We start from the raw sequence: 144,179 nt of genomic DNA, 5'->3' as shown, positions 1-144,179 counted from the left end.
TCATGTATTGTACATATTAATTAATCACTTCACTCACAGAATGAAAGACCCCAGAGGCACAATGAAATGGCAGCGCTTCTCACTTCTTTGCTGCCATTCCGTCCATGAAAGGTTGGGCATTTTGTCTGTTTTCGTGGAGATGAACATTGAACTTAGAATCTGAGCTGTGTATCTGCCTAGCCTCTTCCTCACTTTACAGATCCAACCTGTGGTTCTCCCAACATTTCTGAAGATGTAGGGAGATAGGAATTTTCTTCCTACTTCACGGAAAGAAACTAAGTCTGTCAGAAGTCAGGCCTGCCTGAATTTGAAATCAGTATTGCTAATCCCAGTACAGAATATTAACAGTGAGAAATGTGCCAAAACACCCTTTCTGAGGAGAGTTAGAGAAACGTTTGATGCTTAGAGACAAGCGCCTAGAAACATCGTGAAAGACACCTTAAAGAGCACCTTGAATAATGGCCTCAAACGATGCTAGAAAGAAGAAATCAGAAATTGCCCCCTTAACAATAATTCTCTTTAGCTCCTTAGACCACAGTTCCTATTTGAGACTTACCCTCTCTCTCTTCGCTCTTTCTTGAAAGTCCTTGCCTTACACTGACTAGGGGGAAGAGCCTCTGTCACTTACCCAGAGCATTGTGGGAGCCGTTGGGCGGTGGTGGGGAGGGGGTGAGATATCTTGGCAGGTTTTTGGGCTGGAGAAGGTGGGGAGAAAGTTCCCTCCAGGATGCTCCACAGTGGGCCTCTTAAGGTAATCAGGGTTTGCCAGTGTTGAAGGTGTGAGGGTGTTGGGGAAGGTTCCTGAAGAAGCAGGAAGCCAGAGCCTTGCACAGCAGTTGGCCGTTGGGGAGGCAGTTGGAGCAAGTTCCAGGAAAGTTCCAGGGAGGAGCTAATATGTAGGGTGGGAAAGAATAGGAAAAGAAGAATGGGTGGGTTTTCTGGCATTCCCCCTTCCAAGGATTCTAAGGAAAAGAGTGGAAAACACAGAGACAATTCTCTTACCATCTCTCCTATAGTTCAAGACATACAGCAAGGCAGGCAGAGAAGACACTAGAGATGCACAAAGAGAAAGATGCAGGGGGTAGAAAGAGAAGCCACTGGAGTCCAGAGTCCTGGAAACAGATGCACAGCATTTGACTATGTGGAGCAAAGGCACATAGACACAGACAGTGGAGAGATGGGCTTGAGAACTGTGAACGTTAAGGTTATGTGTCAACTTGGCTGGGCCATGATTCTCAGTGGTTTGGCAGTTATGATGTAGTTTGGCAGTCATATGATGATGTGATCACTTCCATGATGAGATTTGATATAATGTGATCACCTCCATGGTGGGTATCTGCTGTGAGTAGCCAATCAGTTGAAAGGTTTCCTTGGAGGTGTGGCCTGTATCAAATATATAAGTGGACTTTCTGGAAAGACTCCTGGGCTTTTGCTCACTCTGGATCCTGCAGCTGGCTCCAGTTCATTTGACCTTTAGTTCTCGGGACATGAGCTAGCAGTTTACCTGTCATCTTGCCTGTTGATCTTGGGATTCATTGATCTTTGCAGCCTGTGAGCAAGAGCCCTGCTGTCTGACCTTTGCCAGCCCCTCTGGCTATGTGAATCAGGAGAAGCTTCTATCATGACTCACGCACTTGAGACATTCCAGCGTCTACAATCACATGAGCCATCTCCTTGATATAAATCTCTCGCTCTCTCTATATTTATTTATATGCTTTACTTCTCTAGAGAATCCAGCAAGGACAAGAACCTTACTCCAGAGGGAACAAGAGCCTCTTCCTTCTGACTGTGGCCTGGAGCCCTCAGAGGAATGGAGAATAACACCTGGTTCAAGCCCAGGTCTACCAGGTCAGCCCAGACTCAGGTTGTGGCAGGTAATGTTGCAACAGTGAACAAGCCCATGGCAAGTCGCTGGTTTTCAGCACCTGGGTGTCCTGCTGTGATTTAAATAACAACAGCCTTGCTTTCCCCCTAGAAAGTTCCTCCCAAGAAATTCAAGGAGTCAATGAAAAATCCATATACTAAACCAGTGATTCTTAACCCCAGCTGCACATTAAGCTATCTGAGGAGCTTCTAAAAAATAACAGTGCCAGCATCACTCCAGATGAATTAAATTAGAATTGCTGAGGGTAAGACCTAGTAGCCCTGATGGTGTAATGATTAAGAGCTCAGCTACTAACCAAAAGGTCAGCAGTTCAAATCCATTAGCTGCTCCTTGGAAACCCTATGAGGCAGTTCTAGTTTGTCCTATAGGGTTGCTATGAGTCAGAATCTACTCTGTGGCAACGGGTATGGGGTACAGGCAATTCTAATGAATAGCCAGGCCTGAGAATCACTGCATTAAAAAACCAGAAACTAGTTGCAGGCATTTGCCAGATGCCGCAGGTACAAAGATGCAGGTCTGAGGCTGGATCAGAGAACCTCAGGGACAGCATGGGATGCCCCTTGGCTTTGTCATTCAACCGTACAACATCTGCAAAAGCTGGATAGAAAGTAAGAGAATACAGGTAGGGAAACCAAGGCATGGTGGGGAGTTGACTCTTCCTTGAATAAAAGCTGACTTACGTACCTTTCTAGTCCTACTAACTAACCCATTTCTCAGTTTGGGCTTCTGTGAATATTTATGAGGTTATGGTGGAGACCCTTCAGACTGGCACCAACATTCCTGGCTCAAGGAGACGATGGGAAGAGAGATCGGACTACAGAGCCAGGTATAGTGGGCTCTTCTTTCTGACGTAGAGCATGTGCTTTGAGCCTGAATCGTGGATCTAACACTGCTAGCCATGGCACCTTTGTCAAACTTCTTAGTCTCTCTAGGACTACTTCTTCATCTTTGCTGTTGTTATTCATTGCCGTTGAGTCAGCCCGACACATGTATAACAGAATGAAACGTTGCCTGGCCCTGCACCATCTTCATGATTGTTGGTATGTACGAGTCCATTGTTGCGGCCATTGTGTAATGCCTTCCAATCTAGGGGGCCCATCTTCCATCACTACATCTGACAATGTTCTGTCGTGATCCATAAGGTTTTCACTGGCTAATTTTCAGAAGTATATTGCCAGGCCTTTCTTCCTAGTCTGTTTTAGTGTGGAAGCTCCATTAAAACCTGTCCACCATGCGAGACCCTGCTGGTATTTTGAAATGCTGGTGGTATAGCTTCCAGCATCATAGCAACACACAAGTCATTATAGTACTGCCAGATGGGTAGTAGTCCTCATCTTTAGTGGGGCATAACAGCGCATACATCATGGTGTTGTGGGCACTAAAGGAGATGAGGAAGGGGAAGGGAGGCACAGTGTCTGACACATAGTATATTTGTTTCCACTGCTTTCCCCTTAAGCCAAGAAAAATTCTTAATCTGATGAGAGCAAAAAAACACATTCCATAAAAATTGCTGGACAACAGCTCATGAGTTGTCGATGGGTTATAGTTCAGTAAGGGCCTTCCCTTCCAGACAATTCCTGTCATAAGCTGTCCTTGGGACTTTAGGTCTGGAGAAGCCACGGGTTCTGCTTGTCTGAGCCAGCCCCCACAAACTTGCTGTACTAAATTAAGGCCCTTTGGAATTTTGCTGTTCTGCTTCTCAGGCATATTTTCAGGTTCAATATGGACTGTGTTTGTGTGGAAGGAAGAGCCCTGGGAGAAAGCTGCAGGGCAAAGGGATGTTGTAACAGGCCGAAGAAGTTCAGATGCCCCTCTGCAGGAATAACAGGCTGGAGAGGGACAGCTTTTTCCACTTTGCTCTCTGCCTGCTGAGTGTCCTGCTCTGCTTGGAAGTCCTGTGACACTGTGCTGTTCTGATGGCAATGGCAGCTTCCATTTACTATTATTGTCGTTAGGTGCTGTAGAGTTGGTTCCGACTGATAGAGGCCCCATGCACAACAGAACAAAACACTGCCTGGTTCTGCGCCATCCTTACAATCATTGTTATGCTTGAAACCATTGTAGCAGCCACTGTGTCAATCCACCTCATTAAGGGTCTTCCTCTTTTCCACTGACCTTGTACTTTACCAAGCATGATGTCCTTCTCCAGGGACTGATCCCTCCTGACAACATGTCCAAAGTATGAAAGACGCAGTCTCCCCATCCTTGCTTCTAAGGACCATTCTGGTTGTACTTCTTCCAAGACAGATTTGTTCGTTCTTTTGGCAGTCCATGGTATATTCAATATTCTTCACCAACACCACAATTCAAAGGTGTCAATTCTTCCTCAGTCTTCCTTGTTCATCGTCCAGCTTTCACATGCATATGATGTGATTGAAAATACCATGGCTTGAGTCAGGCGCACCTTAGTCTTCAGGGTGATATCTTTGCTTTTCAACCCTTTAAAGAGGGTCCTTTGCAACACATTTGCCCAATGGAATGCATCTTTTGATTTCCCGACTGCTGCTTCCATGGGTATTGATTGTGGATCCAAGTAAAATGAAACCCTTGACAACTTCAATCTTTTCTCCGTTTATCATGATGTTGCTTATTGGTCCAGTTGTGAGGATTTTTGTTTTCTTTATGTTGAAGTGTAATCCATACCAAAGGCTGAAGTCTTTGATCCTCATCAGTAAGTGCTTCAAGTCCTCTTCACTTTCAGCAAGCAAGGTTGTGTCATCTGCATAATGCAGGTTGTTGATGAGTCTTCCTCTAATCCTGATATAGTCCAGCTTTCAGATTATTTGCTCAGCATACAGATTGAATAGGTATGTTGAAAGGGTACAACCCTGATGCACACCTTTCCTGAGTTTAAACCACTCAGTATTCCCTTGTTCTGTCCGAACAACTGCCTCTTGATCTATGTACTGGTTGCTCATGAGCACTAGTAAGTGTCCTGGAATTCCCGTTCTTCACAATGTTATCCATAATTTGTTACAATCCACACAGTCGAATGCCTTTGCATAGTCAGTAAAACACAGGTAAATATCCTTCTGGTGTTCTCTGCTTTCAGCCATGATCCATCTGACATCAGCAATGATATCCCTGGTTCCACGTCCTCTTCTGAATCCCACCTAATTTCTGGCAGTTCCCTGTCAATATACTGCTGCAGCGCTTTTGAATGATCTTCAGCAAAATTTTGCTTGTATGTGATATTAATGATATTTTTTCCATAATTTCTGCATTTGGTTGGATCACCTTTCTTGGGAATAGGCATAAATATAGATCTCTTCCAGTCGATCGGCCAGGAAGCTATCTTCTATATTTCTTGGCATAGACGAGTAAGCACCTCCAGCGCTGCATCTGTTTGTTGAAACATGTCTACTGACATTACATCAATTCCTGAAGCCCTGTTTTTTGCCAGTGCCTTCAGTGCAGCTTGGATTTCTTCCTTCAGTACCATCAGTTCCTGATCATATGCCACCTCTTGAAATGGTTGAATGTCGACTCTTTCTTTTTGGTATAATGACTCTGTGTATTCCTTCCATCTTCTTTTGATGCTTCCTGCGTCGTTTAATATTTTCCCCATGGAATCCTTCACTATTGGAATTGGAGGCTTGAATTTTTTCTTCAGTTCTTTTAGCCTGAGAAACGCCAAGCATGTTTTTTCCTTTTGGTTTCCTATCTCCAGTTCTTTGCACATCTCATTATAATACTTTGCTTTGTCTTCCTGAGCTGCCCTTTGAAATCTTCTGTTCAGTTCTTTTACTTCAAAATTTATTACTTTTGCTTTAGCTGCTTGACGTTCGATAGCAAGTTTCAGAGTCTCCTCTGACATCCATCTTGGTCTTTTCTTTCTTTCCTGTCTTTTCAATGACCTCTTGCTTTCTTCATGTATGATGTTCTTGATGTCATTTCACAACTTGTCTGGCCTTTGGTCATTAGTGTTCAACAAGTCAAATCTATTCTTGAGATGATCTCTAAATTGAGGTGGGATATACTTAAGGTTGTATTTTGGCTCTCATGAACTTGCTCTGATTTTCTTCAGTTTCAGCTTGACCTTGCATATGAGCAATTAATGGTCTGTTCCACAGTTGGCCCCTGGCCTTGTTCTGACTGATGATATTGAGCTTTTCCATTATCTCTTTCCACAGATGTAGTCCGATTTGATTCCTGTGTGTTCCATCTGGCAAGGTCCATGTATATAGTCACTGTTTATGTTGGTGAAAAAAGGTATTTGCAATGAAGAAGTCATTGCTCTTGCAACATTCTGTCATTTGATCTCCGGCATTTTTCCTATCACCAAGGCCATATTTTCAAACTACCAATCCTTTTTCTGTCTCCAGCTTTTGCATTCCAATCACCAGTAATTATCAATGCAACCTGATTGCATGTTCAGTCAATTTCAGACTGCAGAAGCTGACAAAAATCTTCAGTTTCTTCATCTTTGGCCTTAGCGGTTGGTGCATAAACTTGAATAATAGTCGTATTAACTGAGCTTCCTTGTAAGTGTATGAATATTATCCTATCACTGACAGGGTTGTACTTCAAGACAGATCTTGAAATGATCTTTTTGACGATGAATGCAGCACCAATCTTCTTCAAGTTTTCCTTCCCAGCATGGTAGACTATATGATTGTCTATTTCAAAACAGCCAATACCAGTCCATTTCAGCTCACTAATGCCTAGGATATCAATGTTTATGAGTTCCATTTCATTTTTGAGGATTTCTAATTTTCCTAGATTCGTACTTCATACGTTCCAGGTTCCGACTATTAATAGATGTTTGTAGCTGTTTCTTCTCATTTTGAGCCATGCCACATGAGCAAATGAAGGTCCCGAAAGCTTTACTCCACTCACATCATTAAGGTCGACTCTACTTTGAGGAGGCAGCTCTTCCCCAGTTGTCTTTTGAATGCCTTCCAACCATTTACTGAGTGCATACTATGTGCCAAGCTGCGTGTGAGCACTTAACCAGCACTACCCAGTTAGTCCTCCCAAAGCCCTATGACTTGGGTAATATTATCTGTATTTTACAGCTGACACTTGTTGTGGTTGAAAATTTTACCCAAAGTCACATAGCTAGTAAATGGAAGAGCCAGAGCCCTACCCAGATCTGTCTGAACCCAAAGCCTGTGTCCTTACTACCCACATTGGGATATCCTGTTAACACAAATATCCTTTGTTGGGGGCAAGCTCTATCACTTTGATTCATAGTTCACCCAAACTGCAACTGTTTCAGGAGATTTTGGACCTTCTTGGACATGTCTCTTCCCATTCATTTGTACATTCATTCAGTTGGTAGACTGTCACAGGGGCCTTCCCCAGGCCAGGTAGTATGCACCTCTGAGGATGCGTGGGCCCTTTACACTATACCAATGTGCAATTAGAAAAAAAAAGTGGCCTAAGCTGGGTCTGGAGACAATTTTAGCTGCCTGCTTTCCCTCTAGGAAGGGTGACTAGATTCTCTGCCAATTTAATTTAAACTTCCGCTAGACCCAACCAGGTACGAAGCGGTGTTCTAAACTCCGGGGATTGCCACCATGATAAATGAAGCACAATATTTGCCTCCACAGTTTAACAGCAAAGACACGCATTTATTGAACCAACAGTAAAACAAATCAGGCTGTGATAGGAACTATAATGAAGGAATAAACCAAATAGCATGGACCAGTTGCCGTCAAAGTCAACACCAACTCATGGTGACTACATATGTGTCAGAATGGAACAGTGCCCTATAGGGTTTTCAATGACTGATTTTTTCAAAAGTAGGTCCCTGGTCTTTTTTTGAAGGCGCCCCTGGGTGGACTTGAAATTCCAAAGCTTTTATTTGGCAGTTGAGCCCATTAACCATTTGTCCTACCCATGGACTCCATAGACACAGAAAGCAAAGGTGTAATGTGACGGGAACTGCGGAAGGCTGCACAATGGAGGGGGTATTTAAATGAGTTTTAGAGGCTATTTACTCTAGAACTCTTGGATCAAATCCTTGGGGGCCTTCAGGGCACTGAGCTTCAGTTAAGGGTGAGGGAAAAATTCGGGAACAGTGATGGTTAAACAACGTGATGACCATATTTAATGTCACTGAACTTTACATGTGAAGATTGTTGAAATGGCAAATTTTGTTTTTAATTCGTGCTTTAAGTGAAAGTTTACAAATCAAGGCAGTCTCTCTTACAAAATCTTATATACACCTTGCTAACTCCTAGTTGCTCTCCCCCTAACGAGACAGCACACTCCTTCTCTTCTCCCTGCATTCCCATGTCCATTCAGCCAGCTCCTGTCCCCCTCTGCCTTCTCATCTCACCTTCAGACAGGTGAGGTGTCTTCTTGATCCGAGAGGTTCACTCTTCACCAGTATCATTTTCTATCCTATAGTCCAGTCCAATCCCTGTCTGAAGAGTTGGCTTTTGGAATGGCTCTTGTCTTGGGCTAACAGAAGGTCTGGGGGCCATGAGCTCTGGGGTCAGTCAGACCATTAAGTTGGGTCTTTTTACAAGAATTTGAGGTCTGCATCCCATTGCTCTCCTGCTCCCTCAGGGATTCCCTGTCGTGTTCCCTGTCAGGGCAGTCATTGGTTGTAGCCAGGCACCATCTAGTTCTTCTGGTCTTAGGCTGATGTAGTCTCTGATTTATGTGACCCTTTCTGTCTCTTGGGCTCATAATTACTTCGTGTCTTTGGTGTTCTTCAGTCTCCTTTGCTCCAGGCATCTTAGATGGTCACTTGCTACCATTTAAGACCCCAGACACCACTCACCATTGTGGGATGCAGAATGTTTTCTTAATAGATTTTATGACAAATGTTTTTACCTATATATTTACCAAAATAAAAAATTAATTAAAAAAAAATCCCTTGGGGCCCACCTGAGCACCAAGCTCTGACAACTGAATTAGCCATCACTGCACAGCCTGTTAATGAAGTGGTTAAAGTGCTTGGCTGCTAATGGAAAGGTCACAGTTCAAATCCCCCAGTCACTCGTGGGAGAAAGATGTGGCAGTCAGCTTCTATAAAGATTACAGCCTTGGAAAGCCTATGAGGTAGTTCTACTCTGCCCTATAGGGTTGAGAAGACTCAGAATCAACTCCAGGGCACACAACAAACAACAACAGAGCCTGTTAGATCAGCCGCCCAGCCCTTCTCCCACTGGGCAGGCCCCTGACACAGTGATCATGGCTGGGCCTCTACAGTGCCTCTCCAACAAGTACTTGCACTAATCCCTTCAGAGCAGCCTTTGGTCTGAGGACTAATTGCTGTAAAGCAGCCTGGTGGAGTAGAGAAGGCAGCCAAGTCATTAAGCTGGTAACTCAAGTGTGCACTGAGAGCCTTGAAGGGTCTGGTCAGGATTTTAGAGGCTTTGCAGACATCAGATAAGGAATAAAGATCAGACCTGGGACAAGGCCAGGTTCTTGCTCTTCACTTGGCTAGTAGTTTAAGACCTCAGAGGAATGATTAGAGCGGCCTTCTTGGGCCTTCTTACCTTCCTCTTGCCCATAGGTCTCACCAAGGACGCTCACCTGTGGCAGGTGCAGGTAGGCTCCTGCTTCCACCAGAAAACTCATCTGCTTTCTACATTGAGGTTCTGCTTAAGATTTAAAAAAATAATAATAATAATTCTGCTGGTAAATATTTTTAAATTCACTGGATTCATTGATATTAAAAAAAATTAGTTGCCATCAAGCAGATGCTGACTCATGGTGACCTCATGTGTGTCAGAGTAGAACTGTGCTCCACAGAGTTTTCAACTGATGGATTTTTTGAAAACAGGTCATCAGGCCTTCCTTCCAAGACACCTCTGGATAGACGCTAACCCTCAACCTTTTGGTTAGCAGCCTATCACTTAACTGTTTTCATCGCCCTTTTTTGTTGTGATAAAAAATACATACATCATACAATTTGCCATCTTAGCCATTTTTAATTGTACAGTGGCATTAATTACATTTACAGCAGAATTGGAAAAAGTTGTGTGATAGAAATACAACAGTGTCCAAAAAAAAAAAAGCTGCTGAGGCTGCTTATGTACATCCAAACACCTCATGGGATTTGATTCCTTGGTTTGGAGGTTTAGGGTTATGGTTTCATGGGACATCCCAGTTAATTGGCCCAATAATGTGTTAAGTGCTTCTGTTCTACCTCCCAGCTCATTTTGCACTGCCTGAGGTCTTAAAAGCTTACAAGTAGCCACCCAAGGTACAACAACTGGTCTCTATTTGCCTGGAGCACAGAGAAGAAGGCCAGTCAGGAATAGGAGGAGGAAATGTAAAGTGTGGCTAATTGCCTCTGTGAATAATTGCCTCTTTTGCCATGAGACCGGAAGAACTGGGTGGTGCCTGGCTACCATAACTGAACGTTTTGATCAAAGAGTCTATAGAAGAATCCTGATCAAAAGGGGGAATAAGCAGAACAGAATATCAAATCCTCATGGGCTCCAGACTTTCTAAAGCCACAGAGGCTGTATGAACCCTAGAAACTATTGCCCTTTAAACCTTAAACCAAAAATATCCCCTCAAGTCTTCTTAAAACCAAACAATAGTTTAACTTAACTAGTAGAGAATGTCTGCCTTAAGCATTGTGCTCTTTTAAGATCTATCTATATGGGATCAAATTGACAACAGCAACTCGAAAGATTAGACAGGAAACTTAGGGGATAGTGATTTTATGTTAATGGCAGATGAACAACTCAGAAATGAAGGTGAGGATGGTTGCATAACTTGAAGAATGTAATCAAGGCCTTTGAATTATACAAGTAGCAATTGTTGGATTTGTGTATGTTCTGCTGTGTATATTCTCAACATCAACAATAAAAAATTATACTTAAAAAAATTACATTTGCCATGTTGTGCAGCCATCACTATTTCTGAAATTTTTCAATTAAAAACGTTGTATATTTCTTCTTTTTTTTCGAAATGTATATTTCTTTTTTTATTATTAATTATTTATTTTTAATTGTACTTTAGATGAAGGTTTACAGAACAAACTGCTTTCTCATCAAACAGTCAGTACACACATTGTTCTATAACACTGGTTAACAACCCCACGACATGTCAACACTCTGCTCTCTCAACCATGGGTTCCCCATTACCAGCTTTCCTCTTTGCTCCTGCCTTCCAGTTCCTGCCCCAGGGCTGGTGCAGCTGTTCAGTCTTGCTTTGTTCCATGGGCCTGTTCAATTTTTGGCTGAAGGGTGAACCTCAGAAGTGACTGGGGGCCATATTCTCAGGGTTTCTCCAGCCTCTGTCAGGCCAGCAAATCTGGTATTTCTTTTTGACTTAGAATTTTGTTCTACATTTTCTCTCCAGCTCTGCCCAGGAAAATGTTGTATATTTCTTGATTGCAGCCACTATGGCTTTGTATTGTCTGGGGTTCTTTGGAAAATTCTTTTTGATGGGCTTAGGCTTTCCAAGCAAATGCCACTGTCTCCTTTTGGTCACCAGGTTGTCTACTAAATTAATAACGCCTAAACAGATGATGATGCCATGCCTTCTTCCAGGGGGTCCCTTGAAAGTGGATCTTCTCCATAAGACAGCCAGTCTGCCACACCCACCGAAGCCCTAACAGACAATTACTTGGGGCACCCAGTTTCTCTCTGCCAGCAGTAATAATGTGCCCTGCCTGTGTTGATGACAGCCATAACTCTTCATTCTCCTCTTGGCATGGGCCCTCCTCCTTCTTAACCAAGTCTAAGACTGGAGACAAACACTACAATTTCCTTTTTTTTTTTTTCCCAATAGATGAACTCTATTGAATCTTAAAAATATCACCCACAAGTCTTAGGAATCATCTAGCGTCTTGTTTCTGTAGCTGCACAACTCTTGGATCTTATTCATCAGCTTGCTGAGCTGTTCCTTTTTCAGAGACAGAGATACCATACAAAATTCTTCTGATATCCTTTGTTTTTTTCTTTTTAACTGCCATGGCTTGCTGAATTTCATACCAGTACAATGCCGTTTTCTTCAAGAATTTACTCATCTTTCTGGGCTTCAGAGACTGAACAAGTGACACCTGGCCTCATCCAAACACTACAGATGTATTTTTCACCCAACGAATTTCAGATTTCAGCAAGAGATGGGCTCTCCTGAATAATGATGTTGATAGGGAAGTGAGCATACACAAACCTCATCTTGTAACAGAAGCCCAGTGTGACACCCTTGATCATGTTTTCTATGTGACTACAGATAGTGCAGACTGTAGCCAGTTCTTTTCTATTTTCCCACCGCTTGTCAACCTGAAACCTCTTTTTCTTTCCAAGGAGACTGAGGTCTACATTGGTGTGATTGAAGTCCCTCCACAGGATTCTTCTGGGGCCCTTTCCAATAACTGCGTTCCTTCAGAGTCACGTAGACATTTTCTGGAATGCCAAAAGTCTGGATGCTGTGAATGATCCGCACTCTTGCAGTTGATGTGGCAAAAGTCACAACTTGTTTTTTTTTGTCATTTTTTTTTTTATGTGAAAGTTTACAAATCGAGTCAGTCTCTCACGCAAAAATTTATATACACCTTGGTGTATACTCCTAGTTGCTCTACCCATAATGAGACAGCACATTCCTTTCTCCTCTCTTTTCATGACCATTCGGTCAGCTTCTTGACACTTCTGCCCTCTCAACTCCCCTCTAGACAGGAGATGCCCACATAGTCTCATGTGTCTACTTGATCCAAGAAGCTCATTCTTCACCGGGGATCATTTTCTATCCCATAGTCCAGCCTAATCCCTGTATGAAGAGTTGCCTTTGGGAATGGTTCCTGGCTTGGGCTGACAGAAAGTCTGGGAACCATGACCTCCAGGATCCTTCCAGTCTCAGTAAGACCATTGAGTCTGGTCTTTTTACTAGAATTTGAGGTCTGCATCCCACTGCTCTCCTGCTCCCTCAGGGGTTCTCTATTGTGTTCCCTGTTAAGGCAGTCGTGGGTTGTTGCTGGGCACCATCTAGCTCTTCTGGTCTCAGGCTAATGTAGTCTCTGGTTTATGTGGCCCTTTCTGTCTCTTGGGCTCATAATTACTTCGTGTCTTTGGTGTTCTTCATTCTCCTTTGCTTCAGTTGGGTTCAGACCCATTGATGCATCTTAGATGGCCGCTTGCTAGTGTTTAAGACCCCAGATGCCACTCTCCAAAGTGGGATGCGGAATGTTTTCTTAAAAGATTTTATTATGCCAATTGACTTAGATGTCACTTGAAACCATGGTCCCCAAATCCCGACCCCTGCTACACTGGCCTTCGAAGCGTTCAGTTTATTCAGGAAACTTCTTTGCTTTTAGTTTAGTCCAGTTGTGTTGACCTCTCCTGTATTGTGTGTTGTCTTTCCCTTCACCTAAAATACTTCTTGTCTGCTATCTAATTAGTGAAAACCCCTTTCCCTCCCTCCCCACTCTCGTAACCATCAAAGAATATTTTCTTCTCTGTTTAAACTATTTCTGGAGTTCTTATAATACTGGTCTCATACAATATTTGTCCTTTTGCAACTGACTAATTTCACTCAGCATAGTGCCTTCCAGATTCTTCCATGTTATGAAATGTTTCCTGGAATCATCATTGTTGTTTATTGAGGTGTAGTATTCCACTGTGTGAATATACCATAATTTATTTATCCATTCATCCTTTGATGGGCACCTTGGTTGCTTCTATCTTTTTGCTATTGTAAACAGTGCTGCGATGAACATGGGTGTGCATATGTCTGTTCGTGTAAAGGCTCTTATTTCCCTAGGATATATTCCAAGGAGTGGGATTGCTGCATCGTATGGTAGTTCTATTTCTAGCTTTTTAAAGAAGCGCCAAATCAATTTCCAAAGTGGTTGTACCATTTTACATTCCCACCAGCAGTGTAAAAGTGTTCCAATCTCTCCACAGCCTCTCCAACATTTATTATTTTGTGTTTTTGGGATTAATGCCAGCTTTGTTGGAGTGAGATGGAATCTCATTGTAGTTTTCATTTGCATTTCTCTAATGACTAATGACTGTGAACATTTCTTCATGTATCTGTTAGGTACCTGAATGTCTTTTTTAGTGGAGTGTCTATTCATATCCTTTGCCCATTTTTTAATTTGTCCTTTTGTTGTTGAGTTTTTTCAGTATCTTGTAGATTTTAGAGATGCTGATCAGAAATGTCATAGCTAAAACTTTTTCCCAGTCTGTAGGTAATCTTTTTACTCTTTTGGTGAAGTCTTTGGATGAGCATAGGTGTTTGATTTTTAGGAGCTCCCAGTTATCTGGTTTCTCTTCTTTTGCATTACTAATAATGTTTTGTGTACTGTTTATACCATGTATTAGGGCTCCTAGGGTTGTCCCTATTTTTTCTTCCATGACCTTTATTATTTTAAATTTTATATTTAGTCTTTGATCCATTTTGAGTTAGTTTTTGTGCATGGTGTGTGGTATGGGTCTTATTCCATTTTTTTGCAGATGGATATCCAGTTATGCCAGCACCATTTGTTAAACAAATTGTCTTTTCCCCATTTAACTGACTTTGGGCCTTTGTGAAATATCAGCTGCTCATATGTGGATGGATTAATGTCTGGATTCTCAATTCTGTTCCACTGGTCTATTTATCTGTTGTTGTACCAGCATCAGGCTGTTTTGACTACTGTGGCAGTATAATAGGTTCTAAAATCAGGTAGAGCGAGACCTCTGACTTTGTTCTTCTTTTTCAGTAATGCTTTAATTATCTGGGGCCTTTTTCCCTTCCACATGAAGTTGGTGATTTTTTTCTCCATCTCATTTAAAAAATGTTGGAATTTGGATTGGAATTGCGTGGTATCTATAGATCGCTTTTGGTAGAACAGACATTTTTACAATGTTAAGTCTTCCTATCCAGAAGCAAGGTATTCTTTTCCACTTAAGTAGGTCTCTTTTGGTTTCTTGCAGTAGGGCCTTGTAGTTTTCTACGTACAGGTCTTTTACATCTCTGGTAAGATTTATTCCTAAGTATTTTATGTTCTTGGGGGTTACTGTGAATGGTATTGATTTGATGATTTCCTCTTTGATGTTCTTTTTGTTGGTGTAGAGGAATCCAGCTGATTTTTGTATGTTTACCTTGTATCCTGATACTCTGCTGAACTCTTCTATTAGTTTCAGTAGTTTTCTTGAGGATTCTTTAGGGTTGTCTGTGTGTAAGATCATGTCGCCTGCAAATAGAGATACTTTTACTTCTTCCTTACCTATTTGGATGCCCTTTATTTCTTTATCTAACCTAATTGATCTGGCTAGAACCTCCAGCACAGTGGTGAATAAGAGTGGTGATAAAGGGCATCCTTGTCTGGTTCCCGATCTCAAGGGTAACGCTTTCAGACTCTCTCCATTTAGGATGATGTTGGCTGTTGGCTTTGTATATATAAATGCCCTTTACTATGTTGAGGAATTTTCCTTCTATTCCTATTTTGCTGAGACAACTTGCTTTTTGACCTGCTTATATCTCATGAATCTATAACATCTGTGTAGGGCCCACATGGTTAGTTCCACCCCTGGTGATGTAGTGGTTAACAGCTCAGCTGCTAATCAAAAGGCCAGATGTTCGAACCTACCAGCTGCTTTGGAAACCCTATGGGGGCAGTTCTACCCTGTCTTACAGGGTCACTATGTGTTGAAATTGACTTGACGGCAACAGGTTTGGGTTTTTGGTTTTAAAGAGACTTCTTTATTTCCCCCAATGCATTTTGGCACTATGCACTGCACACTGTAGGCACTCAGTACATATTTGTTGAGTACATGGATGAGCAGATGGAGTGCCCGGCAAGCTGGTGCCTTTCCCTCTCTTAGGCCAGGTGCCTTCACTCTAGATGCTCAGTGTAGATTATATGATCACCACAATGTTGAAAGTGTTTCTTGTAATGTTGTCGATAGACATAAAAATGTGTATTCTGGTGTTTCGTTTTATTTTCTTACCCATTAGAGCACCGTCATAGGCACAAGCATGCCTGTTGGTGCTCAGGACTGTGTTTCTGAAAAATGGTATTAACGCTTGCAAACGGGATCCGATTGCAACTGCTCACATAGGAAGTGCTTATATAAGTGAAGGATTGCTACCAATCGATCCTTTTGGGTTTGATTAAAGCTGTATGTCATTGATAGAGAATTTTTTTTAAAAGGTAAAACTGTGACTCATATAGATATAAAATGAACACATGTTAAAATTTTTGTTTAACTCATTATTAATGAGGAACGGGTAAGATGTTACAACTGGTTCAAAAGGCCTTCCAAAAAATAGACACATTTACACATCAGGAATATTGAAATGAACATGCAAATGGTGGCAAGACTGGCTTCTTCTACAGTGAGGGGAGGAAGTCAATTGAACCTTCACCTGACAGAATCTATTTACATGTCTGTAGACAAGGATTATTTTATTATTATTTTTTAATTAGTTACCTACTATGAATGGAGTTGCAAAGTAGCTCAAAGTCAATGTTGTTGCTAGTGGCTGAAGAGTTGATTCTGACTCAGGGAGACTCCATGTGTGCAGAGTAGAACTGCTCCGTAGGATTTTCAATGCTGGGGCCTTTAGAAGGCAAATTACCAGGCCTTTCTTCCAAGGCACCTTCGAATGAGTCTGAACCACCAACTTTTCAGTTAGTGGTTGAGCACTTAACCATTTGCTTCACAAAGCCATTGCAAGGAACTCCTCAAAGTCAATGCAAGATGCAGAATCAGATGACTTGGAAGGGTGTGCTTAAGCTATGTATACTTTTCCATTGCAAACACCCAGTAATCTTTTTTGCTTATAACAAATTTCCTTACATGACAGAGGCAACATTTCAAGTCAATGTGGAAAGAAAGACTATCCAATAAATGGTGCTGGGACAATTAGATTTATATATAAAAGAGAAAACCAGATTGTTACTCATACTTTACACAAGAACAAATATCAGATGCACTAAAAATAGAAACTTTTAAACTTAGGAAAATATAGGAGAATAGCTTTATGACCTAAAGTCGTTGATCTTGTTATTATTTGCCATTGAGTGGGTTCCGGCTCATAGTGACCCTATGTACAACAGAACAAAACACTGCCCAGTCCTGTGCCATCCAGTTGGCTCTGACTCATAGCTACCCTATGTACCACAGAATGAAACACTGCCCAATCCTGTGCCATGCTCACAATCATTGTTATGCTTGAGCCCATTGTTGCAGCTATCGTGTCAACCCATCGCATTGAGGGCCTTCTTCTTTTTCCCTGACCCTCTGCTTTACTAAGCATGATGTCCTTTTCCAAGGCCTGATCCTTCCTGATAACATGTCCAAAGTATGTGAGACCAAGTCTCGCTGTCATTGCTTCTAAGAAGCATTCTGTTTGTACTTCTTCCAAGACAGATTTGTTCATTCTTTTGGCCAAACCAAAAAACCAAACCCACTGCCGTTGAGTCAATTCATAGCGACCCTATAGGACAGAGTAGAACTGCCCCATAGTTTCCAAGGAGTGCCTGGTGGATTTGAACTGCCGATCTCTTGGTTAGCAGCCGTAGCACTTAGCCACTTCACCACCAGAGTTTCCATTCTTTTGGCAGTCCATGGTATATTCAATATTCTCCATTAACACAATTCAAAGGGATCAATTCTTCTGTCTTCCTCCTTCATCGTCCAGTTTTCACGTGTATGTGAGGCGCTTGAAAACACCATGGCTTGGGTCAGGTGCACCTTAGTCTTTAAGGTGAGATCTTTGCTTTTCAACATTTTGAAGAGGTCTTTTGCAGCAGATTTGCCCAATGCAATGTGTCATTTGATTTCTTGTCTGCTGTTTCCATGGGTATTGATTGTGCATCTAAGTAAAATGAAATCCTTGACAACTTCAAACTTTTCTCCATTTGTCATGATGTTGCTTATTAGTCCAGTTGTGAGGATTTTTGATTTCTTTATGTTGAGGTGTAATCTGTACTGAAGGGTATAGTTTTTGATCTTCATCGGTAAGTGCTTCAAGTCCTCTTCTCTTTCAGTGAGCAAGGTTGTGTCATCTGCATATCTCAGGTTGTCAATAAATCTTCCTCCAATCCTGATGCTGTGTTCTTCATATAGTCAAGCTTCTCAGATTATTTGCTCAGTATGATGAAAGGATACAACCCTGACTCACACCTTTCCAAACTTTAAACCACTCAGTAGCCCCTTGTTCTGCTCGAACGACTGACTCTTGATCCATGTACAGGTTCCTCATGAGCACAATTAAGTGTTCTGGAATTCCCATTCTTTATTATGTTATCCATAATTTCTTATGATCCACACAGTAGAATGCCTTTGCATATTTAATAAAACACAGGTAAACATCTTCCTGCTATTCTCTGCTTTCAGCCTGGATCCATCTGACATCAGCAATGATATCCCTGGTTCCACACCCTCGTCTGAATCTGGTTTGAATTTCTGGCAGTTCCCTGTCAATAGACTGCTGTAGCCATTTTGAGTAATCTTCAGCAAGGTTTTTCTTGCATGTGATATTAATGATATTGTTCGATGATTTCAGCATTTGGTTGGATCACTTTTCTTCAGAATAGGCATAAATATGGATCTCTTAGTCTTAAGTTAGGGTAGGAAATACAACAGAAAAAACAAAAAGTATAAGAAAAAATTTTCATAGATTTGGCTACATTCAAAACAAAAACTTTCAAGTTGCTGTTTGCTGTTGAGTCAATTCCAGATAAAAAAATATTTATGTGGCTATAAAGGATCAGTATGCAGAATTTATAAAGAGCTCCTACAAATCAAATAAAAGGAAGACCAACAACCCAGCGGAAAGAAGGGGAAAGGTATTGGAAGAGACTGGGAGTTCAAATGATTCCAGAGTTGTACGTATGGTTGCTCCCTCAATGTCTTTCATACGAGCACCAGCACCCTCAAACATTAAAAAGAGCTCATTGTGAAACCAACTGTATTCTCACTCTGGCTTCATGCCCTAATCTCCTAGGATCCCAGGCTGACTTTAATAACTGCAGTTACTGTAAAGGTTCTCACTGTGGAAACCAATTCTGCTTCTCTTAGAGAAACCAGGATCTTATTTATTCATTCAACAAACCTTTGAGTGCCCACTCTGTGCCAGGTACTGAGGACACAGAAGGGAGACCACACTTGACAGAGACTGGAGAAACCCTGAGAGTATAGCCCCAGTACACCCTTTCAGCTCAGTAATGAAGTCACTCCTGATGTTCACCCTTTAGCCAAAGATTGGGCAGGCCCATAAAACAAAATGAGACTTAAGGAGCACACCAGCCCCGGGGCAAGGTCTGGAAGGCAGGGGAAAACAAGAAAGCTGGTAATAGGGAACCCAAGGTTGAGAAGGGAGAGTGTTGACATGTCATGGCGTTGTTAACCAATGTCATAAAACAATATGCATACTAACTGTTTAATGAGAAACCAGTTTGTTCTGTAAACCTTCATCTAAAGTACAACAAAAAAAAAGTGAAGAAAAAAAAAGAAGGAAAGCCATCCTCATAGAGCTTCCTCCTAAATTGTTGATGCAGGAGTCAAACCCTAATCACAAATAAGGGCGCAACCCTAAATGGAGGCAAACACCAAGGAAACATTCTAGGAACATGCCTGTGCTCCCTCTTGGTTAGATCCTCAGCCCACCTCTGTTAGTTTGTGGGAACTTTTTTAGTTCGTTTGTGGGTTTTTCGAAAAGTTAATTTTAGACTTACAGAGAAGAGTTACAAAAATAGAACAGAGAATTTCCTGTATACCCTTCACCCAGCTTCACCTCATATTAACTAGCATCTTACATAACCACAGAACAATTATCAAAACTAGGAAATTAGCCTTGGTCCTATACTATTAATTAAATTACAGAAGGTATTTGGATTTCACCAGATTTCCACTGATGCCCTTTCTGTGTTCCAGGATACCACATTGTATTTAGCCATCTTGTCTCCTTAGTGTGTTCCATTCTGTAACAGTTCCTCTGTCTTTCATGACCTTGATACTTTTGAAAAGTGCTGGTCAGATGTTTTGTAGAAGGCTTTCTCATGCTTGGACTGAGGTTATGCATTATTGAGAAGAATACCACAGAGGCGAGTCTCCCTTCTTGGCGCATCACCTCAGGGGGTATGTGAGGTCGATATGCATTACCAGTTATTTGACCCTGACCATTTGGTCAAGTGGAGCCAGATTTCTGCACGGCAAAGTCTCTATTTTTCTCTTTGTAATTACTAAATATTTGGGGTGGAGGGAATGATTTGAGAATATACCAGCATCCAATTTCTGCTTAAATTTTGCTGTCAGCTCTTTTTTACGTCTCTGCTATGGGCTTCTTAAATCTGGTTACCTCTGGCAGCACCAGTCCCACTCAGCTTCTCAGCTGAGAAAGTACGTATCTGCTCTTTCCTTCCCTTCACTGCCCACAGGCACAAAGAAGCCACACTGTTCTTGCCTGGAGCACTGCGTGGGTGCCCACTCCTCACCAAAGACATGAGGACGCTCCAAAAGGTCTGGAAAAAAAGGCAAATTGGATTACAAAAAGCTGGAAAGGACTTTAAATATGAAGACAGGCTAATAAGCTAGTCTTCTACAACCCGGGTTAAGAAGGCTGGGAGGTGGGAATGATAGGGTAAAGACGAACTTGTTGGTTTCCTTAAAATACTGGCAAACTGGCGCACCATGTGAAGTAAAGGAGAGCTTGAAGACTGAAGGGGCTAATTTTAAAAATCAAGGCAAGAGCGCTTGAGTTTATACTAAAGGAAATATATTCGTGGAACTTGTTACTCCCCAGGCTCCAAGTCTGAAATATATAAAAGCTGTGAGGCTATGGATACATATCTGGGTGAGACCCATGTTAGGGGAGGCCAGTATCACACAGAATGTGGCCACACTGTCCAGCAGCTGTGAGGCCACTAGATATAGGAAACTGTGTGGCTGCTGTGCCAGACTAGAGGCCTCAGGTCATTGCCATATGAAGATGAATGAGACCTGTCAGGCTTCCAGGTACAGAAACCCACTATTCACCCTCCTTGAACTCTTTGGGGAAGGTGTCAAGACCACCAACACCTGTCTCCCTTGGTCTCCACGCTGTGTGTTTCCTGCCATAGCAAAACCCTCCTTCCAGGGAGACCCTCGCCATAGTCCCTATCTAACCACATTCTGGGACCATTTTTATCTTCCCAGGTCAGGAATTAAACTAAGGACTCATCAGCAAGAAAATAATTCTATCTCTGGATCAGATTCAGTCCGGAATTCTGATTCCTGTTATTAGCTAACGTCTGGTCACGAATGCTGGCTTTTAGTTCCTTGCCTGCCATAACCACCTCGTGGTCCATCCCAGCTCAGCTTTGACCCATGGTTACCTTACACCAGAAACATGATTTTTCTAGTCCTGGCGCCCTACCTTTTGGCCTGTTCATGATCATGGAGACCACAGGCTCATTGGTCTTTGTGTTTGTCCTACCTCACAGTGTTTTGTGAGAGTTAATTAAGATGATACATAGGGCAAAAATGTTGTGAGGGGGCACATGATGAGGACTTCTAAACACCTTCTTGTAGCTTTGAAAGTTGTCTTTGAGACATCAACTTCTTCCCAACAATTCTGTAAATTATTTACCACGCTGACATAATTTTCTTTTGCTTACATCAATAAGCCAGTTGCCACTAAGTCAATTCTGATTCATGGAGACCCCATGTGTGTCAGACTAGAACTTACTCCATAGGGTTTCAGTGGCTGATTTTTTTGGAAGTAGATGACCAGGTCTTTCTTCCGAGGTGCCTCTGGGTATACTCTAACTGCCAGCCTTCAGTTAACACCCAACTGTGTTAACCATTTACACCACCCAGGGAGTCCAATAGAGGGATTCTATTCTGTGACACTGAACCCTGACAGATGCAGGTAAAAGAGAGAAACCGCTAATAAAGTGAGGAAAATGATATAACCACAGATACAAAAAATGTTTTAAAAATTATGAGTGACATGTGCAACTCTGTGCTAACCAATTTGAAAGCATTGATTAAATTGATAGTTTCTAAGAATATATAGTGAAACCTGTGAGAGCTGGAACTAGACGGGACTGTCTTGTTTTTCCAGGACTCACAAGTTTTCCGCCTTTGACAGGGTCCAGTCTTACCACTTCTCTATTGCTCTTTTAGTGGAAAATATTTGAGTTTTTCTTCTCTGACAGGTTTCTGCCTTATACAAATTCCAGCTTTTGCAGGCTTTACTGTATAAGGTCTCTATTATCGATTGAATTGTGTCCCCCCAAAATTCATCTTGTAAATCCTAACCCCTATACCTGTGGTTATAATCCCATTTGGCAATAGGTTTTCTTTGTGATTTTGTGAGATTATATCACGTAGGGTGAATTTTAAGCCAATCAGCTTTGAGTTATAAAAAGAAGAGATTAAGACAGAGGAATAAGCAGAGATGGGGGTAGATGGCTGTCACCAAGGAACAGATGCTGCAAACAGACAAGAGCCTTCTCCCAGGGCCATTGGAGAGAGGAAGGCTTCCCCTAGAGTCAGCGCTCTGAATTCAGACTTCTAGCTTCCTAAACTGTGAGAAAATAAAAATTTTAAACTATTTGCTTGTGGTATTTCTGTTAGAGCAGTGCTAGATGACTAAGACACTATCTGAACTTACCAGAAAACTAAAAGCACAAAGAGACAAATAACAATGGAAAAAATTGAAAATGTTATCAAAGATTTACGTTCTGGATGTATACCTGACCCACGTGATTTTATGGGGAAATAATTTCAAATGTAGCAGGATATCTTATTTAACATTATAGATGCATTTTCTCATTAAATGTAACTCCTAGTTTCTCTTATTACCCAGCAGCTCATCATCCTTTACTCAATGACCAAACCAAAAAAATCAAACCCGTTGCTGTCAAGTTGATTCCAACTCATAGCTATCCTATAGGACAGACTAGAACTGTCCCATAGGGTTTCCAAGGAGCACCTGGTGGATTTGAACTGCTGACCTTTTGGTTAGCAGCTGAGCTCTTAACCACTGCACCACCAGGGTCCCAGCTACTCGAAGACAGTCACCACTTTAAGGATAGGGCAGGTCCAGTGTGAAAGAAGTCATTGTTCATCTTTGAGTTTTGTTGTAGGGAAAAAAATCACAAAGTTTAGTAAAGCAAACAGAAAGCTTTATTCCACGTATATTCAAAAAGGCAAAAGTGGGAAGTGGACAAGCATGCTACCAGAGCTAATGTCTGCCCGAATTCGAGGAAAGTTACAGAACCATCAGTATATATTAACATCACAGAAAGGGTAGAATCATTGAAAGCTTCACCTTTTCACGGATTGGCTAAAAGCTGCTAGATCAACATGATTATACATTTTCAATCATCTTTCTTAATAATCATTGGCACAGGTTTCAATAATGACAGTCAGAGGGGCTTCATTGATCCAACTGTTACCAGGTAGAAACCCCAGGTTCTTATTTGGCATGACTCGTATTGGCCAATAAACGAGAGAGAGAGAGGTGAGAGAACAAAAAAGCCACCTTTATTTCACTGCACAAGGAAATGGAGTCAGTCGGTGCTTACTGCTGCCAAGACTGCTCACCAAGGGTGGCAGGCAGGTTTCCTTTAAAGGGATTTACAAGTAAAGAGTTCATACAAGTTACATCAGCAACATTCTTAATCATACAAGCAGGCGCAATGGGGTTTGCATGTAACCTCCAAGCCAAAGCAGAATTCAAATGCAAAGCTGAGGGTGTCCCAGCAAAGGAAATGATTTTGCAGTATAACGCTTTTCGTAAGGGAGGAAGCCAGGTAAAGAATACAGCACTGTGGGGGCTCTGTCTCACAACAATTTTCTATTCACTAAATGCTAAAGTTTTTACTCTCTTTAAATGCTAATAGAAAAAGGTAAGAGTGGAACGTGTTCTGTTTGATTGGTTTATGTGAAAGGTTCCCTAAAAGATATTTTTCTTCCCTAAAAGATATTTTCCAAGATTATCCTAGCTATCGTCTTCATATCAGGGCCCAGTCGATGTGTCCTTGTGAGTCCTCCTGAGCCCTTGTAAGCCCAGCTCCAGCTGGGTCACGTTCTCTATGCTCAAGGACAGGGAATGATGATTCCCATGTTATTTCCTAAATCTGTTTCAAAGTCGGTTTTAACTTATTGGAAGTAAAACAGCCTGCATCCAAAAACACTTGATTTGGAAAAAAGAATTATTTTTATTTTGTTTTATATTCTAAAAAACTTGATTTTACAAAGCAAGGACTATAGACAAAACCACTGAGGACATAGAGTTTATGATCACACACACACAAAAAAACAAAACAGTTTTCTCACCCCAAAATTGATGACAGCAACTGGCTGGCGGCAAGGAGGAAGGATGTTTGAAGGGGACACTGACAGACACCAAGCAAAGAACCTGTGCTAGGAACTCTCTAAAACTAAGGCACTGGGCATAATAAAATGGCTGACATAAAGTCTGAATCAAAATTCCATTTTGTTACAAAACTTCTGCTCCTGAATTCCTGAGAATGTAACCTTGACTTCTCCTCACTCCTATGCATATGGTAATGGACCTCTGGCTGGGTGGGACCAGAAGACCCAGACCCCCCTATCAATTATCTTGTTAAACAAGCCTGACTCTTGCCCCAAGCCACTTGTAAGTAAATAAGGGTGAGGGTTAGGAATGTGGTTTAGCAGCTCTTTTTTTAGTAAATAGTGGTGGGAGTCAGGAATGTGAAAGAGTTTACTCAAAGTCTTCTAGGAAGAAGGCTGTGCTGATGACAGACCCACCTTGTGACCATCAGGCACTTCCCACTTCCCTTCCCCATCTTTACTGTAAAAGCCCATCTCTCCCCCCATGCTGGGGAGCACTTGGTAGATTCCTCTCTGCTGTGTGTTTCCCCAGTTTGCAAATCATATTGTCCTCAATAAATTTCTTTGCTCTTACTTTAACAGAGTGAGCATTCTTACTCTCAGACAAGTCTCTGAGAAGTGTTCTGCACCATGATACTCTCCTGGTTGAAACCTAGCAGTAGGGTGAGAGAAACCCCAGATATATTTTTTTCTTCTTTCGTTTTTTCGTTATAGTCTATCTTAGTCTGGAAGCTCTAATGAGACCTGTTAGCATCATAGAAACTCGCAAGCCTCTACTGAGAGATGGGTGGTGGCTGCACTTGAGGTGCATTGGTCAGGAATCGAACCTGGGTCTGCTACATGGAAAGGGAGAATTCTACCACTGAACCACCAGTGCTCCCATCCCAGATGGCTGTAAGGGAGTCCCAGAGCAGAGAGGCCCATGGTTTGGTTTTCCACAGCCAAGCAAGCCTTGGAACACATGGAACAAGGATGGTAAAATCAAAACAGCTGAGTAGGTCACGTGGCTGAATAGATCTAAAGGCAGACTCACGTAGTCCCACACAACCTGAGCAGTTCAGGGGAAGCAGCCAAGCCCTAGGGGCCCATAGAAGCATAAGTAGACAGGTCCACAAACCTGGAGAGTCCTGTCCTCAGGACAAGGAGTATGCAGTGTTCATGGACCCATTGCCGACTCGAGGCTTGCTGTGGATTAAATGGTGCCTCCCCCAAAATGTGTGTTGATATCCTAACCCTATACCTGTGGATGTAATGCCATTTGGAAAAAGTTTCCTTCACTTTGTTCACGAGACCATATCAGCGTAGGCTGTGTCCCAAACCTAATCACTTTCGAGTTATAAAAAGACCAGATTAGACACAGATCCAAGCACATAATGGGGAAGACAGACACCACGTGAGGATCACAAACAGCCAAAGAATGCCTGGGGCTACTGACGAGAGAGCAGTCAACATGGCAAAGACCCTGATTTGGACGTTTAGCCTCCAGAATTGGGAGAAAACAAATTTCTGTTCTTTCAAGGCCCCCAGTGGTGGTATTTCTGTTACAGCTACAGTAGGTGATGAAGAAAAGGCTACAGCAGAACTAGGCACATCAGCCGCAGGTGCCAACACATGTCAATAGGAACCAAATGACAGCAGATGTTGCTCAGAGCCGATAACCTACTCCATGCCGGAAAGATGAGTAAGCCTCCCGGAATTTAGATCACCACTGGTAAGGGGAGCGGAGGGGGAGGAGAAAAGACCAAACTGACTTTATACTTTGAATTCGTACATTTAAATACAAAAGTGACTTAAACTTATAAGGCAAACTTTTTTCTCATGAGCAGAAATGGGCTATCTTGAATTAAGTTAATATCTGTTATAGTGAAATAAAGACAGTTAGTATTCGTATCTCTGAACCTATGTAATATTCACACCTGCTGTTAAGAACTTAATAAACCAAACCAAACCCATCGCTGTTGATTCTGACTCATAGCATTGACCCTATAGGACAGAGTAGAGCTCCCCCATAGGGTTTGCAAGGAGTGGCTGGTGGATTCAAACTGTGGACCTTTTGGTTAGCAGGCAAGGTCTTAACCACTGCCCCACCAGGGCTCCAAACACTTAATAGAACCAAAAGCAAACCCATTGCTGTCAAGTCCATGCTGACTCATAGCGACCATATAGGACAGAGTAGAACTGCCCCATAGGGTTTCCAAGGAGCACCTGGTGGATTCGAACTGCCAACCTTTTCATTAGCAGCCATAGCTCTTAACCACTACAATATTTCCCACGCTACAAAAGTTTCACCTCAGCGAAAAATATAGAAGGTTCCTAATAGATTTTACAAAGCTAGCGCAAGTGTAATACCAAAACGTAATGAAGTATAAAAAAGGGGATTTACCAACCTTCCTTATGAATAGAAAAGCAAAACTCATAAATATACTAGCAAGTCAAATTTGGCAACATTACAAAAGAATAGTAGACCATGATCAGATTGGCATTATCCCAGGAATGTAAGAATGATTGGATACTGGACGGCAATGGGTGTAGTTTATTAGTGTGATTATCATTTAAAAAAATGCCAAATAGCCATTTGATAATTTTTAACATCCGTTCTTAATATTAAAAACATTTTAATAAACTTAAAATAGAAAGCTCTTTCTTAACAAGTTAAACAAGGTCTGCATTAGAAGAATTCTGATTAAAAGGCAGAAAATGTGAAACAGAATTTCAAATTCTCATTGAATCCAGACTTTCTGGCACCATGGAAGTTGGATGAACCCCGGAATCTATTGCCCTAAGATAATTTTTGAATCTTAAACCTTAAACCAAAAATATTCCCTGAGGTCTTCTTTAAACCAAACAAGAGTTTAGTTTAATTACTAAAGAATGTCTGCCTTGAACATTGTGCTCTTTTAAAGAGTTATCTATATGGGATCAAACTGACAACAACTAGAAAGGTAGATAGGAAGATGAGGGGATAGTGACTTTATGTTAATGGGGGAAGAACAACTCAGAAAAGGAGGGTGAGAACGGCTGCACAACTGGAAGAATGTAACCCATGTCACTGAATCATACATGCAGAAATTGTCGAATTGTTGTACGTTCTGCTGTGTATATTGCCAACAACAGTAAAATGATCGATTATTTTTAAAAGATCTACATTTTTTTTTTACATTAAATCAATAGGACATATATGGAGAAAATGATGAAATTTAATAAAGTTTATTAAAGACATCTTAATTTTTAAAAGGTTTTGAGTTCCTGGCACTATATCCATGTATCTAGGTGGGAAGATTTAATATTTCAAAAATATCAATTACCTTTAAGTGAATAAAGAAATTGCAGTCAAAATTCTGAGTTTTTAATGCAACTTCACAAAATAAGCTTCAACCTCATTTAGAAGAACCAATGTAGCAGAATAGTCAAAAAATTTTTGACAAAGAAAGTTAATAGGATATAGAGGGGAGAAGAACATGTCCTATTAGTATTAAGTTTTCCTATAAAGCTACAATAATTAAAACATTATGGTTCTGTCACAAAACAAACAGATCAATGAAACAGAAGTGAAAGTCCAGGAACAGATCCAAGTATAAGTAAATATTTAATGTACGATAAAAGTGGCATTTAAATTAGGGAAGTAAAGAAGTTAGGAAAATTGGCTATTCAGAAAAATAGAATTTTAGCTCGAAGAGTTAGACATGAAATATAAAACTATAAAAGAATGAGAAGAATAATGTAAAAATATTTATATGATAGTGGAAGGGAGTAGATTTTGTAAGAATAAAAGTGAGGAAGGAAACCAAAAATGAAAAATGGATGACATTTAAAAGATACAAATCTGAAATTTATGAATGCCAATAAACAAGGATAAAAGACAAGCAGCAAATTAGGAGATAAGGCTTACAACAGATGACAAAAGATTAATATTATTAACATATAAAGAGAACAATTATAAACTAACAAGAAAAAATTAACATCCTACTAGAAAAATGGGTAAAGGTCATGAACAAGCAATTTACAAGCAAAAGAAATGAAAATACGATTGAAGTAATGTTCAATCTCACTAGCTATCAAAGAACACAAATTGAAATTAGATGCCTTTTTATACACAATGTACATCAAAAGCCTTAAAAATGCCTCTACAGTTTAATCCAGAAATTCTATTAAGAATCTACCTTAATGTCCAAGTATTTGTGGTTTTGTTTATGTAAGTAAAAATTTGGAAATTATATCAAAGCCTAACAGTAGGAAGTTAGATTTTAAAAATTGCAGTACCTTTGGACAGGGAAACACACAACTAAAACGCAGAAAACACACCGTTAAAAATGACGTAAAAAATACTTCAGTGACACGGAAAGATATACATTATGGCAGTCAGAGTTCCAAGAGGATATGGCACTCTCAAATGGGGATAAATCAAGGAAGGATTAATAAAGGGACTAGTTACAAAGGTGAGAGCAGAGAGTAAGGGGGAGAGTAAGGTATAGGGCAGGAGTCCCTGGGTAGTACAAACAGTTAACAAGCTCGGCTGCCAACCAAAGCATTGACTGTTCAAGTCACCCAGAGTCACCTCAGAAGAAGGTCCTGGTGATCTGCTTCTGAAAAATAAGTCCCTGAATACCTGCAGAGCACAGTTTTACTCTGCCACAGATGGGGTTGCCATGAGTAGGAGTTGAATCTATGGCAACGGGTAAGGGATAGTGCAATAACACAGGGCTAAAACTGGCTAAGTGTCACTAGGTCCCAAGGGATGAGGGGAGGGCAGGGCAGGGACTAGGGCGAAGGGAGTGAGGGCACTCATTCTCAGGGCGTCCAAGTCCCAGCTATTCAAGGAATTTGGAGGGAGAATCCTGCAGGGAAGGCTGCCTTGAGAGCAACAATGATGCTGAATAGAGGGGCAGAGTTGCCCAAGGTCACCTGACATGGAAGCTGCCTAAAACCAAAACCAAACCTGTTGCAGTGGAGTCGATTCTGACTCATAATGACCCTATAGGACAGAGTAGAGCTGCCCCGTAGAGTTTCCAAGGAGCACCTGGCAGATTCAAACTGCTGACCCTTTGGTTAGCCGCTGTAGCATTTAGCCGCTACACCACCGGGGTTTCTGGAAGCTGCCTGGGGATAGATAAGTACCCTGTCCTCACTCTTCTGGCATCTTCTTATCTCCTGACAAGGCTACCCCACAGGGCAGCCTCTGGTGCAACAATGGGGCAGAGAAAGATAGAGAGCAGATCCTGAGGGCAAACAGAAGGCACCCAGTAGGACAACAGAGAGTTACACAACATGAGCAGGTTACAAGACAATATCAATAATATGATTTCTAATCCTATTTATATGTACGTTATACCCAGGTATACGTGGGTTGTAATATTATGTTCTACTCTGTCAGCGGGTCGTATTGTGGGGACTTATGTGTTGCTGTGATGCTGGAAGCTACGCCGCTGGTATTTCACATACCAGCAGGGTCACCCATGGTTCCAGTGGAGCTGCTAGACGAAGACGCACTGGAAGAAAGGCCTGTACTTTTGAAAATCAGCCAATGAAAACCCTACGGAACATAGAATATTTTCTGAGGCCTTGATTCACTTACTTTGGCTGTGTCATCAGGAGGGTCTGATTGCTGGAAAAAGACATCATGTTTAGTAATTCGGAAGGTCAAGGAAGGTGAGGAAAACTTTCATGAGATGGATTGACACAACGACTTCAACAATGGAGTCATACCAACGATCATGAAGATGGCGCAGGACTGGGCAATGTTTCATTCTGTTATACGTAGGGTTGTCATGAGTCAGAGCTGACTTGACGGCAACTAACATTACATTGTGGCTGATTTATAAATAGTTTTTGCTTGTATGTATGTGTTGGATTTGATAGAATGAATGTTATAAAAATAAAATAAGAATTCCAAGGATTATATGCAGGTTACAGCTTTAAGAAGTAAAGAGCCTGGATGAAAAAAAAAAAAGTGCCAAAATTGTTACAGGTGTTGCTTTTGGGTGGTAGAGTTTTGAGTGGTTATTTTGGGAGGGGCAGGGGTTTATAGTTTTGTTTTTGTGTTCAGTTCTATAACTCTTTCTTTTAAAATGTTCTAAAATATGCATGTTGCGCTTTCATAAATCAGAAAATATTAAGTAAGTAGATTGAGAGAGAAGAGAATAAGTAGGTGTAAGATGGAGAGAAGAGAGAGAAGAGATAATAAACACCTTCATCAGTGGCCACGCTGTCCTTCGTGTGAACTGTCATCCCCGCTCCACCTATATTTATCTACAGATTTTATCCAAATGTGTGCAATTATATTGATTTCTCAAGCTCTTTTTGCCCAAGAATTCCATTTAAAGAAGAAACACAATTCTTACTTTACAGACCTCATAATCTGTGGTCTTAGTTATGAGATGAAGTAGAGAAAGGCACGATTTAAGTAAAGTACAAACATGGAAGAGGAGATGTGATGTCCTCCCGGGCGTAGTTACTCTGAGTTGCAGCTGACTTCTAAAAGTCCAGCCTCCAGGACATGTAATCCTCTGTACCTCCTCGTCAGTGCCATCTGCTGACCTCCTAGTCACATCTCTTCCTTCCCTGATGACTTTCAAATCCAGTTCGTTGTCTTCTCTACTTGAGTCTTACCATTCTCTAGGTGAATTCAGCATCCACAAATGTGACCCATCAAACACCTTGGCCTCTTCCTTGACTGCTTCACCTTCTAAGAGCTTTAACTCTATTTCTTCTTAGTCACCCACTCCAAAGGGCACACCCTAAAGTTTACCGTCTCTGAGAACTAGGTACTCCACTTCTGCAATCTTAAATCTCACATCTCTTCTCAGCCCCATCCTTCCAACTCTCCCATTCGCTCCCTTCTTCCCACTACAGTTGTTTCCCAACCTCATCAAACCATTCAGTTCCATTACACTATTTTCTCCTATCATCATGTCTCTTCCTTCCAGCCTTGATTCCTCAATTCATAATTTCAACCAGTAATTTAGTAATATGTTTTACCTTTGCTCAGTTTTCTTTCCGTAGTAAGTGTCTGACAGAACTGCAGTCCTCAAGGAGTCCAACTTGTTGCCTCATCTATCCCTACACCCAGGCTGCTGAGCTCTATAGGAGAACACACACAACTCCACAAGTGGTTGCCATTAAAACATGATAGTCTGTCACTTCAACTGGGTCCGTGAAGTTGTAGTTTAATTTATAATTTCCTAGTCTTTTCTTACTCTCCCATTCTTTGCAGTAATAATTTCAAACCTTCCCTACCTTCTACAAGCCTCTCTCCTTTCACAAACAATCAAGTCAACTCTGACTCATGGTGACCCCATGTGTGTCAGAGTGGAACTGTGCTCCCTAGGGTTTTCAATGACTGATCTTTTGCAAGTGGATTGCCAGGTCTTTCTTCTGAGGTGCCGCTTTAACCTTTCGGTTAGCAGCCAAGCTCTTAACCATTTGTGCCACCCAGGAATTCCCTCCTCTCATGTTGTTGTTAGGTGCCATCGGGTCGGTTCCAACTAATAGCAACCCTACGTATCACAGAATGAAACACTTCCCAGTCCTGCGCCTTTCTTACAATCACTGTTATGCTTAAGCCTGTTGTTGCAGCCACTGTGTCAATCCATATCATTGAGGGTCCTTCTCTTTTCTGCTGACCCTGTACTTTACCAAGCATGATGTCCTTCTCCAGAGACTGATTCCTCCTGACAACATGTCCAAAGTACGTAAGACACAGTCTCGCCATCCTTGCTTCTAAGGAGCGTTCTGGTTGTACTTCTTCCAAGACAAGCTTATTCCTTCTTTTGACAGTCCATGGTATATTCAATATTCTTCACCAACACCACAATTCAAAGCTGTCTATTCTTCTTCGGTCTTCCTTATTCATTGACCAGCTTTCACATTCATATGATGGGATTAAAAATACCATGGCTTGGGTCAGGAACACCTTAATCTTCGAGGTGACATCTTTGCTTTTGAACACTTTAAAGAGGTCCTTTGCAGCAGATTTGCCCAATGCAATCAATGGCTGTTTCGATTTCTTGACTGCTGCCTTCATGGGTGTTGATTGTGGGTCAAGTAAAATGAAATCCTTGACAACTTCAATCTTTTCTCTGTTTATTATGATGTGGCTTATTGGTCCAGTTGTGAGGATTTTTGTTTTCTTTTTGTTGAGGTGTAATCCATAGTGAAGGCTGTAGTCTTTGATCTTCAAGTCCTCTTCACTTTCAGCAAGCAGGGTTGTGTCATCTGCATAATGCAGGTTGTTGATGAGTCTTCCTCCAATCCTGATGCCCCATTCTTCTTCATATAGTCCAGCTTCTTGGATTATTTGCTCAGCATACAGATTGAACAGGTATGGTGAAAGGATACAACCCTGATGCACACCTTTCCTGACTTGAAACCACATCGTATCTCCTTGGTCTGTCCAAAGAACCGCCTCTTGATCTATGTATAGGTTCCTCAGGAGTACTATTAAGTGCTCTGGAATTCCCATCCTTGGCAATTTTTTCTGTAATTTGTAATGATCCACACAGTCAAATGCTTTTGCATAGTTAATATAACACAGGTAAACATCTTTCTGGTATTCTCTGCTTTCAGCCAGGATCCATCTGACGTCAGCAATGATATCCCTGGTTCTATGACCTCTTCTGAATCCCGCCTGAATTTCGGGCAGTTCCCCGTCGATATACGGCTGCAGTCGCTTTTGAATGATCTTCAGCAAAATTTTGGTTGCATGTGATATTAATGATATCGTTCAATAATTTCCGCATTCGGTTGGATCACCTTTCTTGGGAATAGGCATAAATATAGATCTCTTCCAGTCGGTCGGTCAGGTAGCTGTCTTCCAAATTTCTTGACATAGACAAGTGAGCACTTCTAGTGCTGCATCCATTCGTAGAAACATCTCAATTGATATTCCATCAATTCCTGGAGCCTTGTTTTTTGCCAATGCCTTCAGTGCAGCTTGGACTTCTTTCTTCAGTACCATTGGTTCCTGATCATATGCTACCTCTTGAAATGGTTGAACATTGACTAATTCTTTTTGGTATAATGACTCTGTGTATTCTTTCCATCTTCTTTTGATGCTTCCTGCGTTGTTTAATATTTTCCCCATAGAATCCTTCACTATTGCATTTGTAGGCTTGAATTTTTTCTTCAGTTTTTTCAGCTTGAGAAATGCTGAGTGTGTTCTTCCCTTTTGGTTTTCTATCTCCAGCTGTTTGCAAGTCATTATAATATTTTACTTTGTCTTCTTGAGCTGCCTTTTGAAACCTTCTGTTCAGTTCTTTTACTTCATCCTTTTTTCCTTTTGCTTTAGCTGCTTGACATTCGAGAGCAAGTTTCAGAGTCTTCTCTGATATCCATTGTGGTCTTTTCTTTCTTTCCTGTCTTTTCAGTGACCTCTTGATTTCTTCATGTATGATGTCCTTAATGTCATTTCACAACTCGTCTGATCTTTGGTCATTAGTGTTCAATGAGTCAAATCTATTCTTGAGATGGCCTCTAAATTCAGGTGGGATGTACTCAAGGTCATATTTTGGCTCTCGTGGACTTGCTCTGATTATCTTTAGTTTCAAGTTCAACTTGCATATGAGCAATTGATGATCTGTTCCACAGTTGGCCCCTGGCCTTGTTCTGACTGATGATATTGAGCTTTTCCATTGTCTCTTTCCACAGATGTAGTTGATTTGATTCCTGTGTATTCCATCTGGTGAGATCCATGTGTAGAGCTGCTGTTTATTTTGGTGAAAAAAGGCATTTGCAATGAAGTTGTTGGTCTTGCAAAATTCTGTCATTTGATCTCCAGCATTTTTTCTATCACCAAGGCCATATTTTCCAACTACTTATCCTTCTTTGTTTCCAATCAGTAACTAATAGGAGTAGACTGCCAGGTCCTTCTTTCTGGTTTGTCTTAGTCTGGAAGCTCAGCTGAAACCTGTCCTTCATGGGTGACCCTGCTGGTATCTGAATACCAGTGGCATAGCTTCCAGCATCACAGCAACATGAAAGCCCCCACAGTACAGCAAACTAACAGACACATGAAGGCTCCTCTCATAGTCCTTTCTATTTTATAGGAAAAACAGCAGCTATGAGAAAATAACTACCTCAATTCCACCACCTCCCTCCCTCCGTGAGTCCAAGGCTCCTTCCTCTACTTATGCTTCAACTCCCTTGACCCTTATTCAGCCCATCAGTTGTTTCTTTCTTTTCCTGTACCTTTAATCTCTTTTAACTCACTTCTTCCTACCAGCATTGAAATATACTTGGCTATTCCATCTTTTAAAAATCTCTCTGTAGTGGATGCTTTGATGTATCACCCGGATGCACGCTTTTGGATTTAGGTGCTCATTCTCCCAGCTGCCAGAGTGTTGGCTGCCATAGCTCACAGCTGAGTCCTTCTCTAGGAATTGTCCAAGGGAGCTGCCTTGCCCAAGATTACACCCCTTGCCCATGGCAGGTCACATTCAATGACTGGTTGGTAGTGGTATAAAGGCCAAATCTCACTTGTCTTGATTCTGGGACAACTCTGAAGGTCCAGCCCCATTCCACAGCTCCCAGAGAGCTCTGCTGCAGGCTTTGTTATCACTGCATCACAGGCCAATTTCTCCCTCTGCCCAATTATGCTTCCCTCACTTCCGAGAGCAGCCCCAATAAACTTCCTGCATGTATACCTCCATTTCAGTATCTGTTTCCCAGTGAAGACAGTCTCCTCTCACCCCCACAACCCCAACAACCACCACCTTACCTCTCTCCCTTCCTTCACAGCCAAATTCTTGGAAGAGCAACTTATACGCACTGTCTTCACTTCTACAAATGAACTTCCACACCTCCACCCCATCTACAGAGCCAAGGCCAACACCACCTTATTTGTTGGTGTTATAGGTTGAATTGTGTCCCCCCAAAATATGCATTTTCAATCCTAATCTGTATGCCTGTGGTTATAATCTCATTTGGAAATGGATTGTCTTTATTATGTTAATAAGGCAGGATTAGTGCAGGGTGTATCTTGAGTCAATTTCTTGAAATATAAAAAAGATTAAACAAGCAAGCAGAGCAGAGATGGGTGAAGATTGATGCCAAGCAACATGGAGATCTCCAAGGAATCAGGAAGCAGAAATTGAAGAGACAAAGACCTTCCTCTAAGAGCTGACAGAGTTGGAATTCTAGTCCCCTAAACTGTGAGAAAATAAATTTCTGTTTATTAAAGCCATCACTTGTGGTATTTTTGTTATAGCAGCACTAGATAACTAAGATGGTTGACAGCTAAATCCAAGGGACAATTCACCCCCATTGCCTGTAGTTTTTTGCAGCATTTGACACCGTTAATGACTTCCCTCTTGAAATGCTCACCTACTTGATTTACCCCACACTTTTCTGGTTTTCCTTCTACCTTTTTGGCTGCTCCTTATCATTTTTTGCAGGTTTTCCTTCCTCTGTTCTTCTGTAAATGTCATTGTACCTAAGGGTTCACTCTTTGGACTCTTGCCTTCTTAAATTTACCACCACAATAATCTCAGCTCTTCCCTTGGTTTCAGCTACCCCCTTTACAGTGATGACTTACAAATCTGTATCTAAGCTCCAGGCCCATTTATCCAACAGCCTCCTGGACATTTTCATTTGGATATTCCACAGACACCTCAAGTTCAAACCTGTATGAAACAAACATTATTATCTCATTCTGCAAATCTGCTACTTGGTCTGTATTTCAGTGAACCCCCACGGACCAGTTCCCCAAACTTTCTAAAATGCAAATCTGTTTATGCCCTTTCCCTGAATAAAAACCTTTGCTCAGAGGATCTCAAACTTCAGCGAGAATCAGCATCACTTGGTTGTTGTTGTTGTGTGCCGTCGAATAGATTCTGACTCAAAGTGACCCATGTGACAGAGTAGAACTGCCACATAGGGTTTTCTAGGCTGTAATCTTTACAGGAGCAGATCACCAGATCTCTCCTTCAGAGCCTCTGAATGGGTTCAAACCACCAACCTTTCAGTTAGCAGCTGAGTGCTACTTGAACGGTTTGTTAAAATCCAGATTGCTGGGCCCACTCCCAGAGTTCTGGTTCTGTAGATCTGAGGGAGGATGGTGACAACTTGCATGTCTGACACAGTCCCAGGTGACCACACTTTGAGAACCCCTGCTTATTAGTTCCCTAATTCTGTTGGAGTCAAGTCTACACTTCTTAGTAAGGTCCACGGTGATGAGATATCTGTTACCCTACTGGCCCCACCTTCACCGTGCCTTTCTGTATCTGTCGTCCAGCCATTCTACTATAGTTGTGGTTACTCACAGGAGGTATGCTCTCCATCTTCCTCTGGGCCTTTCACATACTTTGTTTCCTTCAACAGGAACTTCCTCTAAGTCCTCCTTTCTCCCCAGTTTTGCCTTTCCTAGCATGGCTAGCTCCTTTTCATCCTTCCTGTCTCTTCTCAGAAGCCACTTCTTCAGGGAAGCCTCTCTTCCATCTCCTACTCAACCCCCAAGTTAGGTGCCACTCCTATGGGCTCCCACCCTACCTGTGCTCACCTCTCATGGCATTTACTATCTTGGACTATAACTACCTCCTTACTTTTCTTTACCTCTTTCTAAACTCTAAAATCCTTGAGAACAGGGATTATGTCTTATTCACAGCTACATCTGCAGTGCCCAGCACAGGGCCTGGTACTTTGTAGGCCACCAGTGGCCGTTGAGTGGACTCTGACTCATGGTGCCCCCATATGTGCCAAGTAGAACTGTGCTCCATAGGGTTTTCAGTGGCTGATTTTTTGGAAGTAGATTCCCAAGCCTTTTTTTCTGAGGTGCCTCTGGGTGGACTCCAACCTCCAATCTTTCAATTAGTAGCCAGTCATCTTAACAGCTCTTATTAAATGATCACTGAATGAATAAAATACTGTGGGGAGACAGCTCTCTTTCATTATAGAATTTCCCTTTGGCCTGAGGAAAAGATGAAAAAGTCGGAGGAAGAGGCTGCTATACAGTGTGCTAGGCCACATTCCCCCTTCACCCCCACCCCCATACAGAGTTTGCGCGAGGCAGCATCAGCAGGAGGGACAGCATAGCAGGTTTCATCTGTCCCTGAACAATAATAGCAGCAGCCTCCTCCAGCTGGCAATCTTGCCCAGTTCTTCTCAGCTGCTTCAGCCCACCACCTCTCTCCTCCCTTCCTCCTACCCCACCAGTCTGGTCATTGCAAACCCATCCCATTCACCAACTCTCCCAGGACAGTCACCTGACCCCTTCCAGTGCACACAGCCAAGCCCTAGCGGCAGTCATGTGATTGCTTAGGTATGCATGACAAGTTCCCTGGAGTGATGCTTTGAGACAGGTGACCTTGCCATCCTGAATGGAACCAGCTTTGAGCTTGCTGCTGTGTGGTTGGGGCTGATTTGGGGGGGCCTGAGCATGGCACAGAAGAGAAAAGGGGTGAAGGGGCAGGGTTAGATTTGCTTTCTCTCCATCAATATTTGGCCTTGATATTCAAGCCCAGGTTATATAACACCTGCGGAGAACTACACTCCCCTGTCACCCACACCTTCTCCCTTTCTGTGGAGCATTTCACAACTGCAGCTGTTTCTCAGAGGTCTTCTATTTTGGGAGCTGTTTTCATTTGACCTATATTAAGCATAGTCACAAGGCAGAGGCAAAGTGTGGGGTGCAGGGTGCCCTGCTTGCTCTTTGTGCTCCTATAGTGTCACTGGTGAGAAAGGCAGACATACTGGGCCCCACACCTTGGGAGCTGAGATGCAAGTGGCCCATGGATCTTACCAGGGCTTTAAACAACAGAAGCTCTAGACTCGGACCGTCCGTCTGTAACTAGTTCAACAACTGTCCCAGTCACCACCTGATTTCATAATTCTAATTTGTCTCCCCCTGAGAACCTGAGAAAAGATATCTTAGTCGCAACAGAATGTAGTCAGGGAGAAATTTGGGTTCCCAGAAGGCCTAGAATCTATAGGCCAGGCCAGGAGGAGCCCCAGACCTGTGATATGCAGTTAGTTGTTAGTTGTCCTTGAGCTGGTCAGGAGACATATGGCGACCCCAGGCACAATGTAACATAATAGCTGCCTGGCCCTGCGCCATTGCTTTGATTGGTTGCAGATTGAACCGCTATGATCCATAAGGTTTTCATTGGCTGAATTTTGGAAGCAGATCACCAGAACCTTCTTCCCACTCTGTCTTAGTCTGGAACTTTGCCGAAACCTTTTTAGCAAACTTCCATGGAGATGGTGGTGGCTGCACATGAGGCACTTTGGCTCAGAATTGAACCCGGGTCTCCTGCATGGAAGGCAAGAATTGTACCACTGAACTACCAATTCCTCATAGGCAGTTAGTAGAGAGCTTTAATCAACCATTAAGCCCTTCTATGGGGGAACAGTATCCTGAGTTAATAATTAAATCCCATCACCAGCAGTGAGGAGAGAAAGGGCTGTTGGGAGCCATCTGGCCCAGGCACTGTGCAAAAACCGGTACTACTTGGAGTTACTACCACTTCTGAAGTCCTGTGGATAAAATAAGGAGCCCTGGTGGTGCAACAGTTAAAACATTAGGCTGGTAACCGAAGGTTGGCAGTTCGAACCTACCAGCTGCTCCATGGGAGAAAGATGTGGCAGTCTGCTTCCACATAAAGATTTACAACTTTGGAAACCCTGTGGGGCAGTTCTACTCTGCCCTATTGGATCATCTCTCCTATAGGGTCATTGAGTCAGAATCAACTTGATGGCAGCGGGTTTGGGTTTTTTTGGTTTTGTGGTTAAAATGACAGACATGATTCCCCCACTACATGTCCCGTTTAGCCCTCGTCAGCTGGGTTCTCTTGGATTCTCATTTTCTCCCCGGGCCTCTTCCTATTGCCTCCCTAGAGGCCTGATTCCAAGGTTTAAACATCTACCCCCCACACTACTGACTCCAAAACCTGCATCTCCAGCACCTCCTCTCTCCTGAGAGTCAAGCCCATATCTCCAAACAGTTGTCCCACTGATGCGTCATGTTCAGAAGTTTTCAAGCTGAACCACAGGCCTTCTCCATACCCAAATCTAGCCCTTCCATCTGCCCCACGTTATTTCTACCTAAGAAGGACGGAACAGGCACTGAGAGAGACTTTCATAACCTGCTGGGAAATACTGAAGTTGTATTCCCTTAGAACTGCCAGAAAAGACTCCAGGCTATCTGGGGGCAGATGCGCCTTGAAGCTTATGTCAGGGTCTCTGCTTCCAACTCTTGTAATCTAGTTGTTATCAGGTGCTGTTGAGTCAGTTCAGACTAACAGCAAGCCTGTGTACAACAGAAGGAAATACTGCCTGGACCCGTGTCATCCTCACAATAGTTGTTACGCTCAAGCCCATCATTGCAGCCTCTGTGTCAATCCATCTCATTGAGGGTCTTCCTCTCTTTCAGGGGCCCTCTACTTTACCAAGCATGATGTCTTTCTCCAGGAACTGGTCCCTTTCGATAACATGTCCAAAGTACGTGAGAGAAGTCTCTCTATACTGGCTTCTAAGGAGCACTCTCGCTATACTTCTTCCAACACAGGTTTCTTTGTTCTCGTGGTAGTCCACGATATAGTCAATATTCTTCAACAACACCATAATTTAGAGGCATCAATTCTTCTTTGCTCTTCCTTATTCATTGTCCAGTTTTTGATTTCTTGACTGCTGCTTTTATGGGTGTTGATTGTGGAACCAAGTAAAATGAAATCCTTGACAGCTTCATACTTGCTCTATTTATCGTGATGTTGTTTATTGGTCCAATTGTGAGGATTTTTGTTCTTTATGTTGAGGTGCAATCCATACTGAAGGCTGTAGTCTTTGATCTTCTTCAGTGTTTTAAGTCCTTTCTACATTCAGCAAGCAAGGTTTTGTCATCTGCGTACCTCCGGTTGTTAATGAGTTTTCCTCCAATCCTGATGCTAGGTTCTTCTTCACATATTTCACTTTCTCAGATTATTTGCTCAGCATATAGATTGAATAAGTATGGGGAAAGGATACAACCCTGATGCACACGTTTCCTGATTTTAAACCATGCTGTATTGGATTGACTGCCTCTTGGTCTATGTACAGGTTCCTCATGAGCACAATTAAGTGTTTTGGAATTCCCATTCTTCACAACGTTATCCATAATATGTCATGATCCACACAGTCGAATGCCTTTGCATAGTCAATAAAACACAGGTAAATATCTTTCTGGTATTCTCTGCTTTCAGCCAAGATCCATCTGCCATCAGCAATGATATTCCTCATTTCACATACTCTTCTGAATCTGGCTTGAATTTCTGTCAGTTTACTGCTGCAACTGCTTTTGAATTAACTTCACACACACACACAAAAAGCCCTGGGGGTGCAGTGGTCAAGAGCTCAGCTGCTAACCAAAAGGTTGGCAGTTTGAATCCACCAGCTGCTCCCTGGAAACCCAATGGGACAGTTCTGCACTTTCCTATAGGGTCGTTATGAGTTGGAATCGACTCGACAGCAACCAGGTTGTTTTTTTTTACTTGTATGTGATATTAATGATAAAAAATAATTCACCGATAATTACTAGTGATTGGAATGCAAAAGTTGGAAACAAAGAAGGAGGATGGGTAGTAGGAAAATATGGCTTTGGTATGGAAAAAACCCCAGAGATCACATAATAGAATTTTGCAAGGCCAATGAGTTATTCATTGCAAGTACCTTTTTCAACAACGTGTGGACCTCACAGGATGGATTACACAGCAATTAAATTGACTACATGTATGAAAAGCGATATCATCAGTTAGAACAAGGCCAGGGCCAACTGCAGAACAGACCGTGAGCTGGTCATATGCAAGTTCAAGTTGAAGCTGAAGAAAATTAAAACAAGTCCATGACAGCCAAAATACAACTGTGAGTATATTCCACCTGAATTTAGAGATCATCTCAAGAATAGATTTGGTGCATTGAACATTAATGACTGAAGACCAGACAAGTTATGGGATGATATCAAGGACACCATACATGAAGAAAGCATCAGGTAATCTAGTTAGATGAGTAGATGACTAAAGATAGTGAGCTTGTCATGCAAACCAAAGTGATCATTTGACTCCTTCCAGAGCCTAGCTGTGAACACTAGAAGTGGTTAGGTGACTTTCCTGGGAAAGTTGGTGAATGGGGTAAGTATCTTATGGCCCAAGTAGCGGAGGAGTCAGAATCAACTTGATGGCAATAGGTTTGAAGTGGCGGGGTGTAAGAGATGGGAAGAGAAATTGGTGGGCTGATGAGGCTGAAGAGAGCTGGACAAGGGGGTGTGAGCCAAGTGCAGAAGAAATAAAAATCACTAGAACCTGAGCTTGGCCTTTGAGGGATGGTAAGAAATGACATTGGAGGAGAGAATGGGGAAACCATTCGAGGCAGGGAGCCCGGAGAAGGAACAGAGGTAGGATAAGGCAAAGCACATCACAGAGAATATATGGTATGCCGGAAGAATGTAACAGTCTTGTAGGAGCAAAAGGTAGGTTAGGAAAAAAAGGTGGAATCCCTTTCAGGAGGCTTGACTTCAAACCTGTCCTCCTAGCTGGGTGCCTTCTTCCTCGTTCTCTGCTCTCTTTCCATCCTCTGCTGCATAACAAGCCCTGGCCACCCAATCAAGGATTGTTGTTTACCGGAGACCACAGGGACTCCTGGAGGTGAGAAAAAAGTAAGGTTCAAAGATGCAAGATGCCTTCAGCAGGCTGAGATTATGAGAAAGCCTTAAGCAGAAGGCTGAGGACAACCCAGCCATCTTTCAGTCTGAGACTAGGGTGTTGCATAAGACAGTCCATTTAGAGAAGCCCAGGGCAGTAAATACTTCTGCAAAGTCTCTTATCTCCAGGGGCAGGAATGCTTGGGAGGTGGGGAAACAGGGAAGGAAGGAGCTGCAGAAAGAATCCTGGAAGCAAAGCCAAACAAAAGCAAATTAAAGTTAAGGGAACAAAAATTCACATTGGTCATCAAGGATAAAGAAAAGTTATGATCATTTTCTACTATAAGTCCCAAAAAAGAAAAATGAAGGATAAAGAGGAAGAAGTCCCAATAAAGGGGATGTTATCGTTTGTAACTGGAGTAAATGTCAGAAGCATTGTTTCTGTTGACAGTATAAAATCAAAGCCCATTGCTTTTGAGTGAATTCCAACTCATAACAACCCTGCAGGACAGAGTAGAACAGCCCCACTGGGTTTCCAAGGAGCAGCTGGTGGATTCAAACTGCTGACCTTTTGGTTAGCAGTGAAACACTTGACCACTGTGCCACCAGGGCTCTGTGCACAGTATAGTTGTTGTTATTGTTAGGTGCTATTAAGTCATTTCTGACTCATAGTGACCCTATGCACAACAGAAGAAAACACTACCCGTCCTGCACCATCCTCACAATCGTTTCTATGTTTGAGCCCATTGCTTCAGCCACTGTGTCAACCCATCTCATTGACGGTCTTCCTCTTTTTCGATGGCCTTCTACTTTACCAAGCATGGAGTTTGTCCTTCTCCAGGGACTAGTCTTTCCTGATAACATGTCAAAAGTTTGTGAGATGAAGTCTTGCCACTCTTGCTTCCAAGGAGCTCTCTGGCTGTGCTTCTTCCAAGACTGACTTGCTAGTTCTTCTGGCAGTCTGTGGTACCCACCCACTACCCACTGCCATCGAGTCTATTCCGAATCATAACGACCCTATAGGGCAGAGTAGAACTGCCCCATAGAATTTCCAAGGAGTGCCTGGTGGATTCGAACCGCTGACCTCTTGGTTAACAGGTGTAGCATTTAACCACTACACCACCAGGGTTTTCGTGCCACCAGGCAGTCCGTGGTATATTCAATATTCTTCAGTAAAAATCAGTGGGGGAAAAATTTTTTTTTTAGTAATGATATACATGTCAAGACACAAGCTCCCGCTATCTGACTCACCTCTTTCTGCTAACCACTGACCATATGCTCCAAGAATGTAGAAACATATCCGCTGGCTCATGTCCAAGAGCACAGGGAAAATTCTGGGCATAATGTTCAGCACCCACCACTTTGCCGGAACATAGTGGGTGCTCAATACATATTCATTGAAACAACAAATTTGCAGACAATCCCCTTGATAACTGCAAGCAGCTTAAAGGGTCAAAGCTAGGAGAAGTGGTTAATTCCACCTTTTTTTTTTTTTTTTTATCATTGTATACCCATTAACTGGAGCCCTGGTGGTGTAGTGGTTAACAACTACGGCTGGTAACCGAAAGGTTGGCAGTTTAAATTCACCAGGCGCTCCTTGAAAACCCTATGGGAAAGCTCTACTCTGCCCTATAGGGTTGCTATGAGTTGGAATCGAGTCGATGGCAATGGGCTTGGTTTTGGTTTGGTATCAAAATGGTTAAGTGCTTGGCTGCTAACCAAAAGGCCAGGAGTTTGAATCCACCAGCTGCTCTGCAGAAGAAAAGACCTGGCAATATGCTCCGGTAAGCCTAGAAAACCTTACGGGGCAGTTATACTCTGTCTTACAAGGTCGCTTTGAGTCAGAATCAACTTCATGGCACACAACAGTAACGACGTATCCATTAATGGCAACGTAACAATATCAGGCAACTGTTAAAATGTTATGAATAATTGTGTAGAGAGCAAAGTAGATTAGTGGTAACCAGGCGCTGGAGGGGAGGGAGGAATGGAGAGTTATTGCTTGAAGGGTACTGAGTTTTGGTTTGGGTTGATGAAAAAGTTTTGGAAATTGATAGTCGTTTTTTTAATGGCTGCATACATTGTAAGTACAATTAATATTACTGAATTGTACACTCAAAAATGGTTAAAGTGGCCAATTTTTAATATATATATTTTACCATAGTGCAAATGTTTTCAAAGTTACGAATAAGGAAAAAGCTGTAAAACCCATTTGAAAAAAATTAGGGAAATATGACTATCGACTGGGTAGTAAATGATATTAGAAAATTTTTATTAATTTTCTTAAGTGTGATAATGGCTTTGTGGTTATGGAGGTAATGTCCTTTTTAATGAAATACATGTTGAAGTATTGAAGGATAAACTGTTATGGTATCTACAACTTATATGACGTTTTGGCCAAAAAAAAAAAAAAAGGGAAAAATGTTAACAATTGTTAAATCTAGGTAATGGGGATATAGGTATTCATTGTACTAGTTTTTAAAAAATTTCTGTACGTTTGCAAATATTTACAATGAAAAGTTAAAAACAGATAATGTATATGATGCAGCATGAGGCTGGAAGACAGAAAAGAAACACGTAGTGTCTTCCAAGACTGATACACAAAAAGGTGAAAAAAATGTACAAAACTATATAGCATGGAAATAGAAGAACTGAAAATAATCGTCACTCTGATGTTGAAGTCACCCCAACCTACCTAACTTCCTGTTATGTTTTCTTATCTTTAAACGGTACCTTTAAGAGCTATATACAATAAGCAATCCACTGCCTAAGCTCCTTTATCTTATGTTGCCATGATATCTACGTATGTATATCTTTATGTTGTTGTTAGGTGCTGTTGAGTCGGTTCCCACTCAGAGTGACCCCTATGCACAATGGAAGGAAACACTGCCGGGTCCTGCGCCATCCTCACAATCGTTACGCTTGAGCTCATTGTTGCAGCCACTGTGTCAATCCACCTCTTTGAGGGTCTTCCTCTTTTCCGCTGACCCTGTACTCTGCCAAGCATGATGTCCCTCTCCAGGTACTGATCCCTCCTGACAACATGTTCAAACTATGTAAGAGCCAGTCTTGCCATCCTTGCTTCCAAGGAGCATTCTGGTTGTACTTCTTCCAAGACAGATTTGTTTGTTCTTTTGGCAGTCAATGGTATATTCATTATTCTTCGCCAACACCACAATTCAAAGGCGTCAACTCTTCTTCCGTCTTCCTTATTCACTGTCCGGCTTTCACATGCATATGATGCAATTGAAAATACCAGGGCTTGGGTCAGGTGCACCTTAGTCTTCAAGGAGCCATCTTTACTTTTCAACACTTTAAGGAGGTCCTTTGCAGCAGATTTGCCCAACGCAATGTGTCATTTGATTTCTTGACTGCTGCTTCCATGGGCGTTGATTGTGGATCCAAGTAAAATTAAATCCTTGACAACTTTATAAAGTCTATTAAAACAACAACAACAACAACTAGCTGCCATCAAGTCAATTCCTACTCATGGCGACCCCGTGTGTTTCAGAGTAGAATGGTACTCTAAGGAGTTTTCAGTGGCTGTGATATTTCAGAAGTAGACCACCATGGCTTCCTTTGAGATGCCTCCAAGTGGACTCAAGCTGCCAACATTTTGGTTAATAGCGAGCGCTTACTTGTGCCACCCAGGGTTGCCATAGAGTTTGTTCAGAACAAATTATTCAATATACCAACTTGCGACTCTGTGTTTCAACTTGGTTACGTTATATTTTCTTTCATCTTTGATTTACAAGATGTAATAAAACAGAATTAAAATACTCTTTTTGTACCTTAAGAAAAAAAATCCACTCAAGTTCCTTGCTTGAATGATAGATAATTTACAACTGAAAGAAAAGGCCTGGAAAATATTTTCCTTCATTCTTTTCTTCCTTTCAAATGAATTTGTTTATTATTTTGGTAAATAAAGAGCTTCAGTGCTTTCATCTCTCCAAATCTTAAGGTATTACATACTAATTGTAAAATTCTGGAAAACAGAAAAAATATACATGAAGACAATTTTAAGACCAATAATTTCCTTATCCAGAAATAACCACTTTAAACATTTTGAGATATTTCTTTTCATTCTTTTTCCCATGTATAAATTACTTTTTTTTAATAGTTGGAGATCACACTGGTAAACAATCATATACCCTGTTTTTATTTTTTTGAGTGTGCCACATACATTCCATCTTATGGATATACCATAGTTTATTTAAACCTTGTCCTATTGTAACACAGTTGGTTTATTTTATTTTTTTCTTTATTTTCTCCCATCATTGCCAGTGTTGTGAACATCCTATATATCAACCTTTTCCTGACCTCTGATTATTTTCTTAAATTTTGTTCTTGGAACTTTCTTTGATCAAAATCTATGAATTGGTTTAAGGCTTTTAATATATATCACCTGATTGTTTTCAGAAATGTTTTAACAATTTATACTCCCACCAAGCAGCAGAAGTTCAGAACTATAATTTGAAAAAGACCTTTGCTTGTTTGATAGGTTAAAATTGGTCTCATTTTCATTTTTTTATATTACTGAGGTTAAACCTATTTAAAATGTTTGTCTCCATGTTTATTATACGAATTATATCTGCATGTTTTTTGCTTATTTTACCTGTTTAAAATAATTTACTGGTAAATTAAAATCCTTTACATTTTAAATGCTCAATGAATTAGAATATTTATGAGGACCAAGAAGGAAAAAACTTGTATATTTATCTTCCCAGTATGAAAAGAAAAAAGAATTCATTTCAGCGCCAAATTCCTCGATAATTTTGAAAAACAGAAGGGTCAGTTCATTTAATCAGGAAAATTTTGATTGTTATTCCAGCTATCTTCAAAGTGAAAGTTTGAACTAATGTCCAATACCAAGTTTTTTTAAAAAACAAACTGTGGATATTTAAAATTTGAGCTCTAAATTCCAAGGAATCCTATCTTCTAACAGCTTTGTGTGATGTCCCAAATACGTTAGAAATCCCAAGTTGCAACTTTGTGCTTTAACTTGATTATATTAAGGGCAATTCACCCCATAGCTATGACCCACAAACAACGTTTTAAAATTTTGCTTAAGTCTCCTGTATTTAACATTCCCTTTAAGCCGTAGCTAATCAAAATACAACACTAAATTGCTCTTAGCAGCTCCTTCTTTCGAGCGGGATACATTACCTGTTTGTAGAGTTTAAAGTAAAAGAAATTGTTCACAACTTTTCCAATTTTAAACCACCTACTGATTTTTCTCTGAGATTTATAAATGTATTTCTAGAATTCTGCTTCAGTATATTTAAAATGCTGGCTTGTCAGGTTATACATACATATATACATTTATAATCTAAATTCCTATTGTGGAAGCCAATTGTCAGCGCCTGGCATAGCGCCTTCCATAGCTGGTTCAATAAATGTTTGTTGACTGGGGTTGATTCAGTCATCCATCGTTAAAGGTGAAATGTATTCTTAACTCTGGTCACGTGACAGTTTTAAACTTAGGTAGAATTTTATTGCTGACTGAAACAAAGACAGCCTGAGAAAGTCTGACTTTGCTACTCTGAGTTCATTCCCAGAATGGGACCCTCCCAAGCTTCAGTGACCTCCTCATCTCTTCTTCCCTTCTCCACCCCCCGCCCCAATCACTCTTCTCTGCTTCCATGAGACACTCTCCTCACTAGGGCAGACCCCTCAAGATGGGTTGAAGAGGGCTGGTTTTGAAAGCTAAGTCTTTGCCAACCAGATTCACTCGAATAAGCCATCACATCACCGTCAGGAATTCACAGCTGCAGCTGGTACGGACCCTTTGGCCTTGCACCTTCTGTGGGAGGGGGGAGGCGAGGGGACAGAAGTGCAGTCTGCAGCTCCTTCTTCCTCTTACCTGCCCCTGAAGCAACTCAGCCTGTTCTCCAGGGGTTGCAGAGTAAGTACTAGGCCCACTCCCAGCTGGCATACTCTTGTAGGAAAGTGCCAGGTTCTCTGGAGCAGCTTAGGGCCTAAGCCTGGCCCTGAGCCCAGTCAGCTGAGCTCCATGTGCAATGGCGCCTTGCCGCTGCAGCCTGGTCAGCCCAATAACTGGACTAATTTATGCTCAGGTGCAGCTAGCCCCTCTGCATGTCCCACCCTTTGATCCCATGCTTCTCCACTGGGATCTCAAAGCCCTCAAACTATTAATGGTGATGTCCATTGCTGGGGAGGCTAAGGAACTGGATCGGCTCAGGCATTTCCGCTGCACAGCTAGAAGAGAGAAGACTTCCCTTGTTCCTGCTATCTCTGGCTCTGCCCTCCCACCATTCTACCTAACCCAAGTGCAGGAAGACTCTGAGGCTAAGGCCTTAGGGTAATCATATCTATTCCATCCTGCAGGTCAAGGGAGGCCCTGGGCAGGATAGTAATGTCCGTTCTGGAGCCTCTTCCCCAATCTGCTGGCCTTTTCCACCTGCTGGTGGGGGGATTCTGCTCCATCCACTGTTCCCTCTTGCCACTCACTCATTCCCAAGCCTTTCTTATATACCATGGTATAACTGCCTAACTAATTAAACTTTAGGGTCTGTGTAAACTCCAATCCATTGGTAGAGGCCCCGGCTTGAGGGGTTATGAAGCATCTTCCAGTCTCTCAGTTTAGAAGTAGTGAGTGCCATGGTTGGTTAGCTCTGCCAGTCATTCGTTTGAGTGTGGATATACAGAATGTGTAGACTACCTTTACACCAATCCAGTGAAATAGAGTCCGAAGAGTTTAGCTAAAAAGGGATGAAACTCTGAGGTTGATATTTCAGCCATAATAAAGCATAAGTAAAATGTAGTGCATCAAAATACTTGGTTTTGGTGATGATAAGCATAACCTATGTTTTCATTTTTACCTTAAGGAAAAAAAGTTTTTTAGTGTTGTAGAAGAAATTGTTGTTGTTATTAGTTGGCTGTTGAGTTGGCTCGGACTCATAGAGACTCAATGTACGACAGAACAAAACACTGCCCAGTCCTGCGCTATCCTCACAATCATTGCTATGCCTGAGCCCATTGTTGCAGCCAACGTGTCAATCTATCTCAATGAGGTCTTTCTCTTCTTCGTTGACCCTCTACTTTACCAAGCATGATGCCCTTCTCCAGAGACTGATCCCTCCTGATAACACATCCAAAGTTTGTGAGATGAAGTCTTGTTATCTTTGCTTCTGAGGAGCATTCTGGCTATACTTCTTTCAAAACAGATTTGTTCGTTCTTCTGGAAGTCTGTGGTATATTCAGTATTCTTCACCAACATCTTAATCCAAAAGCATCGATTCTTCTTTGATCTTCCTTATTCATTGTCCAGCTTTTACATACATGTTAGGCAACTGAAAATACCATGGCTTGGGTCAGGTGCACCTTAGTCCTCAAAGTGACTTCTTTGTTTTTTTAACACCTTGAAGAGGTCTTTTGCAGCAGCTTTGCACAATGCAATACATCGTTTGATTTCCTGGCTGCTGCTTCCATGGGTGTTGATTGTGGATCCAAATAAAATGAAATGTTGACAACTTCGATCTTTTCTTTGTTTATCATGTTGTTGCTTTTTGGTCCAGTTGTAGCCATGACTTATTTTCATTTACATAACTGATTTCCTGTATTTTAGATGGTTCCATTTACTTTTTTTTTCCTGGAAATTGAATGGACCCATTTGGAATTACATTGGGGACTTGAATGACCTCCTCAAGACATGCTTATTCCAGGAGGTGTGCATGGTCTCTTATTGGCCAAGGATATGACTAGAAAGTCTTTGAACTGTTGGTGGTGATGACTATGATCTGGAGTCTTCTAGCCAGTGGAGAACTCTGCTCCTGAATAATCATTTGGAATGTTGGGAGGTGCATTTAACATTTTCAGGGTAGCACGAAATACACACTACTTTTCTTCCTACTTTCTAAATTTTCTACCATGAATATGAGCTATCAGAAAAAATAAGATACAAAAGAATATAATACCATATACATAGCATTATACTGATCATGTATTTTTAGTATCTTTATGAATTTGATAGGAATCCCAGGGAGTGCAAACGATAAAGCAGTCCACTACTGGCCGAAAGGTTGGCGTTCAAACCCACCCGAGGTACCTCAGAAGACAGGCCAGGCGATCAGCTTCCAAAAGGTCACGGCCTTGAAAACCTTATGAAGCAGGTCCACTCTGCACACATGGGATTGCCAAGAGTAGGAACTGGCTCCCTGGCAACTAACAGTGAAACAACATGTATGTTGATAGTGAAAATTTTAGTGGTTTTAATTTTTTCATATTTTCTAAGTTTTTTGCATTTATTAACATTTTTAATGAGCATTTGTTACTTATATAACCAGAAAAAAATTAAAACACTTTTCTTAAAAACAAGGAAGCAAAAAAAAAAAAAAAAAAATCCAACTTCACACAACACAAAATCAATTTCAGATGGAGTAAAGATCTAAAAGGGAAAGGCAAGTTTGACATATCTGAGAAAAAATATAGGAAATTACATTTATCACCTTGGGATAGGGTAGGATTTTTTAAATCAAGACAAAACATACTAGCCATGAAAGAAAATTTGATCAATTCAACTACAATACAATTTGGAATTTATGTTCAAGTTGAATTGGCAAAAGTCATGTGATATATATTTTTACGAAAGGGGGGCGAACAGCTTCTGAGGTGGATTATGTACAACTAAACACCTCATGAGATTCAGTTTCTTGGTTTGGATGTTTAGAGTAATGGTTTCATGGGACACCCCAGTTAACTGGCCTAAGGATATTTTTAGTGGTTCTGTTCTACCTCCTGGTTTGTTGCATAGTGCCTGGGGTTTTAAAAGGTCTCAAGAGGCTATGTAAGTTATAACAGGTGGTCTCTATTTGCCTGGAGCAACAGAGGAAGAAGGAGAGTCAGGAATAAGAGGAAATGGAATGCCTGGCTAATTCCCTCCATGAACAATTGCCTCCCTTGCCATGGGATCAGAACTGGATGGTGCCCAGCTATCATTACTGAATGTTTTGATCAAAAAGCCCATATAAGAATCTTGACCAAAAGTGGTAAAACACGGAACAGAGTGCATTCTCATAGAATTCAGATTTTCTGGAGCCACTGAGGCTAGACAAACCCCCGAAACTATTGCCTCAAGATAATCTTTAAGCCTTAAGCCAAATTATGCCCTGAAGTCTTCTTTAAACAAACTATAGGTTAGCTTAATTAATAAAGAATGTTTTCCTTAAGCATTGTGCTCTTTTAAAGAGCAACCTATATAGGATCAAATTGACAGCACCAACTCTAAAAGCAAGCTTAGATGGCAATGAGTTTACATTATACAGGGGAGGAACAATTCAGAAAAGGAGGGTAAGAATAGTTGCACAACTGGAAGAATGTGACCAATGTCACTGAATTGTACATGTAGAAATTGTTGAATTGGCATATATTTTTGACAACTAAAAAAAAGAGGAATTTATGTTCATCGAAAGATATCATAAAGAAAGTCATATAGCAAGCCACACTCCTGGAGAAAATATTTGTGGCACATATAACTAAAAATATTAGTTCTAGAATATATAAATAACTCCTACAAATTATTAGGAAAATGATAAAGTGTCCAAAAAATAGGCAAAGGACATGAACAAGCATTTCATAGAAGAAACAACACAAATGTACCAAAATGTATGAGAATAATTCACTAACCTCAGTAGCAATCAGAGAAACACAAAATATTCCCATTGAAATACCACTATCTACCCACAAAACCACCACCAACAAAAATCAGTTGCCATCATGGTTACCCCATGCGATGCGGAGTAGAACTGTACTCCATAGGGTTTCATGGCTCTGACCTTTCAGAAGCAGATCGCCAGGCCTTTCTTCTGAAGTGCCTCTAGGCGAGTTTGAATCACCCATCTTTCAGTTAGCAGATGAACACGTAACCATTTGCACCACCCAGGGACTCCATATACCCACAAGATAGACCAAATTTTAAATCTGACATACAAAGTGGTAGTAAGAACATGGAGCAACTGGAACTCTTATACACTGCTGGTGTTACAACTACTCTGGGGAACATTTTGCGATTAACAAAGTTGCATAAGCGTTAAGAGTTTTAAAAGCTTGCAAGCAGCCATCCAAGATACAATGATTGATATCTATTCACCCAGAGCAACAGAAGAAAGAGAGTCAGTAATAGGAGAAAATGGAATATGTGGCTAACTGTCTCCATGAACAATCACTTCCTTCTAGAATTATTATAATTCTAGATACCTACTCAATAAGAAATGTTTGCACATGTGTGCTTGAAGACAAGCACAAAAATATTCAAAGAAGCAGTTTTCGTAATAGCCAAAAAAACAGGTCAGCAGAATAGTATGCTTCAGCAATGGAATATTATACTGCAGTGAAAATGAGGGAAATACAGCAACACACACCAATATAGATATATTGTAGTAACATAAGGCTGAGTGAAAAACAGTTCAAAATAATGATGTACATAGAGTATAATATGTTATCAAAAAGCGTAAAAACAAGGAAAGCTAAATAGTATATTATTTAGGGATACCTGCACGATATGATGCAAAATCTTTTAAATCATCAAGGAAATGACAAACAAAATTTAGAACAGGGTAACCTCTGTTGGAGAGGTAAGAAATAGCAATAGGCAGTTACATATGTGTAGCTTCAACCATATGGTGTATTGGTTGTGTTCTACTTTTTGAAGTTGGATATAGGATTCACAGTTGTTGGGGTTCTTTTTATGTTTTATTACTTAGCTCTGTGCAGTATTTTTATGTATCATCTATTAACCAAACCGAACCCATTGCTGTCAAGTCAGTTTTGACTCACAGCAACCCTATAGAACAGAGTAGAGCTGTCCCATAGGGTTTCCAAGACTGTAAATCTTTACGGAAGGAGACTGTCTCATCTTTCTCCCATGGAGTGGCTGGTGCTTTCAGTTAGCAGCTGAGTGCTTAACCACTGAGCCATCAGGGCTCCTTTATCATATAGTACGTCTTTTAAAAATGTTAATTACTACAGAAGGAAACATGAATAATTGGGCTTTCTTCTCACTTACCGACTAATTAGTTATCTGACATTTTGCATTTATGACAATTGTACAAAATCTGCTATCCGGCTATTTTGTCCATTAATGACATACAGCCTACAGTAAGAAACACTGAGGTGTGAGGTGAGAGTAAGGTTATATGCCAACTTGGTTGGGCCATGATTCTCAGTGGTTTGGCAGTTAAGTAATGATGTAATTTGGCAGTTATATAATAATGTAGTCATCCTCCATTTTGTGATCTGATGCAGTCATCCTCCATTTTCATATAACACCGATTTCACATAATGACTTGGTCTTTGGATCACAATCATGTCTATAAGTGAGGAGAGGGTGTACATCCAAAGCCTATAAGTGGTGGAGCTTCAGTTTGAGCCCAGTCTGTCTGACTTACAATTCTAAACCCTTTATCCGATGTGATCATGATGTATTGTCTAATTAAAGTTGATTTTAATTTTTAAAAGTTCCCTGTTCTAGTTATTGGTATAGGTATAGAAGAAAGGACTTATTTCTTTATCCCCACCCCTTATTCCTCTGCATTTTCTCAAATGATGGCTAAGAAAACCCAAACCTGTTGCCATTGAGTCAATTCCAACTCATAGCAAACCTGTAGGACAGAGTAGGACTGCCCCATAGAGTTTCCAAGGAGCTCCTGGTAGATTCAAGCTGCTGATGTTTTCGTTAGCAGCTGTAGCACTTAACTACTATGCCACCAGGGTTTCTGATGGCTAAGAGGGAGGAGGAAAGATGGAGTGCTGAATGCTTGCTTCTCTAGCTTTCCCTACCACATTCACCCCACCAGAAAGTATTGGCCAAACCTCAGGGCATACCTTTATCTTCACCTTCACTGATAGGCCAACCTCCCTTGGCCTGGCCTATAGTTCCTCTCACTGAAGTGACTCTTTGGGACTAAAAAACTGGGTTAGTGCATTGTTGGAGTGATATGTAAATACCACTAACCATGTAAAAGGGCAATATTTCTTAGCATCCACAATCAGAGAAACAAGTGAGGCTATCAAGCCTTTAAGACGCACAGTCACTATTTTATAAAGGGTAAACTGGGATCCCAAAATTCATTCATTCACAGTGGCCAGTCTAGGTTTTAAACACAGTAACTCCACCTCCTTGCATTTCCTGGCTGGCCAGCCAGGTGTTTCTGACCACTACAAGTCTGTTGTTTTCTGTGTTCCAGTGAGCACAGCAGGAGGAAAGCCATTCCCCTTTTAACCAGCAGCCATAAAAGCAGCCATAGGCCACCTTATTTTCCCATTCTGTCTGCCCCCTCCTAAACCCCTCTAGCCTCTAGCACAGGTAGCCAAAATTAATTAGGGGGTTTGGAGCAAATGTGCTGTTCCCTGGCTGGAGGCCAGAATCTCAGGACATGCGTCAGAGAAAGCTGGTGAGTGAAATTCCAAAGCAGTCTGAGTCACTAGAGACTAAGAGGGAGAAGCCAGGACACAAATCAAAATTGGAGCCTTCAGCTGACCAAAGCAAAACCCCAGGGGCTAGGGGCTGGGCTAATGTATCAAGAATGCTCACCTGTTCAAAGGTGGGAACAGGACCTCCCATCTTGGTGAATTGTCTCTGGGCTCTGCCCAGCCCTGCAGGAGTAGGAAACTGACCAATAGCCTGGCCTCCTGGGTCACACCCCTGGATACAAACCGTGTCCCTTACCTGGCTCCCTATAGGTTGGCTTTGGATCCCAGCCCTTAAAACCCGTGTGTTACTTCCTCACACACTTCTTCCCACTGACCTGTCCCAGGGCTCCGCTTGTGGACATGGTGACAGGCCTGCTGGGCCCCGAAGGAGAAGCAGCAGGTAAGTCTATGGCTCACACCCTGCTGGACTTGAGACCACCCCGGGGGCCCTTGCTGTCTGCCTGGGGAAAAGAGAGAAACTGCCTTCGCCTGATCACATCACTGCACACAATTTGCAGTGCTCAGAATGGGCTTCCTCCTGAAGAAAGGCGGTCAGGGAGGAGAGCAGGGGTGGGTTAAGGTACGGAGTACCTTATTCAACAAGGTGCAGCAGCCCCTTGACTGTGCAGACCCAGGGCATGAAGCGGAGGGATTCCACCTGCAATTAGAATATCAGGAGTATCTAAGTTACTGTGTGCCAACGGCAGGTCTAGATTCCACTGTCTCCCTGTGATCCTGGCCAGGATGCATGGGGAGACAGGGGGAGCTTGCAGATGACATTCTCTCTCCTTAACAATCAAAGGGACTCCTGGTCAGGACAGAGCACAGTAACAGCATGTGATGCTAGGACAACCTCAGCACTCACGCCCACTCTTCTCCCCAACCTGAAGGGCCTCTGCTCTGCCAATGCCTCTCCCTTTTCAGTTATCATGTACCTGGCCTTTTCTTGCCACTCACCCTCAGACCCTGGGAGGCCTTTTAACAGCCCCTCCCCACTCCAGAAGCTGCTGAAACTTTCAGGCAAGAGGATCTCTTGATCCAAAAAGAATCTGAGCATAACCCCTAATCCTAATTCTCTCTCACCCCAAGTCCCCCTCCCCAGAGTGGTTCCCGTTTCCATTCACATCTGGCCCAGAGCTTTCAGGCTTGCTCCCAGAATTCTTTCCAGAGCAGCAGAGACCCCAGCCTGCTGTCACTTCCCTGAAAAGGTGCAGCTGAGTGAGGAATGAATGAGGCTTACACTGAGGTTTCTTGAGAACTGAGCGCAGTAACTCAGAGAAGGAGCCAAGAGTTAGGCAGCTGTGGGAAGGGCACAGCCTCTGCAGAGCTGTCAGCCTGGCTGAGATGGGTCTGTCTGACTGACGTGACCAATTAAGGACTTAGCTGACCATATTCACTGTCAACCTTTGCCCCAGGATCTAAAGCACGTACTTTTATATCTTATCTCTCTCTCTCCTTTAGGCCATAATCCCTGTCTCAGGAGTCCCTGGGTGCCTTTTATATCTTATCTTCTCACTCTCCACCTTTAGGCCATGTTCCTTCATCTCTGGAGTCCTTACTCACTGAAAGGTTTGTGGTCCAAACCCACCCAGAGGCACCTGGTGCCTCTGTAGATGGGCCTCGGAATCTTCATTCCTTCCCTCCAGCTGTTAAAACCTGTCAGTTCCTCTGCTATCCGTGCCTATATGTAATCCAGTCACTGGACCTAAGTTAAAGTCTTCAACTCTTGATGCATGAAAGGATTTCCATGGCCCCCACCCTGGGGTAAGGAGCTCTGGTGGCACAGTGGTTAACCACTCAGCAGCTAACCGAAAGGTCAGTGGTTTGAACCCACCAGCCGTTCTGTGGGAGAAAAGACCTGGCGATCTGCTCCTGTAAGGATTACAGTCTAGGCAACCCTATGTTCTGTTCTGTCCTATAGGGTCACTGTGAGTCAAAATCAACTTGGTGGCACAAAGCAACACCACCACCCTGGGGCAGAGTGTGTGGCTGCATAGTGTGCCTTGGGAAGGTTGTGAGGCAAGTCTCAACTGGTCCATCCCTGCTTCTCAGCTTTCTTTCTCTCTATGGCCAGTGAGCTCTTGTTGACCTCCCTGACTGATGGCAGAAAGCAACAGCATCTGATAACATCATACAGTCTGAATTTCAAAACCGGGGCCTTAGCAATCATCCAGGAGTCCCTGGGTGGTATAAACAGTTAATGTTCTTGGCTGCTAACGGACTGGTTGGCAGTTTGAGCCCACCCAGAGGCTCCTTGGGAAAAAAAGCGCCTGGAGATCTGCTTCTGAGAAATCAGCCATTGAAAACCCTATGGAGCACATGTGGGGTCACCATGAGTTGGAGTTGACATGATGGCAACTGTTTTTTTTTTTTCTTTTTAAGTGGGAATTGGGGCGGGGGGGTGAGAGGGAGTGAAGAATCATCCAGCAAAACCAAGGAAACTGAAGCCCAGAGATAGTCTGGCTTAGCGGCCACAGCACTGGGCCTGACATGACCACAAACCAGCTGTGTGGCTTTGGGCAAGTCGGCTTGTGCTCTGGGCTTCAGTTTTCTCATCTGTAACATAAAGTCATTTTTATGTGAGTTAAAAACAACATGTTAATGCTGTAAAGTCAGGGCAATAGGCTGAAAGGGCTCAGTGGTTATTCCATCTCCCCTGAGAGGCTCTGGAGCTGCTGCTACTGCCCAGTTTATGGCAGTCGTGTCAGCTTTCAAAGCTTCAATTTCCTTATCTGCTTAATAGGAATGATGATAATAGTACCTACTTTTCATAGGATCGTTGTGAAGGTTAAATGAACTAGTAGATGGAAAATGAGGAGCACAAAACTGCCTTGTTAGCTGCCGTAGTCAGCCCCCAGCTCGTGGCACATCCATGTGTTACAGAGTAGAGCTGAAATCCTGGTGGCCTAGTGGCTAAGAGCTCGGCTGCTAACCAAAAGGTTGGGAGTTTGAATCTACCAGGCACCCCTTGTAAACACTGTGGGGCAGTTGTACTCTGTCCTATAGAGTTGCTGCGAGTTGGAATCAACGGCAATGGGTTTGGTTTGGATTTTTTAAATCTTTATGGAAGAGCCTTGGTGGTACAGTGGTTAACGGCTCGGCTGCTAACCAAAAGGCTGGCAGTTTGGATCCATCAGCCGCTCCTTGGAAACACTATGGGGCAGTTCTACTCTGTCCTGTAGGGTCGCTATGAGTTGGAATCAACTTGAAGGCAACGGGTTTGGGCTTTTCTTTCTTTTTTTGGTTAATCTTTACAGAAACTGGTCACCAGGCCTTTGTTCTGTGGAGATGCTGAGTGGGTTCAAACCACCAACCTTTCAATTAGGGCCAATCACAAACCGCTTACACCACTCAGGTTCCTTAGCACAAAACTAGGCATATAATAAACATGCAATCAATTACTATTATTAAACTTAAGCTCCTTGGAAGCAGGGATGGCATTATAAGCATACGACACTTACAATCTCTAGCACTGCCTGGCACTAGTAGGAGCTTAACATGCATTTGATAAATGAAAGAGAAAGAATAAATGAATGAGTGGGAAGACAAGTCTCATTTTTTCAGAGAAGAAAGCTGGGACCCAGGCTAAGTGATGTGACTTGGGCTGTATGTGGGTCATGGGCCTCCAGGCCGGCACTGTGTTACCTGTGCCATCACCACGCTGCCTACACTGTCAGCAACAGTGTACTCGCATACTCCTGGTTCTGGAGAAGCAACGTAATGGGATGTCTGGAACTGGTCCTCAGTTCCGCATCTGCGCAAAGGCCGCTGGAGCTCATGCAAAGCAAGGTCACCTGAAGCAGTACTGTTCTGGGAGCCTCCTGTGGGATGCAGAGGCAGCAGTTCAGGTCCCGAATCTCCCCTTGGACCTGCCTCCAGCCCTAGGATTCCACTAGGAATAGCCCAGACTCTCAGAGAGCTCTCAGCTGGGTCCTCTTAGAAGGAGGAAGTGGGTTTGTTTGGAGAAAGATAGGGTGGCCAGGGGCTGAATCTTCCAGTGCCTGTGGTAAACTCCAGACAACCAGCCAAAGTCCTGCTAAAGCATGTACTCAGTGGCCATTGAGGTGGCCTAAGCTGTCTTTTTAAGGGGCAGCACAGCAGCCACTTGCTTCCCTTACAACTCTGCCCAAGGACCTGGCACCACAGGCTGGCTAGTGAGCTGCCATGCAGGGAACATATTCTGCCTATTGTGTGGAAAGCTCCCAACTCTGCATACCGGCTCCTTTTCTCTCTCTGTGCCCATCAGCCCCATTGTGGCCTGGCCTACCTCCCTTCTCCCCAGCTCATTTCACTCCATGGGAGGCCCACTAAGCTGGAATGGCCACACCCTGCAGAACAATGCTCTGGCTTGTGTCAATCACAATAACATTCTCTGCCCAGCCCTTTTCTCCCTTTTAGCCATTTAAAAACCTTGACCCTAGGAGGGGAATGGAATTTTCTTGGGTAGCTAGCTGGATGATGGGGTCCCTGGATAGCACAAATGCTTAAGTGATCTCTACTACTAGCTAAAAGGTTGACAGTTCAAACTCACCCAGAGGCACCTCAGAAGAAGGGTCTGGTGATCTGTTTCTGAAAGGTCCCAGCCATGAAAACCCTATGGAGCAGTCCTGCACATACAGGGTTGCCATCGAGTTGATTCTGACTCATGCCTCTTTCACCAAGCCAGAGCCACATGGTTTTATATTTATAGAAATCTCCACCTAGGAAGTGCTGTAAAAAATTAAAAAAAAAAACTTTTTTTTGACATAGCAGCATTTATGAAAAAACCTTGCAGGAGGAGGGTGCGGTTGGCAAACAAACATAGAAGGAGCACATTACTTGTGTAAAAATACGGTAGGTCCCTGGGTGGTACAAGTGGTTTGTGGTCAACTGTTAACTTAGAAGTTGGTGGTTCGAACCTACCTAGCAGCTCTATGGAAGAAAGCCTTGGCGAACTGCTTCTGTAAAAGATTACGGCCAAGAAAATCCTATGGGGAAGTTCTCCCCGGTAATACCTTGGGTTGCCATGAGTCAGAATGGTCTCGATGGTAACAGGTTTGGTTTGTGATTTACCCAGGGAATGGGGACAGGAAAAGGAAAGAATAAGGGAGAAAAGCAAAAGGCAGAAAGAGGGAGTATTAGTTGCCTGGGGCTACTGTAATAAACTGAGTGGCTGATAAGCATGGCGATTATCATCTCACAGTTCTGAAGGCTGAAAGTCCAACTTCAGGGTGTTGGCAGGGTCGTGTTCTCTCCAAAGGCTCTCAAGGAAGATTCTTTCTTGTCTCTCAGGGCTGCTGGTAGCCCCTGGTGGTGCTTAGCTTGCAGCTGCAGCATAGCTCTGTTGTCAAGTGGCGGTCTTCCTCCTGAGTGTCTCCTCCTCTTTCATAGGACACTACTCAGATGAGCTCAGGACCCACCCTACTCAGTATGACTCATGTTAACTAATAACATTCTCAAAGACCATATTTCCAAAACAAGGTCATAGTCACTGGTATCAGGGGTTAGGATTCTGGCATATCTTTTTAGGAGATGCAGTTCAATCCATAATAGAGTGGTAGGGAGGAAAGGAGGAGAAAAGAGAGAGGAGCCCACAAAAATGGGATGGAGTAGGCCACTGATCCCAGGCTTTGTGGGGGACACCGAGCTCTGGAGCCCTGAGGGCAATTCTCTTTAGACTATGAAAAGTCAAGGCCAGGTGACCTCTCAGATATTATCCAGTTCAACCACCTCATTTTACTGAGAACCTGGGGTTGCGGGGAAGGTTCCTTACTCTGTTCTAGGACCTTTGACTCCATTCTCTCTCTTTTGTTGCTGCAATACTACGTACCAAGGAGGCTCTCAGGGCTAGGGTAGCGAGTGCAGGGGCTCACTCCCGGGGTCTAGCATGGAGCTCTACAAGGGGCATTCAGGGCAGTAGGTGAGAACCAGATCCCTTGCTGGGTAGCCCCTGACAATCCTTTAACCTGGGTCAAAAACAACTACAACCCCTAACTGATGTCTTGTTACTGACACCTAACAATGCCCAAGGCAGGTCCAAGGTCAAGTTAAGCTGACCCTGATGAGAACATTGAGCACCCTCCACGCATTTACTAAGCAAACTTTGTCCTCCCCTTAGTGCAACCTAATTTAAACTGGCCTCATTGCAAGGTGGTAATGTTTTTCTGATGCCCTGTTCTGTGCCATGCATTCCTTTTCTGGAAGCAGAAAACAATAATACACATGCACAATGGACCACTCCTTAGAGTCAACAAAAGACTTTTCCATCCATCACATCAATTATTGTCATGTGAGCTTTAGGCAGAACCAGATACTGAGGGAGAAAATGGGTCAGAAGAGAAGAGATTGGGGCCTCCTGGACACACACCTCCCCTGCCCTCTCTCCAGCCTCCTCCTGTCTCTAGAACACCACAGCCACATGGAGGCCCATGGGGAACATTTGGGGCTTTTTATAATCTTTATTTGTTAACGGTTCAGGCTATTTTTTTTTTCCATGCTGCAAGAGATGCCAATGCCTCGTGAAAAAGTTGTTAAAAAAAAAAAAAAAAGTCTATTTTGGGGTGATCATCCTCCTCAAAGCTTCTCACTTCTAGCTCTGCATGGCTCAAGGAATGGGGGCCGCCCTCTCTACTGGGGCCTGCAGCTTGGTCAAAGTAAATACTTCTCAGGCCTGGAAGCACTGGTAGTGGGTTACATTTCTGCCCTTTTCTTGTAGCTTCTCTGCCTATAAAACAGGACAAAAGTAACACCATCCAGCTTCTTGCTGCTGAGAGCCTGCCTGATGGTAGCTTAAGTACACAGGCCTGAGAAATCAACATCCCAGGAGACTTGGGTGGAGAGACAGCTATGTATTCCCCCATGGCTGTAATGGTAATATTTTCAGCTCTTTAAAAACACAAACCAACAAGAGCCCAAATTTCTCTGCTGAATGAAGAGCTGCTTCAGAGCTGCAATAAATATTTCATGGGGAGGGCCAGGTTAGGGAGGGTTACGTGAATGGACAGAGGGTCTGCCATGCTGGAACCTCTGCCAGTGGAGGGGGGCGGTGGATGTTGGCTGTAGCCAGGCCAGACCAGGCTTGAAGTGAATGCTCTAGCTCCTGCTTTGAGCAGCTGCTAGGCCTTGGCGCTCCTGAGCAGAATTTTCCCTCAGCTCCCTTCACTGACTCCCTCCCTTGCTTCCTTCTTCATTTTCTTAGAGGACTCACAGGTCACCAGGGCCAAGGTGGAGATGGGATTTTCTGGCTCAGGTGGATTAGTCTGTTAGAATTCCACCCCCATAACCTCGCCCCATGTCCCCTGAACTGCCTCTTCTCCATACACTGCCCAGATGGTAGAGGCACAGATGCGAGCTGGGTGCCTCTTTACACAGGGGCATGTAGCGTAGGTCTCTAACGGGGAGCAGACAGAGGTGGCAGGTGGCAAAGAAGTGGAGGAAGAGTTAGAAGAATGATAAAAATCTCTGATCTTAGTGTTGGAAAGAGCTGTGAGAAGATTATCTAGCTACCCTGTTTTCAGGCAAGCAATAACATTATTCCCAATGGAAAGCCAGAGAGATTTAAGTTCCTCTCCAAAGTCACACAGCCAGTTCTTGGTGCAAGTAAGACTAGAGCTCAGGTTGGCATCACCTAGTGCAATGGCTGCTCTTCCACTTTGGTTTTCTCTCACTCTGGGCTGCCCCCATGTCTTAGTTATTTAGTGCTGCTATGACAAAAATACCATAAGTGGATGGCTAAAACAAAGAGAAATTTATTCTCTCACAGTCTAGTAGGCCGGAAGTCCAAATTCAGGGCACCAGCTCCAGAGGAAGACTTTCTCTCTCTGTTGGCTCTGGGTGAAGGTCCTTGTCATCAACCTTCCCTTGGTCTAGGAGCTTCTCTGCACACGGACCCCAGGTCCAAAGACATGCTTTGCTCCCGGCTCTGCTTTCGTGGTGTTATGAGGTCCCCCTGTCTCCCTGCTCACTTCTCCCTTTTATGTATCGGAAGAGATTGGTTTAAGACATAATCTAATCCTGTAGATTGAGTCCTGCCTCATCAACACAACTGCCACTAATCACATCTCATTAACATCATAGAGATAGGATTTATAACACACTGGAAAATCACATCAGATGACAAAATGGTAGATAATCACACAATACTGGGAATCATGGCCTAGCTGAATTGATACACATATTTTGGGGGGACACAATTCAGTTTATGATACCACATCCCTGTCCACGCTGGAGTTAGGCCTCCTCTTCTCTTAGCTTTCTCCTGCCTTGTCTCCCTCCTGTTCCTGGGATGAAGGTAGAGGGGTTGCCACATGAGATGGCCCTCCGTCTCCACTTAACTACACAGGGCCAACTGCTTCCTGAGTTATCTATTTGCCCTCTCCAAGCCCTTCCCTGATCACTCCTTATTTCTCTTGAGATTCTAGAATTTCCTTTGGCTGAACTGGTCCCAAGATTGCAACTGACCATTTAAGGAAGCTGAAGGTAGGGAAGACTGCAGAATAAGATTCTCTCTGCCTCTTACCATGTGTCTAGTCTCCACCCCCTTCCAAAAAAATACTTCTCCCTTCCATTCTCAGCCTTGGCAGCTATCAGCTGATTTTGCTGAGTCCCAATTTGGGTCAGGAGTTGCACGAATAAATAGGGTTACCGATTAAAATACAGGCCTTACATGCTAGGAATGTACTAGGAAGTCAGTACAGGAATGAACCTTAGGGGTCACCTGACCCAACCCTTGTACATGAGAAACCTGAGGCCCAGAAAGGAGGGGGAGCTTGTCCAAGGTCACACAGCTGCGTGATGACAGAACCCAAGCCTCCTGATGGACAACTGGCGACTCTTTCCAAATTATTAAACCAGTTCAGAATGTGCAAATGCCACCAGCATGGGGTGGATCATGACCCCAGTTCTTGCCTCTTGTCTAGCCCCTTGACTCCCTGAGGTGGCCTCTGTCTTGGTCTAGGGGTCTTAGTCCACCGGGCTTGGAAAGCAGGAACCACACCTGCCCTGGTAGGACCATCCATTTGGGCTGACTGACCTATGGTGCTTCTTTGGGTAACTTGCAGCATGCTCATTCCCTTCCTCTCCACTGTAATCTACTGCCCTGCCCCATTCATTTCTGCTCATCCTAACCAGGAGCCTAGACTGGACCCAGAACAATGGAAGCCAGGAGAAAAGGCGAGTACAGCCCATGGAAGACCTCTCTGGACAACATGTGAGTAACCATTTTGTGATGTCACCTCCCTACCCTTCAACTTCATTTCCCCAAAACAGTCATTCATCCCAAGTGCTTATTGAGCACCTCTTGAACACATGTTGCCAGGCACTAGATCAGCCCAAAGGATACCCTCTGGAATAACCATAGTTCCTTCCCTAAAGTACTTCACAATACGGTGAGGGATATATATACATATATATCTACACACATATATATGGAACCCAGTGGCGCAGTGGTTAACGGTTCGGCTGCTAACCAGAAGGTCGGCAGTCTGAATCCACCAGCAGCTCCTTGAGAAACTATGGGCCAGTTCTACTCTGTCCTCTAGAGTCGCTATGAGTTGGAATCAATGCAATAGCGACAAGTTTTATATACATATTTATATATATATATATACACACACACAGAGAGAGAGCTTTGTGAGTGATATTATTAGGGAAGAACAGAGGAGAGACCAGGAACCCAGACTTGGGGGGGAGGGTGTTCATGGAAGTTTTCCTGGAGGAAGTGATGTCTAGGTTGACACTGGAAGGGTGAGCAAGCATTATCCTGGTGAAGGGGTAGGGAAAGGAAGTGTTCTGGCTGAGGGAACTGCTTATGCAAAGGCGCAAAATGTCTCCATTTCCTTGTGAAGACCTGGTGGTGCCCCCTGACCCCTGGACAAGGAGGCTGAGAGACTCCAGGCTTTCCACATTCAGCTCCTTCACCCTGTCGAGGCTCTGCACCTTGAAATTCCGCTGCTTTTGCATACTGCTGGTTCTGAACTTTGCCTGACTTCAGAGTTGTGATGCCATATGCCTCAGTCTCTGCACACTTCTCGGGAGGCAGGTAGAGCTCATGTCTCAGGCCTAGGGGGTAGACTCAGGACTGCCCCGGCTTTGAAGAGGCTCTAGTGTTCAAGGAGAGGAGTGGAGTGAAGCGAGGTTAATCAAAACCAAAAACCAAACCCGTTGTGGTTGGTTGAGTGGATTCCAATTCATAGTGGCCCTGTAGGACAGAGTAGAACTGACCCATAGGGTTTCTAAAGAGTGTCTGGTGGATTCGAACTGGTTATCAGCTGAACTCTTAACCACCGTGCCAGCGGGGTTTCTGAGGTAAGGTTAGTAGCTTGCAAATCGTTGAAGGGGTTATGTCTATGAAGCAGATGAAACGTACAGGTTGGCAAAAGGGTGGAGAGAGGGGTCTGCAAAGCTTGGGCTGGCACTGAACAGGTATGGAGAGGAGTCTTTGAAGTCACAGAAAGAAGAGACTTTCTTGAAACCGGCCAAGAGCCTGCTGCTGCGTGTGTGCCTTCCCGAGGTTGCTTGTAGTTCAGGAGAAACAGGATGGAGAGTTCTCTCCCCAGACTAAGCCTCCCGTTCATGGCAGACATCTGCCAGCTTCAGGGAGACAGCAGCTGTGTGATGTCCGTGAGGAGGGCGGTTACGGAGCTGGGTGGAGGGGGCACCTTTTGGGGTTGGGTTTAAAAGGTTTATGTCACTGGGGAGGGGGTGCTTTACGAGAGGGCTTTGGTAAGGGAAGAGATATGGGGCGGGGAGGCAGCGGGAAACTCTGGAATTGAACCTGCCTCCCGGCTTCTTTCCCCCGGCTGCCAGGAACTTCTCAGGCTGCAGCAGGCCTCACCCCCCAAGGAGAGTAAGCCAGATCACGTGGCAGGGCGCTTCCTAGGTCCACCAGCAGAAGGGCAGAGTGCCAAAGCCCAGTCATCCAGAGATATGGGAAATAACTTCTTGTTTTGAAGCACACCTCAGAACCACAGTAGTGGTTCTAAGCTGCAGCAAATGGGCAAGGGAGTAGGGGAGGAAGAAAGGGGGAGAAAGAGTCCAGGAGCATTTCCGGAAAACTTCCCACTCAGGCCTGATGGAGAAGTAACTTAGAGCAAGGAGAAAGAATGGCCTCCCATCGGGGCTGGAGTGGGAGGGTGTGCGAGGTGGAGCGATCGGGGAGGCTGCCTAGTCTATGGGAGGTGTTGCTGCCAGGTGCTGAGAGCTGAGGACTGGGATGGACTATGAACTGGGTAACTGACAACTCCTGGCTTGCTGATGATGGAACTAGCCCTGGGGAATGGCCCTGTTTGCCAGGATTTTGGCATCAATGAGCTGGGCAAAGATGGAGTAAATGTAGTAACCAGATCCTCAGCCTGGGAGCCAGGGTCTTGATGCTGCCATGAGCAGCAGAAGAGGAATGAGCTGAGGGCCAGACTACAGTCCTGGCCAGGGCTGGGTGGGAACATGGCCTGCCATCAGCCACAGTTGGGGCACAGGCTGAGGGCTGGAGTTTGCAGGTGATGTGTACTTTGCCCTGCTCTGGGGAAAAAGCTGCAACCTGGAGTCTGGAGATCCCGGTTACTGAGCAGAGTGTGAGGAACCACTGGAGGTCCAGGAAGCTGGCCTGAGGGGGAAAGAGAGGGAGAGGTGTATCTAAGATATGGCACAGGCGGTGGGAGCCATTTGAAGGGGGCATGGGGGCACCACTGAGCAGTTTCTATTAACTCAGTATGGCCTAGGGTTCTTCTTCAAGCACAGTAGACACAGAGGCATAGGGGAGGGGCACAGGTGCGCACTTTCCCTGGGCACCAAGTCCAAGGGGGTGCCAGATGAGGCGCAGAATGACATTTAGAGGGGCCACATCTTTGAAAGGTGCCTGATTGAGGCAGCGGGACAAGAGGGGAGAAGGCATTTCTGCTGCCACATCACAGCTATCAATAACTATTCGTCTTGAAATGTGTGTGGGGGGTGGGCAACTTAAAGATTGCCCCTGGGTGCTCCTTGCCCTTGACCTGGCCCAGCAGGGATGCAATTTAGTGCTTCCCATAGATATGCCTCTGGGAGAGACCAGGTTTGTTGAAGACCCCAAGGCACCCTGGGAGTGGCACATGGATGGGATGGTTTGATAGTGACGAGTGCATGAGGAGGAAGGGGTGGGGCATTGGTTTCCAAGGAGGACACTGATGAGGGGACTATGGTAACAGCGGAGGACTGACCAGGGCTGTAACTGGGAATGCTCAGAGATGAGGTCATGAGGATCACTTTGGTTTGAGGAAAAGCTGAAAGATGAGACTGTGAGCAAAAAGTAGGGCTGGGAATTGAGGTGATACCCTCTGGCAAGCACCTGGCTCTGCCTGAGACAGTTTACCGAAGATGAGCAGGCTGTGTACTGGTCCAAGACCAACCCCTCTCCCCACCCAGCCCAGCCCTACACCTTCAAACCCCCACAGTCACGCCTGGTTATGCAGTGAGTTTCCCAGCTGAGCTGGCTCTTTCTCCAAAGAGGGAAAAGGTGTTGACTCCATAGCTTCAGGCCCAATAGCTACTTTCCCTCTCCAACTTGACTTTGAGGGGAAAGGTGTTAGGTTTTCCTACTGTGTGCTGCCCTGGGGCTGTGCCTGCTGGCTGCCAGGGTGATGGCAAGAGACATCTGGAACAAATATGTGGCTCTCTGTGGAAATGAGTGAAGGGGACTAGAGTGTTGGCGGGAGAGGCCCCGGCTTCCTGTGGGGAGCCATGCAGAAATCTCATTCTGTGCCTCTCCACAGTTCAGTGACTCTTTGGCATACAATGATGGGGTGAGGCTCTTCAACACCAAACATGCGGTTTAGTTTCTTTCTTAAATATGTATTCAAACCAATATGTTCTGTCTTATACAGGGGTGAGTCACAGGCAGAAGTACAAAGTAAGTAGCATCCTCAGTCATCTTTAACCTCTTCTCCAGCTCTAGGTAGATACAGAAGATGGCGAGGGAGACAGCCTCAAACAATAAAGCATTTATTTTATGTTGACCAGGCCAGAAAGCATGTTATTATCCTGAATACCTTGAGGGGCAACTTCCAGCTATATGCATTAATAGGTGGGAAGCCATAGTTCACACAATACGAGATTTTTTATATTTGGCCCTGGAGTTAGTTTGATTTCTTTTGCCAGTGGATTTCTCCTCCTAATCACATGTTGCTTAAGCTGATATCTAAGTGGATTTGCATTCTCAGAGCACAAGCCGGATGTGCGATGGAGGGGGTTAGGTGGAAGGCACACCAGTTCCAGCTTTAAAAATTGTTCAGCGGTAATCCACAAGATGGATAAACCAGACTGAGCTATTATAATTACCAGCAGTCAAGGTCATCACCATAAAACCAGCCTTGAATATGGAAACTTTCTTTTGAGGAGGACTCACATTACAGATTTAATCTCTTGTAACCTCCCTATTTTGAAGCCCTGGTGGCGCAGTGGTTAAGAGCTCAGCTGCTAACCAAAAGTTGGCAGTTCCAATCCACCAGCCACTCCTTGGGAACCCTGTGGAGCAGTTCTACTCTGTCCTATAGGGTCACTATCAGTCGAAATCGATTGGATGGCAACTGGTTTGTTTTTTTTCGCGGGGGTTAACCTCCCTATTTTAGCCTCTGGATGGCACAAATTGTTAAGCCCTTGGCTGCTAACTGAAAGTTTGGCAGTTTGAGTCTGCCCAGAGGCACCTTGGAAGAAAGTCCTGGCAATCTACATCTAAAAGATCACAGCCATTGAAAACCCCATGAAGCACAGTTCTACTCCGACACACATGGGGTTCCCTTGAGTCTGAATCGACTCCATGGCAACTAGTTTTGGTTTCTAACCTCCTTATTTTACAGAGGGATAAACTGAGACAGAGAGCCCAAAGAAGACTTAGGCGTCTCTGTGGATAATGTCTTCATGGCGTTTCCTGGGCAGATCAGAAAATACTAGTGAACTCCAGGTGACAGTAGGATGGGGGTGGGCTGGAGGTGGGGACCAATGAAGAAGGGGGAGGGAGAGAAGGCATAGATGGGAGACACAGGTGGGAAATGGTGCTGGGATCTGTCCCACCGGGAAACTCATTAAGGGCAATGGCAGCTGGAGTCACAGCATGTGGCTACAGGGGTGATGGAGGGAGGAAGGCCCTCAAATACCAGAAAAACTCCCAAGCCGGAAGAGGGCTTGTGAGAAAACGCTGTTCTCCACCAGTGGGCAAGTGGTGGAGGCCTGGTTTTAGCGGGAAGACAAGGAAAAAAACTCGAGTTCCAGGGTGGGCTAGCATGCCTCTCAGCTTTGGTGGAAAGGGGAAAATACCCTGGCAGTCCCTTGAGACTCTGCACCTTGAACCCAGCGGCGAGCAAAGACCCTTTCCCGGGCATGCTCCCGGGAGGGGGAGGGGAGGGAAGGAGCCGCGGCCGCGGGGCGGGGCCGAGGGGTGGGCCGCGGGGGCGACCAATCCCCGTCTTTCCCCGCCCTTTCCCCGCCCCCGACCCCTTTCCACCAACGGAGCGCCGCGGTGGGCGGTGCCTGTCACGGCCGTTGCCCTGGGTGCGATTTTTTTACCCCTTTTTTCTTCCTCTCATTTTTTTTTCTTTTTTTTTTGTGAATGAAAAAAGGAGGTCGCGAGCGGTCCCCGGGACTGCAGCGCTGGGCGTCTTCTCGGCACCGCATTCGGAGAGGACCTGGGCGCGTAGCAGAAGCAGCCTCGCCCCTCTCCTTGCACCTCTGCGCGCTGCCTCTGCCCTGAGCCGCCGGAACCGCGGCCACGGCGGCGGCGGCGCGGCCCAGCGCCCGAGCTCGGACAGGCCGGCAGGCTCGCAGCCCCTGGCTCCAGCGTCTGGGTCTGGCCCGCCAGCGCGGGCCCCGCGCCTCCATGACGTTGGGCGCCCGGTGCCCGGGGAGATGCTGATACGGAAGAGGCAATGGCTGCAGTGCAGAGCGCCCGGCTGCTCCCGGTCCGCCGTCCGGCCTGGGCTGCTCTGTCAGAGTTTCTGATCTAACGGCGAAGCCGGGGCCGTGGGCTGTAGCAGCGGCGCGGCGTTAGCGCCAGGACACAGGCGGCGGAGGCAGCAGCTTCGTCCGAACTTGCGCGCACGGAGTGACCCCAGGCATTTCACTAAAATGAGCGTGCTTAGCAGGAAGAGATGTGTTCCTTACACTAGAAATTGCCCGGTCACAGGTAGTGGTGTAAGTAAATGATTAATTTCTCTTATGGCCGGGCTGCAAGCAGTTTCCTGCCGCCTCCCCCGCCCCGTTTGCGCCCCTCCGCACTTCCACTCGCACCCACCCAGCTGCACCCAGGACTATGGTTTCATCCATTGCTGGGTTCCGAGGGGGACTAACCTTTTCTGGGGTTTTCTAGGGAAAGGAAGATGACTTGATCGTCGTGGTGTGTCGTGCCCCTCCCCCTTCCCTATTTTTTATTTATTTTTATTTTGTGTGTGTGGGAGCAGCATGGTGGCGGGGGGGGAGGGTCCAGAGCGATGGAAGTGTTTCCGTTAAAAATCAATGGAATGTGGGTGTTTTGTTCACGGTTCTAGAGCTGTTTCTTTCAACTCAACTCCACTGGAGTCTCTGCAACTGAGTTCTGGCAAACTACTGGGAAAATTCCGAGCGTTGTTTGTTGATGTTTCGGCACTTTAGCTTTGAGACGGCTTAAGCTGTGCTAGGCTTGCATTTTTGTTATGTGACCATTCATGATCCCTGTGGGCCTTGCTTTCCATTGGATCTGCTGCCGCCAGATTCGTCTCTTCGCTTCCTGGTATTACACTGTCAGCAACTCCAGTGGGAGCCTCCTTTAATTCCGAGTTCACCCTTTCTTTGCTCTTCTCTTGATTCTCTCTTCCTATCCATCCTTCTTGATTTTTTTTACCTTCATTTTCAGGATTTTCCTCCCTTTCGCATTTTATAAGATGCAGGATGTGGAATATTGGTTGCTAGGAGACAAACCAGGCTCCCAGGGAGATTCTGTAGTTTCCTTGACAACCAGACTAGGGCAGCCTCAGATGAACAAGCCTCCGATCAGCTGTGGGAGGGAAAGGGGGACTTTCCTGGGCTCGGCTAAGAGTGTGTGTAGCGAGGTGAGAGGGTTGTAGCTAATCGGAACACACGTTGGGTTTTGGCTTAGACTGTGTACAAAGAGCTGGGAGAGCAGTGGGCACGAGGTGTTTTTGGAGGGGAGACAGGGACCGGGGGGCAATGGGAGGATATCCATCACTCTAGGGTCATTGAGGGCGGAGGAATGAATTGGGAGTGTGATACCCAGGGCAGAATGGCAAGGAAGCCATAGTTTGTGGAGGTTAGTCAGGAGGCTTGGACTGAATGGGGATGAGGCAATAGTGAGGAAAAGTCTAGAGTCATGGAAGGAGAGAGTGCCAGACGGAAAGGGGAAGCTGAGAAGCTCACTGAGTGGGTTGTCTCATCATACATCAGCAAAGATAAAGTAGCAATATTCTAGAGCAAAAATTATACTGTTGGCACGCAATCTCCAGGACAAGGTCCTCATTTAAGACAGGCCTAATTAGACTAAAAGAGTTCTGCAGGCTTAATTGGTCCAGTCTGTGTCTTAAAAAAGATATAATTACACATATAGATGTGTAATCTAGTATTATATAATACCAACGTTACATAAGAAGACAAACACCTCCTTTCAGCCCAGGCTCTCATGGCATGAATCAACCAAGAGCCAGGAGACTTTATTCTAAAGCCTCTTTCCCATTTTCTGGAGGGGGAGACTGATGTCCAGAAAAGTGATTTGCCCTTTCCTAGATAAGACAATGAAGTTTGCCAGCCAGGCATTTGGGACACAGGTGGAATGGGTGAAAATAATGAAAGTAGGGAGGAAGTTAGAAGAATAAGCAGAGTAAGGGTGAGGGCAGCTGGGGAATGGATGGGGAGGGGTATCAGCCTGGGCAGCAATCCAGCAAGGCTAGTGTTTAAACTCATGGTGCAGGATTTTCCATTCTACTTATTGGTTGGCTGTCCCTTACTTAACCTTAGCAGTGCATCAAGTGTGCATGAGTGTTTTAATCATGAAGTGGCTGAACTTGGACCACACACTGCTCTGCTGGTGTCCTGGCGTCATTCTTGATATCAAGGCATACCTGGATTTAAGAACCAATGCCTTCCTCTTTGTCTCATTTCCCCCTTCCGCTTACAGACCTACATGGCACTAGAATGTAAATTTGAAAAGGTGCTACTGGCTAAAAAAAATCAAACCCATTGCCATTGAGTTGATTCCGACCCATAGCGACCCTGTAGGACAAAGTAGAACTGCCCCATAGGGTTTCCAAGGAGTGGCTGGTGGATTCAAACTGCCAACCGTTTGGTTAGCAGCCATATCACTTAACCACAGTGCCACCAGGGCTAGTGGGTCTTTAATCTTTACCCTACAGCTGTACATATTTGTATTTGGGATTCCTTTTTATTTTTCACTCAATGAAATAGAAACCACAACCCAGATGATTCTTCCCACTGGCCACAATCCCTTAGCTTCTTGACTTTAGACCATGAACTGTCAAAGTGGGTTCCCAGTCCTCAGATTAGGACAGAGACTAGAGGAGGCAAGATCGTGGTTAGAATAATGGTCAGCTGTTGGGGGAGGGTGAGGAGGGTTGGAGACGAGCAGAAATGATGCAGACAATTGCTCTGGAGACTGGGAAAGAACTGGGTGGAGACCCCTGGTTGTTTCGGGTCTGGATCCTGTGAAATTCCAAGAAGGAAGAGGAGGTTGTCTCATTGAAAAGTCCTTGCTGCACTTTTTGCTTAGATGGCTGAGATGCATCCACAAATCCCAGTTGCCTTTGTTACTTGGGTTCTGCATTTCTGCATGCTGGCATCCAGTTACAGCAACCGGCAGCCTGCGAGAGTGGAGCTTCTCTGCTGCTGCTGGTGGCCTGGCTCTGAGGCTGGATGGTTCAGCAGTGAGGGGGCCTGGGCAGCCTTCAGAACTCCTCTGAGCTCAGTTTCCCTTGGCCTAGGAAGGATTACCACAGACTGCTCCATTACCGCAGACTACTTACCATGCAGGCAGGGAATGTGAGGCAGGGGCAGGTCGGTGACCAAGGAGGAAACCAAGCTTGGTTGAGGCCCTCACTAATAACCTCTCCCTGCAGTCCTCCCAGGAGGGTGGAGGCCAGCTGGGAGGCTGCCAGTAAAAACACCCTCCAGGCTGGTGACAGCTTTTTAAACATTGACATGACATTTTGACTAGAGAATGGCCTTCTGTTTGCTCATTTAAACCCTCCCACTCTGTGGGTGGACAAGCCACTTGCTCTCTGCCTGACACAGAAGGAAACTGAGGCAAATATTTACCCAAAAATTCAGGCCCAAGTTTCTTACCCTGTGCTTCCTCCAGCAACCCCGTTATCCATGTGGCCAATTTAGTGAGTATCCTTCCAGAAGTGCCAGGTGTCTGGGGGCTTGTGGCCCAAGACACCCCCTTCCTGTGACTGTGAAGTGCAGAAGGGGTGTATCTCACTCTCCCAGGGGTGAATACAGGATGCCTGGAGGGCAGTCCTGGGTAGGAGATCATTGCAGGCATGTGGTTTACCCCTCAACCCACCTCAAAGCTGGGCCTGCAGCTGAGTGAGACATGCAAGCAATGTGACAGACCCAGCGGGTAGGAGGGGAGGCTCATGGGCTGCTCAGGTGCAGCCAGAAGCCTTCCAACCCCAGAAATCTGGGAGAAAAACTCACATGTGCATAAAGGGGCCTGGGGCCTGCAATTACAGGACAGACATAGACAGGAGCTGGGAACCCCTCCACTAGAGAGGTAGAGGGGACAGGGTAGGGGCCAGGAAAGCTGCCGCCTAGCTTTGACAAGTCCATTAAATTTCAAGTGGCCCAGCCCTCAGGCATGCTGGGAAGGGGTGGGAACCTGGCTCTGACTCTGCTTCTCTCAGCTGTTTGTTGTTCTGCCGCCACAGCGCTGCTGTGGGGAGGAGGAGGAGGAGAGCAGATGATAAGTGAGCTTCTCAGGCCAAGTCTTCTCTTTCTGAGAGAGTGGGGATAGGCTCCAGGTAGGCTCTGTCACAGGCTTCCCCTCATCCAGAAACCCACCAGAGGGGGAGCAATGGTCAAGCTGGTGGAACTGTTCCTCTCAGCCTGAATGGGCTCCTACCTCCCCAGGCCTCTGCACAGCTATTGTCCAGAAAGTTGCCAATGTCTTTCTCCTCTTCTCAGCTCAAAGGCTTGAAGAGGGAGCAGCCCTGGCTGAGGAGAGCTGCTTGGCCTGGCCCTGGGCTGCTGACATGCAAAGCTGTCCTGACCAGTTCCCTCCTCTCCCTCAGGTCCCAATTAATGGATTCTGACATGGATTATGAAAGGCCAAACGTAGAGACCATCAAGTGTGTTGTGGTCGGGGACAACGCCGTGGGCAAGACCAGGCTCATCTGTGCCCGGGCCTGCAATGCCACCCTTACCCAATACCAGCTGCTTGCCACCCACGTACCCACGGTTTGGGCCATCGACCAGTATCGGGTGTGCCAGGAGGTAAGGCTGCAAGGCCACTCGGTTGGGGGTCCGTGCCATGTCCCAAGCCGTAGCTTGGTGTCTCCAACCAGGAGCTGGACCAGTGGTGTCACTAGAGGGTTGCAGGAGGGGGGTGGTGCAGACCAGATGGGGTGACACAAAAATGACCCCAGGGCCTGCCTGGGCAGTGGCGGGCAGGTCAGCGGCACAGTGGGAAGGGGCCGTCAAGGCATTGGTGTCACTGGGGTTGGTGTCACCCATTGCCCAATGCAGTAATTCTTCACCACCTCATCCCCCCACTCACCTGCCAGTCACTAGGGTTGGTGTCACCCATGCAGTAATTTCACCACCCCCCGACCCTCATCACCTGCCAGTCTGGTTGCTCGCTGCCTGGGCCATGGCCCCACCATTAGGTGGAGAGTAGGGTCTCCGCCTTGGCCAATGGGAGAGGGGAGAAGCTGTGGAGAGTTCAGGGCAGTGGGCCTGGGAGAGGCAGGGCACACAGTGTAGTGCTTACTCCTGAGCAGGGCGGGCCCCAGAGCAAGGCAGATGGGACCAGGCCACTCTGCCCACCGGTGGAGGGCTTTGCCAGGCTGGCTCTGCTCGTGGGGCTGGAGTGTGACATGAGCTACTGCATTGGGTGATACCAACATTAGTGATGCCACTGAGCTGCACTGAGCTCACTGAGCCCTCTTAGGAGTAGGGTGGTGGCAGCTAAAGAGGAAGAAGCCCCTGGAGAGAGATCTGATGCGTGCCTACCCCATGGGGAGCCATCTTTGACTATTTATTTGTGTTTTGCATGGCTGAACTGCTGCCTGGGACTAGAGCTTTGCCTGGGGCATAGCATCTTGAGCAATCGCAGCCCTAAGTAATGGGGAGCACCAGGTGGCTGGGGCTTTGGAGAGGTAGAGGTGGAAAGTAGCTGTTAGCAAACACCACAAGATCAGAGACTCATAAACATAAGACTTGCAGGTAAAGCAGGGAACAAGAGAACCTTTCCACATGCAAAACAGTCTGCCGTGTTATGGTTTATTCTACTTGAAGGCTGCCCATGTTATTGATTCTACACAGATTTCACCCGAGTAAACAGTATTGTGCAGGGCACACAGTAGGATATACCAACCTTACTCTGCCCTCAACCCCCGATGCTGCCTGGGACCTTTGGGGCTGAGCTGGCACCCATCCTGAGCTGACATGCAATGAGCTCCAAGAGCCCTTGTGCTTGATTCCAACCCCCACCCTGGCAGGTGCTGGAACGCTCCCGAGATGTGGTAGATGATGTCAGCGTCTCCCTGCGCCTCTGGGACACCTTTGGAGACCACCACAAAGATCGGCGCTTTGCTTATGGGAGGTATGGACAGCCTCTGGCTGCTTGCAGGGAGCCAAGAGGGTGGGTTTCTCCTGCTTTCCCAAGGAACTGAAACATTTAAACTGGGAGGAAGGAGCCAAGAAAACAGCACTAGCAGAACCTCACAGGGGCGGTGAAAAGAATTTGGGATTTGGAGTCCAAAGTCTGGGTTTGAGTCCCATCTCTGTCACTTACTAGCTATGTGACTGTGCAGTTAGGGGAACTGCTCTGGGTTGATTTTTCTCAGCTGTGGAATGATACTTGCTAACTCTACAAGATAGCTGCAAGGTCAAATGAGAGTCTCTGAAAGCTCTAAAATGCTGTATAAATAGAGGTATGATTCTAGGATTTGTGTAAGGTCATGTGAGTAGACCCATATGCTGGGGGTAGGTATGCACACACTCCCTTGTTCTAGTGGGCAGTAACCTACGCCTAACTTCCCCTGCCCATAACATCCCTTTCCTACCCCCAGATCCGATGTGGTGGTTCTTTGTTTCTCCATTGCCAACCCCAATTCCCTGCACCATGTCAAGACCATGTGGTACCCAGAAATCAAGCACTTCTGCCCCCGAGCACCTGTCATCTTGGTGGGCTGCCAGCTGGACCTGCGCTACGCTGACCTGGAAGCTGTCAATAGGGCCAGGCGACCCTTGGCTAGGTAAGGGGTGCTGGTGCCTAGGGAGGGAAAAGGAGGAAAATGGAGGGATCAACAGATCACCATGACTCCCTGCTCAGCCCTGAGGGAATCCCACTGAGCCTTACGTCCCCACCCCCCATCTTTGGAGCTAGCTCACAAAGGGAGCCAACAAGACAAGGATGCTCATTGATTCGTTCACTCACGGATATATCGACTGCACACCTACCGCGTAAGCAATACTGTGCTAGACGCTACGAGGAAAGAAAGAGAGAGGAAGATGGTCTTTGTATAAAAAGGTCTTATAATCTTGCTACGTGATAAACTAAATACGTTAAACACCAATGTGAAACATTGTGTGCTGATTGCCAAGAAGATAGTTAGGGCGGTCATTGCTTTGAGCTGGGGAGATCACCTTGGCCTGGCATAGATAAGGAAGACTTACTGGAAGAAGGGTTTGGAGGTGGGCCTTGAAGGACTGGTAGGATTTGTCTAGATAGAAGAGGCAGGGGCAAAGATTCAGTGGAAATGAGTAGGGCATGAGTAGGGGCTAAGGAAGCAAATCCTGAGCAGAATCCCTCAGCCTGGTGAGGAACAGGCAGGCTCTGGGGAACTGTCTCTTCTTGTTCCCAACCTTCCACCACCAACACAAGTTTTGTTTCCCTTCTTGAACCCATTAGGCCCATCAAGCCCAATGAGATCCTTCCTCCAGAGAAGGGTAGGGAGGTGGCCAAGGAGCTGGGCATCCCCTACTATGAAACCAGTGTGGTGGCCCAGTTTGGCATCAAGGATGTCTTTGACAACGCCATCCGGGCAGCACTTATCTCCCGCCGGCACCTGCAGTTCTGGAAGTCCCACCTCCGCAATGTGCAGCGGCCTCTACTGCAGGCCCCCTTCTTGCCCCCCAAGCCACCGCCCCCCATCATTGTGGTGCCCGACCCCCCCTCCAGCAGTGAGGAGTGCCCCGCCCATCTCCTGGAGGACCCGCTCTGTGCGGATGTCATCCTGGTGCTGCAGGAGCGGGTGCGCATCTTTGCCCACAAGATCTACCTCTCCACCTCTTCCTCTAAGTTCTATGACCTGTTTCTCATGGACCTGAGTGAGGGGGAGTTGGGGGACCTCTCTGGGCCAGGGGGCCCCCATCCAGAGGACCACCGGGGTCACCCTGATCAACACCACCACCACCATCATCACCACCACCACCACCACGGGCGGGACTTTCTGCTTCGGGCAGCCAGCTTTGATGTGTGTGAGACCGTGGATGAGGGTGGGGGCTCTGGGCCTACTGGACTCCGGCCCTCCACCAGTGATGGAATCCTGCGGGGCAATGGGACAGGGTACCTGCCGGGGAGGGGTCGAGTGCTCTCTTCTTGGAGCCGAGCCTTTGTGAGCATCCAGGAAGAGATGACAGAAGATCCTCTGACCTACAAATCCAGGCTGATGGTAGTGGTAAAAATGGACAATTCCATCCAGCCGGGGCCCTTCCGAGCTGTTCTCAAGTACCTGTATACAGGGGAGCTGGACGAGAATGAGCGGGATCTCATGCATATTGCCCACATCGCTGAGCTGCTTGAGGTCTTTGATTTGCGCATGATGGTGGCCAACATTCTCAACAATGAGGCCTTCATGAACCAGGAGATCACCAAGGCCTTCCATGTCCGCCGGACCAACCGGGTTAAGGAGTGCTTGGCAAAAGGCACCTTCTCAGGTATGGAACATGCTTGGGAACTGATGGCTAGAAGGCAGGGGAGTTCTCTCCAGGTAGCCTGCTGATGAATCTGGGTTGGTCTGATTGGCATTCCAAGTCAATTTCTGCTGCCCTGGAAAGATGGACTTCTGCTCCTTAAGCTCTGTCTTCCATAGCTCAGAGTTATGGGGAGGACAGCTTCAGAAGGAGGCTGGGGCTGTCTGGGCTCAGTGACAACCTTGGGGTTGATTATCCCACAGTCTTTCAACATACCCTCATGTGATGCCTCTTCCCCTCCTGGATAGATGTGACCTTCATCCTGGATGATGGGGCCATCAGTGCCCACAAGCCCTTGTTGATTTCCAGCTGTGACTGGATGGCTGCCATGTTTGGAGGGCCGTTTGTGGAGAGTTCCACTAGAGAGGTAAGGCTGAGGATGGGAAGGGGTAGGTAGGAGAGAGGTTTACACCCTCTGCATCTGAAGCATCCATCATTTAGTAGCACTTTCTTCAGCACTGACAATGTGCTAAACGTATCATGATAGGTCCAAGAGACTTTTATGAGATGGTTTCTATGTCTAAGGATTTTACAGTGTACCAGGAAAGGGAATTATAACAACCTTTTTTTGGGGGGGGGGTTGGGGGGGGACAAGTACATAGTTCTTTTATTAAAAGAAAGAACAGTACTTCATTCCTTTTTTGATTTGTTTTGAGAGTTAATGTTTTTATGTTGTAGTGTTTGCTGATGCTTATGCTGTTGGCATTTTGTTATAATATTTAAGATTTTTTCATTAATGTCATTAAGACTTATTAAAACTTGGTTTCATGTGCTGCATCATTTTTTTTTTTTGTAGTTGTTGAGAATATACATAGTAACATCTTAACTTCATAGTTTAGAAAGCCCTTCCAATACATCATATCATTTAATCCACATACTACTTTTACACATATCTTGGCTTTCCCACTTTATACATAAGGAAAGTGAGTTGCCCAAAGTTGTGTAGGTAGAAAGTAGAGAGGCTAGGACTTGAACTCAGGACTTCTGACTTCTTGGCTCTTCCCATTACACTTTGCTGCCTCCAAGACTAGCATAGGCACATGAAACAACTTAAAAATATCAGTGTGTCCCAAGCTGAATCCGCTGCCTATCCCTCTAATCAGCGCCCCTCCAACTCACCGGATCTCTCATTGACACCACCCACTGTTGTCTCAGGCACTTAGATTGGAAACCTGAGAATTGAACAAGTCGTAGCACTCAAAAGGGGCCTATCAATGTGTCTTTAGAAATTTTTCTGTTAAGTCTATCCTCTGCTTTCCATTCTCCCAGCCAAGCAGAGTAGCCCAGGCCTAGCCCTCTCTGAACGCCTATAACTTTAGTCCATCACTCAGGCTTATAGTTAACAAGGTACTGTACTACATATAGAAACCCTGGTGGTGTAGTGGTTAAGAGCTATGGCTGCTACACAAAAAGTCGGTAGTTCGAATCCACCAGGCGCTCCTTGGAAACTCTATGGGGCAGTTCTACTCTGTCCTATAGTGTTGCTATGAGTTCAGATTGATGCAGCAGGTTTGGTTTTTTGGTATACTAAAAAAACAAACAAAAAAAAAAGCCAAACCCAGTGCCTTCGAGTCGATTCTGACTCATAGCGACCCTATAGGACATAGTAGAACTGCCCCATAGAATTTTCAAGGAGCGCCTGGTGGATTTGAACTGCTGACCCTTTGGTTAGCAGCCGTAGCACTTAACCACTACGCCATATATACAGCTGCTTAAATGCTCAGAGTGTCCACCTCCGGTTTTCCCAACAGGTGTGTAATTTATTTTGAGTTTGTAGACTAGGTCTTTTACTCCTGCCAAGTACTTACTTAGTGCTGGCCTCTTAGTGAGCGCTCACCAAATACTTGAATGCAAAACTGAGATAAGAACAATGCAACATAGCACCCTGTGTCACAGAATATGAGTTTCCTAAGGTTTCCGGGAAGGAGGTATTTGTGGGAGGCCAAGTGGAGGGGTTGGATTTGGCTCCTGATCCTTTAAGCACGAGTAGGATTTGGATATGCAAAGTGTGCGACTAAGAACTCTTGGAAGCCCCAGGGGTGTGTCAGCCACAGGCACTTCTGAGAACCCTAGAAGCCAGCTTTAGAGCTCTAGCTGATTCCCAGTGCAGCCTGGAGAGACTTGGGTCTGATGAGAAAGCAGTTTTTGTTGCCGCGTTGCTTTAAAGAGATCCCAGAGGCCCAGAGCAAGACCGCTTCAAGCAGCGAAGAGATGCCAGCTGGAGTTCCACTGCTCCCTGCAGGGAGGGGAGGGGCTGGAGTGTAGGTTCAGGTGGCTGAAAAGGACGCCGCCAAGCATCCAGACTTCAGAACGGGTTCAAAAGGATGCCAGTGAGAATCCAGGTGCTTTTAGAAGACATTAGAATGGATAGACCTTGAAAACATTATGCTAAGTGAAATAAGTCAGTCACAAAAGGACAAAGATTGTATGATCCTACTTATTTGAAATATCTAGAATAGGCAAGTGTATAGAGACCAGAGATTATTAGTGGTTACCAGGGGCAGGCGGGAGGAAGGGGAAAGGAAGACACAGTGATTCAGGGACACTGTGATGGAAAAATTCAGGAACGGTTATGGTGACGGTTGAACAACATGATGAATGTAATTAAGGTCATTGAATTGCACATGTGAAGATAGTAGAAAGGGCAAATGTTTTGTTACCTATATATTTACTACAATGATAATAATAATAAAAAATAATAGAGCCCTGTTTGTTGTTGCCATCGGCAAACTGGGCCTCAGGCAAGGTCGTTGCTCTGGGAGACAGGGCTTTCGGGGTCTTCTGAGTCAGTATAGGAGCAGCACAGGGTAGGCTGCCTGTCTGGGAGAGACCAGGTTTAGAGGCCAGGGCCTCTTTAATTTTTCAGAACTATGTAACCCTGCCCTACAGCTGGAGCTCATTGTGGCCTGGTCTACTCTTTCCCATCCCCAGGTGGTGCTTCCTTACACAAGCAAGAGCTGCATGAGGGCAGTGCTAGAGTACCTCTACACCGGCATGTTCACCTCCAGTCCTGACCTGGATGACATGAAGCTCATCATTCTTGCAAACCGCCTCTGCTTGCCACACTTGGTTGCCCTCACAGGTAACTAACAGAGGACTCAGGGACCTGCCTGGGGGTGAGGTCAGGGAAAGCCCAGGGGTGATTATATGTTCTTCTTTCACCTCACTCCTCCTAGGGGACAGACTGGTAACACCAAGGCAATAAATTTACATAAAATAAAATATGCTGATGTATATTAAATTTTGAGTGAGGACGCAGGTGTAAAGGAGTGTATGTGTGAAACATGTTTTATGGGGTCACTGCATAGGTCACTGTCTTCAAAGGTTATTTCAGCCTAATGAAGTGGTCTCCGTTACATGATACTTCCTTATGTTCTTATCAGCTTGGCTTCACCTGAGCAAAGCTACACAAGCCAGAAAGAATAGGAGACAATTTCACGTTTCTATCTGTTGATGATGATTGTCTTAGTCGTCTAGTGCTGCTATAACAGAAATACCACGAGTGGATGCTCTAACAAACAGAGGTTTATTCTCTCACAGTGTAGTAGGCTAGCAGTCCAAATTCAGGGCGATGGCTCCAGCGGAAGGCTTTCTCTGTCAGCTGTGGAGGAAGGTCCTTGTCATCAATCTTCCTGTGGTCTAGGACCTTCTCTGTGCAGGAACCTCATGTCCAAAGGGCTTGCTATTCTCTTGACTCTTGTTTTTTGCTGGTCTGAGGTCCCCCTCTCCTTCCCTTTTATCTCTTGTAAGATAAAAGGAGATGCAAGCCATATTCCAGGGAAACGCCCTTTACATTGGATCAGGGATGTGACCTGAGTGAGGGTATTACATCCCACCCTAATCCTCTTTAACATAACCTAATCTTGTCTCATTAACCATAGGCAGAGATTAGGATTTACAACACATAGGAAAATTACATCAATCACAAAATGGAGGACAATCACACAATACTGGGAATCATAGCCTAGCCAAATGGACACATATTTTTGGGGGACACAATTCAATCCATAACATTGATGATGATGATGATGATGTTTTTCCTCCTCCTTCCTTCTTCTACTCTTCCTTCTTTTTCTCCTTCTCTTCCTTCTTATCTTTTTCTTCTCCTCTACCTTCTCCTTCTCCTCTTTGTCTTCATCCTCGTTCTTCTTCCCCAAGTTGAAAACAAACACTGACTCATCACTTCTAATTCTTTGAAAGGGTTGTGAGAACTGGACCTGAGTGTTTGTTGTTGTTAGGTGCCATTGAATCAGTTCAAACTAATAGAGACCCTATGTACAACAGGATAAAACACGGCCCAGTCCTGCACTACTCTCACAGTCGTCGTATGTTTGAGCCCTTTGCAGCCACTGTGTCAGTCCATCTCGTTGAGGGTCTTCCTCTTTTTTCACTAACCCTCTACTTTACCAAGGATGATATCCTTCTCCAGGGACTGACCCCACCAAATAACATGTCCAAACTTGGCGAGACAAAATCTCGCCATCCATATTTATAAGGAGCATTCTGGCTGTACTTCCTGCAAGACAGATTCGTTTATTCTTCTGGCAGTCCATGGTATATTCAATATTCTTCGTTAACACCATAATTCAAAGGCATCAATTCTTCACTCTTCCTTATTTGTTGTCCAGCTTTTGCATGTGTATTAGACAATTGAAAATACCATGGCCTTGGGTCAGGCGTTCCTTAGTCCTCAAAGTGACATCTTTGTTTTTTAACACTTGAGGTTTTTTTGCAGCAGATTTGCCCATTGCGATGTGTCATTTGATTTCTTGACTGCTGCTTCCATGGGCGTTGATTGTGGATCGAAGTAAAATGAAATCCTTGACATCTTCAATCTTTTTCCATTTATCATGATTTTGCTTATTGGTCCAGTTGTGAAGATTTTTGTTTTCTTTATGTTGAGGTGTAATCCATACTGAAAGCTGCAGTCCTTGATCTTCATCAGTAAGTGCTTCAAGTCCTCTTCACTTTCAGCAAGCAGGGTTGTGTCATCTGCATATTGCAGGTTGTTATTGAGTCTTCCTCCAATCCTGATGCTACGTTCTTCTTCCTATAGTCCAGCGTCTCTGATTATTTGCTCAGCATACAGATTGAATAAGTATGGTGAACGGATACAACCCTGACACATGCCTTTCCTGACTTTAAACTACACAGTATCCCCTTGTTCTGTTCCAACAACTGCCTCTTGAACTATGTACAGGTTCTTCATAAGTACAATTAAGTGTTCCGGAATTCCCATTCTTTGCAATGTTATCCATAATTCGTTATGATCCACACAGTCAAATGCCTTTGCGTAGTCAATAAAATACAGGTAAACATCTTTCTGGTATTCACTGCTTTTAGCCAAGATCCAGCTGCCATCAGCAATGGTATCAGTCATTCTGCATCCCTTTCTGAATCTGGCTTGAGTTTCTGGCAGTTCCCTGACAATGTACTGCTGTAACCCTTTTTGAATTGTCTCCAGCAAAATTTTACTTGTGTTTAATACTAATGATGTTGTTCGATAATTTTTGCATTCTGTTGCATCACCTTTCTTTGGAATGGGCACAAATATGGATCTCTTCTAGTAGGTTGACCAGGTAACTGCCTTCCAAATTTCTTAGCATAGATGAGTGAGCGCTTCCAGCGTTGCATCCATTTGTTGAAACATCTCAAATGGTATTTGTCATAAATACCTGAAGCCTTGTTTTTCACCAATGCCTTGAGCGCAGCTTAGACATCTTCCGTCAGTACTATCAGATCTATCCTATGCCACCTCCTGAACTGGCTGAATGTCGACCATTTCTTTTTGTTACAATGACTCTGTGTATTCCTTCCATCTTCTTTTGATGTTTCCTGTGTCATTCAATATTTTGCCCATAGAATCCTTCAGTATTGCAACTTTTGAGGCTTGAATTTTTTCTTCAGTTCTTTCAGCTTCAGAAATGCTGAGAGTGTTCTTTACTTTTGGTTTTCTAACTCCCGGCCTTTGCACATTTCATTATAATACTTCACTTTGTCTTCTCGAGCTAACCTTTGAAATCTTCCATTCATCTCTTTTACTTCATCATTTCTTCCATTGGCTTTAACTACTCGACGTTCAAGAGCAGGTTTCAGAGTCTCTTCTGACGTCCATTTTGGTCTTCTCTTTCTTTTCAGTCTTTTTAATGACCTTTTGCCTTCTTCACTTATAATATCTTGGATGCCATTCCACAACTCGTCTGGTATTCAGTTATGATTGTCAGTGCATCAAAAAATTTTTTTGAGGTGGTCTCTAAATTCAGGTGGATTATATTCAAGGTCGTGTTTTGGCTCTTGTGGACTTGTTCTAATTTTCTTCAGTTTCAACTTGAACTTGCATGTGAGTAATTGATGGTTTGTTCTGCAGTCAACCACTGGCATTGTTCTGATTGATGATACTGAGCCTCCTCATCCTCTCTTTCCTCAGATGTAGTCAATTTGATTTCTTTATATTCCATTTGGCAAGGTCTATGTGTAAGGTTGCCGCTTATGTTGTTGAAAAAAGTATTTCCAATGAATAGGTATTGGTCTTGCAAAATTCTATCACGCGACCTCTGGTGTCATTTCTATCACGAAGGCTGTATTTTCCAACTACCGATCCTTCTTTGTTTCTAACCTTTGCATTCCAATCACCAGTAATTTTCAATGTATCTTGATTGTATGTTTGATCAATTTCAGATTGCAGAAGTTGGTAAAAATCTTCATTTTTTTTCATCTTCGGCATTAGTCATTGGTACATGTATTTGAATAGTAATCATATTAACTGGTCTGCCTTGTAGGCATATGGGTATCATCCTATCACTGACAGCGTTGTACTTCAGGATGGATCTTGAAACGTTCTTTTTGACAATGAATGTGATGCAGTTCCCCTTCAGTTTGTCCTTTGCGGCATAGTAGATCAATTCAAGATGGCCAGCACTAGTCCAGTCAGCTCATTAATGCCTAGGATATCGAGGTTTATGCATTCCATTTCATTTTTGACGACTTCCAATTTTCTTACTTCATACATTCCATGTTCCAATTATTAATGGATGTTTGCAGCTGTTTTTTCTCATTTTGAGTCATGTCACATCAGCAAATGACTGTCCCGAAAGCTTTACTCCATCCACATCGTTAAGGTTGACTCTACTGTGAAGAGGTAGTTCTTCCCCAGTTGTATTTTGAGTACCTTTCAACCTGAGGAGCTCATCTTTCAGAACTATATCAGTGTTCCACTGCTATTCATAAGGTTTTCACTGGCTAGTTTTTTTAAGAAGTAGGTCACCAGGTCCTCCTTTCCAGTGTGTCTTAGTCTGGAAGCTCTGCTGAAACCTGTCCGCCATGGGTGACCCTATTTGAAATACCGGTGGCATAGCTTCCAGCATCACAGCAACATGTAAGCCACCACAGTATGACAAATTGACAGATGAGTGGGGAGCATTTAGAATGGACCATTCCCAGAGAACTGCTGGAGTGGAACAAGCACTGAGGCAATAGGGAGAGCAAGCAGGCAGACGGTTAGCATCAAGGGTCTTCCAGTCCCCAAAACAAACAAACGAAAAAAAAAACCCAGTGCCATCGAGTTGATTCTGACTCACAGCGACCCTATAGGACAGAGTAGAACTGCTCCATAGAGTTTCCAAGGAGCGCCTGGCGGATTTGAACTGCTGACCTCTTGGTTAGCAGCCGTAGCACTTAACCACTACGCCACCAGGGTTTCCATCAAGGGTCTAGGGAAGAGAAGTTATGCTCTCCTAGTGAAGGGAGTTTGGGACCAGATATCTGAGCAGATAGCTTCTGTTGGTGTTAGAGTTTGGTGTTTGGATTGGTGTTGGTGTTGGCATTGCTGCCAATCCTGGTGTTGATCCTGGAGTTAATACTGTTTGGAAGGTCGGGGGGCAAAGAGTAGGGACTCCACTGGGTAAGACCCAAGTGTCAGAATTGCTGGGGGGGTAGGCAGACTATCAAGTCTGAAGCTCAGATATGGGGGAAAAATCAGCAATCCCACGATGGCAAATGAGTCATAAGTTGGGACCTAGTCATAGGAAAGGTCCCTCGGTGATGCAGCTTGCGCTCAACTACTAACCTAAATGTTGGTGGTTTGAACCCCGTTAATTGTGCCGTGGGAGAAAGGCCTGGTGGTCTGCATCCACCAAGAGTACAGCATGAAAACCCTATGGAGCAGCTCTACTCTGTAACACATGGGTTTGCCACGGGTCGGAATCAACTTGACGGCAGCTGGGTTGGTGTGGATTTTTTGGTCATAGGAGAAGGCAAAAATTCTTTATCAGTACTGGAATATGAAGAGCTGAGCTTGCAGAGGCAGTCCAGGGGTCCCAAGTGGGGGCACAGGGGACTTTAGGATAGGAAGCAAGAGAGAGGCTAAGCAAGAGATCACACTATCTGATAGGAAAAGATGTACCATTATTTCATTGTGTACATTTCCTGCCCCAGATCCGGAATCAGCCATTTTCCAAGAAGCTCTGGTTTCTTATAGTTGGAAAGGAAGTAGTGTTTGAAGACTGTAATCTGAACTCTAGGGATGCTCATTGCTACTGGGTTGGTTATTGTTTCTGGGCCTTTTCTGTGAACAGACATGGGGAATCATTTTAAAGATAAAATCTTTTTAAAAATAAAATACCTCCTGAGTTTATCCTGATCTTTCCGATTAAAATTCAAGACTAAAGATGTTTACTGAACTTCTTCAATGTAAACATTTTAAAGTGAAATGCAAGGTGAGCATACAACTTGTTACAAAATTTAAATTAATATAAACAGCTAGGTTTAATCCACAGATCCATAGGTCTAATCCAGCCTTTTTTCTGTTTGCAACAAACCTGAGGCTTAATACCTTTTCTCATCAGTATCAGTGGCTGATTCTACTGGGGACTTTCACTCCAGGTATATCAGAAATATTTGGTGAAATGTATGTAGTTTAAATAATCCTATTTGATGATTCTAATATCTTCCTCCACCCCCCAACACCTCCACTCCACTGGGAAAGTTTTGCTCTAATTCCTGTTTCCCCACTGGTGGAACAGACTTAAATCACCCGTAGCCTTTTCTGGCCTGTTGGGACTTGTCCCTGGCCCTGATCTCTCTTTGCTCTGCAATGAGCCCCTGCTGGGAGATATAAGTGAGTGCATGGCCATTCACGTGGTTATTCCACTGATTCCTCGCTGTGTGTGTCACAGAGCAGTACACAGTGACCGGGCTTATGGAAGCAACCCAGATGATGGTGGACATCGATGGGGACGTCCTTGTGTTCTTGGAACTGGCTCAGGTATAATGGCAGGGGAAGGAAGCTCCAGCATTCTCAACTCTAGCTCTCCTGCCCATTGGCAGTGAAAGGGGAGGGCTGGGAGGTAGTGGGTAGTAAGTAAACCCATTGTCAGTCTTGGTTCCCTGCAGGACCCTGATTGGGTGGAGCCCTCTCAACTCTCGAGTTAGGGAACAGCTAGAGAACTCCCTGATGTTCCAAGAGGAGAATCTGGCCTTGGGAGGAAGGGACTGAGACTTTAGGCAACCAGAGGGCAGGCAGGGAACATTCAGTCTCATGGTTAGGCATGGTTGCTGTCTACTTGGGGTCATCTTAGGAACACTGAGGTCTCTTCATCTAAAATTAATGGCCCCACCCACTTATTGCCAAGCAAATAAGCAAGCAAGTAAAAACTACCATACAGGCCCTCACGGTGCCAGAAATTCTACCATTAAAAATTAGTTTATAAACTTAAGGCATGGCTAATTCAAGGCTTGCAGACACATCTGAGAAAGTTAGCTCCCCAAGCCTAGTTATCAACACCTTAGTGCGGACTGCTTTGGACCGTTGGTGGGGAGGGAGGTGGAGGTTGAAGTCCCCTGGGGCAAGATCTGAGGAATAGATGCAGTAGGAAGCCACCACGCAGGGCATCTATCTGTCCATGGAGATCTGTAGTGTGACAGAATTAGGGGCAGGACTGAGGCAAGGTGATGGTGGTGGTGCCAAGAACTTAAAGCAAGCATTGTCTTCCTCACAATTTTGTGGTGGTTGCTTCTGGAGGTGGGCATTTTATGACTGCAGGGGCTTTTGTCCATCCTGCATCAAAGCCTCAGCTCCAAAGGCAACTGCAGATGTCTGCACAGACAGCCTGTCTCCTGGGGGGCAGGGGTGCTCAGTACAAATGATCTTTTGTTCCATCCCTAGTTCCACTGTGCATACCAGTTGGCTGACTGGTGCCTCCACCACATTTGTACCAACTACAACAACGTGTGCCGCAAGTTCCCCCGAGACATGAAGGCCATGTCTTCAGGTGAGCACCCGGGGCCAGCCCTAACAGGACCTGCTGCTCTCCTATGCTGATGGGGGCCTTGACTTGGGTCCACAGCCCTGACTTACCCAGGGGGCCAGGAAGCTGCCAGTGCTCCTTGGGCTTAATTTGGCCTTGAGGTTGGGAGCAGCTTGCAAAGGTGAAGCCAGTCAAGTGAGTGGGGGCCCAGGCAAAGCCCTGGCCTGGAGGGCAGGGGACCTGAATTGTAGGCAGGCTCTGCCACTAACCTGCTAAGGAACCTTGAGCAACTTGCCCTACTTCTCTGGCTCCTGTTTCTCAGAGGTACAAAGAGGGCGTTGAACTAGAGTTGGTATTTTTTAAAAACTTTTTTGACCAGGGTTTTAAATAAGAAATACATTTTACTTTGCAGCTCTGTACACCAATAGGAAAATATGTAAGTTTTTAAATGCTGATCGTGACCCACTAAATGGATTTCACAACTTAGGAATGTGTACAGCTAAGCTTGGAAAACTCAGGCCTGGACATCCCCTGAGGTCCCCTGCAGCTCTCTCTCTGCTTATTGCTTTTCCTGGTCCCAGAGCCCAACAGCAACTGCACAGCTCCAGGGAGTGGTGGCACTGACCTCCCTGAGGGGTCTGCCACCCAGTGTTCTTGGGGGTCTTCACTTTTGCTGCCTGGGCTCCTCCTCCACTCTGCTTTGAGCCTCCCCCCTGCTGCCAGGTCACAGCACATCCTACCAATTCTTTGCGGCCCTTCTCTCCTCCTTTTTACATTTGTTACAGCTCTTCCAGTGTTGTCTGTCTAAAGCACAACTCCAGTTGCGTCACTCCCCAGATTCCAAACCTTTGGCTCCCCATGCCTTCCAGAGTAAGTCCAAACCCCTCGGACTAGCCTCCCCTCCAGTCTGACCCCATGTCTGCAGCCTACCTGTTATTCCCCTTCAGAACCTCAGCTCTGGCCAGATCATTCTATGCTCATCCCCTAACCATTCCGAGCTATTTCCTGCTGACACGTTTGTTCTCCTCTTCTCCATTATTAATCGCCTCAGCCTGTTTTATTCACAGTATACATTAAGCCCCAGTTCAGATCTTACCTGTGTCTTTAGAGAAAACAAACTGGAAGCGCCTTCCCCAGTGCTGACCGGCTGCACCGCTCACCAGGCATTTTACTTTCCTGAGCTCGCAGCTAGACTGGGAGCTCTGTGAAGGGGGGGCCGGGGCCCGGGTCTTATACTTCTTGGGCCACAGGATCAATACGGGTTAGTTGATGGACGGAAGGCCTGCTGGAGTTCCTAGTGGCAGCAGGGTGGGGGGTGGGTATCCCTTGGCCACACTCCATGTCCCAGTGCCCCTGTTCCTCCTTCTCTTGCCTTCCTTCTAACCAAGCCCCACTGCATTCTGCTCCAGAAAACCAGGAGTATTTTGAGAAGCACCGGTGGCCACCTGTCTGGTACCTGAAGGAGGAAGATCACTATCAGCGGGCACGGAAGGAGCGTGAGAAAGAGGACTATCTCCACCTGAAACGGCAGCCCAAACGGCGATGGCTATTCTGGAATGGCCCCTCCTCACCATCCTCTTCTGCAGCCTCCTCCTCCTCCCCATCTTCCTCCTCGGCTGTGGTCTGAGATGCTGCCACCTTCTTCTGACCCTGCTGCTGTTGTCCCCATCTGCCCTTGCCCCTGCTCTTCTGCATCTCCCCCTCCACCTTATAGGGACAAGGGGACCCACATAACCAGGACCCTAAGGGCGGAGCTGTTCTCACCAGCCAACATAGCTCAGCAAGAGAGGAGCCAGGCCCTGTGGATCAGGACAGGGACCACCTACAGAGGTCCTCAGTTTTAAGCAGGGTAGGAGACAACTGCTTGGAGGCAGGGAGCAGGGAAAGAGCTAAGAGCTCTGGCATTTAAGCTTTGGGTTTGAGAGCCCTAGAGTCAAAGGGAAAATCCTCCTAGCCACAAAGCTCCAGGGCTTGTATGTGGGTCTTGGTCTGTACAGTAGCCAAGGAGGCAGCCCCCCTCCCAGTGAAGTGAGCAGGGAGGCTCCTGCCTCTACTGGTCATGTTTTTCCACCAGTGGACTTGAGGGTTATAAATGTTTTGTGGGCATTTCCACATGGAACCTACTTAAGTCCTCACCTGAGAAGTCAGGGTAGAAATTAACCTTCAGAGACAACTCAAGGCTTCTAGATCCTGGGGTACAGCTGCAAGAGACCACAGGTGGACAGGCTGACATCCTGCCAGCATCCCCCCAAGGGCTGATAAAGCATGGTAGAAAGTTGTTCAGAGCTCCAGGCCTAGAAGCAGTGCCTCTTGGTGCAATGAGAAACTCCTCCCTCATGCCCCCAGCCCCTACCCCTTAACTTCCCTCCAGTCACCTTCAAATTTGGCTAAGGGAAGCAAAGGGAACAACTGGGATATGGGGAGGAAAAAAGAAGGGAGGTGATGGGAATCCGTGCCCACCAATCCCATGCTCCACTGGAATCCTTCCCCTGCCTTTGGTTAGCACTGCTTTTTATGGGGTGGGGCAAAATTAGCAAAAAACAAAACAAAAAGAAACAAACGAAAAAATCACCACCAGTGAAAACACTCTGTCCTCTTCCCTACAAAGAACGAAAAACAAAAAAGACCCTGTTATAGCTTACATTTTTATAAAGCCAAACAGAGGCACTCATGAGACAAAGGTTTGGGTTGTAGACTCCACTTCGGTGCCCTTCAGGAAACTATCACCAGTCCTGACGGAGGGTGCCCTGGCTTAGTTCGGCTGACTCTAAGGGGCAGTGCAGGCTCTTGGGCCCCAACATGCTGCTGATTGAGGACTTGAGGGGTGGTGGTGGCCTCTGGGCTTGAACATAGCATTAGACTGTAGCCTTTGCCCATCTTGAGAATGCAGGTGACCCTTTTCACCTTCAGAGGTAGACCCCATAGGATGTTTGTTGCATGAATGTTGGGGGTGGGTGGGTAGGATCAAAGTCAGGGAAAAGGAACAGAGTCCCCTGTGACGAATGATCATAGGACATAGAGCCTTAACTAGTGCTGGTTTGGGGTAAAAAGGTAGGAGCAAAAGGGAGAGAATAGAGCAGAAGCAAAAGTAAGATTAATTCAGAAAAGGGGAAAAATTAAACAGTAGCTTGCAGGGCCTGTGGGGGCAAAAGTTGGGCCACAGTTGACCGTTCCCCCATTTTCTAATCTTGATCATACTTCATTCCCCCTTTTTTTAGACTTAAAAGACTGTCTTACTGATGAGAGGCAGAGCCAGGGCAGCAGTAAGGTCATGGGTTCAGGGTTCATCATCTCAACTGAGAAAACCACTTTAAGGAAAGGTACTGGCTTTCAGTCCCAGTGTCCTGGGATAGAGCAAAACCTGAAATATAGGCGACCACAGCAACGATTTTTGGTGAAAAGACCAACAGATTTGGGGTTAAATCTTCATCAAGATGAGCAGGAGGCAGCAGGTCAAGCAGATCTAATGTGGTTGAGAACCAATGTTGTCTGAGCACCAGGCTCTTCCAAGGCTAAAACTGCCTTCCTGTTTAAGTCCCTCTTCTGGGTGACTGGCCTGGAAGGTCAGGCGTGTGCTGCCCTCTGCTGGCTGATCGGCCTACTTTCAGCTGAGGTCACAGTTGTTAACTTCAAGAGAGAGGAAGAAGAGCCAATGAGTAAGGGCAGGAAGGGAGCCTAAAGGGAAGAGAGAAGCTATGCACCTTGCACCTTTATTCTGGGGATGGTGTCAGAGGAGCCTGCACACCTGGGCCAAGGTGCCTGTCAGGAACTGTGAGTGAGGGGTAGGGTCGGGTCCTGAAGAACAAGGGGAAGGGGGACTCCCAGGCTGCTTGCCGACTGAGCAATCTTAGTCCGTTAATGAGGATGGAGAAAAAGCCAATGGGGGAGAGAAGGTGAAGGTTAGCCAAGGGGCTGGAGGAAGCAGATGTGAGAGTGGCCACAGAACTAGCCCAATAACCAGGGCCAGCTAACCCCTCAGGGATCCACCGCCCTTTCCCCAACTGCTCTGTCAGAGCCAATCTATACTGCACTGGAGCCCAGCAGCCCCAGGTGCAACCCAGAGAAACAACCCTTGGAGGCTATGGAGGAGCCAGGCCAAAGCTGATGTCTCTTCTCCCCAGAAGGGATGGACAGACAGCAGAGGGAGGGGGAGGAGGTGCTGAATTCCAATCCCCCATGAACCTGCACTTTGAAATTAAGGGGAAGCAAAAGCATGAAACACCCATGGAGGGGAAGCCTAAAGGCATGAAGGGGAGAAGGGAAGCAGTGAGTTCCAGGGCAAGACTATATACCCCTGTACTCATGTCATTCAGAGCTGTTTCAGCAAGACTATATACCCCTGTACTCATGTCATTCGGAGTTGTTTTCAGCAAGAATATATATACCCCTGTACTCCTGTCATTCAGAGTTGTTTCAGAGGGAGAATGGGAAGATGGGGGAGAACAAAAACACACACCTCTTTTTATAAGGTTTCATATTTAATTTAGTCATGAATTCATAAATACATAAGTATTTTGTACCTAATGGTCTTCCTTGTATTGATTGACATTGTTGGCAAACTTCCAAAAGGGTATTTTCCACTGGGTAGCTGCATGAAAGGATATTCGACCATTAAAGAAAGATTAAGAGCCTATCATGTGGTAGGTGCTATTTGGACTTGGTATAAAGCAACAAAAAAATATTTTTGTATTCTCATGAAGCTTACTTCTAGTGAAAGACAATAGACAAGTAAATGAGTAAACATGGCAAACCCTGGTAAGGCTAATACTTTAGATGGGCAGTCAAGGAAGTCCTCTGAGAAAGGGATAAGTGAGCTGCCGCCTTGTTGACAAAAGTATGTGAGTCCATCTAAAGCTATGACAGCAGAGTGTTCTGCTCAGAGGAATAGCAAATGCAAAGTTCCATGTAAAGTGTTCAGCCCAGCTGGACCTCAGAAATAAACAGAAAAAAGATTTTAGCACCAGACTAACCTGGGGCCTGGTCCCTCCTCAAAACACCAGTGAAAAAACAATGCCCTAATACACCTGCATTTTTAGGAAGTTCTATTTTTAGCTCAGTTGCACTAGCCCCCAGAACAACACAACACACAGAGCCTTGAGATGAAAAAGATCAACTCTTTCCCCACCCCCCAGACTTAATCTCAATAAAATTATCTTGCCATCCCTGGAACACTATGGAGAAAGGTCTGGCAGAGGAGAACTGAAATGGGTACCAAGGATTTAAAAAAATACAACAAAAGGTCAAAACCCTAATGTAGCAGCTATTTCTAGGGTTCATTCCCAGAGTAGTTATTATGTATAACTCTTTTATGTAGAAGTCAGATGCTTACAGAGGGGCTAAGCTCTTCAGATAGGCAATCCGGACCCCAAAAGGCAGCTCTGGGGCTCTGATTCACAGACCACCAGAAGTGAGAGAGATCACTTGGTCCTCAGCAAACATTTAACACAAATTATGTGTACTGACAGGTCTTTCTTCTTATGACCATGCCATACATCAGAAACAGGTCACTGCTCTCTCTCTCCTGAGCCCAGATAGGGTAACGTTCTCAACATGGTGTCCTGCACAGCTGCTAACATTCATCAGAAATGACACATGAAGTGAAACCCATTTGTCATCCCAGATCTAACCCTATGTCCCACTCTCCCTACCTCTGTGCAAAGATGAGGAAAGGGAGGCCCAAGCAGACCGCTCACATTGCATACAAGCCAGAAACATGGGGTTCACATACCACTACTGAAGTTCTCAGTCACTTGTAAACATCCATCTGTAAATAAATAATCGCACACCTATACAATTGTCAAGTTTCACAGTCTGGCCCCTTAAGAAGTGGCTTTTTTTTTGAGTCATCCAAACCTGGGTAGGCTCAAAGTGCATAGGAATGAAACTGGAACACAATCAGTGCAAATATATGGATTAGGATTTTCCACGCCAGACTTTTTTCATTCTACTTGTGTTTTGGTTCTTCAGTCTCTTCCAGGTAACCCTAGTAAACAAACTAGTTAAATTTCCTTTTTTTTTTTTTCCCCAGTTGGGTTTCCCATAATACATAAAAATATATAAATATAAAGATCCACATCATACAGTATTAATACGGCCACTACCAATTGCCGTTGAGTCGATCCCAACTCATGGTGGCCTACGCGTGTTGGAGTAGAATTGTGCTCCATAGGCTCTGTGACCTTTCAGAAGCAGGTCACCAGGCATTTCCTTCAAGGCACTTCTGGGTGGGTTCGAACTGCCAACCTTTCAGTTAATAGCTGACAGCTTAACTGTTAGTGCCACCCAAGAACACTAGACACAATTAAATATAAATATAGCCACATACATGGATCTTGCAATATAAGTTAAAATTTTTTTCCTATGATGTTAAAAAGTGCATAAGTTGAAAACAATGAGATCCTGAAAACAACTGTCCATACCCACAGAAACATGTGAGTATACCATAACTAGAATCATACATTTCTACAGTTTGCTTATCATTGCCAATATGTCAAGAAAATTATTCCAAAAAGAATTCCAGAACATTTTAACTGCTGTATAGTATCTGAAGGCCGTTTATTCGTGTACTGTTCATGTTAGATTTTTGGCTATTTATTCCAGGCTGGTGTCTGAAGTGGGTCATGAAGCAATTCTTTCATTCCTGTACACACACACATATCATTGGTGGCTGTCCTGGATTCTGCGTAGGTGTACTTTCCGGAGAGCAACAGGTAGTCCTGAATTGTCTCTCTTGCATTTCTTTGTCCTTGTGCTTCCAAGGCATCCAGCAGGGTGTTGACAGAGGCATCCTTCCCTGTCTTTTGGAGCCACTGGACCAGCATTTTGTAGTGCTGTTCGGTGATATCTGTTTCACTGGCTCTGGCCATGTCCATCTCATTGTCTCTGAGGCCCATCTGCCGCATGACTGCCTTCCAGGAAGCTAAGGGCACTTCTTTTATGAAGTAATCAAAGAACGACCTTAGAGCTGTGTGAGATTTAAAGGCAGAGAGACAATGAGGTTAGATGGGATGCACTTCAGAAAGGGCAGAGAACCCTAAGTTAGGCCTAGGCCCCCACGGTAGACACTGATGACCCCTCTATTGTAGTCTGCCTGCTGATCCACGTCCCCCACCTGCTTCCCCAACTGCAGAGGATGAGACATCACTGCCTGGCCCTCGCCACGTCCATGGCACTGGGGGACAGTCAAGGTCGACAGAGAGCCCTGACCTAGGGGAGGGCTGACACCCGACTTGAGAAGGCAGGATGGGCCCTGATGGAGAAAGAAAGCGACCTATGGCACCAGCCAGAGGAAAAGGACAGACCATGGGTGCAACAGGACCTCAAAGGAGGGACACTGCTTGGCTTTGCTTGTCATGAGAGTCAGATCCCTGGGCTGGAGCACCTGCCTTAGTGGAAAGAGCAAGGGCCTGGAGGTAGGAGATCTCTGGGTTTATCCCAGCTTGACCTCACTGACACTGAAGCAGACCTACTAGGGGCAAGTAAACTCTGAGCAACAGTTTAATCCGTAAAATGGAGCAAATGAGGGATTAAATGAGATGCATGTGAAATGCACTGACATTGCCATCCAATAGTTATATAAGGAGAGTCGTAAATATAATGTCATATTTCCTCATCTACATTAGGAGAAAAAAGGTGACATTAATTTTAGTAGTACATTTTATGTAGCTCAATATATACAAAATACTATTTGTACACGTTATCAAGATACAAAAAATATTAACGAGATATAATTCATTCATCTTTTACATGGTACTGCCCTGAACAAAGGACTTACTTTCAGCGGGGTCTGCACCATTCACTACAACCAGCGGCACCCTTCTCATCTGAGACCCTTCAGCATTACCCTACAAAACACAGTGGAGAAGTCAGGAGCCCTGGATTCTAGAACTGACCCTGACACCCAGCCAGCTGTGTGACCTGAGGAACGCCAGTGCCCCCTGTGGGACTGACTGGAAACAGAGCTAAACCTCCTAGCCTGAGTCCCTCACAGGCTGTTTGCTTGCTTGTTGAGGCATACCTGACACGCAGTGAGGTACATACATCCTACATATTCTGTTCCAGTTCAGACAACTGTTCACCCCTGTGTAAACAACACCCAAACCAAGAGACAGACCATTTCCACCACCCCAGAGAGTACCCTTCTGCCCCTCTAGTCAATTCCCATGCAGCCCGACAGGAGACAACTGGTCCTCACAGCCTTTTATGAGACTCAAATAGAATATGTATGTGGGCATTTTGGAAAATCTAAAATAGGGTTTATTTCAGAACACAAATGTGCTTTGATTAATAATAACGTATCATATCAATAGTTTAAATAAGAAGAAAACGAAAGCACCAGAAAACGTCAATGGAGGCTGAAATTACTTTTGGTAACCTTAACCACCAATTCTGATTTTTGAAAACAGGAGAGGAGAGTGCATCCATAATGAAAGGGTTTTCTATATCAAAACAGGAGTGAAGGTCATTCTTTGTGATAAAGCACTATAGGCCTTCCCTGCAACGTCAAAGTAAGACCAAACGCCTGCACTCTCTCAGCACGCTGAACGTTATTCTGACTGTTCTGGCTTATGAGCAAGACATGAAACAAAAATAAGGGGCATGAGTCTTGGAAGGGAACAGATAAAATTAATTAAGTTACAATAAAATACTTGCACTGATGAATATTATCTTCTTTGATAAGAAAAATATTGAATATTGATTAGATCTTAATGCTTACCAGACTAATCTGCATATTCATATGCATGTATATATAGAGGGCATATACACAATGATTTTAGCAAAGAATCACAAGGTATTATTATCAGAGTTACTGCAAATAAAAAGCACCAGGGGGCTAGGGGACAAGTAGGGAGGCTTTTTTTAATTACTGAGGGCCTTCTTATGTTATTGACATTTTCCTACAATGGATATGTATTGCACTGTTTCTAAAAACATCAACACTGGTTAATCAGGATAGGGTATTATTGATTTTTTTTCATTTAGTATATTTTCTCAATATTAAAAAAATGTGTTGTTGATGCACAAAAGTTAAGGAAACAGAATGGTCTAGGTGGAAAGAGATGATTGTCTATGTAAACATTTAACATGTGATAAAGGAGCCAAAAGCAGAGGGAAATAGGAAAATCTGTTGCTAAGCGGTATTATAGAAACAACACAGTTACCGAGAACAATCGGGGTAGCTCCTCACTTCATGTTGTATCACAAAATAACTTCTGTTGAGCTTATGCTAACAATCACATTTTTAATTAAAAAACAAACCCTAAGGAATTAGAGAAGCTCACGTTATCTTTTGTTGGGGAAGGACTTTCTAAACTTACGAGTAATGAAATAATAAATACATGAAGATATTTAACTATTGAAAATGTAGATGTTCTGTGCATTAAAATATCAGCCAAGATGGAAAGGTAAACAAGAAATTAAGAATCTCTTTCCTGTGTGAGAAAATGCCTGTGCAGGAGAGCATGTCTCCATAGAAAGACGCTGACAGACAAGACAGAAACCATAGACAACCAATTAAAGAAACAGATTCACACATCTAGTAAATATGCAACATAGAATGAAAACAAAGAAATGTAAATTTAAGCCAGTAAAATGTTTCCTCCTTAGCAAAAATGAAGACAAAAAAAGCATCCAATATAAGATCAAAACTGATGAACTGTGATGAACCAAACTGTAGATGTGTGTGTGTAGCAAAAAAAGTACTTCTTGATGTTATTCAGAAATTCTACTTCTTTTAAAAGTCACCTATGAACATGATCAGAAATGTGGACAAAGATTCATTTTCAAATATGTACAATGTGATAACTTTGAAATAAATTCAAAATCCCTAATGGTATAAGGATGGCTTACTACATCCATTTCAACCACACAGTGGAATGTTGTGTAGCCCTTATCCAGTCATTCAATGCATATCAGAGTGCCCACTGCTCTAGCTCTGGGGAAATAGTGAGTACAAGACAGACAATAAAAATACACGATGTGACATCAGCATGAGCAGACCCCCCACCACCCACCCCCCCAGGCAGCCCCTTTCACTCAGGTGCCTGGTCTCTCCAACGTCACCACTTCTCCATGCCCCAGGAGAACTGAATGGACATCACCTTCCCTCTTTCTACCAAGACTACAGGGCTAGCAGGAAAGGCCAAGGCCAGGCACAGTGTCACTCACTCACCTGGAGAGCCTCTGCTTCCACTGGGGTCTGTCCCCTGTCACCTGTCACCTCAGTCTGCTCCTGGCCTTCCTCTTCCAGCTCAGGGTCCAGCCTGTTGCTCAGGGCCTCATTTTGAGCATTGTCATGAGTCCCAGGCCCTTCTTGGGAGCACAGCCGCCAGAACAAGACCTAGGGAAGAGGAAGAGCCCCAGTCAGGGTGCGCACCCAAGGCCCCTGCACGGACTCTCAGGACGGGTTGTCCTGCCTTCCCCACCCCTCTTGGGAGTGTCATCCCGGGTGGGTACACAGCCCAGCAAATCCAGGACCCTGGGGTGGTGCCTAAGGTGAGTTCAGCACCCTGACTAACACACCCTCTCCCTCCATGGGTGCCCATGAGGGTCTCTCCCAAACATGAGAAGGACAGGACTCCAGCGCCACAGCTGGTCAGTTAGGAATCACTTGGGCCACCTGCCATCTCACAGTCATCTCAGAGCCACCAGGCAATGCTGGAGAGCTGTCAGGCCTGGGCAGAGCAAGGGAGCACAGGACACATCAGGAAGTCAATCCTTCCCGCTCCCTGCTGGGACTGTCTGTGGGTTGGGAAGCAGCTCCTGAAAGCCGATGTCCCCAGCAAACGAACACACCAACTCACTCTGTTTACGTATTTGGAGGCCATTCCACAACCTGGAAGAGAAGGAACATCTCCTTTAGCAAGTGGGGAGGGAGGGCCCCTCTCTGCAGCTCCAGCCTCCTCCCAGGGCAGGGCCAGCTGGCAGTGCATCTACTGGGGACTCAGACTCAGAATCAAGAGCCCTGGGCTGGCAAACTCAGTGTGTGAGGATGATGGGGATGGGCTGTTTCCAATTCTGGGGGTATCTCAGGGAAGGGAGTGAAGGTGGGAAACAATAAAGTCACCCCACCAAGAACCTAGGCTCCTCTGCCCTGGTGTGAAGAAAAGGGCCTGTCCAACTGGACATGGAGAGGGAGGCAAGGGGACCATCAGGTGAGGGAGCTGGGTGTGAATGATCCCGGGCAGATGAGGGCAAGATGAGGCGATTGGCAGAAAGTGACCCAGCAGCCAGCTCCTCCTTCCCTCCCACCAAACCATACCTTGAAGAATGCGCCTCCGAAGAAATACCAGAAGGGCCAGGGCCAGGGGCACCAATATAACCACTGGGATCCAGATCGCGTGGTATCTAAAGCCTGAGGAAGGAGAGGCAGTAGTGGGAGTCTTCAGGCCAGTGGTTACTGGCTCTCCAGAAACCATGGCTTCCCCAGTGGCTTTGGTACCTTCTTCTCTGGGGACACACTTCAGGTCACTCCAGGGGGTACAGGGACTGTACTGAACTTTCCCATCCGGGCACCTAAGAGCAGACACAGGGAGAAATGAAGGGGTGTGTGAGCAAGAGCAGGTAAGATGAGAAGAAAGAGTAACGCTCCCTCACCAGTGTCCCCCGACAAGTTGTTAGAGAAGAGCCTGGTTCTCAAGCGTCCAGGGTGAGGCCTCCCTCGCTCTCTCTGTTAGGGCTGGGAGAGGCAGCCGAGCATATGCAGTTCAGCCCCTGGGGCTCTCCGCGCGCAGTTCTCAGCCTCTAGGCCACACGGTGAACTTCCCGGGGCAGCGAGGGGGCGGCCGCAGCGTCATTGGGGGTTTCAGTCCAGGTGCAGCGTCAGGAGGGGTCAGGAGGGCCGTTGGGCCACAAGCTGAGCCACCTCCTCCATCAACCTTTCCTCACGAGTAGCACTAACCTTTCACCCACTCCCGGCTAACTCACTCCTAACTTCGCTGCTATGGACGGCACAGCACCCTGGTGGCAGCAGTGGTTAAGCACTTGGCTGCTAACTGAAAGGTCAGCAGTTCAAACCCACCAGCAGCTCCTTGGAAGCTTTATGGGCAGTTCTGCTCTGTCCTGTAGAGTCTCTGTGAGTTGGAATCGACTTCACAGCAAAGGGTTTTTTGGTATGCAGGGAACAGGCCGGGCCAAGGGTGAGACAGGTTGAGTCAGCTCAAGGAGTGAAATGTGCTTCACTGTGACTTTCCGGGGCCTTGGGGACATTTGTCCTCATGGTTCCCTTTTCCCTAGTGGCATCACTGGGGTTGGTGTCACCCAGTGCAGTAGCTCATGGTGTCACCCCCTCCACGCTAACACCACAATATTGTAGCTAAAACACCAGAACATTCGACAAAATCAGCGACCATCAAAACAAGGGCAGCAAGGAAAACAACAGCACCTGCTTGTAGTGCCTGCAGACAATAGCACGTGTTTCCAAGCGTGATTGTAATGAGAAGGGTTAAAAAGTAAATTAGCCCCTCTGACTTGGAACTGCAGCCACTCCCAGAAACCACCTCCCAGTCAAACAATAGGCCTATAAAATAAACAATAACACCCGAAAAGATGTGTTCCGTAGAACAAACAATTATACTAGACCAAAAGGGCAACCAACCTTTGCCCAAAAGTAAACATGAGAAGGCCAGAAGAGGTAGGAAAACCAGACGAAAGGAAAGAGAAACCCAGGGGGAGTGTGTTGTCAACAGTGTGAGGATTGCTATGAATGTCATGGAGCACTTTGTGTACAATTCATTAAGCGGGAAACTAACTTGGTCTGTAAACTTTCACCTAAAACACAATAATTTTTTTTTTTTTTAAAGGAAATTAGTATAGAATTTTAGCCTTGTAGGCATATTGATACATGTAAGCTGGGCTTACAAAAAGTTTTTTGTTGCTGTTATAAGTAACTACAGGGATATTTTTGTAAAACATAAACTTCTGCTGAGACACTACAGAAAAATTTTGTCGACAGTCATTTTGGTGTCACCCCCCTGAAAGTATCAATCTGGTGCAGTCCGCACCTCCACATCCCCCTAGTGACGCCACTGCTTTCTTCATAAAAATATTCAAAATTTACATTTGATAACTGCGTCTGTATAAGGCTGACTATAATCCAGGATTGATTCTATTCAATTACTTCCTTCTTGTTTTAAATGAAATTAAAGAATGTGTGCGAGCCCCTGAAAGTATCGTGGGCTCTGAGGACTGACCCATGTGCCCAACGGACAGCTGGCCTGCCTCAGGGGAAAGAGTGCCGAGGGGTGTGGGAAGGGGGTGGCAGGGCCACTGGTGGGTCATGCAGATGGATGAGGAGGGTTGTACAGGCTCAGGAGACCCATGGGCCCAGGGAAGCCCTGTGGGAGTTAGAGGGGCTCAATGGAAGGAGGGGAGAGAACGGGGTACAAGGAAACCTCAGGTCTTCCGTTGGCCCCCTCGAGCTGGTGGGAGTCCCTTGGCCCCGTGTCTCACCCAGTGCTGCACTTCTGGCAGATCTCAGGGGCATCTCTTTCAAGGAAGGTGCCAGCCTTGCATTGACACTCCGTGTCTCTGGTGAGGGTGCATGGACTTATCTCGTCTTCATCTGGAGACAAAGGATAAGGATTTACAGATGTGTTTCCCTGACTTCTCCCTCGGCCACCCAAACCCCTTCTCACTCAGCTCAACTCGGTTCACCAATACCCAAACAAAACCAGTGCGAAGAGACTACATAAAATACAGCCACAGTTCAATGGTTGCCAGAGTCATAAAAAAGAGTGGAACATGATTCATTGTTTAATGCTTGAGGTTTGCAAGGAAAAATCTTTTGGATCTTATGGTCAATAGCAATGGGTGGGGTAATAACTGAGCAACCCTGGATGGAGAGGAATCTTGGGTGGATTCTCAAAAAACCTCGCCCTGCTAAGAGAGGTGGGAGGGGCTTTAGGAAATACAACTGAGAGACTGAGCACCAGGCCAAGAGCAGACACAGAGCTAAGAAGGTGCTGGCCCAGGATCAGCTCCGTGTCAGCCGCTTCACACTGAGCACTTTGCCCATGCCACACATTTCCTTATGAGATAACTATACTGTCCTCCCCAACAAGGAATAGATTAGTAGTCCACCTTTTCCTACTGATGGTTTAAAAGATTTTCCATACCAAATGGCATGCTTTATATAATTAATTTCTCTTTGTTTTACTTTATTGACTCAAAGACATAATCATGTTTCAGGGTCTAATAAAGACCAAGTTGGGACTGGAACCCAAGTTCCCTAACTCCACATCAGCTATGATTTCCACCTTCTCATCATGCATCCCACCTCTGGGCCCCAAGTCCATATGCTCTGTACCTGCTTTACAAACTGTACAAGGTAAGCAGGAAGATAAGATGTTCGAATGGTTGGTGTAACCCACTCCATACTGGCACGAGATACAATCTTCAGAGTCTATGGAAACATGGTAACCTGGGAAGGGAGAGAAAAGCTGGTGAATGAGTGCTCACAGGGTTCCTAAAGGCTGGGTAGTAGTCAGCAGAGAGCTCCTCTTTAAGTTGTTGGTGGAAACTAAACAGAGAAATCATACTCTACCCAGCCTTGGTCAGCTTCATTGTTTCTGCGTCCCCTACCTACCTTCAACCATCAGTGGCCAGTAGAAATATTATACAGTCACACATGAAGTTTAATTTTATAGTAGCTACATTAAAAGAGTAAAAAGAAGCTGGTCAAGTTAATTTTAATAATGCATTTTATTTAACCCAATATATCAAAAATAATATAACTTTAACAGGTAATCAATATAAAAATTGAGATTTTTATATCGTTTTTATAATAAATCTTCTAATCCATTGTGTATTTTTAATTTACAGCACATTTCAGATTAGCCATATTTCAAGTGCTCAACAGCTACATGTGCTTACTGACTACTGTGTTGGACTATGCCGCCTTTGACACTGCAAACTCACAGAAGAAAGCTATAATCCCTGTCCTCAATCAGCTCACAGTCAGTGGAAGACATAAGCAAGAGCAGAAGTAATGAAATGATGATGAAAAAGTCCTCAATTAAAGCTCAGGCCATCTGCGCATGAAGGACAGTAGAGGTAAAAATGGGTCCTACCCGTAGGGAGTCAAAGATGATCCAAAGAAAGGGGACCCAAAGCTGGTCCTGACAGAAGAGGCCTTCTCCAGGCATGAGCTGCAGTGCAAAGGTGTTGTTCCTCCGGTACCCATGTCCCCAGGCTCAACCCATCACCTCCAGCCTTTGCTTCTTCATGTAACCTCCATCTCTCCAGCAGGACCAGCTTCTCTCTCTCTCTCGTTTCATTTTTATCAATATGGAAAGGTAATCTAAACAATGCAACTTTAAAAAGCTTTAGTAATATATTATGAAAGTACTTCATGTCAGTGGTATAAATGTGATTAATAAAATAGTGCTAGGGCAACTAAAGAGACTACTGGAACGTAATCGAGTTGCTCTCTTGACTCATTTTTCTATTGTGGTGAAGATTATAACATACAAGCTACCATTTTAACCATTTTAGAATCCGTAACTCAGTGGCATTAATTGCATTCACAATACTGGGCAACTATCACCACTATTTCCAAAATGTTTTTGTCACCCCCCAAAAAACTCTGTACCCATTAAGCAATAAGGCACTTTCCCCTCTTCCCCCAGGCCCTGGTAACCTCTAATCTAACTTTCTGTCTGCATGACTTTGCCTATTCTAGATATTTCACATAAGGGAAATCATATATTATTTGCCTTTTTTATCTCGTTTATTTCACCTAGTATAACCATTTCAAAGTTCACCCAGGTTATATCACGTATCAGAACTTTATTCCTTTTGATAGCTGAATAATACTCCTTTGTATGTATTTACCACATTTTTTTCCCCATGCATCTGTTGGTGGACACTTGGGTTGTTTCCACCTTTGGCAACTAAATAATACCGCAGTCAACATTGGGTACCAGTATCTGCTTGAGCTCTGTTTTCAATTCTTTTGGGTATATACCTAGGAGTGGAATTTCTGGGGCATATGATAGTTCCATTTTGAACTTTTTGAAAAACCTCCAAACCGTTTTCCAAAGCAGCTGTGCCATTTAACATTCGCATCAATAATGTACAAGGGTTTTGATTTCTCCACATCCTCACCACCATTTTTTATTTTTCTTGATTATAACCATCCTAGTGGGTGTGAAGTGGTATATCGTTCTGGATTTGATTTGCAACTCCCTAATGACAAATGAGGAAACCCTGGTAGCATAGTGGTTAAGAGCTACGGCTGCTAGTCAAAAGGTTGGCAGTTCAAATCCACCAGGTGCTTCTTGGAAACTGTATGGGGCAGTTCTACTCTGTCCTATAGGGTCGCTATGAGTCGGAATCGACTCGACGGCAACGGGTTTGGTTTCTCGGTTTTTAATGACAAATGAAACCTTGGCGGTGGTTAAGAGCTATGGCTGCTAACCAAAAGGTCGGCAGTTTGAATCCATCAGGCGCTCCTTGGGAACTCTATGGGGCAGTTCTACTCTGTCATATACGATTGCTATGAGTTGGAATTGAGTTGACAGCAATGAGTTTGACTTTAGTTTTTAATGACAAATGATACTGAGTTCCTTTATACGTGCTTATTGGCCATTTGTATATCTTACTTGGAAAAATGTCTATTCAAATCCTTTCCCCATTTTTTAATTTGGTTGTTGTCTCTTCATTGCTTGTTTCTTTAGTCTCTTTTAGAAACCCTGGTGGCATAGTGGTTAACAGCTATAGCTGCTAACCAAAAGGTCGGCAGTTCAAATCCATCAGGAGCTCCCTGGAAGCTCTATGGGGCAGTTCTACTCTGTCCTATAGGGTCACTATGAGTCGGAACCGACTCCATAGCAACTGGTTTGGTTTGTTTGTTTTTGGTTTAGGTTTCTTGGGACTACTTTTCCCACCGAAAGTATTTGCTGCCCACTAGTGGGGACTTGTGTACTGGTGAAAGGTAACAAACATTTTTTAAAACAAATAGCTTGGGCAGAAGGTTTAAATGTGAGGTTTTTTAGTGCATCTAGGAAGTATGATTGGGTAAAACTTTTGTCTCTTTTGGCGTTTGTACAGCTAAATAAGCCTTGTAAGCATATTTATGGTTTCTGTGAGTCAGAATCCACTCGATAGCAATGGGTCTTTTTTTTTTTTTGGTGCTATAGTTAGGGAGCTCTGGTGGGTTTGGGGGGGTGTGTGTGTATGTGTGTGTGATATTTGGAAAACCAGAGGTGCCCAATGTACCCCGATAGAAGGCCCCCTGCAATACATCCTGCCACCAAGCCCAGTGGGACAGACAGGTGCCCACCAATCATACTGCCTGAGAACACCCTGAGTTTTGGGTAACCATGTATTCCCACATAATATTTCTTAAAACCATATTATCAACCAAAAATTTAAACACACCCCATACTCAGCCTGCTTCCATGAATAAAAACACATGGTATCAAAAAAAAAAAATTCAAAGCAGAAAATTATTAGGTCTTGAAAGCGTAAACCAAACAACACTTTAGCTTAACTAGTAAAGAATGTCTGCCTTGAGCATTGTGCTCTTTTACAAACTATCTATATGGGATCAGGCAGCTCAAGAAGACAAAGCAAAGTATTATAATGAAATGTGCAAAGGCCTGGAGTTAGGAAACCAAAAGGAAAGAACACACTTGGCGTTTCTCAAGCTGAAAGAACTGAAGAAAACATTGAAGCTTCGAGTTGCAGTTTTGAAGGATTCTGTGTGGAAAAAGCTTTCTGTCTTTAAATTTTTTTTTTTTTTTATGATGCTAGCTGGGGTTTTTCTATATGACCTTTACCATGTTGAGGCAGTTTCTATCTATGCCTAGTTTATTGAGTGTTTTTATCATGAAAGGTGATTGGGTTTTATCAAATGCCTTTTCTGTATCAATTCAGATGATCATGTGAGTTTTCTTCTCCTTCATTCTATTAATATGATGTATTACACTGATTGTTTTTCACGTTGAACCACTCTCGCATTCCTAGGATAAATCCCACTTAGTCACGGTGTGTAATCCTTTTAATACACGTTAGCTTCCATTTGCTAGTATTTGGTTGAAAATTTTTGCATCTATATTCATAAGGGATGTTGGTGTGTAGTTTTCAATTCTTGTAGTGTCTTTGGCTTCAGCATCAGGGTAATATGGGCCTCACAGAATGACTTAGGAAGTGTTTCCTCATCTTCAATTTTTTGTAAGAGTTTGAGAATGACTGGTGTTGATTTTTCTTTAAATAGTTGGTAGAATTCACATGGATGCCATCTGGTCCTGGGCTTTTTTCTGTTGGGAGGTTTTTAATTACCAATTCAATCCACTTACTCGTTACAGATCTATTCAGGTTTTCTATATCTTCTTAAGTCAATTTTAGTAGAGTGCGTTTCTAGGAATTTGTCCGTTTCATCTAGGTTATTCAATTTATTATCTTACATTGTTTCTTTATATTCTCTTATAATCTTTTTTTATTTCTGTAAAAGTGGTAGTAATGTCCCCCTTTTCACTGCCAATTTTAGTAATTCGAGTCTTTTTTCTCTCTCTTTCACTATTTTTTTTTTTTTTGTTAGTTTAGCTAAAGGTCTGTCAATTGTATTGGTATTTTCAAAGAAACAACTTCTGGTTTGGCTGATTTTCATTATTGTTTTTCTATTCTGTAGTTTATCTCTGACCTAGTCTTATTTCTTTCCTGTGCTAGCTTTGGGTTTAGTTTTCTCTTCTTTTTCTGATTCTGTAAGATACAGAGTTAGGTTATTGATTTGAGATCTTTCTTCTTTACCAATGTAGGTGTTATCAGCTATAAATTTCCCCGTAAGCACTGTGTTTTCTGCATCCCATAGGTTTTGGTATGTTGTAATTTTATTTTAATTTTTTCTCAAACTATTTTCTAATTCCCGTGTGATTTCTCCTTTGGCCCATTGGTTATTTAAGAATGCGGTTTTCATTTCTTCATATAAGCTTTCCAGTTTTCTTCTGTTATTGACTTCTAGTCTCATTCCATTATGATCAGAAGATCACTTTGCATGATTTCGATCTATCAAATTTAGTAAGACTCGTTTAGTGACCTAATATGTGGTCTATCTTGGAACATGTTCTGCGTTCACTTAGAAGAATATGTATTTTGTTGTCATTGGGTGGTATGCTCTGTATATTTCTGTTAGGTCTAGTTAGTTTATGGTGATATTCAAATTCTGTATTTCCTTACTGATCTTCTGCATGGTTGTTTTATCCATTATCAAAAGTAGGATATTTAAGTTTGCCGCTATTTTTGTAGAACTGCCTATTTCTCCTTTCAATTCTTTCAGTTTTTGCTTCATAAGTTTTGGGGCTCTGTTGTTAGATGTGCATATGACTGTTATATCTTCTTGATAGATTGAAACTTGGATCACTATATAATGTCCATCTTTGTCTCTTATAATCTTTTTGACTTAAAATCTATTTTGTCTGATAATAATACAGCCAATCTAGCTCTCCTTTAGTTACCGCATGTAACATCTCTTTCCATACTTTCACTTTCAGCCTTTGTATGTCTTCATATGATAAAAAAAATAGAGGGGTTAAATTTAATATCCGAGCAGGCAGAAGAATGAATGAGCAAACTTGAAGATAAGACAAATGAATGTATACAGTCTAGGGAAAACAAAGGAAAAGGAAAAATGAACAGGCCTGAGGATCCTGTGAGACACCAACAAACACACCAACATCAGATCAGGGGAGTTCCAGAAGGAATAGAGAGAGAATAGGGCAGAAAAAAAAATGTTTGAAGAAATAATCATTATTAAAAACTTCCCAAATTTGACGGACGACATGAATCTATGCATCCAAGAGCTCAACAAACTCCAAGCAGGAGTGATCCACAATGAGACACATTATAGTCAAGTTGTTGAAAGCCAAAGATGAAGACAGAATCTTGAAAGCAACAAGAGAAAAGTGGCTCTTCAAGTACAACAAATCATCAACAAGATTAACAGTTGATTACTCATCAGAGAACATGGAGGCAAGAAGATAGTGGACTGGCATATTTAAAGTGCTGGAAGAAAAAACAAAACAAAACCCAACCTGTCAATCAAGAAGTTTATATCCTGAAAACTTATCTTTCTGGAATGAAGGAGAAATTAAGACATTCCCAGATAAATAAAAGCTAAGCGAGTTCATTACTACTAGACCGGCTCTAGAAAAAAAATGCTAGATGGAGTCATTTAGGCTAAAATGAAAGGACGCTAGACAGTTACTTCAAGCCATATTAAGAAATAAAGAATGCTGGTAAAGGTAATTACATAGGTAAATATAAAAGTCCATATTATTGCACTTTTGATTCACAACTCTTCTTTTGTACCTATGATTTAAAAGCAAATGCATAAAACAATAGATGCAAATAAGCACATAATGTATATAGCTAATGCTATGTAAAGGAGGAAACCCTGGTGGCATAGTGGTTAAGTGCTACAGCTGCTAACCAAGAGATTGGCAGTTCAAAATCCACCAGGCGCTCCTTGGAAACTCTATGGGGCAGTTCTACTCTGTCCTACAGGGTTGCTATCAGTCAGAATTGAGTTGATGGCAATGGGTTTTATGTAAAGGAGTAGGAATGAAGATATATAGGAACAGAGATTTTGTATTGAAACTAGGTTGGTATTATTCAAATTAGCTGTTCTAAGTTTAAAATGTTAATTATAATCCCCAGGGTAATCACTAAGAACATGACAAAAACTACACAGAAAAGGAAAGAAGGGAATCAAAATGGTATACTACCAAAAAAACTAACTATAGAAAAAGGCAGTAATGGAGGATTTGGGGAACAAAAAGCATATAAGACACAGAGAAAATAAATGGCTAAATGACATAAGTCCTTCTTTATCATTAATTAATTTAAATGTAAATGGATTAAAGTCTCTCTGGATAAAACACAATGGTTGGAAGAATGAATAAGAGAAAATATGATCCATTCATGCTGCCTACATGAGTATCCTAATTCATTTTTATCAATATTGAAAGATACCCTAAAACATTCAACCTTAAAAAACTTCCTTAATAATGATTGTATTATGGTTTCTCAAATCAATGGAAAAAATATGATAATTCAATTAATGGTGCTAGGACAACTAGGGAAAATGCTGGAAAATAATAACGTTGCTCCCTTACTCTTTCTTTATAAGAAAATAAACTTCAGATGGATCAATCACTTAATTATAAAACACAGAACCAAAAAAATACTGCAAATAAATCTGAGAAATTTTTCTTACAAGTTGAGGAGAGTAAAGACTTCCTTAATATGACAGGAGGTTGTAAAAGTTGGATAAACACAACTGTATAGAAATTAAGAAGAAAACTGTACGGCAGAATTCACTGCAGAGACAAAAAACAAGCTAGAAGAAAATGCTTGCAACACATCACACTTAAAAGCATCATTTTCTTAATCTAAAAAAATTCATACAACTCAGTTATAAAAAATATAACACCTTAATAGAAACACTGAAAAGAAAGTTCACAGAAAGTGAAACACAAGTGACCTCTACCTCATGAAAAGATCCCTGACCCCATTCAGAAATGCAGTTTGAGAGATTTGATTTCTCAGTTCAGTGGTATTTGCTATGATGTCTGCTCCCTCTTGATTGAAGTATTCTCTCACCTTCCATGACATCAATTCTGCCTTCCATGTCCTGGCCATTCTCCCTCAGTCCTTTTGCTGACCTAATCTCCCTGGACTGATGTTTCCATGTCTGAGTCCTCTTGGACTCAGTACTGCACCCTCCCCTCTTTAGCATCAGCAGTCTCTTTCTGGGTGACCCACATAGTACTGGAGCTTCAAACACCATGTACATGCTGACATTTCCAGATGTGTACCACTAGCCCTGACCACACACCATGCTTTTGGAGACTCAAGTCAAACCTGAGCATTCCTGTTTGATAACTCCCTTGCCCTCAACTCCCCACATGTAATCCATTGGCAAGTTCTAACAGCTATATCCAAAATGTGTCCTGAGTCAGTCCTATTCTCCCTACAGCTCTGCTCACCACCCTGGTTCAAACCATAACCACTCCTTCCATGGACTACGGCAATAGGTGCCTAAAGCTCTTCTGCTTCTTCAGTGTGTTTCTGTTTCTTTTGGGCTAGGGTCTTCCCTCTCTGTAATCCAACACTTTGACTAGCACAGGTCATGTCCAAAGTGGGCTTGCCCTGATGCTAAGGTAACACTGGTTTTCTACAACACACACAGGAAATGCAAATTCATAAAAAGGATTTAAAAAAACACTGCACTTGCTGACTCTGGAAGTCCTTGCACAGGAGATGTCAATTTCTAACTTATATAAGTGGGGAAAGAAAGAAATGTGTGAGGCAAAAACACGATCAACAACCTCTATGGGCATGGTTCCCTATCCCTTTCTCCATGCACACATGACAATCCCATAGCATACATGGCCTGTGTTATACATGCTGCTTTATATATTGCTCCTCCTACTTCACAATAATCCATGGAAGTCTCTCCATCTACTTCTGCTCTTGGCCCCTTTCAAACCAAGAGTGAGCGCTTAAACATACAAACCAGTTCCTGTCAGTCCCCTGCATAAAACTTCTCAGGGACTTCCCTTACTCACAAAATAAAACCCAGTCTCCCTGCCCTGTGTCATCTGGACCCACCTGGCCCTCTGACCCCATACCCCTCCACTCTTCCCAGTTGCCACCTGCCTTTGCTTAAACATCCCAAGCCCCTGCTCCCCCTAAGGCCCTTGTTCCTGCTGTCCCTCCTCCACAGCACTCTGGCCTGGCTCACCGCACCTGTGAGCCCTGCCCATCTTTGTATTTCAGCCCAAAGTCAACACTCCAGGGAAAACTCGCTAACCCAGTCACTGTCTCTCATGTCCTCTATTATCCTGCACAAGGGTTATCGTGCCTTCCTGTCACGTTGACCTTTTGTCTCAATACCAACCCAGAAAGAAAGCTTTATGTGGGCAGGGGTCACTTGCCCTCCACTAGTACAGTGCCTGACACACTGTGGAATAAAAGAACCACGAACTGCAGGAAACAGAAGTGAAAGAACGAAGACTGGTGGTGGAAAGGTGAGGGGTCAGTGTTAGAACGCACCTGGTTTGCAAAACCCCTCCAGTGATCTGGGGATCCTTTGCTGTGGGGCAGCTATTTTCCCGTCCTGCAGGTTGACTGCAGCCAAGTCAGCTGGGACCTGTGGGAACAAGGCAGGGATATCACGAGTGGTTTCCAGACTCTCACCCTTCTTAGGATGCACCGCACGTCCCCTTTACCCAGCCTTCCAAACCAAACAGAACTTGGGCCTTTCTTCCCACTCTAATCTCTCATTCTTTTGCTTTCATGGTTGACCCATCTGACTTTGAGGCTAGCCAAGCCATATACGTTGAAAAACTCTCCTTTATCCTTTTCTCTTATCATAAATTACTTTTATTCTAGAAAATATGGGCAAGTATAGGAGAGTTTGTATAAGAATGCAAAAATTATGTGTTGCCTTCCACCAGGGATGATAACATCCATTAATATATTGACTTACTCAGTTTTACTATTTGGTTGTATATTATGAATTCTTTCAATCTCTCTCTCTCTCTCACATGCACACTCATACACACATATGAACTTTTACAAATGAGGGTTATACTACATGCAAACTAAAAAAAAAAATCAGTATACAGCATCAAATGTTTAAATATTGAACTTCTGGTTTAATAGGGCTCCTGACAAGCTGTCCCCCAAAGTAGCCTGTTCTTCCTTTCTTGGTTGGTTATTGTTAACTGGATACTTTTTAGAATTCCATGTTTTTGTTGGCTTTTTACCTTTATATATGTGCTTTATTTATTTAGCAGTTGCTGTAGAGAATATGGGAAACCCTGGTGGCGTAGTGGTTAAGAGCTATGGCTACTAACTAAAAGGTCGGCAGTTCAAATCCACCAGGTGCTCCTTGGGAACTCTATGGGGCAGTTCAACTCTGTCCTATAAGGTCACTATGAGTTGGAATTGACTCGACGGCAATTGGTTTGGGTTTGGGTTTTATAAAGATTACGAGGAGCCCTGGTGGCTCAGTGGTTAAGCACTCGGCTGCTAACCAAAAGGTCAGCTAGTTCAAACCCACCAGCTGCTCTGAGGGAGAAAGATGTGGCAATCCACTTTTGTAAAGATTTACAGCCTTGGAAACTCTGTGGGGGCAGTTCTACTCTGTACTACAGGGTTGTTACGAGCTGGAATTGACTTGATGGCAATGGGGTATAGAGATTACAATATGTACTGCCAACTTTTACATTCTGTTTAAAGTTTTTATTTTTTAATAGCTTTATTGAGGTATAATTGACAAGTAACACACTACATATAATTAAAGTATACAACTTGATCAATTTTGACATATGCATAAATGTGAAACGATCACCCCAATCAAGATAATGACCATACCTATTACCCCAAAAGGTTTCTGCCCCTTTGTAATCTTCCTTCACACCTCTCTTCTGTCCTCAAGCAACCACTGATCTACTTACTGTCACTATAGATAAGTTTGCATTTTCTAGAATTTCATATAAATGGGATCATATGGTATGTACTCTTTTTTTTTTTTTTTTTGGTCTGGTTTCTTTCATTTGGCATAATTATTTTGAAATTCACCCATGTTGTTCTGTGCATCAGTAGTTCATTCCTTTCCATGGCTGAGTGGTATTGTTGCTTTAATATTGTGATATTAATGGAAAATGGAAAAAACTTGCAGATGGATAGGTTCGTTTATCATCCCTTCCTGTTCTTCTGCTAGAGTTGTCCTATGCATTATGTGTTATAATTTTTATTTGAAATATTGTGTATATTTTCAGGAAATTAATTCTGTCTTCACTGAAGTGGCCATCAGCTGAAATCTCTGCTGCATTTCTGGCCTTAGCCGGGCTGCCTGGAGTCTATCCTACACATGCTTGTTTCAGGGGCAGCTAGAGCTTCGGGCAGCTGTATTTCCAGAACTTGGGGCCAAACCTCTCTTTCTCTAAGATACACCCAGCTTTCATGTGTAGCAATGAAAGGTCCTGGTGGTCACAGTCTGTGCCCAGCATGGACGGAGTGAGCTGCAGTACCAGTGGTGGAAAGGAAAGGTGCCCACTGCGATGGTCCAACGTAACCTGTGGACAATATTGATTGTGTGGTAAAGGATGGGCTGCCACAGAAACCCACCTAAGTGCCTGAGCATGAGGCATGGCTGAGAAATAGATAGAAGCCTTAGCATTGATATTTACACAGAAACAGAACTTGGTTATAAGAGAGATGTTAAGTACTCAGCAAATGCCTGTGTTTTAGACTTGTATAACACTTTCAGTTGTTGAAACAATTATTACCTAATTTGATCCCCCGTTTTTTTAGTACCAGTAATCTCCACAATATGGTGCATCAGGAATTATTACCATTCCAAATTGGAATTTGTCCAAGGCCACAGAGCTCTTTAGTGCCGGAAGGAAGGCTTGAATCTTGGATCTGTTCACAACAATCAGATGACTCTTTTTTATTGGTGTATTTTTAGTTTCTGAGGGGTTGTGGGACAAAATTGACTTCCACACTGTAGTTACACTCAGGAGTCAGAAGACCCAGGTCTTAAATAGTTGATGGCCATGGGCAGGTCACTTGACCACTAGGGACATCTGTGTCCCCATGTGTAAAATGAAAAGTCTGGGCAAAATGATCCCCAGGTCTTATCTGGCTTTATCCTTCAATGACAAGTTAAGGTCTACCTTGGTTTCCTGGTGCTGCTGTAATGGAAATATCACAAGTAGGTGGTTTTAAAGTACAGAAATCTATTTTCTCACAATTCAGGAGGCCAGAAGGCTGAATTCTGGGGAAGTCCTTCATTGTCTATTTCAGCTTCTAGTAGCCGGCAACGCTTTGAGTTCCTGGGCTTGGAGGTTCATCTGCTTCCATCCCCTTCAGATAATGTTTGTGTTCCCTATGTATGTATATGTATGTATGTATGTGTTCAAATCTGCTCTTTTTATAACTCACACAAGTGATTAGGTTTAGGACACACCCTACCCTAATAGGGCCTCATTAACAGGAAAAAAAAAAAAAAAACCTTTTCCTAAAAAGGACTATATCCACAGCTATAGGGGTTAGAATTTCAACACATATTTTGGGGGCAGGAGCAGAGAGGAGACACAATTGAATCCACGACAGGGTCTATTATGCTTTTTCTATCGACTGATCATTTGCATTGTTATTAGACTTCAGGAACTACTAATAAACATGAAATTTAGAGAGGAAGGGAGTGACTGGACCAGGGTCAGGCAGTTAGTGACGACCCAGACTAGAAGGTAAATGGCTTGACTCTCAATCCAGTGGAGTTTCTACTACACTTGAAACAATTAACAAACAAACAAACCCCAAGATGATTTTAGGCCACAGGAAGAACTTGAGAATGTTCTATGCTAATATCACACCATCCTAACTATTGCTAAGTTTAAGATAAAGACGGCAGCTCTTGGGTGTGAAAATGTAAGGATGCATGTGGGAAAGAACTGGAGTGCTGCTGGGTTGATTGTTAAATAGGACTTTCCAGTTGAAAGGAGCTTTGATGTAGACTTAGGAAGTGCGTGGACTTACGAGCTGTTTTTTACAGTAAGGGAAGCTAAGGATCATTTCTGGCTGCAGAACTCTTGCATCGTTTGTGGGGAAGAAGGAAGACAAGGAAATTCCTCAGTAGGTAACTTGATAAATATACGTTTCCCCTCCCAGCCTTCCCCATGCAACTTCCTGGGAGAGATAAAGACCCTCCTCTCTCTACACAGTGTTTCCCAAACCTAGCTATATATCAGAATCACCTGAGGAGGCAGTAAAACAAATTCACAGGACCCAGCCCGGAAACTTGGATTCAGAGGCCTAGGAATCTTTGTTTATAAGGCTCTCCAGATAACTGTGAAGAGCCCTGGTGGCCCAGAGGTTAAGAGCTCAGCTGCTAAGCAGGTTGGCAGTTCAAATCTACCAGCTGCTCCTTGGGAACCCTACAGGGCAGTTCTACTCTGTCCTACAGGGTCACTTGCATCATTTGTTGGGAAGGAAAACACAGGGAAATTCCTCAGTTAAATGATTCACCTCTGGGAGGAATCGACCCAGTGGCAATGGGTTTTTTTTTTTTTTTTTTTTTGGTTAGATTACTGTGAAGATCAACCTGCCCACAATCCTTGACCCCCGACCCCCAGGGCTCCCCAAGTTGTATGAACAAGCAGATAAGGGATGGTTACCAGGAACACCATCACAGAGTGGGGTAAACCTCTGAGGAGTAGGGGGGGAGCAGGGGAGCCCCAGGTAGGTGATGGAGGTACATGTCTAAAAAGTTTACAGAGCATTGGTTAAGACAGCAGGATTGTCAAAAATACAAAGAAAAGGAATTGAATTATCTTCAAACAACTTGGATTAACACTAATAACCCTTTCTTTGTATTTACCTTGAAGGAAGGTGCTGTGGATTGCCTTTAAGAGAATGTTACAAATACTCTGAACAAGGTGAGGACATAGCATCAGCATTTGTCCAGGAATCTTAGAATTCAAGTGACTGACTCCTCAGGGAAGACACATCTGGCACCTTGTGGGCAGCACTGTGCAGGCCCTGGGCAGTATCTGGGGTAAGACATAACCATCCTTTCCTTAGGACTTTCCAGTTTAAAGAGGAGCTTTAGTATTTTTTAGTATAGACATAAATAACCTCAAGGTGCACAGAGGTTAAAAGGGCACGAAGAGGTTTCCCTGAGAGAGTTGACTGATGCCATCATAGGTGGGGATACAGGTGGAGGTTACTAAAAAAAAAAAAAAAAAAAAAAGGTAGGAGACAAGAATCTGTAGTTTATGTTCTTCACTGATTGGAGGAGAGCAACGTCAGGATTTGAGGTTGTGTCTACACAGAGGCTTGGCCTGGAGGGAATGAGCGTGAAAGCAGCCACCAGCATGATCAAAAGAGAGGCTGCAGCTGAGGAAGAAGGGGGGCGGTTTGTTCCTAGTCATTCATGAAAACAAATGACCCTGCCCTTCCTCCCAGAGGTGAATCATTTAACTGAGTAATTTCCCTGTGTTCTCCTTCCCAACAAATGATGCAAGAGCTCTGCAGCCAAAAATGACCCTTAGCTTACCCTCCTGTAAAAAACTGAGAACTCCTAAGTCTGTGCACTTCCCAAGCCTATGTCAAAGTTCCTTTCAACTGGAAAGTCCTATTTAACACTCAACCCAGCAGCACTCCAGTTCTTTCCCACATGCACCCTTACACTTTCACACCCAAGACCTGCCTTCTTTATCTTAAAATTAACAATAGTTAGGAAGGTGTGATATTAGCATAGAATTATTCTCAAGTTCTTCCTGTGGCCTAAAATCATCTTGGGGTTTGTTTGTTTGTTAATTGATTCAAGTACAGTAGAAACCCCACTGGATTAAGAGTCAAACCATTTACCTTCTAGTCTGGGTCTTCACTAAATAACTGCCTGACCCTGGTCCAGTCATTCCCTTCCTCTCTAAACTTCATGTTTATCTTTTTTTAATAATATTTTATCATGTTTTTGGTGAGGGGTTACACAGCAGTTTAGGTTCAAATCCAACAATTTTTACACAAAATTATCAATGACATTGGTTATATTCTTCAGAATTTGTCAACATTCTCATTATATCCATTCTGATTGTTTTGTTTCCATTAATCTAATTTCCCTGCCCCCGTTACATTCTCATCTACGTTTTAAAGTAATTATTGACTGCTTGGTTTCATACAGGTGATTTTTTAAAGGAGCACATTACTTACAGGTGATATTCATTACTTTGTCAGCCAATCTGTTATTCAGCTACAAGGTGACCCTGAGGGGTTTGTTTTGGTTCAAAGTTTAACGAGTATCTCAGGGGAAATAAAAGCCTTTACCTGAACAGATATATGCACACTCATGTTCACTGCAGCTCTGTTTACAATAGCAAAAAGACAGAAGCAACCAAGGTGCCCATCAACGGATGAATGGATAAATAAATTGTGGTATATTCACACGATGGAATACTACACATCAATAAAGAACAATGATGAATCCATGAAACATTTCATAATATGGAGGAATCTGGAAGGCATTATGCTGAGTGAAATTAGTCAGTTGCAAAAGGACAAATATTGTATAAGACCACTATTATAAAAACTCAAGAAATAGTTTAAACAGAAGAAAATATTCTTTGATGGTTACGAGAGTGGGGAGGGAGGGAGGGAGGGAGAGGGGTATTCACTAATTAAAAAAAAAAATTAGATAGTAGAAAAGAACAATTTTAGGTGAAGGGAAAGACAACACACAATACAGGAGAGGTCAGCACAACTGGACTAAACCAAAAGCTAAAAAGTTTCCTGAATTAAACCAAAGGCTTCAAAGGCTAGCGTAGCAGGGACGGGAGTCTGGGGACTGTGGTTCCAGGGCATATCTAGGTCAATTGGCATAATAAAATCTATTAACAAAACATTCTGCACCCCACTTTGGAGAGTGGCATCTGGGGTCTTAAACGCTAGCAAGCAGCCATCTAAGATGCATCAGTTGGTCTCAACCCACCTGGAGCAAAGGAGAATGAAGAACACCAAAGACACAGGTAATTATGGGGCCAAAAGACAGAAATGGCCACATAAACCAGAGACTATATCAGCCTGAGACCAGAGGAACTAGATGCTGCCCGACTACAAACAATGACTGCCCTGACAGGGAACACAACAGAGAACCCCTGAGGGAGCAGGAGAGCAGTAGGATGCAGACCTCAAATTCTCATAAAAAGACCAGACTTAATGGTCTGACTGAGACTAGAAGGGCCCTGGTGGTCATGGTCCCCAGGCCTTCTGTTGGCCCAAGACCGGAACCATTCCCAAAGCCAACTCTTCAGACAGGGATTGGACCAGACTGTGGGATAGAAAATGATGCTGGTGAGGAGTGAGCTTCTTGGAACAAGTAGACACATGAGACTATGTGGGCGGCTCCTGTTTGGAGGGGAGATGAGAAGGCAGAGGGGGACAGAGGCTGGCTGAATGGACATGGAAATACAGGGTGGAGAGAGGGAGTGTGTTGTTGCATTAGGGGGAGAGCAACTAGGAGTGTATGGTGGGGTGTGTATAAATTTTTGTATCAGAGACTAACTTGATTTGTAAACTGTCACTTAAAGCACAACAACAACAACAAAAAAAGAGTGTCTCAGGGTAATAGTCTCAGGGAGTCCACCAGCCTCAACCAGATCAGTAAGTCTTCTTCTTTTTTTTTAAGGAATCTGAGGTGTTAGTCCACAGTTTTCTTCCATTCTGTCAGAGTCTATATTTTGTGGCCCTGATTAGAATGGTCAGTGGTAGCCAGTTACCATCTAATTCTTCTGATCTTATGGTAGATGAGGTCCTGGTTTGTGCAGACTATTAGTCCCATATACTAGTTTATTCTCTGAGTCTTTGGCTTCCTTCTTTCTCTTTTGCTCCAGACGAGTAGAGACCAATGTCCGTTTGAAAACTTTTAAGACCACAGACACTCCCCACCAAACTAGGATGTAGAACGTAACTCTATGAACTATATTATGCCAATTGACCAAGATGTCCCATGAGACTATGGTCCTAATCTTTCACACCCATAAATCTAACCCCACAAGGTGTTTGGTAATATCTAAGAAGTATCTGTAACTGTGCCCCATGTTTTTAGTTATATATATGAATATATATACATACAGTCACATAGATGCATATACATATACATACACCTACATACACATATGTATACTCACATATACATACCTACACATACATATGCCTGCCTACATAAATACCTGCTGATATATTTTTTGGTTGTTGTTGCTTTTGTTTCAAAATTATATATGCCATAGCAATTACCAACAGGTTCTTTTTCTTGTGTACAATTTAGTGACATCATTTACCTTCCTCAAGCTGTGTACACTTCACCCTTATTTGCTGTTACCTTTCCCATCACCAAAAATAACGTGTCTACTACCTAGATAATGAACCCCTTCCACCCGCCCTATTCCCAGTCATCCCTGGTAACCACTAATGAACATTAGTTTCTGTATATTTACCTGTTCATGTCATTTCATAAAAGTGAGAAAATAAATATTTGGTTTTCTTTTGTTGTTGTTGTTGACTTATTTTGCTTATAACATCCTCCAGGTTCATCCATGTTCCAGGATGTTATAAGAACTCATTTTTTCTTTATCGCTGAGTAGTATTCCATAGTACATATGTACCACATTTTACTTATCCATTTATCCTTTGATGGGCACTTGTTTCCATCTTTTTGCCTTTGGGAACAGTGTTGCAAATATAGGTGTGCATATGTCTGTTCATGTCACTTCTATTAGATCCATAGGATATATCCCTAGGAGTGGAATTGCTGAGTTGCATGGCAGCTCTACCTCTTGTTTGTTAAAAAATCACTAGACTGTTTCCACAATGGCTGTATACCATTTCGTGTTCCCACCAGTAATGGATGGCAGTTCCAATTTCTCCACATCCCCTCCAACACCTGTAATTTTCCTTTTTTTTTTTTTATCTTAACCATCCTTGTGGGAGTGAAATGGTATCTCATTGTGGTTTGGATTTGCATTTCTCTGATGGCTAATGATGTTGAGCATCTTTTCATGTGTCTGTTGGCCATCTGAATATCCTCTTTGGTGAAGTGTCTGTTAATGCCCTTTGCCCAGTTTTTGACTGGGTTGTCTTTTTGTTGTCAAATTATAGGCATTTTCAATGTACCTTTTGGACCCTTATCAGTTATATCATTCTCCAAGTTTTTTTTTTTTTTTCATAATCTGTCGATTTTCTCATTAGTCTTTTGATAGTCTTTTTTTTTTTTTGGCTTCCTGGAATTGTCCATAAGAAATTTTTTTTTTCCTTTAGGTGAAAGTTTACAGCTCAATTTCTCATACAAAAATTTATACACATATTGTTTTGTAACATTAGTTACAATCTCCACAATGTGACAGCATACTCCCCCTTTCCACTCCAGGTTCCCTGTGTCCATTCAACCAATTTCTGTCCCTTCCTGCCTTCTCATCCTGTCTCCGGAAAAAGCAGCCCATTTGATGTAGTGAATCTGATTAAACTAAGAAGCATACTCCTTACATGTATTATTTTTTGTTTTACAGTCCTGTCTAATCTTTGTCTGAAGAGTAGGTTTTGGGAATGGTTTCAGTTCTGGGTTAACAGAGTGTCCACGGGCCATAGTTTTGGGGGTTCCTCCAGTCTCTGTCAGACCATTAAGTCTGGTCTTTTTACGTGGATTTTGTTCTGCTCCAGACTTTTCTCCTGCTCTGTCTGGGACTCTCTGTTGTGTTCCCTGTCAGGGTGGTCATTGGTGGTAGCTGGGCACCATCTAGTTCTTCTGGTCTCAGGCCGGTGGAGTCTGGTTGATGTGGTCCTTTAGTCTCTTGGGCTAATATTTTCCTTGTGTCTTTGTTTTTTTCATTCTTTTGTGCTCCAAATGGGAGGGGACCAATTGATCCATCTTAGATAGCTGCTCACAAGCTTTTAAGACCCCAGACGCCACTTACCAAAGTGGGATGCTTGATAAAGTCTTTTGATGAACATAAGTATTTAACTTCTTTGAGGTCCCGGTTATCTATCTTGTATTCTGTTGCTCCTGCATTCATTGTTATATTTGATTATCGCTGAAAAAACTTAGGTCCCAAAGCTCTGCTCCTAAATTTTCTTCCAAGAACTTTATGGTTTTACATGTAACATTTAGCTCCCAGGTCCATTTTGAATTAGTTTTTGTGTATAGTGTGAAGTATGGATCTTGTTTCATTTTTCTGCATGTAAAAATCCAGTTTTTCCAGCACCATTTTTTATTTGTTGAAGAGTCATGTTTATCTTCCTGGAAGTGAAGAGTTGCTTTAAATGATTTCTCAGGTTCCCTCCAGCAGTAACCCTGTGCTATCTGAGAGCAAACCTCCTAACACGAGCCAAGTAGTTCCTATACAGTCCGGTGGTGGTGAGAATTATATGAGTTAATATGTACAAAGTGCTTAGAACAGAGTATGAGTATGTGGTAAATACTGAATTTAAGCACAAGCTGTGATTAGTATAATCAATACCTACAATGCTGATTTTAATTTTCAGTCAGAGAGAATCAGAACAAAATTCTCCAGGCTAAAAATACTATAAACTGGGCTCTTGCAACTCCACAGCTTTACCTATCAGGGTCAAAATATGGTGGTATGACATGCCCAGGAACTATCACAGCCTCTCTGGGAGGTGGGGTAAGATCAGTGGCATCACTGGGGCGGGGGGTGCAGGAGGTATGGACTGCACCAGGTGATACTGTCAGAAGCAGTGACACCAAAATGACTGTTTATAAAATTTTTGTGCAGTGTTTTGGCAGAAATTTATTCTTTTTATTAAAATATCCCTATAGTTAGTTAAAACCACAAGGACATTTTTCGTAAGCCCAGCTTAAATGTATACATATACCCGCAAGGCTAAAACTCCAAGGTAATTTACTTCTTAAACCTTCTAATGCACTCCAGTCAGAGCTGTCATAATTACCTAATTACGATAATGCTTCAAATCACCTGGTTCCTCTACATGCACTATAAACTCGAGCTGCTGTTTTCGTTGCTGCCAGTGTTGTTATAGTTGCTGATTTTGTCAAATTTTTTAGTGTGTTAGCTGCAATAATGTAATTAGTATTTGTAAACCTATATAAATGACTTTTTTGAGAATGAGGTAGTAATTAAAGGAAAAGAAGATGAAAAATTAAAAAAAAGTCTTCCTGTTAGTTACTAATAGTGTACAAAGATTTTACAAAACAATTTTGTTGTTAGTATTCATATAATCTAAGAATTATTACATTTAAGCAATTTACAACTATATCTATCACATATTATTCTATGATTAAAATTGATAATAAACATTACTAGGAGTTCTGTAAGGTCTGGTAGGGAGGAGGTTTGTGGGAGGGGGTGACACCATGAGTTACTCCACTGGGTGACACCAACCCAAGTATCACCACTGGGTGCGACAGTGGTGGTAGAATTTCTTGTACTTCCCTTATGCTACCTTATTTTAGTTAGTTAGGTCTCTGGTCTCACGTTCTCTAGAAGACTGTACGCTCCCAGGGAGCAGGATTCACACAGAAGTCATTTGTTTCCCACCCCAGGGTCCAGGATAGACCTTTCCCAGAGTGGAGAGTTCATCAATGACTGATGCGTGAATAACTGCACTCCACTCCAGGAAGGAAGTGAGGTGAGACTAAAAATTGCCTCAGCTCACTGCCTAAGGACAGTGTCCAAGCTGTAGTACAGGGATGGGAGCCCAAACAGAGACCTGTGGACTCTGTGGAGGATACAGGGTTAGGAGTTCAAGGAGGTGATATGTAGTACAGAACACTAGAAAGGAAAAAGCAACACAGAGAGGGCTCTGGAGATTTGCAGAGTGACACCTCTACCCTGTGTCTGAGAACCTATCTGAGCCTGCAGGAGGAGAAATTGCCCCAGGCTGAGAGGAGAACCATCAGAAACCTACAGGGTGAACAATTACCAAGGCAAATTCAGGGCTGGGAATTGTTTATGAGAGAGCCACTAGCCTTTGAAGGGTGGAACTGATCCTCCATTTTTTAAAACTGTGCACCAGAACAACACTCAATACTCTTTAAAGGAGCACGACAAAATCCAGTAAAATCACAATGTCTGTCATTCAATATAGAAATTGTGAGGCATGGAAGAAACCAGAAAATATCACCCAAAACCAGGAGAAAAAACAATCAACAGAAACAACCCAGAAAATTCCAGTGACAATAGAATTGATGAACATGTAATAAAAACAGCTATTACTCACATACATATGTTCCAGGATGTGAAAGAAAACATGAACATGATCAGGAGAGAGAGGGAAGATATTAAAATGATCCAAAGGAAATTTCCAGAGATTTGAAAACATATAATATCTGAGATGAAAAATAGACTGGATAGGATTAACAACAGATTTGACACTTCACAGAAGACCAATGAATTTGAAGAGAGGGCAATAGAAATGAACCAAAATGAAACCCAAGAGAGAAAACTGCTGGAAAAAAAATTAGCAAATCTTCAGAGAGTTCTGGGACAGTACCAAGCATTCCAACAAATATAATTGGAAGATCTGTGAAGGCATAGACAACAGACAAAATATTTGAATAAATAATGACCAAGCATTTAAACCTAAAGATATTCACTCATCAAACTGTAACCTGTGCAAGGTGCTCACCGCAAAGACACTGAAATGATTTTTAGACACATTTTAGATGCCATCACTTAATTTTTTAGGTTCCTCTGTATTCCTCCTTGACCCCCTCTTTCATACTCTCCATTCTATTCTCTAGAAGCGACTTTCCTCAACCTCTGGGTGCTGTTGTCAAGGTGCCAATACAAGCAGGTGGCAGCTCCTGCTGGAAAAGAGAAAACTGTGCCATGTGGCCATTCCAGCACCAGAGTGACAGACACAAACTCTGATGTGATTTGTCCTCCTACACAACCTCACACATCTGCCAACACAGTTCACAACTGTTTACAAAAGGCCAATAAATACTTTGGTCTTCTCATATCTTACAATGGAGACACAGGGCCCTCATCAGGGTCACAAAGCTAGAAAGAAACATCAGGGCCCAGCTGTCTCCAGCCTCCAATATCAAGATTCTATTACAGTCCAAATGTCTGTGTTTCCGAGCCTTCAGAAGTTCACAATTCTTACTTTGATACAGAGGGACCTGGGAGTAAGGACCTAGCACAGAAATTAGATCATATCACTACTTATAAGGATCTCAGCTCAGGAAATGAACTTAGCACTGGACCTCATCTGATGTCATCCTTTAACAGCCCAAGCAAAAAGACATTATTACCTTTGTACAGGCATGACTGGGTGGCAGTATCACCCCAGGTGACACAGTTTTCAAGTGTAGAGCCTAGATTCCAGCCTCCCTTACCAGCCTCCCCAAAACTCCTCTGTTGATCAATCTGGGGATTCTTGGCTCATCTGCTTCCAATTTCAGGAAACTCAGAGGTCCTTGAAAATCTCTAATAGCACCAGGAATCAAAAAGAGAGCACTGTGGAGTTCCATTTCTTACCTCTCAGACAAGCAAAGAATTAAAATTCAGTGTAGCAAGAGTGAAGGGAAAGAGGCACACTTGAGTACTCTAGGTGAGTATAAAATTGATACAACCTAGAGGCAGGGCCAAGATGGCAGAGCAGTCAGACTCTTCCTGTGGTCCCTCTTACAATGAAGACCCGAAAAAACAAGTGAATCGATTACATATGATAATCTAGGTGTCCTGAACATCTAAGGCAAAGTTGAGGAATCAGACCAAGCAGCAGGGGAAGGGCGAGATGGTTCAGAAGCAGCGAGGAGTTGCCAGGCCTGACCTGGCCTGCACCAGCACCCTGCAGGCTGGATCAGCTGGCATGCACAGAGAGCCAAGCAGTGGCACTCAGGATGAGTTTCCACATCAGGAGAGACTGAACGGTAGAGAGTCTGCTCAAGCCTCCAGAACCAGTGAGAAAGGGAGTAGTGTCTAACTTACCACGTGATCAAAAAAACACCCCCTTTGGAAAGAATCTCTCTCCCATTTACCTGCCCTCTCTCTGCTCTCCACCAGGTTCAGTCTGGCTTCAGCCACTGCCATGCCCCCTGGGCTGGAAGTAGGACCCGTTGCATGACCTGAGCCATTCTCTCAGCTTTGAGGAGGGAACAAATTAACAAACAGGAAAAAATAATCTGCCAGCTTCCTTAATCTGGGAACTCAGGGCAGGCACAGCCCCTTTGCCTAGGCACAGGCATAAGGGGTCCCATGGACTTTGAATGCCTTTCACCCCTGCACAGAACTGTGTGGGTGCATTTCAACAGCATAGGCCCTCATTAGCACAGTACAACAGGGTATATACCTGAAGCCTATTTTCAACTGTATCAGTTATAAGGGGTAATGGCAGTTCTGTGGCATTTGACACCACCCTGTCCATTAAATAGGTTCCTCACCTACCCACATCGGGGGCCTGAGGACTGGTGGCTCCACCCATGCTACCTAGCCACCCTTCACAGGGACCCAAGAATAAGTGGTGCCTCCCAGTCCTTACAGCCAACAACATTTCAGTCTGTCTGAAAAACCCACCCACCTACGCACTCTAGGGAATAGGGACACGCTTTCCTTCCAGACACTCAGGAGCAACTGTCAGCCCCCTGCCTTGTTCAGTGCATGACCCCCTACTACAGCAAGATACCTGTGCCTACTCCAATCACCCCTGCCCATCTAGGGCTGTAGGTGAGAGCCTGCACCTCACACCTGGACACCTGAACTGAATCCATAAAAGAAAAGTAAACAGACTCCTGGGCTCACATATGTAGTAACAGCTCTAACTACCTGGTGACAGGATGTCAGAGCTTCAAAGACACCAATAATCAAACTAGCTCACATGATCAGCCTATTTAGGCGTATCAGAACAAAACAAAACAGGAAGGTAGGACACAGTAAGCAAACATAAAATAAACAAATATAATAACTTATCAGTGGCTTGGAGACAACAGTCAATATCAAATCACATAAAGAGGCTGACCACAATGGCTTTAGCAAGTGACCAAAACAAAGAATCAAAACACCGTCCAGAGGAAAGCGGCTTGGAATTATTGGGGGTAGAATTCAAAATATTAATATACAGAGCTCTTCAAGAGATCAGGAAGGAGATCAGGCAAAATGCAGAACAAGCCAAGAAACACACAGACGAGGCAATAGAGGAACTTAAGAAGGTTACCCAAGAGCATAATGATAAATTTAACAGGTTGTTTTTTTTTTTTTTTTTTTAAGAATCCATAAAGAGACAGCAAACAGAAGTCCAAAAAATTAACAATAAAATTTCAGAATTAGAAAACTCAATAGGAAATCATAGGAACAGAATTGAGGCAATGGAAGTCAGAGTTAGTGAGATTGAAAATAAAGCACTTCATACCAACTTACTGGAGGAAAAATCAGATAAAAGAATTTTAGAAAATGAAGAAACCCTAAGAATTATGTAGGACTCTATCAAACCTACGAGTGATTGGAGTACCAGAACAGGGGGAATAACAGAAAATACCAAGAGAATTGTTGAAGATTTGTTGGCAAAAAACTTTCCTGATATTATGAAAGACAGGAAGATATCTATCCAAGAAGCTTATCAAACCCCACACAAGGTAGATCCCAAAAGAAATTCATCAAGACATATTACAATCAAACTTGCCAAAACCAAAGATAGGAGAATTTTAAGAGCACCTAGGGATAAATGAAAAGTCATCTACAAGGAGAGTCAGTAAGACTAAGCTCTGACTACTTAGCAGAAACTATGCAGGCATGAAGGCAATGGGATGACATATATAAAGCCTTGAAGGAAAAACATTCCCAGCCAAGAATTATATACCCAGCAAAACTGTCTCTCAAACATGAGGGCAAAATTAGGGTATTTCCAGATAAACAGAAGTTAAGGGAATTTGTAAAAACCAAGCCAAAATTACAAGAAATACTAAAATGAGTCCTCTGGTTAGAAAAATCACTAACATCGGATAACAACCCAAGGCTAGAACACAGGATAGCACAACCAGCTATCAACCTAGATAAGGATGTCACAAAAATAAACCAAAGCAAAAACACTGAAAATAGGGAAACAGAGATAACAATATGTAAAAGATGACAACATTAAAACAAAAAAGAGGGACTAAATAATGTAGTTAGTTCCTTTATTCATATGAAGAGGAAGTCAAGGTGATATCAAGAAATAAAATAAAATATTCGTTTAAACTTGGAAAAAAATAGAGGTAGATATTAAGGTAACCACAGAGGAAACTAACAATCCTACACATCAAAATAAAAAACAAGAAAAACGTAAAGACTCAGTAAATACAAAATCAACACAATGAAAAGAAAACACATAAAGAAAAAACACTCAACATAGAAAATTAAGTGGAACAAAGAAACTGTCAAGAACACAAAAAGAAATAGATCAAAATAACAGTAATTAAAAAACTCCCAACACAAAAAAGCCCTGTCCCTGATGGCTTCACTGGAGAATCCTACCAAACTTTCAGAGAAGAGCTAACACCACTACTGCTAAGGGTATTTCAGAGCATACAAAAGGATGGAATACTCCCAAACTCATTCTATGAAGCCAACATAATTCTGATACCAAAATTAGGTAAAGACACCACAAAAAAAAGAAAATTGCAGACCAATATGCCTCATGAACACAGACACAAAAATCCCTAACAAAATTCTAGCCAATAGAATTCACCACAACCAAGTGCGATTCCTACCAAGTATGCAAGGATGGCTCAACATTAGAAAAACAATCAAAGTAATCCGTCACTAAATAAAACAAAAGACAAGAGTAACAGAATCTTATCAACTGATGCAGAAAAGGCATTCGACAAAGTCCAATGCCTATTCACGATAAAAACTCTCAGCAAAATAAGAATAGAAGGGAAATTCCTCAACACAATAAAGGGCATTTATACAAAGCCAATAGCCAACATCATCCTAAATGGAGAGGGTTTGAAAGCATTCCGCTTGAGAAAGGGAACCAGACAAGGATGCCGTTTATCACCACTCTTATTCAACATTAGGCTGGAGGTCCTAGCCAGAGCACTTAGGCTAGAAAAAGAAATAAAGCACATCCAAATTAGTAACGAAGAAGTAAAAGTATACTTATTTGCAGATGATATGCTCTTACACACAGAAAACCCAGAAGAATCCACAAGAAAACTACTGGAACTAATAGATTTCAGCCAAGTATCAGCATACAAGATAAACATACAAAAATCAGTAGGATTCCTCTAACACCAACAACGACAACTTTGAAGAGGAAATCACCAAATCAATACCACTTACAATAGTCCCCAAGGAGATAAAATACTTAGGAATAAATCTAACCATGGACGTAAAAGACCTATACAAAGAAAAGTACAAGACACTACTACGAGAAACCAAAACAGACCTACATAAGTGGAAAAACATACCTTGCACATGAACAGGAAGACTCGGCATTGTGAAAATGTCTATTGTACCCAAAGCGATCTACAGATACAATGCAATCCTTCCAACGACATTTTTTAATGAGATGGAGAAACAATCACCAACTTCATATGGAAAGGGAAAAGGACTTGAATAAGTAAAGCATTACTGAAGAAGAACAAAGTGGGAGGCCTCACACTACCTGATTTTAGAACCCATTACACTGCCATGGTAGTCAAAACAGCCTGGTACTGGTACATCCACAGATACATACACCAATGGAACAGAATTCAGAATCCAGAGGTAAATTTATCCACCTATAAGCAGCTAATATTTGACAAAGACCCAACATCCGTTCAATAGGGAAAAGACAGTCTCTTTACCAAATGGTGCTGGCATAATGGATATCCATCTGCAAAAAAATGAAACAAGACCCATACCTCACACCACACACAAAAACTAACTCAAAATGGATCAAAGACCTAAATATAAACTCTAAAACAAGAAAGATCATGGAAGAAAAAATAGGGACAACGCTAGGAGCCCTAACACATTGCAAAAACAGCAACAACAAAAAAAACCATAACTAACAATGCACAAATGCCAGAAGAGAAATTAGATAACTGGGAGCTCCTAAAAATCAAACACTCATGCTCTTCCAAAGACAACCTACGGACTGGGAAAAAAATTTTGGCTACGACTTATCCAATCAGCGTCTAATCTCTCAAATCTATAAGATACTGCAAAACCTCAACAACAAAAAGACAAATAACCAATTTAAAAAATGGGCAAAGGATATGAATGCAACGATAAAGAACAACGATGAATCCATGAAACATCTCATATCATGGATGAATCTGGAAGGCATTATGCTGAGGGAAATTAGTCAGTTGTAAAAAGACAATTATTGTATAAGACCACCCGTATAAGAACTCAAGGAAAGGTTTAAACACAAAAGAAAACATTTTTTTGACGGTTACAAGGGTGGTAAGGGAGGGAGGGGGGCATTCACTAAGTTGACAGTAGACAAGAACTATCTTAGCTGAAGGCAAGGACAACACACAATACAGGGGAGGTCAGCACAACTGGACTAAATCAAAAGCTAAGAAGTTTCCTGAACATAACCAGATACTTCAAGGGACAGAGTAGCAGGGGTCTGGGGACCATGGTTTCAGGGAACATCTAGGTCAACTGGTATAACAAAGGCACTAAGAAATTGTTCTGCATTCCAATTTGGTGAGTGGCTTTGGGGTCTTAAAAGCTAGCGAGCGGCCATCTAAGATGCATCAGTTGGTCCCAACCCACCTGGAGCCAAGAACACCAAAGACACAGGGAAAATATTCGCGCAAGAGACAAAAGGGGCCACATAAACCAGAGACTCCATCAGCTTGCGACCAGAACTAGATTGTGCCCAGCTACCACCATTGACCACCCTGACAAGGAACAGAACAGAGAGTCCCTGATGGAGCAGGAGAAAATTGGGGTGCAGAACTCAAATTCTAGTTAAAAAGACCAGACTTAATGATCTGTGTGAGACTGGAGGAACCCTGGAAGACATGGCCCCCAGACTCTCTGTTAACCCAGAACTAAACCCATTTCCGAAGCCAACTCTTCAGACGAAGATTAGACTGGACTATAAGACAGTACATAAAATGATACTCGTGAAGAGTGTGCTCCTTAGTTCAAGTAGATGCATAAGACTGAAGGCGCAGCTCTTGTCTGGAGGTGAGGTGAGAAGGCAGAAAGGGACAGAAGCTGGCTGAATGGACACGGGAAATCCGGGGTGGAAAGGAGGGGTCTGCTGTCACATTATAGGAATAGCAACTAGGGTCACAGAACAATGTGTGTATAAATTTTTGTATGAGAAACTAACTTGAGCTGTAAACATAAAGCACTTAAAGCACCATAAAAAAAATTTTTTTTAATTGATACAACCTTCCTTGGGAGGACAATTTGGCAACATCTAAACAAAATTCTAAAATTATTTAAACCACTGAACAGCATTTGTACTTCTACTGAGTCAGCCAGTGGCAGACTGCAGATGGATATGTGAACACATGATAGAGACAAGGATATTTACTACAATGTAGTTGGAATCACAAAAGACAAAGCGGAATATAAGAAAGAAAAAAGCTGTCCATAAGAGGAGATGGTAATATAAACTGGGTTTGTTGGTATCTGCTTCACCCATGCTATAAAATACTACCCTAAAGTTAAAGAGAATAAGATAAATCTGAATGCAATAACACAAACATCTAATGTTTTATATATATAACTTTAGAATTTTGAAAAAGCAATTGTGCCTGTGGATGAATAGAAAGGTCAAGACTCATGGGGGATAAGACCGTGTCTGCAATGCAAGAAGGCCTGGGCCTCACATTCCCAAAAACCTCATTACACACCTCATCCTCACATCAGCTCTGGAGACAGGCAGGTTACTGAACTGAGTGACTCATCAAGCAGCGTTAAACATGGGTCCTATTTTATATGCTATTTTAGAAATTCACTATCATTTTGTAACCACAAAACTTGTATTTCTGAATTTAGCGACAATTTGTTAAATGAAAAAAATTAAAATTCCATGATTCCAGTAACCCTGTTTGGGCACTTAATTTTTTTTTTTTTTAACATAAACTTTAAAAGTGCTATTGGCAGGAGCCTCGATTCGCCTGGAAAAGAAGTGGAAGTATGTGATCTGTCTCCTAGGTCATCTCTCCCCACAAAGTTTCCTCAGCATGAGCGCGAGTACAGAGTTCTCCTCTCAGAGCTCTGTCAGAACCGGAGCCTCGGCAGCCCTGCCCCGGGTCTAGGGGTCCAGCCCCGGAATCCTGACTCTGCCATCGTGAACAACGGCCCATACACGTCCCTGTACAAGAAAATGGCTGGAGGAACCGGAGACGCCGCTCACTGAGGGGGGCGGGGCGGGAGGAAGTGAAGGTGCCCAGGAGCGCGGAGGAAAAGTTACTTTTGGCTGCCGGCATTTTTCGCCACTTTGCAAGGAGTACGTTTTGGTATTGAAAACATTTGTATAAAAAAGTTAGGTAAGAAAGAAGGACGAATGAAGAAGAGGCTCCCTGTGTCGCTCCCCAGCAGGAAGGCGGTCCCTCCGCGGCCAGCGCAGGACGACTCCACTCGCTCTCTCCGTGAGTTTTGAAATTCACTCCGGGGGTCGCTGAACTCGACGAGCCGGGCAGAGGAGCTGGGAGGTGGCGACCCACTCTGCCCCGGCTCGGCCTGGGTGGGTCAGCCCGGCCCCGGCCCCCGCTCTGCCCTCACTCCGCCGACGGAGTTGTCTTGCCCGGGCAAGTCCCGGCTCCAGAAGAGCCAGGCGAGCCCCCCGCCAGTCCGCAGGGGACCCCACTCCCTATGCCGGCCCTCGGTACACCCGGCGCATCTGTCCGGAGCCAGGAACCGTGGCGGGTCACTTACCAGTAGCAATGCACTCAAGGCGACGAAGATAAGGATCTTGTGGCTGCCGAGCGCATTCCCGGAGCTGTGTAGCGGAGGCCTGGCTCCCCACGACATCCTGGTTCCCGGGGCGCGCCCTGCCCTGGCCCCCGCTCCGGGAGCTGCCAGAGCGCTCGCTCCCCGCTTCGACGTGACTTTAAAAAAAATTTTTTTTTTTTTTCCCACACTGTCCTGACTGGCCTGGCAGTTTTAAGACCTGCAAAATCTGTCACGATTCAATCTGTGTATGTCGCAGGGTGCGGAGACTTCTCCACCAGACAGCCTTGTGCTTCCGCGCCGCCCTCCTGGCTTCTCTGCTAAAGATGAGAGCAGGGGTGCCAGCTCCGGTGGTATTCCCGCAATTTCGCAATCAGGGCGAGGTCGCGCAAGCACTGACGAAACCATTGCAGCCTGCTCTTCGGAGGGTTTTGGCGGGTTGGCACTGTTCCCAGAAAGCAGCACAGGTAGTGACGTTTTCCAGGCACACACTAGACATGCATAGACTATATAGAAAAGAATGAATTCACACTTTTCAAACTTGTACTGCAAGCTCCTTCTTTATTCACCTTGTGTATCTTCCCTTGTCTTTCAAAAATTGTTGTAGATGTGTGCCTTCGATCGATTCTAACTCACAGGGACCCTATAGGACAGAGTAGAAATGCCCCACAGGGTTTCCTAGGCTGTAAAAAAAAAAAAAAAAAAAATTTTTTTTTTTTTTTATCTTTGTGGGAGCTGATTGACTAAAGTTTTTCTCCCTGAATCGCTGGTGGGTTCCTTGGAACTTGGACTTTGGGTTAGTAGTCAAGCTCTTAGCCATTGCGTCACCAGGGTTGCTTTTGTAAATCTCCCTCCCTCTTAATTTTTTTTTTTTTCTTAGGAGTCGCACAGAGTTCCCTCAACCCTGGGCAGAGCTGAGAACTACCACGTGCACCATATAAAGACTTTAGTGGGAAGTTGGGTGCAGAGGACAGTGAGGGGGAGCTGGGGCTCAAACTAGCTCGGAGACATTGTGAAGTGAGGTGCCCCCCTTCCGGGCTCTGTGCCTGATGGTAGGTGTGGCCCATGGAACCTTTTCCTGCCCCGGGAAAGTGCACAGGACTCCTGCTTCTGGGAGGAGCTGCCAGGCAACATTTCCACCAAGGGGAGCATCTCCTTCAGTCTGGGCAGCTCAGCTGCGGGACTTGCAGGAGCACAACATGAGCTGAGTTCCTGGCAATATAAGATCCAGCCCATAGTTCAGTCAGAGAATATGGGGTGTTCTAAATTATTTCTCAATCTCAGAATAATTGTCATTTAAACTCTGTCATAATTCTCGGAAAAGTCCCGAGTGGCGCAAATGGTTAAGCACTTGAACACTAACGGAAAGCCTTGTGGTTCAAACCCACCCAGAGGCAAATTAGAACACAGGCTGACCATCTGCTTCCTATAGGTCACAGCCTTGAAAGCTCTACGGAGCAGATCTATTTTGCATACATGGGTCCACCATGGCAAGTAATAATGAGAACATACGCTCTGATAAAGTTACCTTTCCTCTGTAATTTCATATAATTAAAGTTCTACAGGATAAAATGCTTGGAGCACTGTACAGTTTTTGCTTTTTTTTTTTTTTTTTTTTTTTACACAGTGAGATCTAGAAGAAAAAGTGTGGCATAGCTCTGATTACATTGTTCAAACATGTTATTTTATAGATGAACGAACTCAAGTCCAGTGATATCTTTATGACTCTCTGAATGTCTTCCCCTGGTTACAAGAACTATGTTTTGAAATCTGGGGTCACCATTCACATCGGGACAATGCCATCTTTCTTTTCAACAGATTCACAGGCACATGTCCAAATCATCTTCGACTGCTTCTCCCTTATTTGTCAGAGCAAAGTAGTTACCAGATCCTGTCACCTCCATCGTTCAAAATTTCTTTTATCTGCCATTATCTCGGTGAGGCTTCTGATATCTGTGGACTGCTGCCAGGGTTTCCATCTTGCTGTTCCCAAGCCCATGACCCTCCTTCCACTTCCTGTTGGGCAGCATTGTAGGGTAGCCTGCTCCAGGGAAAGGCACTTAGCAGGGGGCACTGGGAGGGAAAGGGGGTGATTCAGTGGTGCTGAGCTTTGTATCCTGCAAGGCTTGTGAGATTTGCTAATACAGTGCGTGTAAAAATACTTTGTTAAGAAAACCTGTATTGAAAGTCAGTTATAGTACCATTTTAAGACATTTCACATTTGATGATGCAGACTAAATGGAAGAGATGAAAGATCCCTTGTTACAAAATCCTTCTCCTTTGAAAGCAGAAGTGAAATCACTTGGTGAGCTTAGGACCAGAAACAGGATTGTTGGTTGTTGGGCAATGTTTCCGAGCCAGTGGTGCCCAAACACCAAATGGATTGGCCTGGGTGCCCTGTGTGCTGGGCTCGTAGGACTGGGTTCAACATACGTGACACCTACTCTGACCCCAAGCATGTGCTAGTGCTGAGTGAAGACAGACCCATTCCCTGCCCGCACTGAAGTTGTGGGAATGATAGCTTTGAAACAAAATTAAAAATAAATTTGAAGGAGGCCTGGTGCCTGGATTCTATCTATGGCAGCCCAGCTCCCTTTTCCATCTCCCTTATCTCCTCCAGCTCTCCTGGATTTAACATTTATTTATCCTCAGCTCCAGGCCACTTCTCCGGTTCTTCCAAGGAGTGTATTGTTCTTGGCTAAGAAAGGGAGAGAAACAAACAAAAAGAGACCCACTGCCAGGTTTCCTTCCTGTTCATTGAATATTTAAAATACTTGCCAGGATGTGAATTTTTGGCTTGTAGATTATCTATCTCCAGGATACGCAATACTTTCCTTTAAGCCTCTTTAAAGAAATAAAACATCCTCAGGTGCTTTGTACTAAAGCCAAACTTACTGAAAGCATGTGACTATTTCCTGCTGGTGCCTTAGCGCCCACAATCTCTGCAGAGCCCCACCTCTCCACTGTCTCAGACTCTGCCTCAAAGTTATGCATTCAAGTTTGTGTGTAGCACTATGAGTCAGAATCGACTCCATAGCAATGCGTTTGGTTCTTTTTTTTTTTTTTTTTTAGCATATCCCAAAACCCAGTGTATAGTGACATTGAATATGTAATCCTGTTGTTGTTTTAGTATGCTATAAATGAAGGGTTACAGAGCAAATTAGTTTATCATTAAACAATTAATACACATATTGTTTTGTGGCATTGGTTGCCAACCCTACAGTATGTCAACACTCTCCCCTTGTTGACCTTGGGTTCCCCATTAACAGCTTTCCTGTCCCCTTCTGCCTTCTTGTCCTTGCCCCTGGGCTGATGTGCCCATTTAGTCTCGTTTTGTTTTATGGGCCTGTCTAATCTTTGGCTGGAAACCCTGGTGATGTAGTTAGTGGTTAAGTGCTACCGCTGCTAACCAAAAGGTTGGCAGTTCGAATCCACCAGGCACTTCTTGGAAACTCTATGGGGCAGGTCTACTCTGTCCTATAGGGTTACTGGGTGTTGGAATCAACTCGAGGGCCAGGGGTTTTAACAGGAATCTTTGGCTGAAGGGCGAACTTCAGGAGTGACTTCAGGACTGAGTTAAAAGGGTGTCCAGAGGCCATACTATCAGGGTTTCTTCAGTTTCTGTCAGACCAGTAAGTTTGGTCTTTTTTTGTGAGTTAGAATTTTGTTCTACATTGTCCTCCAGCTCTGTCCAGGACCCTCTGTTGTGATCCCTGTCAGAGCAGTCAGTGGAGATAACCGAGCACCACCTAGTTATGTTCGACTCTGTCTGGTGGAGGCTGTGGTACCTGTGATCCATTAGTCCTTTGCACTAATCTTTCCCTGTGTCTTTGGTTTTCTTCATTCTCCCTTGCTCCAGATGGGGTGAGACCAGTGGAGTATTTTAGATGGCTGCTCACATGTTAGCCTGTAAAAAAAAAGATACAATGCTGTAAATGTGGGTAGGTGACTGCTCCTTCAGGAAGCTGTCAGGCATTCCCCTTTCAGGAGTAGGTGTGTCTCCTGAGCTAAAGAAATTTATAGTACTCTTGTAGACAGCACTTGCTTTTAAGTATTTTATGTGTTATGAGAGAGATTTACACTGAAGCAAATTTTCTCAGTATTAAAGAGGCTTTTCTTATAAAAGGGCAAAACACCTATTTTAAAATGTTATTTATTCTGTATAATACAGTTAGACATGTTTGATGTAGAAGATTAAAAGGATCCCAAATACGTATGTCCGAAAACCCACTGATTATTCCATCATCTACAGATATCACTCTTGAAGTGTTAGTACATTTTATTAAGCGTAAATAGATGAATTATGAAAAGGAGGAAGGAGGGAGGGATGGAGGAGTGGATTTGGGGTGACTGGTTCTCAGTGAGACATGTATATTATATTAGTTATCTATTGTTGCCCACAAATTATCTCCACTGCTTGCAGCTAAAGTTACAAACACTTACAACTTGACTGTGTATGTGGGTTAGGAATTTGAGGGTGTCTTAGCTGAGGAGTGTGGCTTGGGGTCTCTCATGGGGCTGCAGGCATCATTAGGATCGACTGGAGCTGAGGATCTGCTGACAAGATGGCTCCATCACATGGCTACTGCAGAAGCCTCAGTTCCTTGCTGGCTGTTGGCAGGAGGCCTCAGTTCCTTGGCACAGGGACTTCTCCATAGGACTCTTGGGTGTCCTAGTGGCTTCCCCCAGAGCAAGCAATCTGAGAGAGCGTGGTTTTTATGATGTAGCCTTAGAGGTCACACACTGTAACTTCTGCCATAGCCTATTCATTAGAGTTGACACCAGCCCTCGTTCAACTATAGCTCGTAAAGGGAGAAGCATCAAAGAACCTGTGGACATGATTTAAAATCACCACGTGTATGTATTATTTAGTAGTTTGATTCTTTTCACTTACTATGTGTTGAACATTTCTCCATGTCATAAATTATTTTGCTAAAACTTCATTTTTAATAACTCTCAAAAAAAAATTTTTTTTTTATTCCACAGCTAGTTAATTTAACTATAATTCCATTGAGGATATTTTATTATTTTGATGATTATGACATTATAACCACAGTTCCTAGAATATTTTTGTACATCAGTGTTTTCATAATCTGTGATTATATCATAAATTAATTCCTTAGGTTAATAGGGAGCACAGAATGGTCCTCAGGGTGGGAATGGTCTCAGCGACTCAGAGAAACGGAGCAAGATCCACTGGACAGAACACTGTCAGGACACTGCCCAGGGAGGGCACGTGGGGACGGTGGAAATCCTGGGAACTGATTGGATGGGCAGATGCAGAGCTCCTGAGGAAGAGCAGGGTGAGTGGAGGAGAGAAGAGCCCCTCACAGTGACCCAGCCATGAGCGGACAAGGTGTGCTGACGGGAATGGGAATGAAACAGGCTGCTCAGCCATATCTTGAACAGTACCTGAGCCAATTTTTTTTCCTTCTTTCTTCTTTCTCTCCTTTCCCTCCCCTAGCCCATCCCTGCCTCCCAAGTAAGATCCTGATGTTAGCTTCCCAAATGGTTAAGTGTTAACCAATGTTTCCTCTAAGACTGTGGAAAACAAGTGATATTGATGTCAAATAAGACGAAGAATGATGCCAGCTACCCCCTGAGCTGATGGGATAATGGCAGGACAAGATCAACATGTTTGAGGTACGACCACCGAAACCAAACAGAAGAAAGAGAGCGCACATTCCACAAGTCCCTAAAGCTTACGGCCCCTTTTCCCTTAAAAACCCAAACGCATCGGTAGTCTGGTGAGACAGACGACTTTAGGAGGAGATCATTCCCCTCCGTCTCCATATACCGCTATATCTAATAAAGCTCTTGCTACCCACCTCACCCCTGTCTCAAGAATTGGCTATTTGCGGCAGCGGCTCTAACTGGCGAAATCCCTGTAACGGGAACACAGAGGAACAGGAGCAAGAACAGACTACGTGAGGAGAGATGGGAAAACCTGAACATGAGGAGTGGAGGAAAAGTGCCAAAGAAGACTCCAAATGATGGCCACTTGCAGAAAAAGTCGGTGAAATTGATTTGGACATACATAAAATAATTACATATGCAGTTGAGGCGCCTCCAAAAAACTCCTTGATGATCTGCCCCTCCCCATAGAACATTCTTATCCACGGTTGAATCAGTAGGCTCAGGCAAGGAAGTGGCCCTGCTCTCCTCTCCACTTGCCCCTCCTTTTTCTGGCTTCCTATTGGGGTGCCCTTTTCATCACCCACCAGGTGGGTAATAATCATCTTCTCAACCTCAGGCTCCCCCTCCAATGCCAGAGTCTTTTTCCTAATGGTTCGAAATGTATGGTAACAAATGCTTTGTGCCAGCTGTGTTGTAGAGAGTAAGATCTTTTGTCTGGGATGGGATCATCAGCCCCCAGCTGTTAGACCCAAAGAAAGGTTTCCTGACGAAAGATGGCAAGGTATCAAAGGACAGTCGAAAAGTATAAAGTACATCACATACGTCTAACATCATATTACTGTTTATATTATGAAAGTGAAGCCTGTGCTTCTTACTCTGACAGTTAAGACCCTCCCATGTCTATCTTCTACCTGCCTCTCCAACCATGTCTTTTACTCTACTCTTGCATGAAGACCCTGTTCCCAACCTCAAATTCAGCTGGTCTAGTTATTGTTCCCAGCTCATCATTTGCCACACCTCCTTGTTGCCACATTCCTTATGTCCATGCTTGTCTCCTGAAGACAGCGTCCTTTTTCATCTTCTCCACCTTCCTTATGGCTATTAGCTTAGAGTTCATTCCTGCTCTATCTCATCAAAAAGATTTCTCCCTCTTTGGAAGTGTAGCACCTAATCTCCTTTACCTCCTTGACAGAAGCCTTTGTTACTTTCCTTTTTGATTTATCCTGTAGCAGGCTGCATAATTCTGAATTAACAATTCTGTTAAAGTTGTAATTTACATATTTTTGTCTTTTTTTTTTTTTACATCTGTTATCTCTGTATCCTATTTCGTTCTTATAAACATTATCTAACACAAGACTTGGTCGATAATTGTTTATAGACCTTAATCTTACAGAGATTGAACTTGGACCAACACATTTTTCCCTTCTTGGGGCTAGTTATGCTTCCCCAAAGCTGTTTTATATCTGATTGTCAAGGTTCTTATGAAGATAGGCAAAGTGACAGTGGTGAGGCGAGCGGGAAGTAGGGTCAGCTGCTTCTAGGACAAGCCAAAACCGATCCTCTTGTTTTTCTCTTGTATTCCAATCCTTTTCCTTTCTCTGATTTTTCTTTCATCAGGGCCAGATTACACAATAAGCACGGTATACATGGGCTGATTTTTGCGTACTTACTAATTTGTAAATTATCGAACAATATCATTAATATCACATGCAAGCAAAATTTTCTGAAGATCATTCAAAGTAACTGCAGCAGTATGTCGACAGGGAACTATGAGAAATTCTGGCTGGATTCAGAAGTGGACGTAGAATCCGGGATATCATCACTGAAGTCAGATGGATCCTGGCTGAAAGTAGATAATACCAGAAGGATCTTTACCTATGTTTTATTGACTATGCAAAGGCATTCAACTGTGTGGATCATAACAAACTATGGATAACATTGTGAAGAATGGGAATTCCAGGTCACTTAATTGTGCTCTTGAGGAAACTGTACATAGATCAAGAGGCAGTTGTTTAGACAGGGTTGTATCCTTTCACCATTCTTACTCAATCTGTATGCTGAGCAAATAATCTGAGAAGCTGGACTATAGGAAGAAGAACAGGGCATCAGGACTGGAGGAAGACTCATTAACAACCTGCATTATGCAGTTGACACAACCTTGCTTGCTGAAAGTGAAGAGGACTTGAAGCACTTACCGATGAAGATCAAAGACCACAGCCTTCAGTATGGATTACACCTCAACATAAAGAAAACAAAAATCCTCACAACTGGACCAATAAGCAACATCATGGTAAATGGAGAAAAGATTGACGTTGTCAAGGATTTCATTTTACTGGGATCCACAATTGGCACCCGTGAAAGCAGCAGTGAAGAAATCAAACGACACATTGCATTGGGCAAATCTGCTGCAAAGGACCTCTTTAAAGTGCTGAAAGCAAAGATGTCACCTTGAAGACTAAGGTGTGCTTGACCCAAGCCATGGTATTTTCAGCCACATCATGTGCAGCCGAAAGCTGGACAATGAATAAGGAAGGAAGACTGAAGAAGAATTGATGCCTTTGATTTGTGGTATTGGTGAAGAATATCGAATATACCATGGACTGTCAAAAGAAGGAACAAATCTGTCTTGGAAGAAGTACAACCAGAATGCTCCTTAGAAGCAAGGATGGCGAGACTGTGTCTTACATACTTTGGACATGTTGTCAGGAGGGATCTGTCCCTGGAGAAGGACATCATGTTTGGTAAAGTACAGGGTCAGTGGAAGAGAGGAAGTCTCTCAATGAGATGGATTGACACAGTGGCTGCAACAATGGGCTCAAGTATAACAATGATTGTGAGCATGACACAGGATTTGGCAGTGTATCATTCTGTGGTACGTAGGGTAGCTATGAGTCGGAACCAACTGGATGGCGTCTAACAATAACACTAATCTGTAGTGAACGATTTCACTACAGATTAGTAAGTAAACACAAGTAAGCCTGTGCCTACCTAGTGTAAAACTGTGGGTACCCTGCTCATTGGTTATCTGCCCCTGTCTTTCAGGCTATTTTTGTTTCACTAAGTTGGAATCTACTAGACTGCAATGAGTTTGATTCGATTTACTGTTAGTGGGCCGTGTTTCTTACTGTCAGCGTTCCCTAACTTTCTTATCCTTCCTGTATGGGAAAAGTCTCTGCATTTCTCATGGACTTTGGAGCTGCCTGGTGGTACAGCGGTTAAGAGCGTTGGGTGCTAACCTAACAGTTGGCAGTTCAAATCCACCAGCCACTACTTGGAGACCCTATGGGGTAGTTTTACTCTGTCTTACAGGGTCACAATCAGTCAGAATCTACTCAACAGCAATGGATAGAGCTGCCTGGTTCCTGGTCACCTGGTGGTTCAGAGGAGGGATCCCCAGTGCCTTTCCTCTTGTCCACATCTGACTTGGATCAAGTTGAAATCCTTTTCACCTTCACTGTCTGTCATGAAAATGATGATGGTGCTGCCACAAAACTGGCATTGGAGCCTTTGGAAATGTCCAGAGTTGGCTTTGATTTTGTCAAATTCCTGACAGTTCCCCTATGTGGATGGCCAACAGCCTTAGGGCCTGGGGGTCAGGGACCTGGGGGAAGCAGAATTGCTCCACCCTCACAGTCTAACCTGGCAGTTCCCAGTGTTCTCAATGAAAGTGGCCAGTGTCCAGGACCTCTCTGTATCTGTGTGTGAATCTCATGGGGGATATTCCAAATGTCAGGTCTAAAGATAAGAGGACAAACAGTACTTGCAGGAGAAGAAAAGGGTCTAACTTTTATTGGGTGCCTAATAATTACCAGAAACCCTGGTGGCGTTCGAATCCAGCAAGTGCTCCTCAGAAGTCCTATGTGAAGTTCTACTCTGTCCTGTAGGGTCGCTATGAGTCAGAATCAACTCGACAGCAATGGGTTTGGCTTTTTTTTTTTTTCTTCAATATTTACCAGTGGAGCCCTGGTGGCACAGTGGTTACAAGCTGGGCTGCTAACCAAAAGATCAGCAGTTTGAATCCACCAGGTGCTCCTTGAAGACCCTATAGGGCAGTTCTACTCTGTCGTATAGGATTACTATGAGTCGGAATCCACTCGACAGCAACGAGTTTGGTTAATGGTTACCAGACACCTTTTAGGTCCTTTTCTTTAAATGTGTTACTCAATTCTTACTGCAGTTCTGTGAGGAGGTATCAGCATGCCCATATTATAGGACAGAAAACCGAAGCCCTGAAAGATAATGTAATTTAGATAAGGTCCCTAGCTTTACGTGCTGGAGCTACTCTTTGAAACCTCTTGTCTGATTTCAAATCCATGCTTTTCCTTTCCATTGTGTGTTTTCCAAAACAGTTTGTCCAGAGTATGGCAGCCCAGGCTGCACACACTGACAAAAGAGTCTGGGAGGGAAAGTGCCCCATCTTGTTCCATTGCCTTTTACGCCACTGGATCCTTGCCCTATGCCTGGCTTAAAGTTGTCAGTGTAAGTTGTCATCGAGTCAATTCCAACTCTTGCCTAACCCATGTGTGCAGAGTAGAACTGTGCCTCATAGGGTTTTCAAGGCTGTGACCTTTCAGAAGCAGATCACCTGGCCTGTCTTCCAAGATGTGTCTGAGTGGTTTCAAACCACCGACCTTTCAGCTAGTTGTTGAAGTGCTTAACCATGTGGACTAGCCAGGGATTCCTCTGGCTCAAAGGAGGTGCTTGGTAAGTGTCCTATGAGTGAACGAATGAAAGAATGAAGGGACTGATGAATTACAGCTCTCAAAAGAGACAAGTGACTAAAAGCCTCATCCGTCTGGTCCATTCACCACATTTTGGACATGTCTACTAGAATCCCTCCCCATTAGGCTGTAGCATCATCTGCCTGCCATTTGGAAGACCAAAATCATCATTTTAAAATCAGAATAATGAGTGCAAAGGTCATTTCAAGTAGGTGAAAATCTGAGTTATAGAATACCTTCAATAAGGAGCAGTTTCATTTTCAGACAGATACACACAATAAACAAGGGTAGCTGACTTTCTTTGAAAAGTTGCTTTTAATAAAAACATTAAGCTAGTTTGCATATTGTTTGTAAATTATAAGGATAAAAAATTGATACCAAAAAAAAAAAAACCCTAAACCTGTGGCCATCGAGTCAATTCCGACTCATAGAGGCTCTATAGGACAGAGTAGAAACGCCCCATAGGATTTCCAAGGAACGGCTGGTAGATTTGACTGCCGACCTTTTGGTTAGCAGCCAAGCTCTTAACCACAGCTTACATTTATCAAAACCTTAATAGGATGCTCTTCCAAGCATTTTACATTAAAGCTCTTTATATTAATACAATTATTTATATTAATTTAAATAATTTAGACAACAAAGTTATATTTAACTATTTACATTAATAACTTATTTAAATCTCAAAACATCAGTAGGGGATAGGCACTATTAGAAGCCTTGTTTATGAATGACAAACCTGAGGCAACTCCCTACAAGGTAAAAAAAAAAAAAAAGTAGCTAAAAAATGCAGTTAAGCCCCTGAAGTGCTTTCAAACAGTTCGTGTCAGGTTCCTAAGCAGAATAAGTCATCTCCTTTTCCTATGCCCCTTCCCCATTTTTCACTCATCATTTTGCCCCACAACCCATCCCTGTTAGAATGCTTGCAAACTGGGGTTGAGGCTCCTGCTCCAAGCTGCACAGGGCAGATGGGAGGTGCTCTGTGTGCTGGCTACCCAGGAAGCAAGCCAGGCTCCAAGGACTGGAAAGTGCCTTTGTAGGAGGTGTTTGCCAAAAGCAACCTTGCCTAGCTGGACCATATATAGGATTCCTTTAACATACTCATTGAAGAGAACTTCCAGGGAGCAGAGAAACCTAGAGATCAGCCAAAAGATGATTCTGCCACCCTTCATTTACAATTCAGAAGAGATCACAACATTCAGCTATCACCTGTCTGCTTCAGTCCTCTTTTGTCAGTGATCTCCCTTTTCACACATCCAATTGGCTGTAGACCCTCCCCACCCCCTTTTTCAGGAAGGACACAGAGGGTTTTCCACAAAACAATGTATCTCTTTGGGAGAAGGGTAGAAGTTCTGATCATGTTATACCTTCCTCTGGAGCAGATGTGATCGGGAGTGAAGACGCACAATTGCCTCGCCATCGCCTCGATTGCAGCTGCTTCTAAGGCCTCCAGCAGCATAGTCAAGAGCCAGCTGGCATGATTTTGGGAGGAGGATCCTCAGAGGAGCTTTTATTACATGTTCCGTTTGTTATAATGGGACATTTATATTTCTACCAGTCTTGGTGGTACTTACCTGAGAAAGATTGGTGACAACAACCATTGTTTATTTTTTCTCTTTTTTCAAAAGACAGGAGAAAAGAAATGAAATGTATGGTGATTGTTCAATGGGTGTCTTGTTTTCCTAGGGCTGCTGTGACAAAGAAATGCCACAAAGTGGGTTGCTTTAAAGAACAGAAATTAATTTTTTCACAGTTCTGGAAGCTAAAAGTCTTGGCCATCCAGTCTCCACATTCCTTTGCTGTTTGTAGATGCATCTTCCTCTTCATCACATAACATCTCCCCTCACATACCTGGGACTATCCTGTTCTTTTTAGAAGACATCACTCAGAAGGGATCAGGTTGAGGACCCACCCAATTCCTGTATGGCTCATTAACATAAAAAATAAAACTCCTCTTTCCAAACAGGGTCATATTTACAGGTAAGGAGTTAGGAGTTTTGCATAATTTGGGGGGTTTCGATTCAAAACAAGAGGTTTTCGGGTCTCAATTAAGAGGTTGACCAAGGAGCCTCCTGCATTTTCTTCCACCTTGATCATTTTCTGATTGGAAACTCTAGAAATAATTACCTAAGCAGAGATCGAGCCACTGAAGCAAGTAGACACATATGCATCCACTACTTCTTTTCTGTTGATCCTCAAGGGGCTATCCTAGCCAGGCTTTGATGGGCAGTGGGGCTCCCGGAAGCAGAACACCCAGGACTGCCTCCTAGGAAGAGAACCCGCTGTTCTTCCTTTGAAGTCTGTTAGCGTTACTGCACCTGGCCAGCAGTGACTACATGCCAGCAGACTAGTGCTAGTGTGTGTATTTTAGGTCACAAAGATTTCAGCATTTTACAAAACTGTTTCTCACTTCTATATGATACAACCTCTTTCTGAACCTTTTATTCTTGTTGGAGGCAGAAGAGGTGGCAGGAAGGGAAGAAAGGATAAATTCTATCTACTTCCAGGAGGATGATCACCTGGGTTAGCATACAGGATGGAAAAGGGGGCAGATTTGAGGCTTGGAGGGTGTGACCTCACAGTTGACGAAGAAAAACTAAGGGTCCGACTTGGGCAGCTACAGTGGAAATGGGCAGGAAGAAATGGCCACTGAAGGCACTGGGGGTGTGATGGTAAAAGCAACCTGACTTGTGAACATGTGAGGATAGAAGGAGTCAAACTGGAGGTTTCATGGCAGGATAATGTCATAATAGAAACATGGAGTCTGATATAACTAAAGGTAATCAAGGAAGTGGCACCCCGTCAGCTTTGCCATATTCTATTGGTTAGAAGCAAGTCACAGATTCTGCCCACATCAGGTGTGGGGATTACACATTAAGGCCACCTTAGGATGTGTCCACCACATGTATTATTTTAAGATCAGAAAAATATT

At 43.8% G+C, this 144,179-nt stretch overlaps 2 protein-coding genes across 2 annotated transcripts; one reads left to right on the top strand and one right to left on the bottom strand.

The window, feature by feature from the left end:
• The first annotated feature begins 68,701 nt into the window (after positions 1 to 68,701).
• RHOBTB2 (Rho related BTB domain containing 2) lies at positions 68,702 to 92,042 on the top strand. The gene is made up of 10 exons (XM_049865142.1): positions 68,702 to 69,262; positions 73,366 to 73,567; positions 74,794 to 74,897; positions 75,367 to 75,552; positions 76,209 to 77,236; positions 77,521 to 77,639; positions 80,204 to 80,354; positions 86,446 to 86,534; positions 87,435 to 87,540; positions 88,926 to 92,042. The coding sequence occupies exons 2-10, from the start codon at positions 73,376 to 73,378 to the stop codon at positions 89,141 to 89,143; spliced, it is 2,193 nt and encodes a 730-aa protein (XP_049721099.1). The 5' UTR covers positions 68,702 to 69,262; positions 73,366 to 73,375; the 3' UTR covers positions 89,144 to 92,042.
• A 76-nt stretch (positions 92,043 to 92,118) lies between these two features.
• On the bottom strand, positions 92,119 to 131,380 carry TNFRSF10B (TNF receptor superfamily member 10b). The gene is made up of 9 exons (XM_049865143.1): positions 130,878 to 131,380; positions 110,572 to 110,668; positions 101,822 to 101,935; positions 100,966 to 101,077; positions 98,777 to 99,030; positions 98,319 to 98,350; positions 97,688 to 97,855; positions 95,291 to 95,360; positions 92,119 to 94,480 (listed from the first exon to the last, which is right to left on the bottom strand). Exons 1-9 carry the CDS (start codon positions 130,971 to 130,973, stop codon positions 94,104 to 94,106), a joined length of 1,320 nt encoding a protein of 439 aa, XP_049721100.1. The 5' UTR covers positions 130,974 to 131,380; the 3' UTR covers positions 92,119 to 94,103.
• Positions 131,381 to 144,179: the final 12,799 nt, after the last annotated feature.

Source organism: Elephas maximus, chromosome 22, assembly GCF_024166365.1.
Source record: "Elephas maximus indicus isolate mEleMax1 chromosome 22, mEleMax1 primary haplotype, whole genome shotgun sequence".
Taxonomy (NCBI): domain Eukaryota; kingdom Metazoa; phylum Chordata; class Mammalia; order Proboscidea; family Elephantidae; genus Elephas; species Elephas maximus.
This window is presented reverse-complemented; position numbering and strand designations above follow the sequence as displayed.

Excerpts from the sequence above, each read along its gene's own strand:
- TNFRSF10B (XM_049865143.1), bottom strand. The coding sequence starts at position 130,973 with ATGTCGTGGGGAGCCAGGCCTCCGCTACACAGCTCCGGGAATGCGCTC. Across the intron at positions 101,936-110,571 it reads GGAGGGGTTTTGCAAACCAG|GTTACCATGTTTCCATAGAC; the intron begins GTGCGTTCTAAC and ends CTCCCTTCCCAG. Across the intron at positions 95,361-97,687 it reads TGGAAGCAGAGGCTCTCCAG|GGTAATGCTGAAGGGTCTCA; the intron begins GTGAGTGAGTGA and ends TGTGTTTTGTAG.
- RHOBTB2 (XM_049865142.1), top strand. The coding sequence starts at position 73,376 with ATGGATTCTGACATGGATTATGAAAGGCCAAACGTAGAGACCATCAAG. Across the intron at positions 75,553-76,208 it reads GCCAGGCGACCCTTGGCTAG|GCCCATCAAGCCCAATGAGA; the intron begins GTAAGGGGTGCT and ends TGAACCCATTAG. Across the intron at positions 80,355-86,445 it reads ACACTTGGTTGCCCTCACAG|AGCAGTACACAGTGACCGGG; the intron begins GTAACTAACAGA and ends TGTGTGTCACAG.